Genomic DNA, 121,781 nt, shown 5'->3' with positions numbered 1-121,781 from the left:
AATAAGAAACCAAGATACTATGATGAAGACAAATCTAATATATAAAAATCTCGTGTCACTATGTTTGTGTTCGTACTCCTCCGAAACGACTCGACCGATTTTTATGAAATTTTTTATGTGTATTTGGTAGGTATGAGAATAGGTCGTAAAGTATATTTCATAGGTAGGGTGTTCGTATCTAGAATTTTTTTCTCTGAGACGATATGCTTGCTGACAGCATTGGGCTGTATAGCAACACAAATTTGTTTACTATTCGCTATAGTATTGACTACATGTTTCACGGGGCGAGCAGACACGTTGTGGGATAAGCACTAAGATTCAATGACTGACGATATATTGCATCGAATTCGTACACGGTGCAACGATCTAACGATTACATTCAGCGATGCTATGTACAATAAAGCATTGATTGCTATCGAGGATCTTTGCGTTGTCATTGCCAATTTGCCACTCAATCATTTCGGTATGAATTCGCCAAATCGAAGTGCATCTCATTTAATGGACACCGAAATGAATCGTGAACTGCAGTGCGCTACTTCAGAAATGGCAGCGATTGTTACTCGCAATGTCTCACTACTGACATCTCACACATTCATAAGCAGCGCTTACTCCAGAACTGCCTAGGTGATAATATTGTATATTTCAACCTGAGAATGGAGGCAATTCAAACTTATGTGATGAATATCAAATGTGCCCGTTAGTTTGATTTTGAATTCCAGTGCGCTTTTACAAATGAGAAAGATATGATTGCATTAATAAACAAGACTGCATTATTGCATTTGTCATGTGGTTGAGATCTTACATGATCTCAATTAAAAATTTGCTGCTAATTTTAGGTTATGCAGAAAATTTGAGCATTTAAAAAACAATTTTCGTACATTAATTGAAAGCTAAAGCAATATTTAAAATTCAGTAACATATGTTTGTGCCTTGTGTAGTCTATACAAAATAGCGGCATTAAAAATGAAGACATGTTCTTCCCTTCTGTCACCATTTAATTAGGATAGAATAGTCAAATATTGCTGAAGGATCAACTAAGCATATTTGATTACAGATGTTTTGCATTTTCTGTCTTATAAGTAAATGATAAAAATATTTCTCAGTATTTTATTCTTGAGTATGTTTTGTGTTATAACTTTTTTAAAAAAAAACATCTTCTAAGCATTAAATGATTTGAAGTGAAATATAGTTGATTGGATGTGTTTTGATTTGTTTTGGGGGGAAATTTTGTTTCGTACTTCGTGTGAAATAAATTCTTTAAGTAATATTTTCTTATTATTCGTGCAAAAGTAGTTACTACCATTTAAATGATGATATGCTCTAAAAAGCAATAAAACTTTTAGTAAATCTGTAGATATCTTGAGGTATGATTTTTATTATTTTCTTTTATCTTTCAACATAGATAAGACTTTCTTTTTACATCGATGTTTTCTAATACAAATCTTTCTTCATATAAATACCGATTATGAAAAATAAAAGCTGAATGTGATCGAAAAATTTAATCTTGAAACATGTTTTAATTTATAATCATATGTTGATCTCTAAATATAATATATATTTTATTTATCAATTGTTATTTTATTACATATTGATAATAGTAGTTAGGGTGCAAAAATATTTTAATAATTGTAATTTTACTTTTTTTGTTCACATGAGATTGCATTAATGGGATATTTATTGAATGGAATTGGGACTATTATAGATCTTATTAAAATGTTTGGGATTTGAAAAATTCGTTCCAAAGTATAAATTCTTCTGTAGATATTTTCATTCTGTGAGTGACTTTGTTAATAAAACAAGTTTGGTTGTAATTGTCCTACAATATTTATTGTATTGTAGGTAAAATAATAAAAAGTGTATCCAAGTGATAATTAAGTGGAATTTCATTTCATCAGTAATTTTAGAATATTTCGTCACAGTTATGATTCTATAAAAGTCGATTTAAAAAAACCTAATAGTTTCTATTTGTATATTATCATACTGTTTTTATCAAGAGATTGTAAATCTTGTTTTAATGATGAATTGAAATTTTCAACAGACTCAAAAATTTTTGAATAAAATTGTTTCAGTCTGCTGTTAAGTGAAAAGTAATAGTAAAAAAGAGGCTTTCTGTCTTGACCGTCCCTTGTCTAATAATTTAATCGTTTTAACATGCAGTTTTTATTATGACAGTTGAAAGAGAGAGTGATATTTCTCCATAAGTTGAACAGATGTTAAAATAGCCATGTTTGTGCAAGATTTGGTAATATTAGGCCATGAAGCACATTATTTTTTTTATCATAATGTATTGTTTGCATTTCAATATAGGCTATGCTTCATGCCAAAATTTGGATTTGATGATAACTCTTATTTAGCCAAAACAATAATACCAATGACCTTTTTAGCATTTTTTTTTTTTTTTAATTTTACATACATATCATTTTATAGTAATTTTTAATTTCTGTTAGCAGCAATCTATTTATTTGAATTTTTTCTTTTAAATTTAGCAAAATTTATGAGCAAATATGACTCCACAAATGAATGACGATGAAGATGTTTTGAAAATTTTATTAGCTACAGATTGTCATTTAGGTTATATGGAAAGTGATGCTGTTCGAGGTACTTTTTTTATTATTATATTATATATTATTTACTTTATACAACATGGGTTAATAGTTGATAATTTAATTTCCAATTCATGTTACATTTAATACAGATTATCTTATAAAACATATTTTATTACTGATTCCAAATGTCATCTGATATATGCATTGAAAAGTTGGTAATAGTGTAAAATATTCATGAAAATAATAGTCAAAATATTGACTTCATCATTATCTTTAATTTACTTTCTCAAAAATATTCATATTTTGTAATCATAATTATATATGTCTTTGGCACTAACAAACAATTTATAATAAACTGAGTGAAGCCTTATATGTATGAGCATAAAAAAGTAATCCATTTTACAAGCACCACTATTTAGTATAAGACAATTACAACTCTTTTGGTCATTTTGGTTTTGATAGAAATTATATTTTCTATTTCTGTATGTTGCCTTACTTTATTTAATAAAAATGCTTAATACTCTTAATAATTCATATAAAAATGTTTTTGTGAAATTACAAAATTTCAATTCTTTTAATAATTATGTGGATGCTTTTTAAAATTAACTTTTTGATATATAATTTTTTGATATCTTATAAACTTATATTAGTTTAATATTTTATGGAAATGAAAATGAACTCTGCAACTAAATACATAAATATTTTAAATTTTTTTTTTAATATTTATATCAATGTATTTAAAAATTTCTTGGCCAATGCTAATAATTAAATTTTTGTGATATTCGAGTTTTGATTTTTGTGAACCCGGCACAAGCTAAGAATCCGTTCAGGAGCATACGCCGGAAAACAAACCTCATTCCTTCCTTCCTAATAATTAAATTTTATTTTTATAAGATGTCATGATTTTAAATAACAAGTTAATGAATACATAATTATGATAAAAGATTACTAATAATGTAAAATTTAAATGAAGTGAATAATTAATATTCAAGAAAACAGAAAAGAAGAATAATTTATAATAAAAGGAAATAGAATGATATAAAGTATTAGAATATCCATATTTAGTAAAATAAATAAATTTTAATTTACGAAACATTATAGCAGAGGAGAAAATGTAATGCCCCTATAATGTTAAAAACTAATTGAAGATGTAAGGCTTAAATAATAATGCTCTGAACCTTTAAATGTAATCTCCATTAAAAAAAATGTCTTAAAAATAATGTTAATTTCAATAAATATAACATTTTTCTGTTCTTAATTATTAAAGAATCAAATGTTTCTATCATCTAATTTAATGTTGCCATAATTTTAAAACAAATATTTTTAAATGAAATAACGTGACCTTAAATTATTTTGCATATTATCATTAAAAGTTCATTAATGTTTTAATTATTTTTGTTTTTATCTCATTCTTCCTTATTATTAGCAAATAATTATAACCTTTAGTTTTTGCATGAAACAATTTTTAAGAAATTTTAAACAATTATCAGTAATGCTTTGTTGTGCATTATTTATTTTGCTTCTAATTTTATATTTAGAATTACTATGTGTTTTTACTTTAATATAAAAGCACAAAAGTAATATGGTAATTTTGATATCTGTAGGTAGAATTTTTAATATTTATTTTTCTGTTTTTAACAGTCAATATTAGTTTCTTAACATTTTTTTTAATTTGAGGGTTGATTATTACTTTTTCAGTAATTTGTTTAAATAAAGTCCTCTCTCTATTTTTTTTTTTTTTTTTTTTTTTTTTTTTTGCAGTTGGTTTGTTTTGTTTCTTTCTCTTTTTTTCATAATTTTAGGAAATGTATGCGTTAATTTAATTTTACTTTACCAAGTTTAGATGAGAAGCTTTAAATTTCTGAAGTTAATCCTTGTTATGAAAAATGTTAAGTTTGATTTGATATCTTATTATTGTTATTAAAAATTCTTAATAGTTGAGCATAGTATATTGAATTTAATATAGAAATCATAATGAATGGCTCAATTTTTAAAATAATATTAACTATTATTTAATTTAATTTTTCTCCTTTTCTTGTTAAAGGTGCGGACTCATTAGTTACATTTGAGGAGATTCTAAAGATTGCTGTTGATAAAGATGTTGATTTCATACTACTTGGAGGAGATCTTTTCCATGAAAACAAACCTTCTCGTAAAATTTTACACAGCTGTATTTCGTTGTTAAGAAAATATTGCATGGGTGATCGACCTATACAGTTTGAATTTCTCAGTGATCAATCAGAAAACTTCAAACATTGTGCATATCCAATTGTCAATTTTGAAGACCCAAATTTTAATATATCTATGCCAGTTTTCTCCATTCATGGTAACCATGATGACCCTGCTGGCTCAGGTTTATATTGTTCTTTGGATTTACTAAGTGCGACAGGCCTAGTCAATTATTTTGGGAAGTGTACAGAACTGGAAAATATTAATATATCACCATTAATGTTACAGAAAGGTAAAACTAAACTGTGTCTATATGGACTTGGATCTATTAGGGATGAGCGATTGCATAGAATGTATCTTGATGGAAAAGTTACTATGTTGCGGCCCAAGGAGAAGAGTGATGAATGGTTTAATTTGATGGTGGTTCACCAAAACAGAACTAAACATGGTGCCAAAAATTACCTCCCTGAACAATTCCTTGATAATTTTTTAGATCTTGTTGTTTGGGGTCATGAGCATGAATGCCGTATAGATGGAGAATGGAATGATAAACAGGCTTTCTTTGTGACACAGCCTGGTAGCTCTGTTGCAACATCATTGTGCCATGGTGAAGCTGTGCCTAAACATGTTGGGTTGTTGCAGGTAACTTTTTTTTTGTCTGTCCTAAGTACCATATGCATATATAAAAAGTACACATACACTTTCTTTCTTTTTTTCTAATTGTCAAGACTGTCTTATTTCTTTTGTGTATGTGTGGGAGAGAGTGAGTGATCTTTTAATTTAAGTTAAATCTTAATTGTTTTCCTTTTTTTATCATAAATTTTCTATGAAACTTTAAAATTTTCTCTGATTTTTTTAAATCCAAAACTTAACTTTTTTTTTTTTAAATCTAATTATTTCTAATATGTGTTTTCAAATTTACTGACTCTTTTGTTTCCCATCCCAAGAGAAAAGAGATAAAATTCTCTGAAACCTGTGTATTCCTTTCAAAAGTACCTAAGATTCCCTTTCCTAAATATGTGCTCTATATGTTAAAGAAATCCCTGTCAGAATCTCTTAATAAAATCACTAAAGAGGAAAATTTCTGTAATTTTTGCTCTTATCTTCTGGTGTGAATTAATGTATTCCAACTTCATTCTCATGTACAAATTATGTCTTCTGTGACAAATTAAATTAAAGTTAAAAATTCAAAGTATCATCTTAATTCAATGCACATAATAAAATACAAGTAATAAATTAAATTTAAAAAAATACAAATAATCTTAATTAAATACAAGGAACAAATAATCTCAGTTTTAAAATTATGTATGCACATCTTTTGAATCTGCAACAGTGACAAGAAAATCTGATATGAAAATAAGTGTACTTGCATCTATAGGCCAAGATGATTCATTAACCCATGGAATTCAAAATATTTAATGGATGAGGGGTTGGGGGGATGCATGTGATGATTCTAATATTGTGAAATCATATAGGCTTTGAAAGAAACATTTGGTACTTCACTTTTTATGAAAAAAATTGTATTATGTTTTTACTTTTCTTAAATCTATGAATAGAGGTTATTCAATGCATTGGAAATAAATAGAATAATAATAAAAAATTTAATTACTGCATTTGGTTGAAAATCTAATAATCAAATTAAGTGCTTATAATATAGCTTTGTGTAGAAGGGATGATGATTAAATGAAAAGAAATTTTTTATAAATGGTGCATTATTGTTCTTAATAATGTATGGAAAAAGGCTTTCTTAATGTGTTTTTCAAGAGTAATTGTTCAACTTTTGAGTGGCATATGAGAAAAAAAAATATGCATTTATTTAAATATTACAAAACATACATTATTAAAATAACTTATATTTTCACAATTTTTCTAAATTTTGTTGACAAAGAATACAGCAAAAATGAGAACTACTTCTATGATCTTTTAAAAGTTTGGCGATGAACTTTTATGTTGCCTTAACTTTTTTGTGTTCATTTATGGTATAGTAACAGATATTCTCCTTGTATTTTGAGAATTCCATTGAAGTTGTTTTCTTTCTGATTACTCCTACAAAAAAAATTTTTTTTAAGTAAATTATACAACTGTAATATTCTTACATTTTTTTAGAGAAAAAAAGTATGTCTTTATTTTATTTCTGAAAATAAATATGAAGCTAAATTAAAACTTGTACCGTTTTATTCATTCAGTTTATTTATTTCTTATTTAGATTAGAGAAAAAAAATTCCAAATTACGAAAATTCCTCTTGAGACTGTACGACAGTTTTATATCAAAGACGTTGATTTGGAAGAGACTAGTTTGAATTTAAATGAACCTGATAGCTGTGACAAAGTGATTAATTATTGTCATGAACTTGTGGATCAGTTTCTGCAAAAGGCAGAAGAAGAGCACACAGGTCTGAATTATTTTCATTATATGGAGGGAGGGTTATTTATTTATTATCTTAAATTCTATGGTCTGCAGTATTTTGTTATATTTTAATTGTATTACACTTTCTAATGATAAAAGAAAGTGTGTATCTGTCTGTTGGTGCTTATTTTATATAGTTATAATGAAGTTAGACATTGATTTATTTTTAAATATATGGGTTTCATCCAATAATTGCTTTTAAGAATACCATTTGTTTTAAAAATTTTAATTGATTAAAATTTTGAATGTGTATCAGCATATAACTTCCTAAAGATTATACAATTCTAGAAAGTTATACTGCATTTAAATTAACTTAATCTTATCTTTTTAATGATATTAATTTTATTATCATATTATTTTTTCTTAATTTTAATAATTTGAAAAAAGAATTGTAGGTAGTTTGTTAAGATACTCCTGTTGTGTTTTATTAATCCTGTCCTTTCTTATAAAAAGTTAATTTAAATCATGATATAAATTTTATAATATAAAATTTGGAAAATATGCTTACATTATTTTTAAAAATTGATTGAAAATAGGAATTTAATTTATATGTTAAAAAAATTGGTAAGATTTTTTTACAACACCCACATAAAATTTTTTGAATTTTAAAGGATTGTAAAAATGATTTTTGTACTGTAAATATTTTCAAATGCTATCACAGAAAAATGAAAACATTTCACTTAATTCTTTATTAATTAAAAGTTTAAAAAAAATTGCTCTGAATGTAATCGCTGCATTCTCACCCTCCAAAGTATATAGATGCCAAGTTTAATAGCTCTAGGCCAAATGGTTTACCCTATTGAGTGCCAACACCCACATAAACACATTATTATAAATAAAGATTTATTACGAAGAGTCTTTATTATAAATAAAGACTTTATGCTCTATTATTAAAGTAAAAATATACTTTTGCTTTGTAAATTCTGAATAATTATGATATCAGTAAATAAGCAGTACCCCATATTATTTTTCAATTTTGATTAGTTTTTTTTATTCTATGTGGTATTTATAATAGGGACAAACTCTTAAAGTTTAACAATTATCCAAGTAATTATTATTAAATATATTTATTTTATCTTATATATATTAATTTATGCCTTAAAGTGCATTAAAATGTAATCTAGGTAGCATAAATTAATGAAACAATTGTTTCATTGCAGGTCATCCCAAGCAACCGAAACAACCACTTATTCGCCTTAGAGTTTTTTGTCCTAATGACTTTGAAACTTTCAGTGTCCAACGTTTTGGGCACTCCTATGTTTCAAAAGTTGCAAATATTAAGGATATTATCCTCTTCAGCCGCAAAAAGTCTGAAAAAGCAAAGCCTACTGAAATCGATGCTGAAGCACTGAAAAACATTTTAAAACAAGAGGGATTTGATAAACAAAGAGTTGAAGACTTGGTGAAGAAATATTTTGAAGCTACCGATGACACCAAACGGTTGCTTGTTCTTTCAGAAATTGGTGTCAGCAGTGCTGTTCAAGAATATGTTGATAAAGATGTGAAAGAAGCAATAAGTACTTTGGTTGATCATCAGGTGAAAAGGACTCAAAATCATTTGAAGCAAACAGCAATTGATTCTTCAGCTATTGATGATGAACTCAAGAAGTTCAGAGATGAAAGAAAAAAGAATTCTCAAGCAGAAGTTTCAGATTTTCAATCTATCATGCAAAGTAAATCACAGACAATGCGGAGACGAAATTCCAGCAATAGCGACAATGATGTATTTGAAGAAGCAGTTGAAACTTCTGCCCCTAAATCTAGAGGTAGGGGTAGAGGTAGAGGAAGCCGTGGTGGCAGAGGCAGTAGAGGTAGCTCAAAGGCTAATGAAAGTACATCAAGTATTGCTAGCACTAGTAGAACACAGACTCGAGCAGTACCCAAAAAGAATTTAAATAATACTTCCACAACATCAAAACGGAAGACAAGACAAACAGATTTAAGTGATTTTTTTAATAATACAGCAGCAACAAATGATGTTATTGATCTTTCAGATGATGAGGAGGAGGAAATTCCATCATCGAAGCGGCGTAAAATGGCAAATCAAACTAGAAGCAGAAGAGGTGTAATCTTTGATGTTTCAGATTAATAGGAAAGGATAAAATGCAACCTTTCTTCCAGTATGATTGCCTTATGTAAAACTCATAAAATAATCATATTTTATTTAGCTGTTTATTCAACTTATTGTCTTTATAAAGAATTTTTATCAATAAATTGGAGGGAATTGGAATCGAATCAAGTTGAACTTAATATAGTTAACACTGTAACTATAATAGTAATTAACAAATTATAGTTGCACAAAAGCACATAAACTATCCACAAGTTCCTTGGAATTTAATATTTTTCATCAGCATTTCATTAGTTTAATTAAATTTTCTGTCATTTCAATATATTTTACTCTATTTTACAATTGTAACTTGCATTTCTTATATTTTCAAATTAACTCAATTTAAAGCTTGGCATGAAAAATAAATTAAATAACATGATATTTCATTATTGTCCAAGAAAATATAAACTTAGAATTGGATTTTAAAAGATTTACAAGCTTTTTCCTCTTTAAGCAGGGTTAAAAATGATTTTTGGCAGGTAGATGCTTGCATTCTTCATCAAAATAGACTTCAAATAAGAATTTCTCTTTATCATAATTCTGTGTCTGTATATCTATTTTATGAATTAATGAAATGATTTTTACAATTTATTTATTTATAAAAATTGGAAAAGTACATTAGCACTCAGTTGAATATTATCAATTTCTTATATATTTCATTATCTATCTCTAGTACAAATATCACACACATTTGTTACTAATGTTCAATAAAGAGCATAATAATATCTTTTTCCTCGGGTATATTAATTTATTACCCATATTTAATAATTACTCAGGTATATGAATTTATACCCCATTTTATTTTATTAATGAATTACCGGGTAATTCATTACTAAAATATTAACAAATGTGAGAAAATGATTTCTTCAAAAATAGTTTCATTGATTCAGCAGAGAGTTTGAACACTATAAATTTGAAGCTTTTGCACCCATAGATAAATCTTCTGTTGAAGGAGGAAATGTTTTTTATTTACTGAACTGTAAGTGTCATTTCAAGGTGTATCTAAAGACTTGCTTTACACTGTCAATGCATATTAGAGAAAATTTACAGTCAGTTTAACTTTTATGAAATTTTCAATATTTTCTGATTTTAGTAGTGCTTGCTTATTTCTTAATAGCTTGTGTCATAAGATAAAGAAAGGGAGAAATTATCATTGTGTTTATATATATGTTTACAACTCATTTATTTTCATAGGTCTTTTTATCTGAGATGGGGACACAAAATTGTGTAGCAGAAAATTAATTTTCTTTTCCTCATATTTTATTCGAAAAGTAAGAATAGAATTCAGCTAATAATGTAATTTTTGTTTGTATGAAAATATATCATTTTCGAGCTAGTCGATTTCCTCATTTTTAAATTGATTTATATTGATTAATAACTTGTTTATTGGAACTGCAGTATTGCAGCACCTGTAAGTCCAATCAGTTTCCTCCCACACTCTTCGACTAAAAAGGTTTTTTCCCTTTTTAAAATTTTTTTTCTCTATTAAGTCATATAAATTTCTTAACCTTTAATATCTTGAAAATTTTATTTTAATCAACATTAAAGTTTTCATAAAATGTGCACTCTTTCTAATGCTACTCAGAAGGACATAAACAGATAGTAAACATAGATGGCAGCTAAAGACAAATTAAATTTTAAATATTTATTAAAGTATTTTCCTATTTTGGGGGTATTCTGCTACAAAACATACTTAATAACACAGAGTTATAATTTAAAAGTTGTCAGTAAATTAATTTAAGTTATTAATGACTAAAATTTGTTATTTGTTTATTTATTTGTTTGTTATCAAAATCTAAATAAAAATTAAGCTTAGATGCATCTCTATTTTTCTATTGAGCTTGTAGGTTTTAACAACATATGCTATTCACAGGAAAAAATAGAAATTAGTATTATTTTAATGATTTCATTTTATCTAATTATTTATCTCTCCTCTTAAACTTTTTCTTTGGCTGTATTTCTCAACCATTTATTTGTTGAAAGAAAACCTTTCCTGTCATTTACAATATTTAAATTTGTTTATTTCTCTTGCTGCAAAATTATATAGATAAAAATAATTGTCTGTAATAGAGAAATAATTTTTTTTCGGAGCACGGTTTTAGATCATTGTTGCTGTATTAATTTTAACAATTCAACATAGAGATGAAATATTCCTCAAATGCAAAATATTCATTATCTGACTTTCAAAAGAAAAAAGAGAGAGAGAGAGAGAGAAATGCTCTATTCTTTGAATCTTATGTATTTTATTCATTTCCTAATTGATAATCTGCTAATGTTTGTATGTTTTACTTTTTTTTCTTTTTGCTATTTTTACTATGTAAATTTTTTCTAAAAACATAACTTTTTCCTTTTTTTTTTGTTATAGCTGCACTGTATATTGTGTATTGATTTAAAATCTTATTTGTTGTTGATAAGGTTTAAATGAAATTAATAATCATTTATGCATTAAGTACAATTATGTATTTATTGTCTGGAAAATTTTGTTTTTCCCTTTAAATATATGTATATATGCATAGATTACCTCTATCACAACTAAAAAAGAGCAGTACTTTTGTCAATTAACCTGAAATTATATTGATCTAATGTAAAAATATCATGAACTTGTTTATAATATTTTCTGCTTGAGTACAATTGGTATCGTTTTTATTATCTTTTGTGACTTTATGTTAAAACATCCTTTTTTGAGTTGTGACAGTATTCATCTAAGAGTGCTAAAGTATTTGAATATATATTTCAGAAATTTACACAACATAATAAAAAATTGAGTTGTGTGATTTTTACTTTGAACTTTATTTTTGATTTTTCAATAAATTCAAAGTTTTCAGTCATTAAATTATTTTTTATTTTTATAAATTAAGCAGAAATTGAGACTAATATACAAATAAAGTGTAAACAGTTCAAATTTACATTTTCTTTTTAGATTAAAATAGAGCTATTTCATTTGTGATATTTTTACTGAATGTTTTGTTATAAATTTATTTTGTTTTTGGTGTACAAAAATTATAATTAAAAAGTCTCTGGGTATGTAAATTGTCTTAATGTAAATAATTTTTGCTGTTTTTATGTAAAATACATTGTTAAAAGTGCAACTTTAATGCTTTACTGCTACTTTATCAGAAGACTAAGTAACTAAGATTTTTTTTATGACTGTAATTTTAATAAATGTTATTATATTCCAAGTCTATATTTTGTAAATAACTTATTAATTTAGCATTTTTACAGCTATTTTAGTAATATTAATTAGCATTGAGACCTCAATTCGTGAGTTATTTTTTCTACTTATAATATATTTCACTTTAATTCATAGTTACTGTTGAAACATTTGTCAAAAAATAAAAGTGAAATTAATCAAAAGGTAAAATCTCAAACTTATTAAATCTAAGATTACTCTCTTTGATTGAGTATGATTTTCAGTATTATAAACCCGAGCTTCATAATTGCTAATAATTCTTTGTTACTTCTTACAGTTAGAAGTATTTTTAAGTGCGATTGGATGCATTTGTTAAAAAAAAAATGTTTACAACTGTTTTATTGTTTAGTGTGATGTTTTGCTTTAAAATGATTATTATCTGTACACAATAAAGAACATCTTCATTATAATTTTTATTTCTGAAAATTGCTGTATTCTTTTGCTTTCAATGTTATCAATTTAAATTGTATTAATCAATAGTACAAAAAGATTTTAGTTAACAAAATGAATTATTTTAAATATGAATGCATTTATAAAAAAAAAATTGGAAGTTATAAGCTTTTCATATAAGTAATATAAAATTTTCTTGTATCTTGTGCATGCATTGGTTACAAATAATGTAAGAGAAAAAGTTTTAAATTCCGTTACAAGTTAGTGATTGTAGTTCCAAAATGGCATCCCAAATTTAATATATTTTCTTTGCATTTTGTAGTGATCGCGTTTGCATTCAAACGAAAGTATAGATCAACTCCTTGATAGCTTAGGTTCAAAAGTTCATAGAAGTTTACACTGTAAATGTTAAATTTGTGCACTATTTTTTATCCATCTAGCTCTCTTTGTCTTGTAATTATTGTATAAACTTATATTCAAGCAACCGGATAGACAATCTTCCTCAGAACACATTTTGCTCAAAATATAGAAATCTACAAGTTTGGTTGTAGATTTCTATATTTTGAGCAAAATGTTTGGTTAAAGACTTTATACCGAATTTAAGTCGTCTAGCTCAAAGAATTCTTGAGTTATTTTTGTCACAGACAGACATTATCTAAAAATGTTTTTTTCGAACAAGGAGTTCTAATACCTGCAGATTAATCAAAACCTCAACTTCGAATTTTTAATTATTACATTTTCTCTATAGTTTGTATATGAGAAAGCAAAAATAAAATTACAGTATCACGAAATTTAGAAGATAGATGAACCAAATATTTATGTTTTTAATTGTACTAGTATGTCATGGAACTCCAGTAGAAAAGTTCATGTACATAATAAACAAAGTATATGTAAGAAACAATTAAAATAACACTGTTTTAATGTCTGATAATTAGGTACAATCATGAATATGAAGTTATATTTACATGTTTTAAAGAAAATTAAATCTGGCCAATGTTCCCAACAAATCAGCTGGTCTCCAATGGAAAATAATTTTAAATAAAAAAAGAAAGGTCTATTCCTGCCACTAAAACTGAATGAGGTATGGAAATTTGAATATTACTATTTTATATAAAAGCACGCGATTTTAGTCCACTCCATTAGCTGTCTCAAAGAAAATATGACGATCATCCCAAAGCTGATTGGGCTAAGATTATGAAAATTATTTTTCTAAAATTGTAATATTCAGAACTGCATAATTTGATGTCTGAAAAGAAATGTTTTTTAAAATTTATTAAAAAGTTGTTGTGTCAAGAATATTTCGAAGAATATAATTCCTTATGACCAAAGGACTGGTCATAACGAAGGTCGTCAAAGGTGGCTATTCTACATCTATGCTAATAATAAAGGTGAATGTATGTTCACACTCTATAAGCCAGACCGTTTGGCCTAGAGTTACCAAATTTGATTGTTTCTTTGGAGGTAGGAAATGTGCACTTCGAAGAATTTTTTTAAAAATTTTAATTAACTAAAAATCAAGCGAAATTTTAGAATTTTTCGCCCTAACTTCAGAAAATATTATCGCAAAGAAATACATTTCAAAATCTAAAAAATTTACCTATTTCATAATGCAAATTTAATAGGCATGCGAATTCTGGCTAAATTTTGGCATTTATTTTATTTTATTTATTTGTGCATGATTTCCAATAATAGATTACCTTGTTACCCTGAAATTCAAACAGTTTTCATGGTTTCATCAACTATCTGATCGCCTGACTTTTTTACAGTGTTGAAAGCTAAAGAATGAGATTTCTGTTTAATATCCATTAAGTTTCCGAGTCGTATAAAAACCAGTGGGAATGGTCACTCAAACTTTCTCGAATACTCTTTAATAAACTTGTAATGCCAGAGAACGCCTTCATGGCATTGACGTTAAATAGTTACAAAATAGTTTTTATCGTGAATTAGCATTTTTTCTGAATTTATCATGTTATTCATGACGAGTTATTTATCAATTAATCCCTGGAATGCGTTAATAGTATCCAAAAATCGAATTTGTGTTCTAGATACATTTTTCTCAATAGATTAAAGACGCAAAACTGTACTTGTAGTCATAAAATCCCATACCAAATTTCATATACTTAAATCCGCGTTTTGAATTACATGTTTCTGAAAGTACAGACCAACAGACGGTCAACCCATTGTTGGTGGAAATTTGACTTGATGTCTAGATTATAGGTGTTAAATCTGTGTAAGACTATTATCCATCTAGATCTCTTCGTTTTATAATTATCATGTTAATTCATAGCCGGATAGACGCACGTCCTCTGAGCAGATTTTACACAAAATTTAATAGAAATCTGGAAATTTGGTTTAAATACTATATTTCAATCATCTAGCTCAAAGCGTTTTTGAGTTATCTTTGTCACAGACTGACATTATCTAAAATTTTACTTTTCATACTCAAGAAGGTTCAAAACATGGAAATTCCTCAAAATCTCGATATCGAATTTTTTGACGATTTCTATGCTTTCTCTGAACTAAGTATATGAGAAAATAAAAAAATTGTTACAATATCGTCAAATTTAGAAAATAGATGAACCTGACATTTACGCTTTTAATAGAGCCAGGATATTCATAGGACAGATCTCTCTTTAGAAATGTACATGCAAACAATAAAAACAGTATATATGAGAAAACATTAAAATAACACGACTTTGATATCTGATAATTTAGCGGAAAAATGAGTATGAATTTACATCTATGCGACTTAAAGAAAATTAAATATAGCCAATATTCCCATCGAACTAGCTGGCCCCAAAGATGAATAGTTTGAAATTAAAAACAATCCATTCTATTGCGAATAAAACTGAGTGAATTATGAAAATTGATAATTATAAGTATCTTATAAGAACGCGCGATTTTAGACCACTTCATCGATACAGAGAGTTGAAATCGTGATATATCTCAGCTCTATGTATCGACATCCTGAAAAAAAAATGCGCCGATCAGCGTCCAGTTTCTCCCAGCTGACTTGCCTAAGGTTATGAAAATGTTGATTGTTCTAAAACTGTAATATTCAACACTTCATAATTTGTTCATATTTGATCTCAGAAGAGAGAAACTTATTTATTTATTTAAAATTTGGTATGTCAGGAATATTTCTCAGAATATTCCAAAGATTCCAGATTTCTCCAAAGATCCAAGATTTTTCAGAATATTCCAGGAATATTTCTCAGAATATTCCTTAGGACCAAAGGATTTAGATTACTTAATGTTTTGAAATATATTTATTGACCAGAACAAAATAAAATGTTATTATTTATAACATTTAAATCCTTTTAAAAGTAAAACTAAAAACTTCTGTAGTTCGCATTGGTCTTTTCTGTAATTATATTTAAAAAAAACATGTTTGTTTTTAGCAAAAAAATGTTTTTATATTAATTGAAGTTTAAACACTTCTATTTTAATTTAAATTTCAAACTTTACAGAAGCTGACAGAAAATTAGAGAAAGGCATCTAGTGTAATGAACCGAACAACTTAAGGGTTCTATAATAATATGAGTTAAAAGACTATCAAAATTTGAAGCTAAAAATATCTTGCTGAAGATGCTTTTAAGAAACTAAGTTCCATAAAATATTTAATTAAGTTTTAGTGAGTGTTAATCTCCTCTAACAAACTGGTCACTAAAGGTGGCTAGACTGTAGGAATGACGAATATTTTACGAGCGGTTATTACGTAACCAATATCAAAAAGTCAAAAATACCATTGATCAATACTTTTCAAAAAGGAGTACCTCTTATTACTACATAAACGTGGATTATGTACTGCTAATAAAAATGAATACATATGTGTGTGTTGGCGCACTACAAGCCATACCGTTGGACCACATTTGGCATACATATATTTTAGAGAATGGAAATGTACACTTCAGCGTGATTTTTTTTGAAATGTTAGTTAATTTAAAATTAAGATAAAATTTTGGGCTTTTCCACCATAATTTTCAAAAATATTAATGCATAAAAATAAATTTTAACCCGCTTCAAAATTTTTGTTTAAAAAATGTATTTTTAATGAAACTAATTTAATAGTCCTGACATGCTTTTAATGAATGTTTGGCAATCTTTTTAATTATATATATATTTGATCTAATTTTCAACAATAGATTACATTGTTAATGTTCAAACCGTTCATTGTTCATACTCAGACCGTTTTCATTGTTTCGACAATTATCTGATTGGTTGCGTGATTTTCTCCCATTGTTGAAAGTTAAAGAAGAATTATGTTTAATATTAGTGTAGTTTACGAGATGTATAAAAAACTGAAATTACATTTTCGGAGAATCTAAAGAGTAGGTGAACCGGATATTCAAAATTATAATAGTGCCATGATGTCATGGGACTGGTCTCCATTAGAAAATTTTCTATTCACAGTAAAAGGAGCAAATGCAAATAAATCATGTCTCATAATTTCATGGTATCATTGATATGAAGTTATGTATAAACGATTCAGCTGAAATTAATGATAATTAATATCCTCCAAGAACCAGCTGATCGCAAAAGGCTAGTAGTGAATAATAAATAATTTAATTATAAATTTGCTTATTATTATTATTTTTTTATTTTTTTTGGAATGGGACGCATTGTCCTACTTTGTTGGGAAAATAGTTGTTTCGCTTAACGAGTATTTCGCAATACGAATAAGATTAGGAAATGAATCATGCTCGTTAAACGAGGTTCCCTGCAAACTAATCTAATCTTGAATTTGATGAATGAGATCGTTAACTGTAATCCGTAAGTATGATTTGTTTGGGTTTCTGTTAGCGTAGCATGCGAATGGGAGTTTCAGATGACATAAGGCGATTTCCTTTTTAGATATATCTTTGGCAGTGCTATTAAATAATTTAGTAATTGATTTTATGATTGCAATATTTAACCTTTTAGAAATTTATTTTTTGCACTGTAAAATGATTTTTGGGAGTTAGTATTTGATTTAAATGATAAAATAGTTACACAATTTTTATTCAGTTTGATAAGAAAAAAAAAAAAAAAAATGAATATTTCTTGTGATGTTTTTATTCCTACATATATTTCTTAGTTATAGAAATGTCTAATATTCAATTTGATTATTCGACGCTGTCGACTTCGATAAGTCGAAGCGACTTGGGATCAATTATTGGCCATCATATCTTAGAAAATGCGTATGATATACAAGAAGAATCAAACTCAGAAAAGTCAAATGACGATGAAGAAATTTATGTTCATCAGTCTCCTCCAGACAAGTAAGTGCAAATATTATTCCATATAAATGAATCATGTATTAACAATTGAGAAGCCAGTATCAGATATTTAGAATTGATTTTTAAATAAAAATGCATTAACTACGAAATTACTGTAAGGTACTGCAATATTACCTTGACAAAATCTTATTTATTTTTTAGCTTTTTAATAAGTTATTAGTTCTGATAAATATTATTTTAAAAGTAAATTTAAATTGATTAACTGCTTGTTTATTTTAATACATCAGTTGTAATTTTCCTTATAAATTAAGTTATATAATAAAAATAAATGGTTGCCTTTCATCATTTTTAATAGAATTAAATAAAGTTGTAATAAGCTTTTCTGATGAAAATTTTTAGCTTATTTTTAACATGAATATATAGCTTTGTAAAACAAGGGTTTCTGAATGCATCACAAGGTATTTAAACCATCATTCAGTTCTCTAGAAGGATTGGAGTAATAACTATAAGGAGGTTCAGTAACCTTATTAAGTGTCTGGGTTAATTCGAAAAATTAAGTCATCACAAAAATTAAAACATGAATGCTTTATAGCTCTATTACAAATAAATAATGCACTCATCCCTGATACAGAAATAGTTTCTCTCATTGAAGTGGAAGTAATTTAAATCCATACCATTACTGTTGCCACTAGGGAAAGTAAGACTAACTAATGAACTGGTCGTTTTTTATCCTCATATCTAAGATATCTCAGTGCGATGGGTTTGAAATAGTAGATACCATCTCATTAATATTGAACTTTGTATTTTGACATGGATAATATTCTGCTTCCCTCTTATCTCCTAACAATGTTGTATAAATTGACAAAAAAAAAAAAAAAAAAAATCAGAATACATTTTTCTTTGATTATTAATATATATATTTATTTACATTCTAAAGAATGTAATAAAATGTTTAAAAGAGGTATTTTTCACAATTTTCAAATAATATTTCTCATATTTTTAAAATTTGTATAACTTTATTTTATTTATGTTGCAAATCTAATATAGAATTAAAGTCACTAGCCCTTTTAACTAATAGAAAAATATTATATTTAAATGAATGCACCCATATGTTGTTCATTCATCTATTCTTTTTACTGTTGAGTTTTGATAGTATAAATTTAAAAGTTTCTTGAATTAATAAATAAGCATTAATAAAAATATTAAATTAAAAAAAAAACTGTTCACATGGCCTTATAATTATGGTAGAATTCTTATGAGTTATAGATCTGTTAAAGGAAAATATAACAGGGGAAAAGATGTAAATAAAAACAAGAAAAGCATTTGCATAATTTTTTATATACATTTTTTAAAATCTGAACTGCATATATTGAGCAATTTCTCTTTGTATGATCGCATCTAATAATAAAATCTGATGCATCTATGTACCGTTTGAACTGTACCTGGCTTTAAAGATATGGAAGCTTGTTTGAAAGTATTTTCTGGGCTGGAGATGTAAAGAACTTTCTAAAAATGGAAATACAATAAATTATAATTAAGCAAAATGTAATCATTTTTCAATGATAACTTTTGAAAATATTTTCTCACACATATGAAAACGATGTTAACAACATTTTCAAATTTAGAATATATTTTCAGTAACACTTATTTGTTTATTATGCATTTATTTCATAATTTTAAAATAAGTTACACATTTTTTAAATATAATTTGCAAGAATACTTTTCATTACACTAGTGAAATGTATGACATTTTCATTGTTTCATTAAAATCCCTATTTTTGGAATATATAAATTAATAATATAAATTCATTTCAATTAAAAATAATTATGTAGTAAATTTTAATTTACTATTTAAATTTGATAATTATTATTCATAATCAAATATTTGATTTAAGAGGGATTCATGAGAATTTTTACTTACGCAATATTTTTTAATTCAAACTCGTGATGGATTAGAGTGTGCAGTTTTAGAATTGCAGGTATGTATGGTGGAAAGGCATTTTTTTAAAAAAAAAATGGTCAATTTTATGGGATTTTAATGCTCTGGGTGTTTTCTAAGCCTTTTAGTGACATGATCAAATTTGTATAACATTGTTATAAATGAAAATGAGCTTGATTATTATAATAATTTTTGACAGGGAAATGTGGGAATGTTTTTGATTTAAATTTGTAATTGAAATTTCTTTTTATTTATCACCTGATATTTATTTTAACTCAGACCAACATGTTTATAAATTTTCTTTGTTTATATATATATATTAACAACATTCTAAAATGTTCTCTTGTTTCCCGATCCAAGTCCCACTTTTTTTATTTAATTAATTCAACATGTGCTCTGTAAAACTGTTGAATTCATCAGTTTCTCATGCTCTGAGTGAAAAGATATAAATCCTTAATGGTTAAATAATCATTATTGCTTATAATATACTTTTAAAAATATTTAAATTTCCCTTCCATAAGCTTGCACGTCTTAAAGAAATCCCTATCAAAATATCATTGTAAACGCACTGAAGGGAAAAATGTTGGTCTCTTTTGCTTTTCTCCTCTGGTGTCGTTATATAGACTGACACATCGCTAATTGATTTGTACATATTATGCTTCCCTTGATGGAATAAATCGAAGTTTAGAAAATTTAAATGTTATTTCGTCTGTTTGATCATGCAATTGCTAATATATATATATATAATTCTGTTACTTTTATTTTTTTAGGTGTAAGATAGTATATTTGACTTTTGGACTCTTGGGCATAGGTACTCTTTTGCCATGGAATTTTTTCATCACAGCAAATGATGTATGTTAAGTTTTTTTGTTATGATTTTTATAATCATTGTTTTGTGAAGAAAATTTATAGCTAGATAGATGCATAGCTTGTGTCCTAATTTTATAATAAGTTGTTTTTCTAATTTATTTTATAATTAATTAAAGAAACTTAAGATATTAATGAATATTGTTCAAACAAATATTTTGCTGTACTTTATTAAAGTTAATAGTCATTTAAGTGAGTGCAGTTGTATAAAGAATTTGTGTTGAATTCAGAATGAAATACAATACGGTCCCAAATATCTGGTTCGTGATTATTCGACTTCCATACTAACTGGCCTAGTTTTCTTTTATTGTAATTAAATGAGGAAGGCAAAGGCATTGGAAGTGGGTGTCTGCTATGATCCCTCTGTGTATCGTGTGCAAAATTCTTATGACAGAAAAGAGTAGCATTCTGCTACTTGTTCGTTGTTTCATCAGTGTGTGATGAACCTCATTTGATGTCTGCTGTTCCTGAAAAAAAGTTGTAGTGACTATGGAGAAGAAATTACTCACTATACAGCAACTAGACACAGCAAACCAGCAATTGCTTCTATGATTCACTGGACTGCATTCACATTTTACTTGGCTTGAGAAAAATTAAGGGCTTAATACTCAATAAGAAGTGAGAAAATACAGATTATAACTGAGTTTTGATGTAAAAACTTTGTCTCCTAATATTGCTGTGGAAAGAAATGAGTTCATAGAACTACGATCATCTGGCTTTTTTATTATTCGGCCTGCCCTTATGCCATATTAGGCCAAATACTCGGGAGTGTCCTGTGATAAAAATTATGGCATATATTAGCAAATCTGTGAAATATTAAAAAAATTTGTAAAATTCATTTAATAAGCATATATGGATATTTTAATTAATATGTGGTTATGTGATTTGTGTTTCATAATTATTTTAAGATTTCCAATTTTCTTGTATTAGAGCTTGATTTCAGAGGAATTTTACTGCAATATGTATAAATATTTCTTCCACTGAAGAGCATTTAATGCATTGAATACTTTATTATGCTTTTTGTTTTACATTTTGCTTCTATGTTTTTTCTAAATAGACTTATAATATATATGCATTTCCATTTCAGTTTTCTCTTTTGCTTTTAAAAAATATCACTTAAACATCCAGACAGCCACTTATTTGTAGTTTTAGTTATGAATAAAAATCCAGTGACTGATATTTATTTCTAAATTATCTTAAAATTTATGTGAGTAAAATATATTTAAGATTTCATTATAAATTAAGATTCATTATTCAATTATAAATTTCAATATATGATATATTTACTTTTAAAGTGTATTTATCATAATAATAATTATTTTTTTGCAATTTTTAAAGATTGCCCACTTGGAGGTTTAAAAAAACTGAAAAATTCAGAAAATGAATAACTCATATGTCATTATCAAATCGAACTAGTTAAGTTAAATGGTTCCAATTAAATTATTTTCTACTTTATAAAGGATGCATATTTTGTTTTAAAATAGATTGAGCCTTCAAAGTTAAAAATACAAATTTACATATATCATCATAGTTTATCTACATTATATATATTTTTAATTCCTTTAACTTTGCATCAGATATCAAGATAATTGAAAAAATTTTGTTAGATATTAATAATTTCCAATTTATGATTTATATAAAGGTGCTTGAAACTTGACATACAATCTATTTTTTAGTAATAAGATATTTGGTTATTAATTTTCCAGAATAAAATCAAATGCATTTACAAATAATATTTTAAAAATATTGCAGCTAGATGTTCATTGTAAATTTTAGTTAATTTGGAATTTATATCATTAAATGTTATTTTTTCTTTTTAGTATTGGATGTATAAATTCCGCAGTACCTTGAATAGGAGTTGCATTGATTATCATAACAAAACTGATCTCCAGGCCACATTTACAAGCTATTTGGCTCTTTCTAATAATGTGCCTTATGTTTTATTTCTCATCCTTTGTACACTGTACAATAACAGGTAAGAATTTTGGAATGACTCAAGAACTTGAATATCCTTTTATTGAGCTTAAGTTATAGCTTAACTAAGTCACTAACTTAAATTATTCATTTCCAAATTCAGCCAGAAATTTTGTATGTTGATCAGTTTTATATAACGAATATTCTTTTATAGGCTGCACTTTTTTTTTTATTCTTCTTAAAACATAATTATATTTCAATATATTTACACTGTTATTTTCCTATATAAACATATATTGTAAATTTTTTTTTCTTTCTTGACATACTTTAATAAGTAATGCAATCATTTTTTAAAAGTAATTGCATATTCGTTAATGATATAATTTTTCATAATTTACTTTTAAAAAACTTGAAATTTTCAGTTTGGTTGTGGTGAGGAAGTCTATTAGTATAGATTTTTAGTTGTAAATCATTTTCTCTTTTAATTAATTAGATTAAGTTATGAATTTTTATGTTGTCAGTTGCATTAAAAAAACTTATTGTGATCATGTATGCTATGAAATGTAATATTGCAACTTACAGACATAATACATACCATGGAAATGTGGATGTCAGTGTTTTCAGAATCAAGTTTTATAATTCTTGAGATTGACTAATTTTTTTTAATTTAATAATTCTGCATTATTTTTAATATCTCAAGCATTTTTGTATATAAATTCATTTATTTTATTAACTAAATTTTTTTATTCATGTTAAAAAATAACTTATTTTAATTTGTAATTAAAATTATGGAAATATACTAAAATGTTGAAATTTATTTCCACTTTTTATATGTAATTATAATTTTTTAAGGCAGAGTCATGCCTGAAGATAGTGAAAACACTTTGAATTTTTAACTTCGTTTTATTCCACCCCAGGAGGCATGATTTATGTACAAGCAGCAGCGATGAGCACACTAACACAGAACAACACAAAATGAAATGAGTAAAAGTTAAGGAAAAATTCATCCCTGTAATTATATACTGTGAGATTTTGATAGAGATTTCTCTACATGTGTCGACCCAGGCGAGGGAATCATAGGAATCTTTTGAAAAGAATTTGCTTGGCTGACAGTTTTTATCCCTCATTCGGAGCGCGTTAACTGCCGATTTAAGCATTTTTTAAAAAGCTTCTGTTGAATTAATTTAATAGAAAAAGTAGAATGGGATCAGGAAATAAGAGAATATTATAGAATGAAGTTAATATGAGCTAAATTGAACTAAAAATTAGGAAATTAATTAAGTTTAAACTAGATTTTAAAACATCATTATATATATATATATATATATATATATATATATATATATATATATATATATATATATATGTATGTGTGTGTGTGTGCAAGTATTTAATTTTCTGAAAGCAGAAGCCAGACATTGAAGAAGACTTTGCATTTTTAAGTTCGATTTACTTTCTCATTGGAGGCAGGCATGATTTATTTACAAGAAGGCGTGGACAAGGACGTCCACCACAGCATGTTACAAGAGCAGAAGTGGGGAAAAGCGAGAAATAAATTTCCTCCATCCCCTTATATAACATGAGATATTGGTAGGGAAAATATTTTTTCATAGTGCTAATATATTCTTAAGATTCTGATAGGGATTTCTGATGCATGTCAATCACAAGTAAGAGAAGCACAGGGATCTTTTAAAAAGAATGTGCTTACTGGACATTTTTCTATCCTGTCACGCAGAGTGTGTGAAAGTGCAAATGTAAGCATTTTTACAAAGTTTCTCTTGAATTAATTAAGTACAGAAAGTGGAATTTGATGAGGAAATAAGAGAATGAAATTATTATGGGCTAAATTAAGATAAAACCTCGGAAATTAATTAAATTGAAATTAGAGTTTAAAATATCATTTATAGAGTTTAAAATATCATATAACAAGTGATTTAACAAAAGGTCATTATTAATCCTCTTAATGTCTAAAACAGTTTTTTTTCCACTTTTCATCTAAAAGTGAATAATTCATATTTATTTATTTTTAAAATTCCTCAGATAAAATATTCCTAATATTTCAGAGATTTGATTAAATGAAAAAAAGATTAATTATTTCACTTTGAAAGCTAATTTTTTTAAAGATATTAGGGTAAATGTATTTACATGTTAAAGGGTTAATTGAAATTGTCAGGAATATCTTTTACAAAGAGAGTAACCATGAAGATACCTGCATATTTGAACAAAAGTATCAAATATTTCATGTACTTATATGAATAATTATATTTCTAAAGTAACAAATGCTTTTCTAAATCATTTTTCAGATTATCTAAGCGGTTTCGTGTTATTGGTCCTTTGATTACACTTTTCCTATTGTTTGGTATTGTTACAGCATGCGTTGAAATTGATACTGATAGCTGTAAGTCAGTTTTTTTTTCTATTAATTTTGAATTCTATTTTTGTTTCTGTTTATCAGGTGTTTGAAAAATTCTGCAAATAAATAATGTGGTAATAACAGTGATGTTTTGAGTTCCAAAACCTAATTAAAATGTTGGTTGACATTGGTAAATGGCATCAAGATCATGAGTAATATGATTATATTTAATCTTAAAACTGGATTACATACAATAGTTTTCTGTTTAGGTGGTATCTCCTAATCCTTATGCTTAGGGCACATATATATACGTTTTTTTGCTCTCCTTTTTCCTTGCAATGCCTCAGGATAATAATAGTTCATATTTTATGATATTAGTATATTATCTGCCTTTGGTGATGAGCTAGTTTACTATGATGATTGGTCATGTAAAATTTCAGATGAATCTTTTGTAAGTAACTTTTATCTTAATGACTTTTGCTGCAAAGTATTTTTAACTTTCAAATCTTAATAGTCATGTTACATACTATTTGAGAGCCTATATAATTATGCTCATTGCACTATATGTCTAATTTTTTTTGTCATTTCATTCTAAATTTGAAGTTTAATTTTAAATGGTAAATGAATAAACTTCAACTAATTCAATAACATGCTTGCAGAATTAAAGCACACTTATAAAAAAATATAAACAAGGAAATAGAGGAATTTAACATTATTTTATATGTATTGCAGAATATATTTTATGAGTTACATAATATATTGAATGATTATTCAATAAAAATTCCTTAATTCACTAATAAAAGCAATGATGTGAACATATTTAAAAATAAGCTAACTTTTAAGAATTTTTTTTTCATTGCTTACTTCTGAATTTAAATGTTAATTGCAATTTTCTCAGGAACCTATTTAATTTAAACAGAACTTTTAAACAGAAACAATGTGGAAGAAAAAGCCGAGTCTTCATATCTTAATCATCAACAATGAAAGAAGGAGAAAACAGGATGAAATATTTGTAGTATCACTGAACATTATTTCAATTTAATTTAAAACATTGAAAATGTTTTGTAAAATCTATTTGAAATGTCTTTAAAAATTAATAAGATCCAAGCAAATTTAGTTTGCTGCATTTAAATTGATATCATTAAAAATATAATTTTTTAAATTTTAAGATGACGTAAAATTTGTTTTTGTGCTATAAGATATTTGGAAGTTATTGCGCTTATTTTTAATTAATTAAAATTTTCAAGAAATCACTAATGTGCATATTCCCATTTCCTGTAGTATATCTGTGTCATATTTGGTAGTTCTATGTCCAACAGTGTGTCCTATAGAATGCCAATGCATGCACACATTCTCCTTTATAATCTATATATTTTCTATAATATATTTGTTGTTTTATGATTTTCAATTTGGAATAAGTAATATTGAGCTCTTTTTATGGTTTAATCATAAAGCATCTTAGATTGACTTATTTAAAAATTATTCTATTAAAAAACTATCAAAATTATTCTATTAAAAAAAACTATCTTATTAAAAAACTATTATGTTTCTTCCTGTGTTATCAAAATCAAAAATTGAAAAATTTTGAATACAGTTTGTCTCAGACTGATTTCAACCTGGAATATCTGCATTTAATGCATTCAGTTTAAAGTAATTGAGACATTTAAATAATTTGTTTATTTTTTCTTTAATAATTATTATAAATATACTTAGCAAAAAAAAAAAAAAAAAAAAAGACTATAGTGCAGAATATATAACAACTTTAATTTATTTACTTGTTCTATAAATTTACATCTATTTTTGAGAAGTAATATGAAACTTCAGTGATACATTTCCTGATTGCTGTGATTTTAATAATATATGGTGAACTATGTTTTCTGTAAAATATATTTTGAAAATGCAAAAAATTTATTTGTTCATGTTGAATTTCTAAAAAGGAATATACTTATTGTTTTTTTTAAACTGATTGATTTATTGATGATGGATGTATGCTTGGAAAATATATGATTTAAGTTTAATTTTTTTATTGTTTTCTTTTATTTGTTTGTTGAATTAATGCTTTGTTGATGTAATTAGTAGCTTTCATATTATTAATTTACTTTACCATTCTAAATTTACAGTATTTTTCTGTGATTTAAAATATTAATACTATTTATTACTTTCATACTGCATACTTCAGATTTTCATTTTCATGCCAAAAATAGCATATGTTGCCGTATTTTAAACCTCTCCTTCTTTTTGCTGTATTAACTGCAAATATTTATACTAAATGATATATGATTACATATGAAAGCTTTATTCAGATTTTATTTATTTAATATATGTGGAGCTTGTAATAAAACTTACTTTTTAAAGGTTTTTTTTTTATATAATAAAATGTTTTTCTTATTTTAGGGCAGATGGGCTTCTTTTCATTGACTATTTTAATTATCATAGTCGTTGGAAGTGAGTATTGAAATCCATTACTTATCCATTTAAGAAAATATGTTGTTTTATTTAAAGTATGTATCTAAATCTAATTTTGATATTCTTAGATTGATGTATAAAAAAATTTATTTGATTTTCTTTGATGACAATTTCATTATTATTGGAGCATTCTTGAAATGCTGTTTAGTAATTTTGTTATATCATGCAAATTTTTTAATATATTGCCATTATTCAAACTCTACCTGGCATATGATTAGAAGTACCCTGTTTATTAAAATACTAAATTAGAAAAAGACTTTTGAACTTTTTAATTATTTTCTTAATCAGTGAGTTTGTAACTAACTAGTATAACACTTCATAATTCTGACTTATTTGTGACAAATACAGTGTAGATGGGACAAAACTTTTGAATTCCGTTTTTAAAAATTTTTAATTCATAAATCAATGATTCTCATATTTTAATGATTTACAGTGTAAAATTTAATTTAGATTTAAAATTTAAAATTTTTTGCATCCTTAATTAAATTTCTAAATTTTTATACTTGTATTAATAAATAATATTGTAATCAGGATTCCATAATGATGCTAAAAAATTTTCATTTAGTTGTGAGTGCTATTCTTCAATCTGGTGTTTCTGGAATTGCAGCTCTTCTTCCAGCTGAGTATATGCACATTATGGTTTTAGGACAGGTACACAATTTTAATATTTAATTAAATATTGGCACATTTCAAATTATATTTTAATCCTTTTATGAATCTTTTTTGAGAAATTTTTATACATACTTTTTAAATTTTTTTTTGCAAATAATAAACTAAAATATAATAAATAATAATGAAATGAGAATAATGAAAGATTATTTTCTTTAAGCTTAAAATTTAGCTAATAGTTCTAATTCTTTTCCTATCATAATTGTTAGTTAATAAATATGTCATCAAATATTTAAGTCCCCCCCCCCTCAATGATGAATGTTTTCTGTTAGGCTTTTGCAGGTATACTGGCATCTGTAGCCCAAACTTTATCTCTGCTTGGTGACTGTGATTCCATTAAAAGTGCTTTAATCTACTTTTTCTCTTCTGATGCTGTGATAATTCTTACCTTGATCTCGTATGCTGGCATACAAAAATCAGTAAGTGTTTTATATATAGTTCACGAATTAAATGTTCTTATTCTAATCAAGGGTTACTATTCTAGTAAAACATTATTTATTTAAATGCAAGTTTTCACTATACATTATATGTATTTTATTTTTATTGGAAATATCTCAAAGTCATTCAAACCTTAAAATATTGAAATAGTCAGAAGTTCACAAAAATATTAGTACAAATACCTAGTAGAAACTCATCAATTAAGAAATAGTTCGAGTTTAATATTTTATGGCTCAAAAGTGGGAATCATTCAAGTTCTGTCAAATTATATGACATGAAAATACACCCATAAAATGCAAAAGCACATGTAAAACTAAAATTTTTTTATGTTATAATAAGAAAAAATTAAGGTTGAATTAAAAGATACAAGAAAATGTTGTGAAATAGGAAATAAATAAATAATAAAAAAAAATGTCTAAAAAATTTTGTCTGATGTGGGTAAAAAATTTCTAAAATGTAAAATGGACCACAGACCCTTAAAAACGTGGAAGATAGTTTGGTGCAGTTGTTCTTCGATCTATGCTTTTCTATTTCGATCATGATCTTGAGCTGTAAATTTAGCATCTGCTGTTTCAAAATTCCTCTTTTGTTTATTTCTTGGAATAATGATTAATTTTTGCACTCAAATAATTGTTGCAGAACTTTATTAACAAATATTTGCATCCACTTTGCTTCTTAATGGCAAATTATGACATAAATAATTGTGCAACTGTTTTATAATAAATAAACAAAATAAAGTGTTTGAAGAATATGCAGCAAATTGACAATTTGATCAGAAAAGCTATGATAAATTTTGAATTTTTTATAATATCAGCGCAATTCAGTTTCAGTATTTGGGGAAAAAATTTCAAAACTTGGGAAGAGCTGGGAAAAAAAAAAAAAAGTAAAAAACTGGATATCATAACAGGCTGTAATTCTCCCCCCCCCCCCTAAATTGTTAATAGATTTAATTTATTCTAAACATGTTATTATTTTTTAACTTTTAGTATTAATAAGCAGTCTGAAATACTGGTGATAACTTGACTTCATGTCATGTTCAAAACAAGTAGCACATGGAAAATTGCTGATATTATTGAATTAGAGTTATTAATGAGAGAAAGAAGATTGGTGATAATATGCTTTTATAGATTTGAGATTGGTTTCAAATATTTTGTTTTGTTGTCAATTGTATTTTATGAAGGTAGCCTAGATTCTTAGATCATAAATTAAAAAAAAAAAAAATTACTTCAGAATTTTTAAGATTGCTTGTTAATATGTAATTGTATTGATATATATAATTTTTAGGTACTTTTTTATATTAATAATTCCTTATGCATATAAAAAAAAGCAATACAATATAATTTCTAAAAGCATGTTCGATGATATTTACATTCAATATTGACCCTTATGTTATTTCAAACTGGGAAATAAATGTATTTAAGCTAATTCCAGGGTGCGTAGCGTCATGAAAAGTGCTTAATTTTGAGAAAAGGTCCTTAAAAAGTGCTTAATTTTCTGTTGAAGACCAAGAAAACATTTCGGTTTGGTTTGTTTCCTCACTAGTAGAATATGATAATTTGAAATCATGGTCGTAAAGACTTGTTTGCCAGATGTATTTAAAAAAAAAGGGAAAATTCGAAGAAGTATTCCAGGGTTCCATAGCATATCAAGATAACACTTAATGACTCCCTTCCCCTTTTCTTTTCCACTTTTTTTTTTTTTTTTTGCTCCCTTTTTCTTCAACAGTGTACATTGCCATTCATTAAAATACTGGAATAGTTATCTGGAAGGGGCAGTACGAAATGCGTACTACACTATACTTATTGTGAATCGAAAAACAGTCCAATTTCAAATTTTAATGTTTTAGATGTTGAAGAATTTATTTGTTATGCCTGGTAAGTATATGTTTAAACTTTTATGTGTTTTTAAAGGAAAATATGCGATATGATCCGATAAACGGAAAATATGAAAATAGCAGGATGAATTTGATGCGCCACAACGATATATCGAACATGGGAAAAGCTACTTTTAAAACACTAACATATTTGATTATCATTCTCATTAATATGTCGTTTTTGAGCAATCGCTTGAACGGCCTATTACAGGTATTCAATTGTACTATATTGAATTTTAATGAATTGCGGTATGTAATTGCGTTAGTCAATCGCGTAAAATCTAGTATGTTGAAATTTTGACCTGAAGCCTTAAATTTTTAATGATCGCGATATTTTTAGTGGTATTTTTTGAATGTCCTTATGCATTTAAACATTTTTATTTGTTGGACTAATCTTGCCAAATTTAATTTGATTCAGAAAAAAAGAAATTGCTGGCTCTGGTACTTAAATATTTTTAAAGAAATAATAATAATAATAATTAAAAAAACATTTTTGCAATTTTTTAAAAAAATTAAAAAAAACAACACGTTTTTGCAATTTTTTTTCAGGATTTAAGTTCTATTATTTTATTATGACTTTTTTTTTCTTTGTCTTATCCCTCTTTATATATAAAGTCCTGTCCTGAACAATGCTTAGCATCAAGTCATTGAAGTTAGGAGCATGAAGTTTGGGAAGTTATTGTTTGAGCAATACAGGAAGAATAGATTTCACAAACTTTTGATTCGAAATTTAATTTAAAAAATAGAATTTTAATGCGTTTTCATCAAAGCATATTATCGCATAACAGTTATTTTAAGACCGTTTTAAAGGTTAAAAGAAGAATAGACATTGAATAATAAAAATTTTGTTTGGTTGAATGTAATTTTTTAAAAATAATTAGTTTTGGACACAGTTTATAACAAATATTTTTATTGTAATGAAATTCAGAATGATATTTCTTCTTCGAATCGTTGAATCGTTGTCGCCATTAAAAATGTAGGGAAAAAAAAATTCTTTGCTTTTATTTAAATTAAAAAAAAATTAAAGCATGTTCATTGAATAAAATTATTTATTTGATAAGTTTTGTTAAATTTTGAAGCAATGTGATATAGTGCCTCGCACTGGCTTCAAGAAACACATTTTAAAGAAATGATTCAATTGGCATTTTTACTTTTTCGTATACAAAATTTAGAGAAAACATTGCAATCGTCAAAAAATTCGAACTTGTGGATTTTAATGAATCTCCACGTTTCATAACTCCTTGAATTCGAAAACACATTTTTGGAAAATATCTGTCTGTTACGAAGATAACACAGTGACACTTTGAGCTAGATGGATAAAATTTGGTATACGATCTTCACACCAAACTTGTAAATTTCGATCAAATTTTCATCCGCTTTGGAGAAATCTTTTTGTCTGTCCGAGTATTCAAATATAAGTTAGCATGATAATTACAAAATGAAGAGAGCTACATAGTTAAAATTTGGTACACAGGTTTAATGTTTATTGTATAAATATTTGCCAATTTTTGAACCAAATCCAACAACGGATTCACCGCATGTCGTCTGTACTTTCAGAAATATGTAAACATGAGAACTAAAAAATATAGAGATTTAAATCTATCATATTTGGTGTATAATTTTGTGACTATTAGTGTAGTTTTGAGTAAAATTTTTGTTTCAATCAATTGGGAAGAATGCGTCTAAAACCCAAATTCGCTTTTCGGATACTTTCAACCGCATGCCAGAGATTAATCCTAAAACACTTATCGACGATTACACGATAGGATCAGTAAAAATATTTAATTTACGCCTAATGTTAATATTCCGTAACTATTATATACCAATGGCTTGCAAGGCATTTCAATGGCAATATGCAAGAAAGTTTTTGGGGAGATGCTCTGGCTGATTTATTTCCGTTTGGCTTCTAACTATAGAGCTGATTTTTTTTTTGACTATATGATGAGTCATTTATGAAAACTAGGGCTTATTAAAGCATTTTGATTTCTTCATAAAATATATATAACGTTTCTTCTGTAAATTTTTTTAAGTAAAAATTTTTGATTATAGGTTAAAAAGCAAATTTTCATTAAAATTTAGGAACGTTAAATGTTTAAAAAGCACTTTTACTACTCTTGACAAATAAGAGGCGATTAGACAATTTCTTTCTAATCTAATCATTTGTGAATGCTGCTATTTTTTTTTTCTATTAAAATGATTTAAAAAACTTATTTAGAACATGGCATTGCTCTATCATCAATTTCATGGCTGTTGTGGCAATCGTGTGATGTTAGCCATAGGAATTTTTTAGTTCTTATCTTTATAAGATTTCAAATAAAATTACTTAATAAAATGAGTCATTGCAGGGAGAAATTTACTCTTTCCATCCCAGCCATGTTGGATCTTAATTGTTGTTTATATAAAAATCCAATATAAAATTTGTGGTCATGCTGATCTTCTACATTACTATCGATATTTTCAGAAATGTTTTATGTATCTGATATTTTATTTTACTTTTAAGAAATGTTGAAAAAGCTCACAGGTCTTTATTGTTAATGTTATAAAGACTTAATTTTTTGGTATTAATAGGTGTTTTTTCATTTTTATGATTATTTCTATGTTTTTGTCAAATCCAAAATGCCATAATTTTACAATAGAAGATGTTGTGCAAATACAAAAATAAATATTAAAATTTAAAAAATAAGCATTTGGAAATAATTTTTAAGAATTTTTTTCAATAAAAACTATGTATTATAATAAAACAGAAAAAAAAATACTATGCATAGAAAATATGCAGTTTAAATATGCATAATTATATAGAGGTACTTAATTTTTGGGGTCAAGGTGCTTAAAAAGTGTTTAAAAGTACTTAATTTTTGCAGCGGTTTCTCATTATGCACCTTGAATTCATGTCTGAAAGATTTTTGTTGAAACTATTCATCAAAACTGTTATATAAAATCATATTATGTAATGCATTATAATTAATTTAGCATGTGGATTTTGTTAATTAATTTAGGTTTTATATGTTTGTAATTTTATACTTTGAATCAAAGATATTCATATAATCTGTCATATTTAATTTTTTAAAAATTTCTTTTACAGAAATTTTTTAAATACCATACTTACAGTTTGAAAGGTAAAGTATCTATAGTTTATATAAAAAAATTAATAACTTTTTTTCAATTCTTTTATATTTTACTGAAAATATCATTTTTTATAGAAGCTACAGCTCTCAAAGATGTGTCAGGCATTACTACTAGAGAAACAATTTCTATTTTGCATCTCCTAAAGCAGGTTTGATATTTTAATGTCTATTAAGTAGTTATATGTACTGGCAGAAAATAGAATCATATCACTAAAAAACATTGCTTGTGGGATCTACAAATATACTAGCTTTTCTTTTAGCCCATTTAAAGCATTAATTAAGCATATGCAATCATGATCATGGTGAACCTAAAATGGATGTCATACTTTTCATGCCTTTAGTTAGCCATATGAAGCAATAAGGCTATGTATGAAGAATTGATTAAAGATATGCTAAAAATTTCTAAGGAAACAAAGTGTGATGTGAAGTTGAATGCGATAGAATTTTCATCTCACCAAATCACAAAAAGGATGAATTGTTATTTTTTGACATTGTATGGATTGTTACTAGGGAGAGTTTTTGAAAATAATGCAAGAATGTCATTTGTGTTGACAGATGATAAATGGTAAGGAAGATCTACAAATTTAAATAATAACATTCAGTCATATTGCATTTCAGGACAAAATTCTAGCTATCTCAGGTTTTCAAATCACATTGCTGGCAGATAGGAATAATCTTTTGAACTTTTATTTCCTCTTTCAGTTGTAGTCCTCTCTAGACTACGGCTGATATGTTAATGACTTATTTGTAGGTATAGTCAAAGCTGCATTTATTGATAATTTGAATGAATGAAATGGATATTGAAATGGAATGTGGTTCTGCTCATATATAAGTTTCCTTGCTATCTTGATGCTAGTAATGGTGTCTTGATAAGAATTACACCCCATGAAAGTATTTTGATTATTACATTTCAATGTTGGTGTAACAGACCTTTATTGGTTTGAGGAGAAGTTTCAAATGATAGTAGGATCTTCTTTGTTTTTATCCTGGTAACCTTGAATGGTGAATGATGCATTAGAATGCTGTTATTACCTATTATGTTGCAATCTGTAAACAATTTAATGGAAGCTTGTGTCCAGCATGAGCATGCTTCGTTCTTTATCACTAGCATAGTTTCACTTTACTGCATTGCAATGCCTTTTGATGGTAATATTGAAAAAGTGCACAGCTGAAGTAGACTCATAGAATGAAATCCAACATTTATACTATAGTCAGAATCCAGGTAGGAGTTTCATAATTTCATACCTGCATTCAATATTATGGCTTTCAAGAAACAGCACTAACACATTTGTCAAATTTTACATTTATTCTTTTAATATTAAAATCTTTTTTATTCTTCATTGCAAAAAAATAGTCCAGTTTTAGCTTTTTGTTGAATTTATTTTATATATTGACTCTTTCCTTTGCCCTCCCACCTTTTTTTTTTATATAGATATGGCCATATGCAGTGACAATTCTTCTTGATTTTTGGGTGACCATTGGCATATTTCCAGGTTTGGCAGTTTTGATTGTACCAGAGTCTCAAGGGAACATATGGAATGGTAAAATTAATTTTAGTTAAATTATATGTGATCTCCAGTTGCCAAGAAATAGTATTATTATTGAAAATGAATCCCAAGAAAAGTGTCTTAGAGCATAAAATGAATTTATTAAAGATTTATTTTTGAAAGATTTACTTTTCATATTGATTATTTATCTTATTTTATTAAAAGTTTTTCTGAAAAGATCATTGTTTGATTTTCATATATTTCAAGCCAAATAAGTAATCATGGATAATGGATAAATTGAAAATGGATTTAATTCTTTTTATTTTATTATTTCTTTTTTTTTTTCAATAGAAATAGTGAAATACTAAAATAATTCTTTATTCTCTTTTGTGAAAATTTGTTGAAACAAATATTCAGTTTCCTAACTAAATGATTTAGTGGTAAAATTCATTATGTAAATTAGTAGATGTTATTAAACATTCTGATTCAGAACTACATAATTTGAGCTCCAAGATTTATTTAATTACATTTTCTATATTGCATTTTGTTGGTCATTGTTGCATAAACATTCTATTTTATTGCAAGTAAATATTAATTATGGATTGTCTTTTGTGGAATATTATTTTAATCATCTGCTACACCTAGTCATTAAACTTCCTAAAATTTTAATACTGATTGAAGAGATTTTATATTTTATATTTCTTCAAAATTGAAATTTAGTCAAAATAGAATAATTTGTTAATTCAAAAAATATTATTTTTTAATATAATGCTTATAATCCATTAATTTGATTTAAATTTATATTAGTTATATTAATGCAATAATAGACATTGTTAAGTTTTCAAAATTTCTTTCTTGAATATCCTGATTAATTATCATAACATGTTTTAGTTATTTAAGAAGTAACTAAATGTTCTAAATTTAACTTAGACATGTAAAGTATTTTAACAATGTTTGCACCAGGCATGACATAATTTATAGATAGTATGGCAGATAGTACTTTATGATTTTTAAAGATGTCCAACTTGTCTTTATTAATGAAATTAACTTTTAAAAACAAGCTATAGAAAACTTTAAATACTGTAATTTTTTCACAAAAACAAACCACTAATTTGATTATGTGGTCTATGTGGAAATTTTTTTCCATACTGTATTATATATCAGCAGTACAGTTTGAATATACTTTATTTTAGTTGTTAAAAATAATCCTCATTTGAGAAGGCTATCAAGGTCACTGACTGTGTTCCCATAATTATCTTTTCACTTTTTGTATTTTAAATCCCTTCCCCCCTTACAAAATTGATATAGATTATTAGACATTGACACAATTGGACTTTAGAATTTTACTGTAAATTATTTGATTTTGTTTCTATATATATATATATAAAAAAAAAAAAAAATGAAAATTTAATCGATTTTGTGTTCTGTTTCTTTAGTTAGGAATTTATAAATGAAAAATTATGTTAATATATTCCTTTGTAATTTAAAAATGTTCTTCGTTTTTATCCTATCTATCATTTTATTATGCATTAACATAACCTACTTTTACTATCTCCAATGAAACATTATTTGTTTACAAGCTGCAATGGTAAATTTCTAAGCCAATTATTTCTTTAGAAACTATTGGAATTTTCTTGTATATATTATTTAAATTTAATGATACAATAAAATTTAGTCATGACTTTATTTAATTATTACATTATTATCTACATTATTTTTATAATTCCATTGTGGTATAACAAACTTTGTACACCATAGTAAATCAATGTTAAAAGCAAAGTTTTTGTAATGAAGCATAATAAATCAAACTTATTTTTATGATTTTACATTTCAGGGAAGCTGTTTATTCCTGTGACTTGTTTCTTGCTGTTTAATATTAGTGACTTTTGTGGACGTATTGTAGGCGGATGGTTACCTATAGTAAGTAATTTTTTGTTATGTGTTATATGTTAGCACTAAGGAGATAGAGAAGGGAAAATAGAATAAATTTTTGTGGAATATTGATAAATCAGGTACAATAATTGTAATAAGAATTCTTCTCAGAAGTAGTATTTTTGGATAGAGCTGTTGTTGCTAAATGTTACAGCGTTTTTTTTTTTTTTTTTTTTTTTTTTTTTTTCCCATGTTGCAATTTATTTAACTTTAGGATTGCATTCTAAATATTTCATGCATTTTAGGTTTCAATAATTTCAATTTAGGACTACAAGCCTATATAGCTGTTTTCATCAATATATAATATTCAATGGTGAATTTAAATCCGTAAAATAATAAATAATTCTTTAACTGTGATTATTTTGTTTAATGATATTTGAAAGATTAGTTTTTAAAAATTTTCTTGATGGTTTTAAAACTAGTTAGCTTAGAAGACAATTCATTTTTTATTTTTTTATGAATTGTATTGATGAATTTTACTATTCCTTTATTTAGAAAATTATTGAAAGTTATTTGAATTTTAGACATACTCATATTTGTGCTGAAGTTAACAGATAAGAACTTAAATAATATTTAACTTTCTGACATTACTATTTCTAAAAGAGGAGTGGCAGTACACATTCGAAAACCTAATTATTTGAATAATGGCCAATGGTTTTAACTTTCACATGTATTTTTTGTTTTTGATTTACTAGAATGACATTTTTTGGGGAAAAATAATCAAAGGATAGAATAACTAAACTTTTAAATGATTTTTTTAAAAGGAATTGTGTAAGCAATTCCTTTTAGTTTACCAGACACTACAGAATTAATCCTGTGGGAAAAGTGAAAAATTGGAGGGGCAAGATAGGGTAGTTATAGTTAATCTGTAAATATTGATCTCATAAACTTTTTCTATTTTCAGTCTCTGAGAATATTCACATAAAGTTTTTTCTTCTATTCATTCTATTTTTCATTCTTTTTGAAATATTAAATAAGGAAGCTGTAGAAATTAGATGCACCATATTCATTAATTTACAGTTGCTCATGACTGTATTTTTTTCTTTTGGAAAATTCCATTATGGAATGCATATTGTTTATATTGCCGCATTGAAAAAAGAGCCAGTAGAATCTCCATGGCCGAATGGTCATAGCACTGGTCTCATAATCAAGAGACCGTAAGTTTGAATCACACTAGACAATGCGATTCATAGTATGTGTAAATATTTAATTCCTTGATTTTATGTTTTCCTTTATTTCATGTTCTAGAAGATTCTGGACATTTCTTTAGTTTACCAGACAAGTGTTCTGGACTTTTCTTGCTGTCTCCAGAAAAGTATTCTGGAACTTTCCCTGCTAGTATAAAAGCAGAGGATCTGTTAGTCACTGTATTCTCAGTTCTGAGTTCAGTTAATAAATTGGTTTAGCTTTACTTCTTGTGTGTGTCATTGAGTTCTATACTAAAGTATCTACGTGACAATATGATAAGTGGAGTTTATGGTAGCAAGGTCTTGGCTTTAGAACCGGGGGGGGGTCAAATTTCGAAACCCGCCTTCACAGAAGAACCGCCGTGTAAACGGGTCGGTGCACGTTAAATCCGTGGGGGTCAAATGTCCTCTCGCTGGCGTGGTACGGAAGTTTGGATGGTTGGTTGGTTGCTCGTTTTTTTTTTTGGCGCAAGAGCCATGATTGGCTATGCTGCGCCAAGCAGATGGTAAGAAACATAAAGACAATTTATATAAACACACATGTTAAGATATAAAAACAAAAGGTGTAAAAAAATGGAAAAAAAAAATAAAAGTGCAAGAATGTATAATGTTAATGAATTTATAAATGAAATACTGAGAAGCAAAAACAAACGCTATAATGAATCGATGTGAACCGTCGAGCCTGAACAGAAGTTAAACAAAATGCTAAATTGAACTATAAAAAACGAATGGTTTTTAAAAATTTAAAAACGTTTGGGTGGAATTTCTTACCCACCAGGTCCTGAAAGTTAATGACGATGATTTAAAAAAGTGCAAACGACAGGAATTAAAAGATGCGCACTCGATTAAAATATGTTTAATGATAAAATCTACACGACATGTGGAGCACTTTGGTGTTGTCTGGCCAAAAAGAAGATGTTTGTGTGTAAAACGAGTATGTCCTATACGGAGGCGAGTCAATTTGACATCAACCTCTCGTATAAGGTGAACAGGCCACAAACCAATTGTTAATAATTGGATGTAATTTGTTATGGATCTGCAGATCCCATGACCAGTTACTGCCAGTTAGTAAAGAGCGAACAAGTGAAGGACCATTTGGCATCAGAATAGGCAAGTGAATGTATTAGAAAGATTGATGCAGATTTAGCAGCAAAATCTGCCCTTTCATTGTCATAAATACCTACATGTCCTGGAACCCAACAAAAAAATGACTTTAAAAGCTCTATTTTGTAAGATTCTCAATGTGAATAAAATCTGGACAGCAACTGGGTGCATCTGAATCTGATAATTAGAAAGTGTTTGTAAAGCACTCATGTTGTCAGTATAAATGATGAAATTAAGCTGAGTAGAAGAGGTGATTTCTTGTAGAGCACAGAAAATTGCTACTAACTCGGCCATAAACACAGAGCTACTGTTGTGCAAACGATAGCTCAGTGTATCAGATGGAATTATAATGGCACAACCAACGTGTCCATCTGATTTCGAGCCATCTGTAAAAACTGGTGTAAAAGAAGAGTACTGACAGCAGTGCTGATGAAAAAGTTGGTGGAGAATAACAGGATTAGTTGAAAATCGATCGAATCCCAAAAAAAGGGTTCAGAAAAGAAAATTGTGGGGTATCCCAAAGGGGAAAGGAATCAAAATCAAATGACTTAATGGCAACATTATAAAGGTCCGAGCCATGTAGGAAACTTTTGACTCTCTCTCCCCAAAAGGAAGAATATGGGAAGGTCGCGACTCGTAAATCCTTCGAAGAGAAACAGTAAGAACTGTGGGACAAATAGGATGATTTGGGATAGATTTTGCGCGAAAATAAAGTAATGTAGACAATTTCTTACGCCACAAATGAAGTGGCAACGGAAGTTTGGAGATGGGGATGCCAGCTCAAGTGTTATCCTCGCTATCTGACAGCGATTCATAATTATGAGGCATGCTCCAAAATAGCCCTATTATTGATGCTTTAAAACAGGATTTTAATATTACTAAACTGAGCTTGTAGTATGATGTATGTGTTTAAATGAAAAATTAAGAATATCCTAACTGCAAGTTCCTAGTATAAGGTTAAATCCAATTAAGATATCTGACAAATAAATTCATCAACGATATTTCCATAATTAGGATATTTCTATTTAATTTAATAATTTTACATTAAAATAAATCTGTCAGTGGAAGTACTTTATAGGAAAACTTTGTGTTCTTAAATAACACTTTACCAACTGTTATTTAACTGAATTTGCCATTTAATGCATATTTGTTCATGATTTAAAAAAAATATTTTTTTCTTCATAGTCGAGTTCGAAACGAATGCATTTGCTGACTTGCTGTGCTTTGCGTCTTGTCTTTTTACCTTTGATAATGCTATGTAACCTACAACCACGGTATCACTTACCTGTCATGCTGTCCAGTGATTTATATTACATAATATTGATGACAATGCTTGGCTTTACCAATGGATATTGTGTTGCAGTAGCAATGGTAGTTGGAATAAAGTAAGTTTATCTCATTATTAAAATTCTATTATATATTTGTTTCTTATGCTATTAAAAATCAATGAAAATAAATCGCTGGATAGAATTTTAATATGTTAATATATTTCTATTCCTTTTTATCCCATTTTCAGATAATGATATTATTATTTTTCCAACTTCTTTTTTGGAATTTCGAATTTTATTTTTTTTGTGAAACATAATAAGTATTTTCCCAGTATAACACGCACGCACCGCACACACACACACACACACACACACACACACACACACACACACACACACACACACACACTAGAATGTATAAAATAGAATGCATTTTTATAATTACCATAATGCAATTAATATCGGTTTTTTGAAATTTACCAATATACATGTTATAAAAAAAAATCCAAAATTAAAGATCTTTTTCTAAAAAAAAGTCTTATTTCTACTATTATGATCATGAAGGACCTTATATTAAAGAAATACTATTGTCACAGAAATTACATTATGAAAAAGATACCTGCTAACTTCCTAGAATTTATCATATAAAAATGAAATTCATTGGAGACATAAATATAATTTTGTTGTTTTCAAACAGATGCTGTTTAGACTGTTGGAATGTAAGTGAATCTAAAAACACATGCATTTGAAAGACAGCAACATTTGATAATTAGCACATGACATCTATTTAACCGTATCTTGCTCCATTCAACAAAGTTGGGAAATAATATAATTTAGTTATAAGAGGTAATTTGCAAGTGGAATAAAAGATTCCAATGTGTTTTCAAGCATTAAAACTTGCTTTGGATTTTGAGTAAAAACAAATAGCATTTGTGGAAAGTATTGCTTTTTTAAAATTTTCTACAAATAAGATTGCAGCAGTAACATACTTTTTGGTGTGGACATTTGAAATAAACATATCCAATGATATGCAGCACGTAGAAAATGTTTCTGATGTTTAAAAATAAATATTTTGATATAAATGGCAAGGTATACAAAATATTAAGGTATACGAAATTACAATATATATTAGTTTCTATTATTAGTATATATTAGTTTATATATTATTATATATAAGTTTCATTACTTATTGAATTTACCTAATAAAGAAAACTGAAATTATTTACTCACTCGTACATTTGATAATATGTATATGCAATGGGTATAGTTTAAAATAAATTCATAACAATTGATCTCAAATAAACTTACACATAAATTACTAATTACAAAAAAAAAAAAAAAAAAAAAACCAAATTGTTGTTGAACATGATAAAATTGCCCACAAGTATACAAAATATTAAGAAACAGTTAAAAAAATTTTAGAAACACTTGTTGAATTAAAACAATCCAGCATTTCAGATTACCATTCGTTTCCTGAGACTTCTTTTTGGAGAATGTGTATCTTCAAAATAACCAGACTTCTTTTATCACATAATTTATTTGTTGTTTGAAAAATTGGAGATTATGGTACATGATGAAAAATGTCTTAAACAAATCTTTAATATTTAGGTAGCAGAAATTACCACTTTAATAAGAAAATTTGCCATTAATCCTTATGCTTTATACTATATATCAACTGGATTTAGCAGAATATGTATTTATGGCCTTTCTGATAAAAAGGAGTTTAAAATAGCCCACAAATTAAATAACAGAATGAACTGATATATTATTTCAAACACACAAATGATATTTGGTCATTTTTTGAAAATTAAATATTATTAGCTTTTTCAAATTCAATTCAGATGTTGTGTTTTAACATGTTTATTGGCGAAAGATATGAAGTTTGTTTCACCATGAACAGGTTAAATTAGTTTGTACGTAGTAACAAAATTTTTTATTAGTAAAAACTTCATAATAATTTTGTGTTACAGACTTCTTTTATTCTTATTGTACTTTTTTTATTTCTCTCAAGGTCAGTGAATCCATTACTTCAAGAGCTGACAGGAGTTATTCTTTCTACTTTTCTGGGTGCTGGTTTAATGATAGGAGCTCTTACATCCTATATTTGTATACAGATGATTTAAAAATAAGTTTCGATAAAATGCTTAATCAGTAGGAATATGTACTGTTCCTTTTCTGCCACTGTTAATTCCAGCCAGTTTTTTATTGCAATTTTTTATGCACAACACAAGGCCACAAAAATGAGGCAGTTATGGAGTATTTGCAGCAAGATTTTGAATACTGATACACAATCACTGTTTTGTAATATAAGGTTATCAATTTTTGTATTATATTTTACAACTCTTTATCTTATATATTATACACTGCATAACAGCCACCGGATTTTTTGTAATCTTTAAAGAATATTGTGATAATGCTTTTCTATATAATGCATTTAGCATTATAACTTGTGAAAAAAAATTATTAGATGCTATGAGAATTATCCTTGTGTTGATCGTTATGGTGAATGCTATATGAATTTTTCCAAAGATTTATTTATCAGCATTTATTATGTATTCAAATAACTTTTCATGTATTTCTTTAGCAAGTTTTGCCTGTTGTACAAATATTTGTGTTCTGGTCTTACAGTTTCTCATTGTATTTTAATCTGTTTAATGATAAATCAGATTTTGGATTTTATGTATCTTTTAGCAGTACAAATATTTATTTCAATAAAAGATGCTTTAAATAAAATTTTTTTAAATCAAATGATGGAACACTTAATATCCTATATGAATACAATGGTAGATCTCGCATTAAGATTTATCTTATGCAAAATAGTAACAATTCCAGGTATCTTTTGATATATTTGAAAGTGGTCTGGAAGTAAGCAGGAAATGATGAATTCAAATGGTGTTACTTCTTGTGTGATTCAACATATATTTAGTAGAAGTAAAACAAGTTTCATTAGTAATTTTCATTTAACAAATAAACACAGTATTCTTTGAATTTCTTCCATTGCTCAAATACGTTATGCAATAGGAAATAAATAACCACCTGGAAATTTTTAATCATAAATCTTGATTTTTGAGACAATATATAATTCTCATAAAGGAAATGTATATAAATTTCAAGTTGTCTCGTTAGATACTATATTTACATTTATATAATTTACTTTTATTTTTGTCCATAATAACTTTAAAATAGAAAATTAGTTGAATGAGTGGATCAGTTTTTTTTAAAACTAAAAAACAAGTAATATATATAAAATATTTTTTTATAGTCAATTCCTACTTAGGTCAACAATTTTTTTATATATATTTTAGTTACTTTTTATAATTTATGATTGGGCGTAGCAGCAGTAATCTCAGAGCTTGGCGACCAAATAGAAATTACTGCACAAATTTAATTATTAATATTTGAAAAAAAAAAAAAAACTGTATTAGCATCAAGTGTCATCCACTAGAAGTTGAAAAAAATGTGTTTGAACTTGAGTGGATGAATAAAAAATATTTTATTAACGATTGAAAATTTCAACAAGATTATATAATATATATAGGGCTACCTTGAATATATAGAAGGATGGAAAACAGCCTCTAATTTTAAACAGGAAAAATAAAGAAACTCTTACGGTTGGAGGATTAATTTATTTAAAGGACAAGGGGAGTAAATTAAATAGATCACCAAAACATTTCATGCTTTTAAAAAAATTCTTTAATACACAAATAAATAGACATTTTACAAGTGGTTTGTAAAATAATACATGAAATATACTAAAATTATTCTTTGAAACAATAACCTTCATCATTAAACCAATAATTACAATGTTTAAGTAAAAGTATATCAGAATGACAAAAAAAAAAAAAAAAAACTGTAGAAAAATAAAGGGAAATATAGATATAATATTACAGAAGGCATCACATCAGATCATTATTTATAAGTCAGATGCAGTAGAAATATGTGATGTGCAAGAAAATAAAAATTAATTCTATGATGCATTCTGCATATACTCAAGAGATGACAGTGGTTTTAATTTAAGGTTAAGGCCTATCTGAATTATCATATTGATTACTTTCAATCTTGTAATATACTTTGAGCATAATTCATTGAATTAAAATCTATTTTACAGGTCAAATTTCATAGCTATGCCATACAATTTAATTTTATATATTACACTAATTTACAAATATATATTCACATGTCCCAAATAAAAATAATTGATATTCTACCCTATTCATAAAAAATATGATTTCCATCAATAATTTGTTACAATTTGGATGAAACCTTAAACATCATCTAAAATCAAGACTGACATAAAATGCACTAAATATGGTATGGCAAGAAATTTCATTTATTCACATTTTTTTAATGTATCATAAATATTAGGACTGAAATATTATAAAAATTATTAATATTAAATAATTGTGTTTTTTTTTCCTGTCACATTCTGAACAACAATAAAGAAAAAAGAGTGCAATATTGATAAAATTCTAAACGCTCTTAGTAAAGAAATGTAATTGATATTTATATATTTCCGTTTCTTATTAATTTGTGATAAATACCTAGCTTTTTCTTAATTCGAGAGGATAAAAAAATTACGAAAAGGCATAGATAATTCACAAAAAAATTTGCCCTATTATATAAAAAAAATTCACTCGCGTTTTTTCCCCCAACAAATTTTTTAAATAAAAATAATTTGGAAAAAGTTTAGCAGTCATCTTTGCAATACGATACAAAAAATATCATGATTATCTACAATTAATATCTAAAACAGATACAATGAAAATGAATTTAAGTAAGTAAAATGCATATAAAATGCTAAATTATTCTAAATGTCTAACAATGAAATTAATTAATACTATCAAATTAAAAAAAAATTCTTATACAGTTATATAAGGGAGAGTTAATTTTCCCTCAAGAGATTTTAATACGATTGAAAATTCATTTATATAATTTTCATCTGGTGTGAAATTGAAAAAAAAAAAAAAAGTTGCAAATAAATACTAAAAAACACATATTAAAAGGGACAGATTTCTTGAGAAGACATACCACAATGGGGCCTACAATTACAGACCTAAATCATATTAAGTTTTACATGACATACTATACAGATCTAGCAGAATCTCTCCCCCCCCCAAAAAAACTCATTAAACACAGTTATCATTTTCCAGATGGCGCACCCTAACCCTTTGTTTATAATGATATTCCTTTAAATATACTTTAATTTTCTTGGGCAACTTCAGTTCATTGATTCCATCATACTTTATGTGATCTGAAATAACTGCACGACATAGATGTTGCAAATCAAACGGGAAATTACGATGTACAGGTATAGTCAACATGGGTTCAAAAAACATGCAGCATATTGGATTTTTATAGTGCTCCACTAACCCACAAACAGTTGAAGAAGTAAAAACATTAGGGTCATGTGAGTCAAAGCTGAACTTGTGGTTCAGTTGTTCAATACGAGCATGGAGAGTGCGTCCATAGCGGCGAAAACTAACACTGAATAAAAATTCCTCCTGAGCACTGTCTCGAAGTAAAAATGTACCCTCAGGTTTCTTGTCCAACTGTTTTTCAGCTTTATACCGGTCCATTTTCCCCCAGTAGAAACTACAATTAGTGATTTCTAATAGATCGGGAACAAGATGGTGTACGTAATCAACTTGGGTATGGGCATTTGAAGAAAAGAGGTTCAGACTGCAAGACCGTCTGTCAATGGCATTGTGGCGGTTTTCAACATTGTAGCCAACATTTCCATATTGTATGATCAGTGGGCTCTGTACAATAGATAGTCTCATATGTTCCTGGAGAGCTAAGGTCAGTTCACTAATACTAATTTCGTTGATGGATAAAGGCTGTTGAGAAGATGATTGACAAGTAATAAAAAGATTACTACTGGAAGCCTCTCCCACCTAAAAAGAGAAACAAATATATAAACTTCCAACTTACATAAATTAAAAATCATTACCCATCTTCCTTCAAGGATCAACAGCAACTACTAATACACATAAAGAATTTATTAATATTAAATCCACATATAAAATATCATGAGTTACTTAGTATTTATAGGCTTAAATTTAATAATGTATATCAATAAAACAGCTACTAAGACTTTTGTACATGGTGTAAACACCTGTCGAATATCACTATAAAACATTTATAAAATGAAAAAAAAAAAAAAAAAAAGATTATTGTTTCAGTTAAAATTAAATCAAAGAATCTTAACTATATCCTGTCATCTGGTTAAAACTTTTAAATGCCTCTCCATTTTAAAAATCGATGTTCGTACACAAAATTTAAGGGTGCTTCCCCAATCAATATTACATTTTAATCAAAAGTTTTCTCAAAATTTAAAGGCAATTGATTCTAGTTTAATGTGGAATTTTGTTAAAATAATTTGGAAAATGAAAGTGTTAAAATAATGTATTTCCAAAAGCATTATCATGAGTTGACTAAATGATTTAAAATGTAGTTTACTTATTTGTCAAATTTTCATGAAGATACATGCAATTTAATTTAATTAAATTCAAAACACAATTTGAAAGTAGGCTTTGCATGATGGCAAAAAATGTGGTTATAGTTGGCTTCAGTCAACCAATAAATAAAATGCTCCCACCCTCACAAAAACTTCATCTGAAATTAAAAAGCAGTTTAACAGGAATAATGATCACACACAAAAAAAATGCAATCACTACAAAATTATAATCATTTTTAAACAACACTGTCTTAACTGCAAAATAACAATTATTATAGTTCGTTGAACAGTTTAGTTAAATTTATTTTTAACTACCAGTAAATATTTAATATTTTTGGAGGAAAAGGATGGTTTATGATTATGCAGTCGAAATCAATCTCCAAAATCTCTAACTTTTTTTCTTTTTTCTCAAGATCCCCTCCCACCCCCAGTAACTTACCAAATCAATACAATTCAAGTTCAAAGAACAGAAATATTAAAAAACATAAAGAATCTGAAAACCTTCTTAGGTTTCATTTTTAAGATTTATTGCAAGAAATGAAACTCAAATATATAGTATCATATCACATACTGAATGCTTGTCATTTGAAGATAAATTTGCAGATGACAATACTTAACATAACTTCAGGGGAGGGGGACCCTGTATGATGACTTGTCTAAACATACACTTCTCGCACATCATGAAATATTCAAGAGATGTGCTTCAACTTCTTTGTACTTTTACAAGGAAAATAAATATAAAAATGTGATTCCTCTTGCAACCCAAAAATTTGATGGTTGCATGACTAGAATGCTAGTATTTTCAGGAATTGATGGACAAATTCTCATCTTCCTTGTTAAATGTATGGGGGCTTTTTCCAGCATTTATAAATGAATTGTTAAGTAATGTTAAAAGGTAGTTAGTTATGACAAAATATGAACTGGAATATAACAAACAACCCGAAGAATTTCCCCAGAAACTTATTTTATATTTGAAAAATTATTTCATGCTCAAACATTAGACTTGCAACAAAATAAAACATTCTACATTTATTCTTGGAGATACATTTCAGGTATGCTATTTCTTTTTGTCTTTTATTTATATTTGTACATTAAACAATTAACTTTTTATATTTTTAAAATAGAAAATTTAAATATTATAACAGACTATACAGTTTTTTTTAAGGGAAAAGATAAAATTCAGTATAGTTTCCTCTTTATATCACAATATTTCAGTTATTTGCAATTATTACATAAATTTCAGATAAAAGAATTTCTTAAAATTAATTTTTGTTTTCTCTTCTTTAATAAAATTTATTTTTCATCATAAAATGATATTCATATGGGACCCTCTGTTACTTTTAAAAACTACATAAAAAAATTGAAAACTTAAAAAAATTATATAAAAATTATTTTAATAAGTTATAAATTATCGGAAGCATTTTAAAGCTGCATTATAACTATCTCAAATTAAAACAATCAGTAATCTATGCATAAATTTTCAACAAATTAATAATAAAATTATAATTTTTTTATCCTTTTTTGCAAATCCATATAATCTTGCTTTACAATATGAAATCAGAAAGAATTAATCTTTTAGAAATCAAACATATAATTATATTTAATTTAAAAAAAGATGCAAGTGTTTAAAAAATATATGAAATTTCATATCTATGATGAATGTATATACTGCCACTGTATTTTGCAGAAATATTAAAGGGAGAGGGCACAATTGACTGTTTAGTTAAAAAAGATTTTGATCATCAATTTTTTTTAAAAAAAAATTCCAATTTCAATTTTCTTTTCTTTTTTTTTTTTTTTTTTATTACAGGATTTCATTTGAAATTTGTCAGATGTTAGTTTCTTGGGTAATAAATTTTAAAAGTGATTAAAGACTGGTACAAAAGATTTAATTCATATTTTCCTATCTAAAAAAAATACTCAAAATGAAACTCACTATTATAGTTAACAGGAAGTCAATTATCTTGAAAAAATGTAAAATAACTGCTGCTCATATTTTAGAACAGCAAACTCATGATATGAAGAATAATTTCTTTAAATTATATTTCCACATAATTTGTGCAATAAACTGATGGTTATAATTGAAGTATTCAAAAGTGCAACTGGTATGATTTTAATTTCAACATTAAGAAAAGATGACCTGCCCTTCCAACATAATTGAAAAATCAAACAATAAATTCATACTTTCTATCATAAAATGATATTCTTTACTTTTAAGCAAAAGAAGAATAATTTTAAATGATAATTTCTTCAAATATAATTAAAATACAGAGAATTTTTTTTCTTGTTAACTAAAAATCAAAACCTTTGCATTTGCCAACTTAAAGTAAAACCTTTTTGACATTTGCTTAAAAATTTCAAAGCTTTATAATAATATAAGTTCATAACAAGCCAGTATCTGCATATTATATTTATAATATCTGTTATTTAAATATTAATATCTTACAGCAAATACTGAATTGTGCAATACTTTATAAAATCATTACCTACAGTTGCTGTAAAATGTAATATTTCATTGCTTTTGTTTAAGGATTGAAAGAAAATTGAAAACAATTTAAATAAGGAATTTATCTTTCTCTAACAGTTGGCCAAGTGGAATTTTTTTTATACTATCCATTAAGTTAAAATAGCATAACCTAAGAAAAATGATTCTGCAGCAAAAGTAACAAAATTAATATTAATATCTCTAATTTACTTTTATGTCAAGGGGGAAAAAACTAATTGAGTTGTCAATAATGCAATTAATTTATCAATGAAATCTGGTTTCACTATGGAGATTGAATTAATAAAATTACACTTCAAAACCTAATGAAATATTCAACATTACCTGCTGTGGGATGTAATCGCGTGAATATTCTCTGGGTACTGGAACCCTTTTATTTAACACACTTGGTTCTCGAGAACTATCACTTGATGTGGCGCCAGCACAGGCTGCTACAGCTAAAATATTTCCTTTTGCACCTTCAGAGGATAGCTCTTGAGATGTATTTTTATCAGTCCCTGCATTTTTCTCAGCTGCTGAGGAAGCTTTTGTTTTCCTGTAACCAGTACAAATACATGTCACATTCTCAATAGATGCTTCTGAAACTACGGAGCTGCAACTCTGCCAAGCATCTCGGCTAAGGCTGAAAGTGCGCTTTTTGGCCTTTTCCTTATTAAAACCTTTCTGCCACTTCCCAAATGAAAAGGTCTTGAGTTGTCGTTTTACACTTCGTTTGGATTTACATGAACCATCAGAATTTTTGTGTTTTTTATCATGGGAGTGATCCGTTCCAGAGGCTTCATTTCCTTCACCACTTTCTTCACTGCCTGATGTATCATCCATGATGTTTTATTTCTTAACTAAATAAAAGTTAATTATAATATTTTAATTTAACTAGAAAACATAAGAGGTTCAATAAAAAGAATATAAAAGCTGATATATATAACATCAAAATGGAAAAAGCCTTTCATAAAATATTTTATATTCTAAACCTTTAATTTGGTTAATTTACAAAGCAATGTAGTCATTGCAAGTAAAATTATACAGAATCTTCAAAAGATATCCATTATCAAAAAAATAAAAATAAAATATTTTGGAACTTTTGATACCAATTTCAAAAATAAAATTTTCAGACTGATGAAGTGGTTAAGAAGTTATAAGATTTTTTTTCCTTATAAGAGTTCCTTATAAGCATAGTTTAAATCCCACAATAAGGAAGCAAACAGTAATAATTTGAAACTTACTTTCAGTTCAAATGATTGAAAAACTTTATTTTAAACAATATAAAAAACATTAACTAAGTTTTCATGTACTTTGAGTTATCATATCAATAATTTCATAAAATTATTTTTAATCATTATTTTTAATCTTTATATTTTTTGACCAGGTCGAAGGTGTATTTAATTCCTTTCAGATAGATTTGAATCATAAACATAATGCATGCAATGCATACATAATGCAATGTTACAATTATTTGTAGCATATGGATAAAACACTATTATAATTATAGACATATGAGGATTTCTTTTTACTTCTATATAATTTACTTAAATTTTAAATTAAGTGGGTAAATATCTGTTCTAATTGAAAATGCTGATGTATAACACATAATTAAATTGAATCAGGCATTTAAATACATAATCTTTCTTTACATACAATTTAAATACATCAATCTTTTTTTTACATAATCAACTAAATTATTAACTGGTAGATAAGAGAACCGAAATATTAAACCAATGCCAAATGATGCAAAATTGTCATTTCGAAAAGGAGATATAACTGAGGTTTTTTTATAATGAAAAAATATACATGCCTCATATTTCCATATATTTTATATATCACAATAAATTTATAGATAAATTGTTGGTCTGATGAATTTTGCTTTTATACAAACTTCATTATATATAACATGGCTATCAAAAAAAAATCTTCCCCACCCCATATTATTTCATCTTCAGTCCTCATTATAATTCAAAGCATCAATTATTTAATAATTAATATCATCATTAAAGAAAATTATCAACAAACCCCCAAATATGTCCAATTTACACATAATTTAGATCACTTCAGACTTTTATTTTGAAGCATCAAATAGGAATTTCTCACTAAAATCAAGAATATCTACAACATTATAATTAGCAAGAGTTTTTTTTCTTCTTCATATTTTAAAAATATGTTTTGAAACTATCTGTATACTTCTATCATAATTGATTGATAAATGATTTTAACAAGAATGCAAATGAAACAACCTTAGCTAGAAGTACGACAGTAAAGTTGAAATCAGATTCTGATTTCAGGAATTAATTGTTTTTATTGAGATATTTCTCATATACATGCATTTCCTTCTTGGGCTAAAGGCAACTTTTGAGTTGTATATTTCACACTTATTATAGTAAAATTTTTTTGTCAAGGTTAGAATAAATTTAAAATTTTAATAAAATACAGAAAGCAAAAAACTCATTTTTAGAAATAGTAAATTTACTTGTCAATTATCCGAGTTAAAACAAGAAATGATTACTTTTAGAAATTATTTTAACAAGCTCACTCTTATGTAGTTAAAAATAAATCCAAATATTTAGTAAAATGTCCAATATTCTAAGAAAAAGGCTTATAACTTATTAAGATATACAACAATTAAGCATATTATTTACTTTCAAAATAATTAATAATAATCAAATTGGTGATTTTCTGTAAATAAAAAGTTTCTTTATCAATGAAATGAAACTTTTACAATAAATTCTACCCTTTAATACTGCAAATTTATTTTATTTCATTTTTACCTTTTAAATACATTTTTTTGATTCTTGCCATATATTATACAACAAGATATGCTATTCATTTTACCAAATCTTTAATATTCAGATGCAAAAAATATTGAATTTTCAACTAAAGTTACTCAACATGAACCTATAAACTAAACTAGTCATGCATGTCATACCTTTGCATATGAAATAGACAAAACTATCAAAGTAAATGATATATATTTTTTTGTAGAAAGAAAAAAAAAAACATTTATCTAATGGGTAACATAGGCATGAATAGAGTAGACAGTTTATTGGCCCAGGCGAATTATTAAAGATGCATACAATTGTATAACAAAGTATGTCAACAGGAAACTAAACGCATTTCAAAGTAATAACTTTTTAAATAAAAATAACTCAATACACAAATGCTACCAATTGCGGACCACGGAAATGACTTTATTTGTAATAAGATCATCATGACTTTAAAATAATTAGATAAAATAATTCATTCATTTTTGTCATGATACGAAACACTATTAATATAATTCGAGAAATGAGGCCACTGAAAGTAAAAAGGGAAAGTAAATTTTAGGAATCTATTTAGAAAATACCAATTAAAAGCTAACAGAACTCAGAAAAACAGAACAATGTTTGCAAATGCCACTAATTATATTTACGAATAATTGAAATCAAAACTAAGAATAATTTTTACTTTCAACGTGTCCAGGATGAAGATTAAAACACAAACAAACAAATAATTTGAAGTGTTACTTTATACGTTATTGAATCAAATACTTTATCTGAATTACTTATACGGTGAGAATATAATCAAGCAACAAGCAAGGAAAAAATTATAAGTTATTATACACACATACCTATGTACACAATACAAATTCTGAATACGCCATTTTATGTTCATGAAAGCATAATTCATTTCCTTCCTTTCTCGAATCAGGTGTTCTGGTTGATGTACTTTCGTTTTCGCAAAAAAATTAATACTAAAAATACTCCCTATAATATTTGCAATTATAATAATAAAATATTAAAGGTTAATATAAGTTACATTATAGGCAAAAACTGAAAGAAAAAGGAAACATATAAAAGTTTAAAAGAGATATAAAAGAATTTTACTGAAAATGTAAAACTTTTAACTAAAAATAAATACATTTGTAAATGGATCAATTAGCCATTGAAAAAACACTTTTCACCGTTTTTCATTGTCAACAAATTCCCTAACTTTTTTTTAGAAAAGAAAATTTTTAGGGTTTGAGAAGGAGATAAACAACTCATTTCATGATCAGATGAAAATTTACTAAATTCTCGCGTGTTCAGTAACACGGCTGTTTTTTGGTTCAAATCGAAATTTTGTCAATTTGTACACAATGAATTTACGAAAAAAATCTTGTTTTTCTTTTGATGGTAAATATTTTGCAGTGTCAAGTGAACAGGGATCTTTAAAAATTTGGGAAACATCTACAAATGCATTGAAACAAGAATATATTTTGAAATCGTCGGCAAATATTTCTTGCACTATACTTATTTGGGGTCCAAATAAGCATGAAGTCGTAAGTAATTTTTGTGATTTTTTTTAATTGGTACAAATTTATAATTTTGTTATTTGAGTTTATAAAATACAAAACTTGATATCTTCACGAGAAAATAAAATCGCATCAACAAACATCAATATATCTTGTGTGTTAAAAATATATTAATTTGTTTATATTTGTATCAAAGTAAAAGTATGTTTGTATGTAGAGCGGTGTACAAAACAGCTTGAGTTGGTTCTGTTTAAAAGTCAGGATAAGATTGTCAAAATTAATTTCTGATACCTTATTCTTATATGACAATACTGCATGCCTCTTAGTTTCATTTTTTTATCTCTATTTCGGTAAATATATGCTATGACAATTGTTTTATCGGAAATCGGACTGTTTGGGAATAGTAAAAGTTCTTAATTATTATATATATAATAATTATTTTTTTTGTATATACTCATATAAAAATATCTGCAAATAGTGCAATGGAATTGATAATACTGATCATGTTGCAACATAAGTTTATATATTTTTGTAAAAATTTCTAAATATTGGCAATATGGTTTGATATAATTATATGAAGAAATGCATATACAATTGAATTTTAGTATTAAAATTCAGTAAGTTAGAGTGTTAAATGAATAAGGGCAAGTCATGAGAAAAAATCGAACATAATTTTTAACAACCAAGTATTGAATGACAAACCAGACTGTTTTCGGATTTGATACCATTGCCAAACTTCTATTTATTTCAAAAGGAAAATTGAATACTATATTTAAGTTGATTAAAATATAAATGATTACATTTTCTCATCTGTATCAGATTTACAATTCCATAGTTTAATCTGGACTATATAATTACAATTACCATAGAATTGAACTGATTTGTATCTAGCTTTTTGTTTAAAAACACATTTTTAGTACTGAAGCATTTTCTAATGACATTTTGATTTAAAAATAGGATATGTTAAATATACTATATATATTCTCAATTTGATAAATTTTGTGTTTTCTATAATGTATGATTTTGTCAAAAATCTTAGTTCTTTTCTCCCATCATTGTCTAGATTTGCTAATATCACCAATGACAAAAAAATTTGATAAACAAGTTATTTAAAATGGAAGTTAAATGTCAGTTCATACTAACTAATATATCGTGTTGCTCAGAATTAAAATAATTTCATGTAAATTGGTTATTTAATTGATTGTCCTAAAACCTTTACTTGAGTTTTTCCTAGCAAAATTTGAAATATGTGTATGAAATATTATAGTTATTGCGTATCAAATCGACATTTAACTATTATGTTTTGTACATGAAGATTAGGAGAAGGGCAAAATATATTTAATATTGAAATGTCAATATATGTAAAAACATGCAATTTTTTTTATAACGCATCATATACAAAATCTTATTTTCTAAAACTTTAATTAAAATAATATATTTTTGTTAAAAGATTTTAAAATCTTAGAGATTTTTGAAAACATTATAGACTGTATAACTCCACATTTCAAGAAAATCCTTATAAAATGACCATTCAAAAACAAATACACTAAATAACTTTAGTATTTTCATTTAAAATGATTGGCTACATTTATACTTAAAGTTTTAAAGTACTCTCTTTAAAAGACTAAAGTTTTCTTCTTTAACTATTTAATTAAATATTATGGAACCTTCACTATCACATTTTTGTGAGTAAAAATTTGAAGAAAATCTATTCAGCTGTTTAGATTATATAATATACAAGATAATTATGAATTTTATTTGTATGGACTTTATGTAATATAAGAAATTTATAACATGTCTGTCTCAAACTTTATGAAAATTTGTTATTTTGCAGATTATTGATGATAAAGCTGAAAAGAATATTAATCATTCAGATTGTCAGTGCTTGATAATAGGTACTGAAAAAGGAGAAATTCTTTTGTTTGATTTTACAACTGGAAAGTTTTATAATCATTTTGTAAGTACAGTAGACTTTGAAGTTAACATTTCTGTAAATTTATTAATTCTTGACTCTCTTTCTCTCTCTCTCTCTCTCTCTCTCTCTCTCTATCTATCTATATATAATTATATGAAGGAATTTTATTTTCTATTCATTAGGTTACATCTCATACAGAAGCTGTAAATGATCTTTATTGGCATTCAGATTCAAGTAGTTTATTCAGTTGTTCAGCAGACAAATTAGTCAGCATATGGGATGTATCTGGAAAGTTGAAAAAGTAATTTTTTTTGTCATCATAATGTTTCTAAATTTGCATTTTTTTGCAAATAAAATTTCCTTTATTTTTTTAATGATTTATAATTTTATTTTTTAAAATCTTAATTTGTCATAATAACATTTTTAAATGCCTGCTTCTTTTTTATGTCAAAATTAGTGTTTATTTATCCTAAGTTTTTTTTTTTTTTTTTATGGATAAAAATAAACTTTAAAGCAATTATTTCTGTATACTTTACTTATGTTTTTCTAGTATTTTTTTTAGATCAATAAAAATAATTGTGAAGCATAACTAGGAATAAAAAAGTTAATTCAAATATATTTTATTGTTATTGTTAATATCTCTTTATTTTAGATCTTGGGAAGCCGATGATGAACCTCTTTATTCATTATGCGTTATTGATAGTGATAATTTACTTGTTGCAAGCACCTCAATTTCATGGTGGAATATAAAGGAACATACCTTAATTAAAGTATGGCTCAGTTTAATTATAAGTTATTTGTAACACTTTAAGTCTTGAGCAATTTTAGCTGTGGGTTTTTAAAAAAAGGCTTGGAAAATATTTATATGTGTTATTAATTTTTCTCTTTAAGATTTTTTCTTAGAAATTTAAAATTGTTTTTATTAATATTGCTGAAAATATTTATGTGCTAAGAATTATTATTTAATAAGATATTAACTGAAAAAAATAAGCATGTTTTAGATGAAGTGAAGGGAAGTATGCAAAAAGAAAACCACCTATCTTAAATAAATAATAATAATAAAAAAAATCCTTGAATAAAAAATTTTAAGATGCCAAAATATGCACATTTTATATTTCTAAATATTAAAAATCATAGATGAGACATCATAAAATGCAATAAGTTGTACTTAATAATTAAATAATACTTAAAATTAACTTATTTTACAACTTAATTATAGTGTAAAAATTAACTTTTACTTGATCTTTGTTTTCTATATTGTTTTATAAATTTGCATCTGTTTTGTGTGGTTATATGCATATATTTGAAATTCAAAGATACAAGGATAATAATTGAACAAAATGAATACATATTATAGGAAATTTTATAATGCAAAGTTGATTATGAGAGATTTATCTGATTTTACATAAGATGTAGGATTCTGCTTAATTGCTGCTTTCTAGTTAAATATGATAATCTCCCCTCCCCTGCCCCCAAAAGTAATTATTTGTAATTAAAAATAACTTCATAATCGGTGACAACTTTACTTGATAGTAGGGGAAAATTTATTCCATTTATGTTAGTGCAAAGTGTTTGTAATGTATTTAAAAGTAATTCATATATTTAATCAAAATTTAATTTAAACATTTTTTGTTAATATTCAGTGGCATGAAATTATATTTGAAATAATAGTTGTTTCATTTCATGAAGATTTTCTGTAACCTTTAGATGTAGAGAAGCTGTTGATGAAATAGCCTGTAGACTTTTATGTGCTTTCAACTTATGTTATCATTTACTGTGTTTATTACTTAAGCTAAATAACAAATGCTACCATCTTTTTTGTTAATAATTAATTTAAAATTGGCATTAAATTTTTTAAATGCCAAAAATGCAATTAAAATGATACTTGATTTTAAAAATTACTTTATTTTGTCATTATAGTAAGTAGCTAGCATTTCACATATTATTATTATTCACATATTATTTAAAATATTTTATCATATATGGAAAATAAGAAAAAATCCATTTGAAATTTTTGAATTCTGTAGCTTTATTTTTATTGAAAAATGAATTTATTTATTGGATTTTATATTTCAGAAATTTAGTGGGCACAATACAGAAATTCTTTCATTATTGCCTGTCATTGCCACTGATGTATCATATAAATCTTACTTTCTGTCTGTTTCTGGTGATTCAAAAATTAGTGCTTGGTAAGATTTATTTATAAAAGTTTATGTGCAATTTACTGTCCAATTTTGCTATTGTTTATTTTGCTTCAATTCATTGTGACATTTTTTGTTCCATGATGGTTATTATTATTTTTACTTAGTATCACGTTAGAAAGTTATATAATTTTAAATATTAATTGTATTACAATAGATGCCACTTGTAGTGATCGTTTTTGTTCCAAATCAAAATATTTTTTAAATAATCCAATTCTATGAGTATACAAAAATAACAGAAAAAAACAGATACATCATTCATTTTAAATAGAAAAAAATTCGATGCAGTGTATAAAATTGAAAAATATTCATATGTATTTAATTTTTTAAAACTTTTTCGAAAAGATTTTGAGACTGCTAAGTTATTAAACGTTTGTTGATTAAATCCTTCATTTGAAAAGTATTTAGCAGGAGATTCGACACAGTATTAGAATGATCTTAAGGTCAAAGGGCTTAAAGTTTTGTCCGCTGACGATAGTTTGGCTTTTTGCTCGCCTTCATCATTATTATCTTCATGCTGTATATTATCATTACTTTGATTCATCCATGCATGACAAATAGTTCCTTCTGTAGTCTTTTTATTTGTTTCCCAATTTACATTAACGTTGATGCAGACCTCATATTCTTTGGAAATGTTTGCTGACATTTCAATGATTGTTTCTAATAAAACTTCCATTCCAAATTGCCTGGACATCAAAATTGATTTCTATAAGTGAATTGTTGGTATTGTAAGTAACACTTATTGCTATAAGTGGTACAGGTATTAGAGGATTTTCAATGCATTCTGATATGGAAGAGTGATTCCTCAACTTTCTGATCAGTACAGCTGAATGATCTTTATTTCCATGATCACTACAAGTAGGTAACTATTGTATTATTTCTTAGAATCTTATTTATAACTTACCAATTACATGTGCTATCATTTTATGTTAAGAAAATAGAGCTTTGTATCATACAGTAATTTGAGAAAATGTTTGCCAATTTGATATTAGACCCTTGGATTCACCTGCATTTATTTGTTTTATCTTTGTATGTAAACACAAAAAGCATAACACATACACTTCTAAATTTTTGAATTCACATCATAAAAGATTTAGACCTCAATCCCCTAATTAATTACTTCTCTAAAGGATAAAAAATGTATTTTTAGTGCCAATTTTTGATGTAAAGACTGGAATCCTGCTCTAGAATTTGGGGTGAGAGAAATATATAGTTTCTAGGATTATAGTGACATTTTAAAACATGCCAGGAAAAAGTAACCAAAGAATTTTTGGTCTCAGTTACATGATCGTTTTTTTTTTTTTTTTTTTTTTTTTTGTAATATTCTTATTGACTGGGATTTTTAGAAAAAAAAGAATGTTATCCTTGCAGATTCCTTTATGATGCTCTATGTATAAAATTCATGCTTTTCTCAGTGTCAACAGATTATGTTCTTAATGAAAATGAAAGGATCCAAAGGATGTCTATTTAGAATTTTTATTAATTTATACAATTGTCTGTCTTTATAATTATGCAAAGATGTTGCATTACAAATTAATAAATGTGAACAATTTCTTTAAAAAAATTTTTTTTATTTATATAGCTTGAGATTTTTATCATTTTTTAAAAACTTTCATGACCTTTATTAGCTTCATTTGAAATTTCTAATTGGTTGTAAAAATCAATAAAAAGATATTCATGAACAATGAACCTTATTCTGAGCTAATTTGGTCTAAAGCATCAGAAGCAAATCAGCTAAATTCAGCTATAATAATTTAAGCTAGGATGCATAATGTCCTCATTGTAACAATCGAAGTAAGTAGAGTTTGTCCAGCAAACGTGGAATGACTGCTAAACAATCCTCCCGAAAGTTGATGAATGTTGGAGGCAAAGTCTCCAAATTTATTATATTTGGTTGTATGGATGAAAGAATAAGCAAGCTAGGATGCTAAAATGAAATAAAATAATTTTATTATCTTAATAATTTTTCAAATAAATAAAGTTTTGATTTCATTCTCACTTTAAAGATTATTTGCTTTCAGTTTTCAGAAATATTCTTAGGTGTATTCATTATTTTGAAATATTAATTACTACCATTTCCTATATTAGGACGAGAAAGATGCAATTATATTAATCTTTCATTTTTTTCATCTCGATTTAGAATCTAAAATGTGTATATTATTTAGACATCATATTTTCTGCAGATTTCAACTTTTTTGCGATTGAAATTGTATGATTCTTGAGATAGTTAATTTTCTATTATGCTATAATTCTGCAATATTTTTAATATTTGCAGCACTTTTTCTATAAATTTATTTCATTGTTCAGTTAATTATGTTTATTTTAATTTTGCATATGTATGTTTGGCATGATGCATTATTTATAAAGCTTAACTTTTTTTTTTAGACATATCTATGGATATATCTGATTACTTGTACATGCTCAAGCTTTTGCGAAGGAATTGCAGTGTGCTATGGCAGAGCATGCATTTATACCATTATATTGGATGTTTTTAATGTAATAGATCCTTTATAGACAATTAACTATTAGATGGCAGTTTGCCTTATGATTAATATGATTTGACTATTGAATTTTTGCAAACTGTTGTCACAGTTATTTAATTTTAATTATTTAGATATCCTTTTATTGTTTGTGTGCTTTACCATGAATTTAAATAGTTACTCTTTTTTTATTATTTCATGAGCTATTTTTTTTCTTAGGCATTTGAACATTAAGAACAGCAAAACTGCAGTGGCATCCTTCAATATACAAGGTGACATAGAAAGTATAGATGTTACAAAAACTTTCTCCAAAAATAATGTAAGTTAACTTATGCAAATTTATATGTTCAATTTCAAAATTATCTCTACTGTCTAGTAGTAAATTCACAGTATATAGACTTGATATATTTTCATAATTTTTTTTCTTCTTCCGTTTAGCCAATTTTTTTATCAGCAGTAGTCAAAGATGGGCCATTGTACCTTTTTAAGCATGTTTTAAATGGGTAAGACTGATCTCTACTCATTTTTTTAAAAGTTTTTATGAATTTTATATTTTATTAATCGAATTTTAAGGTTTGGTACAAACGGAATTGCTAATCAGATTTGCTTAACAATCCTAAAATTTCTGAATGCATAAAAGGAAATAAAAAATACCAAAAGCTAAAATCAAATTCCTGGAGTGTAGCTTTTAACTCGATAAAATTATCCATTTCATTAGATTCAGATTAGATATTAGATTATCGATTTCATTCTGTTCTAAAAGAAGTTAGTCTTTAAAAATTGCAGAAATACTAAAAATTGTGTAATATTTCTAATATATATAAAAAGCTGATTGTTTTTTAATTTGTAAAATTTTGAGATTGTTTATAATTTGCAGGATTTTGCTATTTTGACTTGTAGTTGTTGATGATCGATGCTTTTCTTTTGCTGCATGCTAGATTTTTTTTCAAATTGTTCTTAAATATAATAATTTAAGTAAGAGTTTTAGTTGACAGTCCTTGAACAAATGACTTGTACCTCCTAAAAGTGATATTTGCCATCTGGATAAAAAAATGAAATGACATCCCTTTTTTAAAACGAAAATTTTAGTAAGTGAAGTTAAAATTTCATTCCTAAACTTTATTATAGGCATCAGATTTTTTTTTAAAATTTAAGATACAGAATGTTCAAAAGGGTGAAACCACATTTTTCTTTTCTTTTTTTTCTTCTTTTTAATGATAGCAAAAGTGTTTTCTCCCTGAAGTTGACTGATTCATTCTATTTGTTTAACTCTAAAAAAGGATATATATATAAACAGTGTTTTAAAATTATATGGACAAGTGAGTTCAAAAAATGATCCAATAATCGCATAATAATAATAAGCACATAGAATCAGATCATAAGTGTATTGCTTTACAGAATTTTTATTAAAACAAAATAGGCTGTGCTAACAAATATGAACTTATTGAATATTTTGTAATTTCAAATTTTGAATCAATTCATTTGAATTTTCTGTAAGATCATATCAAGAATGTTCCAAAAAGTGTTTGGAGAATGTGTGTCTGTAACAAACTGCAATTCTGCTCTACTTATTGCTTTAATTCCTGTATAATTGTTAACAGGCAACCACGGGGACACGCCTGTGAAAGTACTTGACAAATGTTTTCAGTTGTATTCAGATCTTGACTGATAATTAGCCAGTCTATAGCAGTCGCTTGATTCTGTGTAAACCAAGCTCTTGTTGAATAGGAAGTGTGGACCAATGCATTGTCCTGTTTGCATTTCCAATTTTTTCCCGTCCTAGAAAGCTTCTAATTGAAAATAGTTCATTTTGATAATCCTGAGAGCATTGCCAGTCTTAAGGAAAAGTAATATGCATTGAAACAGAAAATGCCATACTATAAGAGAACATCCTTCCTTATTTACTGAAGAAGTAAGGTTCTTGTCATAAATCAGCTGATAGAATGCCCAGTCACCAATGATATGTAAATTGATTTTTTTTAAAGAAAACATTTAACTATTCATTAGTCTAATGCATTGTTATTTTTTACCCAAATTATGCATGCCTCTCTGTGGTGTAATTTCAGTATATATGTCCAGCACATTCTGCAACATTTATAAAATTTGCTTATCTTTATGTAATAGTGAATAGTAAATCTCAAAATAGGAAATGCAAAAATCCATGCAATTTCATGAACAAAAGTGAAACTGCTTACAAAATCTACCTTGTTTCCAAGATGTCTTTTTTGATTAATCTGAATGTTTTTTTGCAATTGCATTGCTGCCTTTCAATAGAATTTCACAAATTCCAGATTTACTACACTTATTTATTTAATAATGTCAGACGCTTTAATTTTTTGAGTCGTTAAATATCAAATTTGAGTTATATCAGTTTCAGGAATTGAAAATTCAAAGCCATTTTCTAATAACTTCATAAACGGAAGAACAAGCAGTGACTTTATATTTCAAAATGGCTACTTCACATGTGCAAAATATGCATTATATTTATATGTTATTATAAAAGCAAATCTTTTTATTGGCCATCTTATTTTAAATTTTATTTTTTAAAAATTTGATATAAGCATAATATTTTTGTATTTTAATAAATATATTTTATGATTCTGTAGGCTAATTATTTTTTCATGGTAATTGTTATTTTTTGAACTCTTACATCAAAAAGTAATTTGAGTTAATTTTGAGATGCTTTGTGCAAGATGAAATTTAAAACCTGTAGTTAGGTTGTTGTCATATTTTAACTTAATTTTTTTATAATTCTGATTTTATTTAGAAAGCCTAAGAAAGATTTAGAACCCCAAATGACTCTTCACATAGAATCAAAGGCATCTGTTGATACTTCTAAACCATCTTCTATTCCTATTATTGCCTCACAGTTTTCCAGTGATTCAAAGTCTTGCTTGATTGCTTATGGAAATATTGAAAATCCTACATTTGAAAAAGTGGTATGTTTTTATTTTTATAATTTCTGTATGAATTTTTGTTTCAAGCATGGTTTTTTTTTTTTTTTTTTTTTTTTTTTTTTATGTTTTAAATATAGCTGAGTAAAACACTAGGTATCTGTTTTGATTCTTATTTTAATTTAGTTTAAAGAAATGGTTGATTCCAAATTTTGAATCATTTTTCAATATTATGCTTTGCTACTTTTTTTTTAAATGATGATGCTGCTTTTTGTTTTATATTAGTATCTTAATGTCATGAAATATATATTTTTTTAATGTTTATTAAGTCTTTAAGTAGTAGAGATTTATCTATTATATGAGGTTGAGATTTGGTACATTTTTTTTTGTGCAGTTTGTAGTAGATACTTTATTTGAAATTGCCTAAATTGCATATTTATTTAGGTTTTGCTATTTTTAACAAAATGTAAATTTTTATGTGAAACATTCCTGCATGTATGAAGTATACTCTTTATTTTGCAGTCAGGGCATCTGTTTCTGTAGTCCTAAAATCTGTTTTTTCAAAATGAAGTTTTAAAAATATTATTTCCATGTTATGGCAAAATAAAATCTTTGAAACATGAGCAATAGATAAATGTTGAAATACTTTTTTAGGAAATTGTTGATTGTCCAAAGACTTTAACTTTGTCAAGAGATAAACGCTTATCTAGTGAAGATGACTCGGTTTTAATATCTGAGGTAAGTGAAATTTGCTTATTTTTTTTATTAGTCATTATATGTGGTTTAATAATTGATGATGGTAGGAACACATAAAGCAGTTTCCCTTGAAAATAAATTGGACCTTACATAATTAGTTTAGTTAATTGGAAGTGCTAATTAGATTTTTGACTCTCACCACAAAATTTTACATTCTACTGATAACAATTGTCTACTGAGCCACTAAACTTCAAAAATTTAATATTTTGGATGAGAAGCAGATAATTTGGTTTTCATAAACAATCAATTAATACTCTAAGTGGTAATTAACTTTTCCTAATTTCTGTGTTAAATTCAATTACTCGTAATTTTACATACATATACTCAAAATTTCAGAAATTAGATTAAATATTAGGGAAAGAAATTTTTTGACGGGGGGGATAGGAATTTATATATATATATTACAAATCTGTAATGTTGCTTCCCAGCACAGTTGGTTCAATCACTGGAAAGACCAATTTACGATCAGCTCTGTTGGATGCTAATCGGGTGCTGAGTCAATGATCTCAGAGCTTGGCGGCGGTTTTGACGACAAAATATATATTACTGGAAACTTCCAGAATTTTAGTGTTGTTGTTGATTGTTCAGGAACCTTCTCTGCCCGCCTCTGGGAACTATAAAAGGCTGATAGGTCCAAGCTGCAGGCAGTCATGAAACGAGTTGTGTACAGAATCGTGGAAAGAGTCTATGGGGAAGAGTTGGATTAGTCCAGCAAAGAGTAAGTGTTGTGTATGACTCAAATGATTGTTGAATTGAGCTTGTATCGAGTCCTGGTGTTTATTATAGAAGTAGCATCGATTTGTGTGTGGAGTAGCCAGTCATGTAGTGAGTTGGCAATTGGATACAGCTAAAGTGAGGAAACTAGAGAATTGCAGATGTTAGGAGTGACCATAGAGTGAATCTACGGAAATTCCTCCTCCTGCTGAATTCTATCTGGTCGCTTTGTGTGCTGTGGTTGTTATTACTACTTGTGGGCATGCTGCTTTGTATTACGTGTTTTTATCTCGACTGTATATTTGTCGTCTTTGTATTAGTGTCTTCGTGTGTAATAAAGGTCATTGTTTGTTATTAAAAGACTGTTTCTTCATCCACCAACAAATCGGAAAAGAACCCTAGAAGTTCCGTAACAATATATATATATATATTATTTTTGAAAGAGAAGCTTGTGCATTCTTGCTTTTTGAGGTATCTGAACTCAAATCTTCTTTGAAATGAAAGGGTTAATTTATTTGACCTTAAAGTTTTGAAATAAAAATTAATGGCTCCTGAAAATTGAAAGAATGTTAGAAGAAAAGCAAGTAATTTGGTATTGATAATGTTGGAAAACCATGAAGCAAGTGTTACTTCCTCCTAATCAGTATTCAGAAATAATAGTAAAAAGTATTTTGACTTCTAAGAATGACAGTAAAATCATTTAATTGGAAGAAAGTACAAACTGTCTGCATTGCCTAGGCAATATGCTTAAAATAATATTACAAAGGATTTTTCATATTTGTACCTTTTTTTATCTGTCACTGGAGGGTCTTTCACGTTTATTCAATGGGAAGATAATCAGCTATATTGCTCACAGATGTCATACAACAACCTAGGGAAAAAATGGAGAATGAACATAATGTCATAACCTATGTCACTTAGAAATTATAATCTAGTTTTTATCTGTATTTTCTTGGTAACATAATAAATTATTTAAAAAAAATCAAATTAAGCTAGTTATAACTTATAAAGGAATAACTAAATATATTACAAATGCTTTTAATCTTAAACAAAATTACTGTTTTCGTATGATATCCACATTTAAATATATTCTTGGTTTTAGAAACCATTAAAACTTCGTTTGAATATCAAATGTGAATTATATCGAAATACAGTATACCATTGACATTTAAATATATTATGAATATAATATACTTAAATAGCATCCTGAATTAAAAATTATCTTATGTTTAAAATTATTTGTAATGGCATAAAAGTACAGAAACTATAAAAAATACCAATTACCTTTTGATTGAAAGAAAGCTTCTAATAATTTGTTTAACAGAGGAATAACTTGCAGTCTAAGAATTTAATGAAATATGGATGGCTTATATTAAATAAACAGTATTGTTAATTTTTATATAAATAGTTTTTAAAATTATGGAAAAAATTGCATTATTTCAAGATTTGAATACAAAACTGAAAAAATTATAGTTTTTAATAATGATGTAAAAATTATATTTGTGCTATCATATTTTTGGTAGATGCCTCTCAAAATTTCAGATTATACTTGATTTGTAATGAATTAGAATTTAAAAAAATTAAGATATTAAAACTCTGAAGTTTACATTTCCAGGCTTCTTAGGTAAAAATATATATTTATTTTTTATCATAATAAAATTTAAAGAAATCAATTCAAATATTTTTTATCAAAATTTTTTAATACATTTTTTAAACCTGTATAACATAGGAAACAAATTTTAATGAATTTTCTATTCCTTAATATAAAATGATTATTTCTTATAGATTTAAAGCTGCTGAAAAAAATATGTTGGTAATTTTTTTCTTTCGCCTTACAATTTAAAGGAATTTCATTTATAAGTTTTGGATTATATAGGCAGTTCTATAGCCATTATAACTATATAACTTTTTTAAAAAAACATATTTTGATCAGTTGATGCATTGTTTTGCTTATAACAGCTATGGAACACATAACAAAAGAATAGAATTTACTTTGATAAATTTTATGTGCATGACCTAGAACAGAATTACATGGTTCAAAATTGCAAGATTGGAATTGCCTTCAAATGAACGCTAACAATCTATTTTCTAAAATTGATATAAGAAATATTTTTTCTCCAATAAAAAGTGATTTGCGTCATTGATATAAGATAAAATATTTGTCTGCTTTAAATTATCATTGTAATTTAGAAGAATGGTGATTGTTCTTTAGTGGCTCAAAAACCTGCTTGAAAGCTGTGCTACTCTAAAATGGAAATGCATTACTTGGTATTCTTATAGTATACTTTAGCATAATGAAAGAATCTTTATGAAAATATAAAGATACTTCTTCAAATTGTCTATTTACATCATAATTGGAACATATATGCATATTTTAAAATATTTACCATAAGCAACTAGATTATTCAAGGTACCACTATTTTATTGGATAAATCTTTAAAACTGATAGTGTCAATTAGCACTTTCATATTTATGATGGTCTAGTAGAATAGGATTTGATCAATAAGTTTATGTAAAGGAATAACAAGAAAATTAGAAAATCTTTCACTCAGAAAGCGGTATTCAGTCTTTTAGTTATAAAGTCTTATGTAAGATTTTTTAAAAAATAATGATAAAATTATTCTTGTGCAAAAAATGGGAACTTGGTGTTTTGCTAAATTATTAGTGTTAAAAATACAGGATAAGGACGATGAAAATATTTTAATTTTCTGAATAGTTTTGAACATAAAAAGTTTCTTTATGTTGTAGGAAGGGATTATTCAATAGGCTCTTTCTTTAATTTATTGCTTAAGAAGTCTCAATATTTAGTAGTCTCAAATAATTTTTGCTTACGGTTTTTACATATTTAATAAGTTATGTATGAAACAAAAAAATAAAATAAAATTATAGAATATATTGACTTTAATTTATTCCTACCTTTCTAAAATTTATAATTAAGAGTATTTTTTAAAAAAAATCTTATATTACTTTCTTTTGCTATCTTGATTTTTTTTGTCTTTTGTTTTCAGGTGAAAATTTACAATAGATTGGGTGAATATATTTCTGTAAATGGAACAATTCCATCTTTAAATTCCTCTCTTAGCAGTTCAAGTCCAAAAAGAAAAAAGCAAAAAGATCCTGACATAAATATAGCTTGCAAAGAGAAAGAAGAGACTCTGGAATTATCTGATAAAATTCATTCACATAACATAGATATAAGTTCTCTCAGTGCAAAAAAAAGACAACGAAAAATTTCTAATCAAGTAATTTTTTATTTTTGTTTACTCTGTTTCTTCTTTTCCCTTTATATTCATTTTAATACGATTTTTCATTTAGCTTTAAATTTTTGCTTGTATATTATTTTGTTAAGTTGGTTGATTTTTCTTTTCTGTATTTGTGAAATTTTTAATTTTTCTTTAGATAGATTAATAATGAAAAATACACAAAATAAATTTTAGTTTATCTTTAAAAGTAAAAATACAAAGGCATTAGTTGATTCTGGTGAATATCAGGATGAAATATTAAAATAATCTGTTTTGTATATATATATATATTATTTTTTTCAGTCAATTGTGTCAGAATCTTCCAATGAACATACAAGTTTTTCACATTCAACTACCATAGATGAAGACCTATTGAGGTGTCTTCAAACAGAAGATAAAAGCTTATTAGATGTAAGTAATAGTTTAAGCAGACAACTAATTGGAAAAACTATTAGAACAAATATTTGTAATGTTTATAGACAAACCTTTTTGCCTGCCACTTTTTAAATAATAATTTGCTATCGTTAATATTGCTTAGTTTTAAACAAACTCTCTGATCCAAATTTATTTCGATTAAAAGTTAAGATCCATATAGAATTTATCATTTAATATATAATATTTACAGAATATCCTCAAAAACTATTAAAAATTTTTTATAAATGTTGATTGAAAGTTTACAAGTGCATTATTATTTTTTGATATTGCCATTTTATAATACTCTTTAGCAATATGTATATTATCTTTCAAAATTACAGTGAAAATCTCACTCAAACATTGGTCAGAGGAATGAAAAAATGATGTAAGTCTATAAATTTGCCTTTTAACATCTCAATTTTCTTTTTATTAGCCCTTCTACAGAAGCCAAAGTATTTTCATACAATTGATTATTTTATCTGATGAAACTTTGCAGCTCTAATTAAGGCAATAGTTATGCTAACAATGGCTTCACTTTTTTGGGACACCCAGTCCACACATACATATTATTTGCTTTGTTGCATTTTTCTGTAACAATAACAAAAAACTGTTGCAATAATCAAAACAACTTTCAATAATAATTTTTTTTCCTTGTCATCTTGAACTAAAAGTAAAACGAAATTCCATTATGTTAATGCTGTGAATAACATTTAATAGAAAATTAGAATTCGAAAATGCTATTAAAAAACAATTGAATTTTTGTTTTGGTATTCCTTTTCTAAAATAATTCAAATGCTTCTGTAATATTAATTAATTAATTTACTTTAACTTTCTTTTTAAATAGCTATCAGTGATTTCATAAGAAATATTTGATCAATTTTTCAGTTTCTTTTTTTTTCTTTTTGGATTTGTTGTTATTGTATCATTTTTTAATTCTTGTGTTTCTAATACAAGAATGACTAAATCTATTTATGACTAAATCTAATCTCGAGTAATCTATTTTTAGTGTGTTGTTAATTAATTTATCTTTTCTTTTGTTTCGTTACTCCAGCATTTGATATGTATTTTATAAAAATTCCTGTTTGTCTGAATTATGAATATTTTTTAGTCCAATTTTACTAAAACTGAAACATCTTTTTTTTTTTTTTACATCTTATTTTATTGCTTAATGACTATGGTTTTCTATTCTTATTTTGAATTGCAATTTTATCTGATTATCTTCAAATGTAAATTCCTTTACAATATCTACTTTTAGTATTTTGAATTACATTATTTTTTTTTTTATCAATATAGGTAGTGTTAAAATGTGATGAAAATGAAGTGATTAAAAGTTCAGTTCAGAGGATACCAGTGAATAAATTAAGATTTATTCTTCAAGAATTGCATAAAAGACTTTCAAGCCAACAAAGAAGGTAACTATAACTTTTTTGTTTCAATAGAAAAATGCAGTTTCATTTGCATTCTTGAAATTTAATATCTTGCTTTCATATTTTTCAAAACAGCTATATTATGCTGTTAAACTAATTTTTTAACTTTGATATCTGAAATAATAACAAAATTATAAATTTATATAGAATTTGATTTTGATGTAGATTGCATATTGTTTTTATCAGGTTTCTAGGGGAAAAAACTATGTTACTTATAATAAGGATCATAACAATGAATTAAAATTTAAAATGCAAAAGTATTAGTAATAATATTCATTGCCTTATGCAGATTCATTTCATTGAACTTATGCTACTTTCTTGGAATGAATGATCAAATGATGGGAAGGGAACTAAATCTAATTTATAGCAGTTGCATGTTTTTTCTTGGTCATAATGAACCTAAAACTTGCATAATGCATTTTTTTTTAAAATACGAAAATACTAAAATGAATCAAACTGTGAATATATACTATTTTGAAAGATATAACATTCTCAAAACCAAAATTTTGTCATATGAGGCATTCAATATGTGGCCTTTTCCCTGGAATATATGCATAGTTATGTTCTGATATTGAGTTGCTGATATTTTTACTTAACATGTTAACAGTGAGTGTCCATTTTTATGGGAAGTTACATTTCACTAGCTTGTCTTAAATGGTTATATTTCATCAGTGAAATCAGTATATGTTCCAAAATTTGTAGACAATTTTCAATTATCATGTCTCATCAGTTAGCCAAATTTTGATTTTCAGGTGTCATCATTATTAAATGTTCTGTTTGATTTATTTTTGATGTTATGTAGAGAATTCAAAAGTAAAAGTTTTAAAGTTTTTGTAGTTTTATAAGGTTTTTAAAAATTTATTTTATAAGATTTTTGTTGTTTAAAAAATTTTAATTTTATGATAAAATTTTAAGTGACTTTTTAACCAGTTATTTGGTAACTTTTCTTAATTAAAATTTTTTTTAATTTTAATTCATAGTTAAAAAATTAGCTTTATCATGTTATTTTCATAGTTATCTTAATGCTTTATAATTTATTAGAAATTTACTGAAATTGATACTTTAAATTAAGTTTGGTGTGAATGGGTCAATGTATAGATATTGCTATGTTTTCACTCTAAATTTCGTCTTGTATATTAGTTTAAATTTATCAATAGATTGTATTCACATTAATGTGTACTTTTTTGTATTCCCACGGGAAAAAAGTAAGTGAGAGATATGTATTGTAGACTATTCCATCATGCTGAAACTGCAAATGTATTTTTTCACTTATATAATGTAATATAGTTTTAGATTATATTTAATATACAAATATAGCAAATTTTTATACTTTATACTAATTTTTGATGAATGTAGAAGACTGTAAAATACATGTAAATTTCTGTGTCTTGTAATCATGTGTTTCATGTGTTCTATCCAAATAGAAAGAATGCTGAGCTTCATTCATGTAAATACAGAATTAACTTTTTGTTCTGAATTGGCCACCTTACAATGTATTACATAAATATACTCCATCTTTAAATTCTGACTTTCATGGGTCATTCATTTCCGTATGGAATCGAAATGCTGAATTGACAATCTATATATTAAAAAAAATGTTCTCTTGACCTTTCATTCCTGCTTTTTCTGCCTTCCTTTTCAGTGCACTACTTGGCTATCACCATGACTTGGATAAAGAATTTTATTAATATATATAAAAACTACTTCCTTTTAAAGATAAAGGATAAAAGTCTGTTAAAGTAATCTGTTTTTCAAATCATGCTTTTATATATATAGCTGTAGAAATGTTTATGTTCATTTCAAATTAAATGAATTTTATTAGTCTAAAGCTAAAATTTCATGTGATATATTACTTAACACAATTTAAGAACAATGGGACAGTTCCGTTCATTAAAACAATTTTTCATTAATATCAATTTTATATTTTTTGAAAGTTTAGTTTGATATGACTTTTTAGTCACTATATAATTTTAATGCATATGAACATGTTTTCTTATTGCTGCAAATTAGAATTTATATATTTCAGAACTCTCATATTATTTCTAAGAAATAGAAAAGGTTTACTTTAGTTTGAATGCCTTATTTTATGCAATAGAATTTTACATGAATCATTAGGTTAAGGAAACTGAAAAATTAAATAATTCCTCTAACTGTAGAATACTGTGAACTGCTACCTACTTACTTTCAATTCTTATTTCATTCAAAGGATGATAGAAAAAAATTTAAATTATCAATTAAGTGATAAAAGCAGAGGTAAATTAGTATCCACTTATTGCCAATTATTTAATAATTGGTCGACTACAAATTGTTAAATAAGTGGGGTAAAATTCTAATTGCTTGGTACCAATTCTATTGTTTGGTAATTTGTACCAGCCATAAAAAAAAAAGTTAAGCCATGATATAAAAAATAATTTTGTTAATTCTGAAGCCATAGCTTCATACTTTTGCTCTTAAAGAAATAGTTTACTGTTTGTTTATCTGTCAATACTTTTTTAAAAATAAGAGGCCTTATATAAATCAGCTTATTCAAATATATTGATAGTAATCAGATGCATTTTTTTAAGTGTAAACCATAAATTGGCATCCTAAAGTGCATCTAAAAAAGAATATATTCAGAAATGCAAAAAGGAATTTGGGAGATTAATTCATATTAGGAAATTATGCCGCTGAATAGATTTACATTTCTAGTTATTTTTGTTTTAAGTTAGATGCTTAAAAATATTATTATAATTTTTAGTAGATATATGCACTAAAATGTATTTTAATGTTGATAATTATTTCTTTATTTGCAGAATGTACATTAATTTCTTTATTAATATTAAATATACTTTAGTAATATTAAATTTCTGATAAAAATTTTCCTAATTAATTAACATTAATTTCTTTATTAATATTAAATATACTTTATACTTTAGTAATATTAAATTTCTGTAAAATGTTTAAAATTTAATGTATTTTTATTTGACAAATAATTTTTTCATATTTGTTGGATTCTGGCCTTTATGTATGTAATATTGCTAGTATTAAAATGTTTACATTTTTTATAGGTTTTATTCAAACAAGTGGTTGGAAAAAATTCTGAGTGTTCACTTAAGGTATATTATGCAAGTAAGAAATTTATTTATTTATTTTACTTATTATGAACTTTCAGCATTTAATAATAGTCAAATAAATTCATATTTCTTAATTTTCAGTAATATTTATACCTTTTTGATCATTCCTATTTTAGAGTGAAGATCTTAAAGAAATAATAACACTTATTGAAGACTATTTTATTCAACAAAGAACTAACGAAAAAATATTAAAATTGTTGCAGCTGCAAAGATTAGTTAATCTTTTAATACAGGTATTACCATTCTTAGTATTATTTTGTGTATTAGATTAAGATTTATAAATTTTTCAAAACATTTGTGACTTCATTTATTAAAATTGCTATTAAATATGAATATTGTATTCTTATATATAAATAATATTACTTATCTACATAAAATTTATAACATGTTTTCTATAATTACATCTTGGTAAGACATTTACCAATGATTTCATTTCGTCTGTCACTTTCTTGACTAACATTAGTAGTTATCAAAGTTAATCATTTAAACATAAATATCTTTGAAAAATTATGCTGTTTCTTTGTTACAAAAATTGATGAAAGAAAAAGTAATAATGAAGAAATTTATATGTATTCACAATTTCCAACTTCATGCAGCTTTTTTTATTGAAAAATTGTAATTTTGAAATGACTATATATATTTTATTATGTGTTTCTTTTTAATATTGAATACTACTCCTTTGTAAATTTTTAACATTACATTATGTGCTTAGTAACACTGCTATTTTTGTACAAAGAATTAAAACAAATATTTTCATTTCTAAATGAGATGAAAAATGATAATGCATGATGTAACTTATATACCAACATATAAAAATTATTATGTTAAAAGATAAGGCAATAATCAAATCTGAACGATAATGAAAACTTTGTAGATGTGTCTATTAAATGAGTCATCACAGAAATATTTGGAGTCACATTTTAACACACACACACATACATACATGTATTATATTATTGTAAAGTATTTTCAACATTATGTTTTTTTAATAATCCATTTTTATTTCAAAATTTATTTTTGTTTTGCCTTTCAGATTAAAGAAGAAGGATATTGTGACAGTAACAAATCAGATGATGAAATGGAAACATGAAATTGTGCCAGAAAAAAAAAATTGTATTATATATTTGTAAATGAAATTTACAATCTGTACAAGTGTCTTCTTATTTTTACATAATTCGGTGCTAGACATGTCAAAATTGGGCAGTCAATTGAACTGTGCTGAAAAGGCAGGCATTTTGTATTTTTACATTGAAATGTTGATGATTTTATTCACAATTGTTATTGTAAATACTAAAGATCCTGTTGACATTTAAACTCGCCTTTCTTTGAATTGTTTTGAATCATTTTATATATTTTTATTTTATTATATCACATATTTTACAGCTTTTTAAATTTCATTTTGGGCCCCTTCTTAAATTAATTGTGGGATATTTATTCAAGGCTCATTAAATTATGGACTAGTTGTTTGCAAATGGAGTAATGTTTAATCATCTTGTATCAAAAGATTTTTGCAAGTGACAGGATTTCAGCTTCAGTATGATTTTGAAATTCTTTTTCTTGCATATTACCAAGAAAAGTTTTTGTTCCTCTCATAACTACCATCATATATGCATCTATTTATGATTTTAATTATTAAATAAATATGTCATCAAAATTTTTAAATGTAGTAACTTGTATCATTTTTTTTCCTCCAATATAAGTTGAAAATAATTAACTGATCAAATGTGAATATCTGTCTATTAATTACCACTGAAAAAATGTATATTTATGTATCTGCATCACAATTTATTTTTAAATATGAGTTTAATATGTTTGGATATTAGTTAATACGTATTTATATAACATTAAAATCGACAGTTAATAATCATTTAAAAAGAAATTTACATTTGAATGTATCAATTTTGCAAGTATTTGATGACAAAGTGTGGGGAGTAAGACCAGAGCACCTTGGGTTTTAGATCCCATTCTGTGAATGATGTATTTGTTCTGGCTAAGTCAATCAAGGATCAAATGTTCACCCATTAATATAATGCTAGAGTTTGAAGAAGAGTTGGTATTGATATCTAAACTTGAACAACATTCAAAACTGAGATTTTTCCCAAAATAGTCTCCTTGTATTGTTTCAAAACCGAGATGCTGATCTATCTAAATTATACTATTTGTGGCTAAATAAGCATTTATTGCTGAATATTTATTTTTAAATTACTGTTCGTAAGTAACAGGAATTTCAATTTTAAGAGACTACTATGTAAAGATCACTTGTATACATTATGCCTTCTTGCTCTTTATTTGAACAGGGCATTAAAAACTCTTGCCTGCAATTGATATTTAGTCTATAAAATTTTAGGAGTTTCATTGATCTTCCATCTATTGGATTTTAGCATTTGCCATAATAACCTAAAATATCATTACAGTAAACAAATTCATCTTGAGCAATTAGGGAGTAGTTTCTTTTAAACTTTTGCTAACTCATTAATAAAGATACTCTTTCTATCCCTCTTAGCATAAAAATTGTGAATCTTGGACAAATCATATCTCAGTCTTTTAGTTTCAAAGTTGTACACATAAACATTTTGTGTTTTGTAATATAATGAAGAAAACTATTTGTCCATTTTGTTTGTCTCCTATCTTAATGATCGAGATCAAAAGACAGAACTAAATTTTTGTATTAAGATGACATTCCAAGTTTCATTTATCTGAGTTGCACTTTAGAGTTATCACTTTTACCTGCAACTAGACAGACAAATGGTCAGATTTTTGATTAATTTAATTCAAAACTTGATACTAGTTTACACTTTAGATATTAAAATTGTGGACCAAATTTTTTTCAAAGTTTTATTGTTTACTTACACTTATGTAATCATACAGACAGACTTTCCTCTGAATTGATTTTCTTCAAATTTAGTAAAAATCTACAAACTTGATGTTAAGACCACAGACCAAATTTCACCCATCAAGTTCAAAGTATTTTCGACTTGTCGTATTCACAAACAGATAAAATTCAAAATTGTGTTTTTTAGACAGGGAAGACATAGAAATTTGCCAAAATCTCAAGATAAATGTTTTGACAATGTTTCCTTTTTGTATACAGAAAAGCAAAAATATTGAGTTCTTTTTTCTTAATTCTGAAACCATCTAATGATATACAAGGAAGCAGTTATTTGTTTGTTTCAATGTTGAATTAAAACACTTTCTAAATCATTAGGAAAATCTTAACCCTTGAATGAAATATTTAATTCTGACTAAGGGAAAAGTATAGATTTATCATTAGCAAAGTCATATATGTATAAACATCATCATCTCGTTGAAATATTTTATCCTATTCATCAATAAGAATTTCCATATTATCAGTCTTGAAGGTACAAGTACATGTGATTCATGAAGTTTAATACATATGGCAGACGAAATACTAGGATTACATGTTTGTTATTAAGCTGGGAATCTTCTTTCATAATAAAATGTTAAAAATTAGGAATCATATATGGTTTTAGGAATATGATTATATTCAAACTGCTGATGTATGAATCTGAAAATATGCTTTTTTTAAAACCTTTGAATCATTGATTTAATTCTTTTATGAAATTAAAAGAACATTTGAGTTGGTGTCCAAGCTTGATTCTACAGTTTCATACCAAAAGAAACAAAATATATTTTTGCCCCAAAATCTGAATTTGTTTTGCATTTTCCATAAATATTTGTCATAAAAATAGCCAAAACAACCTAGTGAATTAATACATACTTTTTAAGATTTTTTGTTCTCTAACACAACAGAAACTAAAAATAAAAAGTCCCTACTTTCTATCACTTACAGGTCAGAGCACATGAGTAAAAACTGAACTTTTTAAAAAGAAATATGGAACACAATTCTAGATCAAGGAAAGGAGAAGTTGGACAGACATGTCACGCATTTGGTTTTGTTATTGCCTTTGATTTATGATTTGGAAGAGTATTTTTAATTCATTATAGTTTATATTCTGGTTAGTTAGTCTTCTAATACACCTTTTAATGTTTTAAAACGTAAATAATACTAAATATATAAATATAGCTTTCTGACTTTCAAATAATTTGAATTTGTAAAAATTAGATGGAAATTTGTGATGAAATTGCATCATAAAAGTTCACTATTTTTCTTGTAATAAAGATCTTTCCCTTTAAAAAAGAAAAAGAAACAATTTTTCACCAGTAATTTAAGACTGTTGAGGTTTCTTTGAGTAATGAGTAGTAACAGCTTGCTATGAAGTACATCTAGAACAATGAAAATATATTTTGTCAGAGATGCATTGAATATTTGCATATTAAGAAAAAACTCCCATTGCTCTATATATTTGTTCCTATCATGTTTTTTAGTATTTTTAATCATAATAATATTAATAAAAAAACTTTAATATCAAATATTTTTCTGTCTTATTATCTATTTAAAATGTTGAAATACTTTTGTTCCTGAATACAACCAGTAAACTTTTCCCCTTGCTCTATAATAAAGGTATCTCTCACCACATGCTAAAAATTGTGGTTTTTCGCTACAGCAGAGAATACCTCGCGTGACATTGGCATACAGTGTTTGCAAAATATTAACCTTTGGTCTGAATTTAGCTTTTTTTTTTTATTGAATGTATCGTGTGATTCTTGGTGTGATTTTTTTAGCGAAATATTTGGCATGTGGTAATAACATCCGAAAATTGAATTTTAGTTTTAGAAACTTTTTTTTTTCAAAGTTACAGTAAAATTTCTGAAGTTAAAATTTGACACAGAAGTCAAAGTTTATAGTCACATAACAAATTATATATATTTAAACATTGCATTTTTGAGCTATCATGCTTACATATTTTGAAAGTACAGACCATCAGATGTTTAATCCCTTTTTGGATTTGGTCCAAAATTTGATAGGTGTTTGCAATATAGATGTTGAATCTATGCACTGAATTTTATTTGTCTAGCTCTCTTTATTTTGTAGTTGTTGTGTTAGCTTATGTTTGGATAGTCAAACAGACTGACTTCTTTTGAATAGATTTTGCTCAAAAGTTGATAAAAAAAATTACAAATTTAATGTCAAGACCAAATATCAAATTTCATCCATCTAGCTCAAAGCATCTTTTTTTATCTGTGTCACAAACATTTTCCAAATATGTGTTATTTGAACTCAGGGAGGTCTAAAATGTGGAGATTCGTTAAAATCTGGCCTTCAAATTTTTTGAAGATTTCATTTTCTCTATAGTTTGTATAAAAGAAAGTAAAAAGTATGGGAGTAAGCACTGTGTATTGGCACTAATGTGATGAATGAAAAATAATTATCAAAATATGATTATTTATCATTCTAAGATTAATAAAATGTTATATTTCAGCCTCTTTAGGCTATAACAGGTATAATTGAAACATTAGCCACAGTAAACAGTGAAGTCACAAAAATTACTATAGTATTTGGAAAGCATTTTTCTTGTGAAAAGGTTAGTATTTTATCAAAGTCTTGACAAATATGTTGCTAAATTACAAAACAGGATAAAGTATATAAAGCTGATATTTCGTTGATATATATATATATATATAAAATTAAAATTTAAAGAATCTCAAAAATACAGTACTCTCACGAGTTTCCTCTAATGTGGACGAAGGGCAGGCCGGATAACAAAAAAGCCTGATACGCCGGAGTTCTATGAACTCATTTCTTTGCCTACCGATACCAGAAGATACCAATAAAGAGGTTTTTATATCAAAACTCACTGTTATATCATGTATTTTCTCACTTATTGAGTACTAAGCCTTCCATTTATTTCAAGCCATGTAGAATGTGAGCTTGGCTGCGGCACGATGAATCATGGAAGTCGTTGCCATACTATGTCGACTTAAAATACAAGGCTCTGCACTGATAATTTATATATTGCACTGCATGTTTCAAGAATTTATTACAGAAAAAATAAGTTAAAGGATATAAACTGTTCACATTTTAACATAAATTCTGTAATGTCGAATTTAAATGCAGGAAACATAAACAAAACATTCATGTAAATCGTAGGCCTACTTGAGAAAATTGACTGAAACTGGTTTTATTTTTCACTGATAAATGGTGCACAGATATGAAAAGGTAATCTTAAGATAAGAGTAAAAACTTAAAAGTATTAGGTTTTGAAAAACTAGTCCGGATACTCGGGAGTGTACTGTATATGCCAGCAGAATAATCTGAAATTCTTAATAACCTTTTCAAGGAAAACAGTGTGATAATACTTGGTTTACGAGTCTCATTTGCCTAGCAGATAAAATGCTGTTGCAATATTATTGTTATAATAAGCTTACTGGATATTGTTCACAGCATTAAGATTTTAATCCTAAATGTCAGAACAGTCCATTTTTCAATTGTAATTATTTTGTGACAAGTAGTTGAATTGATTAGCGCTTTCTAACATGGAATGACTGAAATTATTTCGTTTCTTTTCTTATTAGAATCTTACATTGTTTAAACTTCGCTTAAAAGATTCATTAAAAAAAACCCTTTAGATATAAACTCAAGAAATTACACAAAACAGTTGCAAAACCACACTATTGTGCTCGGAGACATTCTGTGGAATATACGAATGTTTCTCTAACAATAACCTTTTTTCTTATTTTGATACTAAACATTTTGTGATTTGTTCAAAACTATCCGATTTTTCTGCTCCACTCAATATGTTGCAATTTGAAAGGCATAGAAATGAGACAAAGAGCTTCCTGGAATGTGTTATAATGAATGAATTTAATTGAGTAAACATTTTCAGTAATTTTAGTAGAATTTTGTCTTGCTTATAATATGCAAGAATTAAATTCCAATCTTGGCCATTATTTTTCAAAGCTTGCTAGCTATAAAATCTATTGAGAACATGCAGTTTGCGGTACATTTGTTTGCAGACATGTCATATTAACTTGCATGTGTAAAATTTTGCTTTGCTAAAAGAGCATGTAGGGCAGGAATATTCTGTCGTGTTCACAAGTGATGAAAATTAATACACATTTAGCAGAATTTTGGGTATGTTGGGCCTTTTGTCATAGTACCAAATTAAACATCTTGTGTTTTCTGTTTGATAGCATTGTGTGTCAGTAAAATGCATAATTTTTCATAGCCGAGATTTTGTTTATTATGATCAGGATTTTACCTTTCGTTTTTTTTTTTTTTAATTTTCATATAAACAACTATCCTTGATATACTTGGCAATTATCATTCAATAAAAAGGTTTATTTCGATTTAAATTAGCAGTACTAATTTATTCACTTCTATTTCAAAGAACAGTGTTTTCATAGCCAATAACAAAATCAAAAGAATAGAAGTTTATTATCGAATAAAGTGCTTTATATACCGTGGAAAAGCATTTTAATACTCGGGAGTTGGGCCATCAACGATAGGAGTATCCACAAACTGAACAACACAGCTGTTTTCTTTATCACAAGGCGAGTTTTCTAGTTCTAATAAGGTAATGTGGTTCACTGTGGATGAATTTCGGAAAAGAGTACTTGGGGCATATAAAGTAATTTGAGGTCCCACAATTGGCCAGTATTTTCCAAGATTGAACTGATTGAGGAATGCTACTCCCTGTAACGATAAAAATGAAATTACTGCTGAGATTACATGTTTTAAAGAAATTGAAGCTTTCAAATCGTTACCTTAGGTTTTCATCATATGGAACTTCACCAAATGTAAACACTTGGACGAAATATGAAATGGGCTGGGCATAAAGAATAAATTGATGCATTGCTTTTATAACAATAGGGAAACGCGATCTTTTGTTCAAAGACTAAACTTTACAAATTATTAAATTTAAACCTACTCAATGAATCTATTATTATTTTAATGAATTTTAGACGGGTTCTCTTAGTGATCCTGCAATCGGTCTTTATTACGACAAATTCCATATATTGTTTAAACCTTATACAATTGGCTGTTTAATACAGAATTTTTTGCACCTTTAAACTAGGATCAGAAGATAAGGGTGCTTAAAGCCGACCTTTGTTGGGGATCAGGTCTTGGAATTCGTGATCCTAATAACTCGGAAGGAAAAAACTGTTCTATCTAATATATAAAATTCTCGTGTCACAGTTTTCGTTGCCATACTCCTCCGAAACGGCTTGACCGATTTTGATGAAATTTTTTGTGCTTATCCGGTATCTATGAGAATCGGCCAACATCTATTTTTCATCCCCCTAAATGTTAGGGGTAGTCCATTATTAATTAAAAACTAACTTTCCCGCCAAAAAAATCTTCCATTTTTCCCAACGCCAACTTTTCCGCCAAAAAAATCTTCCATTTTCCCCATCGCCAAATAAGTAAGGCATCAGTTGTTTTTTTCTCCCAACAGTAATTAGGCTAGGGTTAACATTTTTCGACGGATTATTTCAAACGATTCTGTTTATTTTCTTAATGTTTTATGCATTTAAAATTAAACATTGTTAATTAATCCATGTTTCACATTCATTCTGAAGTACTTTTGAATTAAAATAACACAGAATAAAGGAAATTAAAAATGTCTAATCTGCATAGCGTTACCCCAACTGGCGTAGAAAAATTTACGCATTTGCGTTGACGTAACTGGCGAAGAAAATCCACGCATGCGCATTGTTCTGATTGTTGGCATGACAACCAACGGACGATTTAAATTATTTTTAGGTTAGTTGCATGCTTTTGTAAGTAAAATGTATTTATGTTAGTTATATATTTTTTGTATATGCTTACAGTTTTAAGTACATCGTTTTTTAAGTAGATTTTTTTAAACCTGTTTTCGACCGATTATTTTAAACGATTCATTTTATTTTCTTAGTGTTTGATGCATTTAAAATTAAACATTGTTAATGAATCGATCTGTTCATGAGGAATCTGAGAAATTTTTGTTGACAAATTCTTGAGATATTACATAAATTAAGAAAGATATTCTTTAGTGACCATAAAGTTTAAACGCTCAGTGACTCTATTATCAGTAATCATATTATTAAAAAAAATGCTTTGTTTCAGTAAAAAATATTATATTAATTGCAGATTAATCATTTACACTGTAATTTAAAGCATAATTTCTACGAGGGGTAACAGAAAATTAGAGAGATATATATCACGCTATAACTGAAGGCCTTTATAATATTATGAGTGAATTATATGACTATCAAAATTTGAAGTTTTAAAATATTTTGCTGAAGAATCTATTAAAGTTGGAATTGCGTAAAATGTTTAATGGCACGACCGGAGTTTTATCCCCTGCTTGGCGAAATTTTTAAAAATCGCAAACAACGGCCTTGCGAAATGTTCAAAAGCAAAGAAGCAGATGTTCAATTATAGTGCATAATAAAGATTGCCAGCTTTGGTGCGTTATCGCAACTTGGCGAAGAAGGGGGTTAAACTCCGGTTAAACCTATTTAATTATTAAAATTTAAACGAACATTAAGATTGGCGAACCGGCTGGTCGCCAAAGGCGGCTAGTTTTGTATATTATGTAACTAATACTGTGTAATAGTTATACAATTTTGAAATATGAGAAGAGCTCAAGGATTAGTTAAATATAAGATAATATTAAACCTGCTATTCGATACAGAAAGTAGTTTCAGAAATTATAGGTAGTTTGATTCAACTTCTAAATTACTTTATGATAAAGTTTATTCCCCTTACTTCGTTTATTTTCTAGAGATTTAGGAAGATGAGATAAAGATCTTAATAAAGCAATATTGTGCATATTTACCCATTATGCGTCTGGGAAGAATTGAATTGATGTAGTTTTATCAAGAAAACCCCTCCCCCACTCCCCGATACTGTCAAGTATCTCATTCTTACGAAATAAATTATGATGTGTTGTTTTTGTTATTGAAATGTCTCACACATAGGAGTTTGTCATTACACTGAAATTTTAGAAATGTGCCAAAAATTCTGCTGTATTATCATGTAGCCGTAAAATATCCTTGAGATCAAAAAGAAAATTAAATATCATAATTAAATTATTTAATTGTAATTTTCTTTATTTAATAAAATAAAGAAATTAATAATTAAAAACCCTTCAACTTTTGCGCATGCGTTAGTATGGGTTTACTTTGACAAAGTAGGAGTGAGAGGAAAGATGAAAGGAGATGTTTAGGAGGAGATTCTAAAACACGTTAGAACAGTTTACTCCTAATGATGGATCGACTTTTGAAACTGAGAAATCCAATTCGAAAAGCAATAATCGACTTAAACCAGCAAATTAATTCTTCAGATAATGAATTCGACTTAATATCCAGAAAAGGTTGTTATAACTTAATATAAACTTAATATTAAAACTGGCTGTTGAGGCATTGTGTCGGAGAGATTCTTATTTATTAACAGCTAATGCAACAATAAATTTCATGTTGCAGTCACTGAAAGAACAGCTCACATCACTATCTGAAGAATTATATATTACATTGAAAAATCGCACAGAAGAAAGGCATACCGAGATAGAAAATGCCTTATGGTATTTACATAATTATAATGATTTTAAAAATGAAAAAGAAGAAAAGAGACTAACCACTTCAAATCTGATCAAGTTTATAGTAAATTTAAAAAAATTTTTTTTTATTCACAAACCCATTCACATTCAGAAGAATTCGGTACAGTTATCGGAGATTATGATGGCACTAATGTGAAAAGAATTGTCTCTTGAACAAAAATTAAAATTAGCGATAAAAAAATTCAACGAACCAAAATACAATACAGAAATCAGTTATATCCAAAACCATCCAACGAGTAATCGATTTATTTGAAGAGGAGGTATTTAGAGGAAATATTTGAAAAAAGTATATCGCAAATTGCTAACAGTACCACCAACTATCGTAGATGCCGAAAGAGCGTTTTCGACAGCTGATAATTTTTGCACAAAATTACGTTCCAGGCTTAATGACAGTCCCGGATGGGTACTTTGGTAAGAGTCCCGGATGGCGTCCCCGTCTGAATATCTCTAGAAAACAGCAAACGGCTCTCTCTTGTTTTTCAAGTGGACACACCAAATCCCTCACCTTCCTACACGGACGGAGGATCTTTGTTGAATGTCCTTGGTGCAGGGCAGATCAAGCCTCCATCAATCATATTCTTAAATGTTTAAATTTTACGATTTTTGAGATTTTAAGGGATCCGCTATTGTTTTGGGGCTTTTTAGACCGAAGACAATTCTTTGTTAATTTTGGACTTTGGTTTGGGATTGTTTTGGGGCTTTGGTTTCATGGAGGTGGTATAGAGCAGCTATACCACCTTGGATCAGAAACAACAACATTTTTTTTTTTTTTTTTTTTTTTTTTGTGATTGAAATAAAGATGTTCCTTTACTTTCTTGTGATTCTTTATATACTGTTATAATTTATAAGTTACAAATTATTTTTGAGATATTTACATTCTCTAATAAAACTGGTAAATAAAACAAAGAAACACCCATGTTTTCTTTCTTTTCCTAAAATTTCTAATACCGGTATTAAGATCTAGAAAATACCGAATACTGGTATTGAACTTTTGGTCCGGTATTGCAATCCCTATTCTCAATAATCAATATTCATGTAAAAATGTACCGTTTTGGAGTTGCTTTAAAAAATATGTCAACACTTATAACTCAATAACCGACACTAAAAGTGTAATCTGTTGATGTTTTATTTAATGGTTCTAAAGTGGTAAATACAAGAAGAAATATTTTAACTCAAGATTAGAAAACAAGAATGAATTTGAATTTTGATATTGGCCACAATTTGATATTTGTTATATAATTTTAACGAGTCATTATTTATCTGCAGCCATACCACGCTTAGCGAGAATAAGAAGCAAAATAAAATAATTAAATAATTAAAACTCTTAACGAGTGAAGTTTCGGAAAACGAGTTCTCAAGGAAACATCGTGACGTTACATGTTGGATTGCCTTGTATTTCGGTATCAGTATTGAGCGGATGTTTGAAGATAATTCAATTTCTGGATGGAAAAAGCTTTAGCCAAACAGCATTGTCGAACGTGACTCCCAGATGTTTGAGCAAATGCCTGTGAAACTTAATCGACGAGATTGATGAGTTGGTGGAAGAAAATAGAACTACCGACGAGTTTATGTAGCTGCATTTTACGTCAGAATAAGGTTTTCGATGAGATTTGGTCAAGAGTAGAGGAAATAATAGTTTCGGTAAGGACAACAGTTGTTGAAAGTTGCTAAAAGAATGAAGTGCGTTACAAATTCATTTTGATAATGCTGAGTCTAATTTTTGTCTAATTTTGAAATGTACTTAAATGTCTTTACATAACAATGAACACACACATGAATAATGAATAATAAATTACATTATTATAAATTAGAGTATTTTTTGGGAATGGAATTTATTGTTCTTTTTACATGGAGTCCCATTGAAAAAAATTTGTTTTAAAGAGTGTTTCGCATTGTGACTGATTTGGAAATGAATTAAGCAAATTTCTTTAGTATTTAGATAATTTTTTTTTAAATTCATTATTTCTTCAAATAATTACTTACTTTATGCCATCCATCCACTTTAAGGAATGTGTCCAAGATTGGAGTCGAATTGGGTATTTCAAACTTTCCAGTATAGAAAGAAGGTGTTGAGATAGAATCTGTTTTTTCTGTGGAAGATTCAATCTGCTGAATTGATTTGGGGTCTAATGGAATAGGTATCATTGTCCAGTTTTGAAGTATTTTGGAACCTAATGTTACATTTTGAAGAATTCCCTGCCAAAGGAACATGCATAATATAAATTTCCAAATACATTCTGATGAATAATATTTACATATCAAATTAAAAATGCATTTAGTGAATGAAAAATAAACAACTTCATGGCATACGTATTTATGTGAAAAATTATCGAGAAAAAAAATTGCTGACTGCATTTAAAATAATTCATAAAGAACCAGCATAACAGCCACAACTACTGTAACAATTTCTCCAATTTTTGTTTCTTAAGGAAGCCCATAATTCTTAGATGCGTTATCAATGGTCGTCTGTTTCCTGCCCCATCCCCGCTCAGTTTTAAAGAGAAATATCAAAAACACAATTAAACTGCACATTCTCTATGTATCTATTCTATCTCTATGGCAAAGTTGCACAGTTATTGCTCCTATTTCGCCAATATATATTTCATTTGAAAGTCTGTGACATCTATAAATAAATACATCATTAATAGTAGCCTATCTTTCTTAGCCTTCCATTTCTGAGAGATACTGCAAAATAAAACCTTGACACAACCCCTAGAATCAAAAACTTGATCGACTTTGAAAATATTCTCAACCAGATAGCAGAAACTATAGCTAGTCTATAGTTATTGTGCAAGTATAATTTAAAATAATACTTCCGTTTGGTTTGATACTTTAAAGTCAATCAATTTTGATGAAATGAAAATATTTTAACGTTGCAAGATTAAGATGGACGAACAACTAGTCGCAGAAGGCGGTTAGTATTTTTTTTCTTCATAAAAATATTTTTAATGGGCTATTTTGCGCTGAATCTGTCATCTTTGGGTTATGGTTTTAAGGCGGGGGTGGGAATGGGGAATTTTCTGAATTAAAATGTTAACAATCGTGCTTGACACTCATGATGCAAATTCGAAATATTGAAATATTGTCTCACTTATCTAGGATGTCTACTTTATGTGCCATCAAGCTCAATGCTACAAGTAAAGCACTACTCATATTCTCTGAACATGCAGTATGCAGTAAACCAGAAGAACGGCATTTATACTATTTAGATATGGATACTGTGCGCACTTGCGGGCAAAACTGATTTGGTATCTTGGAATTACTGGTATCCTTATTACAGAAGCACCTTCTAAGATGGGCCAGAAAGCATCGGATTTAGATTCCACAATAATGACATTCTGCGATGTTACAAATTAATTTGCAAGTTATTTTAAAGGACCATTGAGCTGGAAAGCGCTTAGAATGTACTATTATGCTAGTCACATCTGCAAAATAGATTGATACAAAAATAGTGGCTTGATGTTTACAGCAAGGTTTTCTTCAGTTGTCCTTCCGATTTCAGTATCGTCCTTATTGACACCATGTCTCACTGCAGTATTAATAAAATTGTTCATTTTATTGGGAGATACCCTTGCTATCATTAAGTTGCCATTAATGTAAATAAATGTGAAAGAATTACACTGATTCTTAAACAATATCTTGATTAAAAAAAGTGTTCTGCATAGAAAATATATTAAGATTAATTAAACTGGTTATGAATGGAGTATTATTAGGAGACATTTATATTATTTAAATAATTGACGACAAAACTGTTAGCGGTAATAACAAGACTACCGCTTAAATGAGATGGTATAAGACATCCCAATCTATTACATTTGTTTTTATTTGCATGAGTCGAGATTTTCAGCTTTATTTTTTCCTACTTCAGTCATCACATTATATGGAATACATGTTTTGACCTCTGATAAGGGCAAATAAAATATCACTTTCATTTGATACGTAGTACTTACTGATGGCGCATTAGTTTTACAGAGGAATTAATTTAACCGAAGTGGAATTGGATCACGAAATCAGAGAATGTTTTTAGAATGAAGTTACTATGGGCTAAATTAAGATAAAATCTTGGATATTAATTAAATTGAAATTAGAATTAAAATATCATTACATATATATATATATATATATATTTCATTTTCTACATTATTTTCCATGACAATGTTGCTTTTGTTATAGATCCTAATTAAATCGTTCATTATGAATATGCTTATTTTGATTTATTTCTACTTGGCTTGTTTAATGAAAAAAAATATATTAAAAATATGACACTATTAAGATATCTAAAACAGAATTTATCGAAATCAAATTTATGAATTGCTTTTACATTTAAAAAAAATGTCAAACATGTTAAAAAAACAATTACCTTCGGGTCATTGATTTGATTAGCACATACACGCCCTTGGTTTTCTACTAAAATTTCTAGTAGTTGACCTTTCAAAACTTGAACTGGAATGCTCTCCACTTTCTGTTCACGGTCCAGAATACCTTGCAATACCTTAGAGATAATATTGATTTGAAGGTCACTGTTAAAAATCAATACCCGATTTCATAAAAGCTGTAGTTTTTTAAAATGTATTTTATTAAGTTTTTAAAGTCAAAATTATGAAGTTTCCAGCATAAATTATATTGCCAAAAGAAAAATGTTTATTAAAAAAGAAAGATTATTCATATAGATTAATGACTAGATGACTATAAACCAGAACTAGACTTAAAAAATTCTAAAAATATAATTTCTTAATAACCTACTTTGTTCACATAGACATAAGCCCTGTCAGCGATGCTTTTAATAGTAAGAACAGCCGGATCTGTAGGTCGGAACTGGACAGTAGTTTTGTACAAAACGAAACCAAACGGCTGGAAGGAATAATTTAAGCATGCAATTCAACAATAAAATGTAAAGTTTCAGTGCAGATTGTTAAATATCAAGAATTAGTATATGCTAATGATAAGAAAACCTACAAATTTTATTAAATTTATGAAACATTCATTTTATGAAATTTAGTCTAGATGCACACTTATGCAAGGACAAAACTATACAGCGTTCTATAGAAACATTAAAGATGTGTGCAAGTTTGAGATTCGAACTCGCAACGTTAGGGTTCATAGCCGAGTAACAAAGCCACTAGACAAAAGAGTACACTCTTCTCCGGAACTTGTTATCTGGCTTATAATGTTACCACCACAGATGCCTACTTGCACATAAAGTTCTGAACTACGTTACATAAATGGGCATAAATAACTAGAATATGTGATGTAGCCATCTTGTAAAGGTCTCGAAAGGCAGAATTATATTGAAAACTTGTAGTTGGTGTATTCTTGTAGCAATGACATTCACTTTCTAAAGCTATGCAGTTGTTAATTCTTGCTAATTTCTCAAAGTTTGGCAAGTTACAACTTTCTTTTCAAGAGTTTCTCAGATATTTTCAAATGGAATAAGATCTAGAGATTTTGCTGATACATACGTTCGGCAAATATTTTCATTTTCAGGATACCTTCTATTTGGTAACTCTTATATGGAAGGTCATTATCCACTAAACTCAATCGAAGGCTACCTGTGCCCTGATGAATGCGCTTCCAATTTGTTCAAATTCTTTCACTTTTTGTAGCCAAGTAATAAATTGCCTAATTAGGTCTTCTTATTTAGGTTGCTGTAGGAAAGATATAGGGATGTAGGCTTCCTACAAATGAAGGTACAAGAAACGATATCTAAGCTGATGAGAATATTATTAGTGAAGAAAGACATCATTACACTAGTGAAATAAGGTCCAATGCTGAAGTCTTCTCCACTATACTAAAGCAATCCTATATTTTAGACATAAGTCCCCTAATTAAGTAAAAAGTATTGGAATCAGATTTTAAAGATTTAATTCAATTTTTAAAGGAAACGATTGCCGGAGTCCTTGCATAGGGGTAGCGCATCTTCCCCGTGATCTGGGCGTCCAGGGTTCGAATTCCGGTTCGGGCATGGTTGTTCTTCATCTGTGTTCTATCTGTGAGGTGTGTGAATATTCCCCCATGTAAAAAGGGGTTGTGCAAGCGAATGTGTGAGATTCATCTTCATATGAGCTAGAAGTCAGACCTCTGCCCTCGGGTGCTTAGGGGTCTTTACCCTCAGAAGCTACTGCACCCCCTTTCCGTGGTAGCGCGGACAAGGCATCCTCATCATCATCAAAGGATACAATTGAATTTTAGTTCAATTTTAGGGAGCCGACATATTTCTACAAAGGCCCCATCTTTTCGATATCTGGCAATTAAATTATTTTCTAGACAAGATTACTCGACAGTCATTATTGTGATTATTTTGGGCGTTCTTGGGGTTTAACCGCTGCTCATTTTTCCCATCAAAGAACTTCCTTAAAATTAAAAACTGCATTCATGCAGTTATGAATGCGTGCTGAGTCCATACTGCAGAGTGAAATTGAAATTCAAAGGCATTCATGAAATGTTTTTTGCTCTTGAGAGTTTTCTGACAACAGATCCAATAGACCCAAAGGTTGATTGAATTGATATTTCAAAATATGAGCTTTCCCTCAGCGAGGATACCTTCGATTTTCTACTACCTGTGTCAGTGATTAATGACCAAAGATCGCACTCTAATAGGCTCTTTAGTAACTATTATTCACTAATGGCATATAGGTACACAAGCACTTTTATTAGAGAGTATGTTAAAAAGTTTCGAAGAGACTACTCCCGCTATTATTAAAGTATACTGAGTTTTTGTATGTACCGACATATAAAAGGTTCAGCCTTCTACCATAGAAGTAATGTTTTATATTATAAAAAGGAGATAAAAATATGACATTTATGTTACAATAAAATAATTAGAAATAAAACAATTCATACTCACATGATTAAGCTTTTCAAATGACAAAGGATATGTTGAGATCACGGAGGTGTTGAGTTTTGCAATGTAATCCCATATAGACATTACCTATAGAAATAATTACATAATGAATGTATAGCAAATAAAATATTCCCGACAATATTAAAGCAGAAAAGAAATATTTTCATAATGATTTGAATACATTATTTTTATAATGATTTTTCATAATGATATTTTCATAATGATTCAATCAATACAATTTAATTATGCAACCAGATTAATTAAACTTTTTATTAAAACTAAGAAATATAGCAATTACCAACAGAAACATTGTTAAATCTATAAAAGCATTTGAAATTATATTTTAAAACGTAATGACTGACAATCGAACTTCTTCTTCATGAGCACAATAGCCCTTGCAGACCTTAAACTGCCTCAACCATGCGCACTTTCAATCACCCGCAATTTCCTTCTAGTACTTTATCCTCAGAACACTCAGGTGTCTTTCCAAATCCTCCAGCCATCTAGTTGGAAGTCTTTCTTTGGCCAAGGATCCCATAGGATTTTTAAATGTGAATATTTTGTAGGCGCTGTTTTCAGGGCTTCTCCAGATAGGGTCGAGCCGTTTTAACCTAATGTTCCGAATAACCAGTGTTACCTTGGTCGCCCATAGAGTTTGTATGATTCAAAATTAAATCCAGTTCGCCAACATCCTCTCTCTAGTACTGGGCCAAAGACGGTTCTGAGGATCTTTCTCTCGGACATGTTCAGAAAACGCCGAGTGTCCAAGTTAAGAGTCCAAGTTTCACTTGCATGGAGCAGAACAGGCATAAATAAGAGTCTTATAAATTCTTAGTTCAGTTTTTCGACTGATTAAGTTGGATCTTTGTTGTTTTTTCAGGCCAAAGAAACCTTTATTAGTCATGTTTTATTCTGTTGTCAATTTCTGTTTTGATTTATTATTGTTATTAATCATTGTGCCAAGGTATTTGAAATGATCGACTTTTTCGAAGGTATGACCGTTAATACATAGAGGAACACTGTGATTTATAGTTGAGGCCGGGAATTCCATAAATTTGATTTTATCTTCGTTGATATTGTAGTGAATAGCTTATAAGCCAGTTAACAGCTACGCAACCCGAGCAATTGCTTTTGTATTGTGGTCATGTAACTGGACTGCGAACCACAAGGTCCTAGGTTCTATTCTCGCTCTTAACAATTCGCCACATTGGTGACCTCGGACGATAGCCTTCAGCTGTTATGGCGCCATCTACCCGCAACCAAAGTCGTCAGATTCCCTTGACGCAGCAACACAAAAAGGCCGCAGCAACCCACAGTCGTCAGACTTACTTGACGCAGCAACAGCATCTGCAACCACTCACCCACGCACGCTCGCCATAACGCTCGGTGCTACTCAAATAGGTACAGGCGCATTAGAATCAACAATTAATACATCACCACTCAACAGCCATGTCGTTCGTCTCACCTCCGACTCACTGGAGGGAAGAGGGTCTGTAGTGAATAGCTTATAAGCCAGTTAACAGCTACGCAACCCGAACAATTGCTTCTGTATTGTGGTCATGTTATTGGACTGGCAACCACAAGGTCTCAGGTTCTATCCTCGCTCTATTCAATCCGCTACAATAGTAAGGTACATATTTGTGGCAGAAGTTTCCAAAGCTTGAAAGGCCTCTCTCATTGCTCTTGAAATATACACTACATATGATTATTTCAAAGATTCCCCCACCCCACCCAAAAAAAAAATCATAAGCTCCCGTGGCCTTCAACAAGCGTATTACGACCCTGAGGATATAAATGGAATGGATGTCGATTTTATATTTTGCTTATATATCAAATTTTTCACTCGGATATCTGTCCAAATTTCTTATTTAAATCTTCTTTTAGTGGTTTAAACTATTGATCTGTCACAATTTTTCAAACGAAAATAACAAAATGTCATTAAAATGTTTTAATAATTTTTATGATATATTATTATAATGCCTTTAAAATGATTTAGCACCTTGCATTTGATGTTCATTATATAGTTTTATCTATTAATACTAATAGCAGAAAAGTGTTTGTATGTCTGTCCGTTGCTGCATTTCAGGCCAAACTTTGAATTTCATTTATTAAACTTCACACAAATATTGTATGAAGAATGGGAAAGCGCACCAAAACAATTTTATGATTCTTGTATTAGATTTTAAATGATAAAAAATTAAGTAATTCTAATGGTTTTTAGTAATAATTTCTGAAAATTATTACTAAGATAGTTTCCAAATAAATCGTTTTAAAATTCAAAAAAATTTATGCCAAGTTAAAATTTAAACATTCATAATTTTGTCTTTTCCTCTGATTTTCAGCAAAAAGTCACTTTTGGTTCAGGATTGCAGTTTAAAAAAATAGCAAAATTATCCAATTAGTCTCTTTCTTTTTTTTCTCTGTCCATACCTCTTCCATCACTCAAATGTTTTTTTCCTTATAATTTTTATACATGGCAACACAGAGAATGGAATTTATTACCGGTTCTATCTATTCAACTTAATTATGACAATTCTTAGCAATTTATTTGGCATTTCAAAACATTAATAGATTTTTTTTATTGCTGATTAATAAGAATATTTGGTGAACACAAATGTGATTTACCAAGTTAATTTATAGTCCGATTGCATATGTAATCTAATTATTAAATATTAATCTCATGACCTACTTATATTATGTAGCTATTTTTACTTTTGCTTTTATTAATCAAATTTTTTTTTTCAAACGTTAAAAGACTCGCTTGTTTATGCCAATGTTTGTGACTGGAACTTTAATAGTAGTTTGAATCTGAGAATTAATCTAAATAACTAAATAAAGATAAATACTAAAATAAGAGAAAATTCTTCATTTTCGTTTTGAAGGTTTTTTTTTTTTTTTTTTTTAATTCTTGGGATCAAGAGCTAAAAAAAAAACATGCATGTCTCACCCTAGTTACGTCACTGTTTACAGTTGCCCTCAAAGATTCATATCTTTTTATTTAAACATAAAAAAACTGTTGTTATAACTTTCATTCTCGTCTTCCTTATCTAGTAAAATCTCAGTTGTAATAGCCAAGTCAATAACTTAGGCTAATAAAATCGCTGTTATTCTCATTTTTCTCTGTACCTTCAAATTACTTAATCGAATAATGAATTTGAAAATTCTGCTTCTTTCATATAACTACCCTCTCCTCTTCATTTTCAAGTAAGTTCTCTGTGTTATTGATGGCATTCAAGTCACCCATTGATAATATATTTCGCATTTCTTGTAGTAATATTTAAAAATTGATTTAATCAATTCTTTAAGCATTGGCAGACCGTAACATGAATGTAATGTGTGCAGTCGAAATATATAATTAAAAATTTAAGGTGAGTTGCAGAAGAATATAAATAAAAGAATTTTTTTAAAAAAAATAAAATGTATGCTTACTTTTTTTAAAGTTATTTTCGGCGATTTCATTTTTGGTGAAGGCTGAGGGACTGGACCAGGTGGTAGAGGAAGAAACTGAAAAATAAAATTTTTTATGAAAAGTTCATTTTAGAATTTTTATAAATTATGAAAACGATGAATATTTACACATCGACTTTTAATATAACAAAAGTTTTGAAGAATACAACTTATCAATATAAAATGCGGAATTAATAATTTTTTGATTTTTGAAATTAAATACAAAAGTAGTAGAAGAAATGCTATTATTTAAAGAATAATTTTTCAATTTAAACAACTATTTGTAGAAAAAAAAAAATGCAAATTTTTGCTGTTTTTGGCTTATTTGTGCAGACAATTTTGGTTGATAAATGAGCTAGAGTATTGCTTGATGAAAAATTACTTATCAATTTTATTTGCTTTTAAGTCTGAAAATTTAATTTATTAAAGACATAACACTACAATATCAGATACTTTTCGTAAATTTAAGCGTTAATGAAATGAAATCTACTATAACATTTTGTACAGTATCTAATTTTCCAAACAACTTCCATGTAATATAAATGAGAAATCTTAGAAAATCCGGAAAGAAAATAAGCATTTAAGTTTCATTAAAAACCGTTCTTACAAAACGCGAGGTATTTGTGAAAAAAGATTCTCGGAACTTCACTGTTCCAATCTCAACAGCACGATTCTACCATCAGTCCTCTAGAGCATTGTTACTTAAAGAAATTTTTCTTCCGTAATTGAAATATCAGACTGATCGACATAAATTGCTTTTTGATTAATGTTGTAACACCTCTTTTTTCCTTGAGCAGAGAGCGTCCCCTTGTGGTGTTTTGCAGAAGACAACCAGTTCAACTGCAGACCTGCACCCTGAGGTCGACTTTCCCCTCATGCGCAACCCTTGTGCTAACGCCGAATGCTTTCGGCTGGAAACCGTGGAATCCCTCCACCATACTGTTCTTTAACCTAATTTTCTATGTGTGTCTGTAGTAATGTTTGTGAATTTTGTAGTGTAACTGTGCTTGTGAAGATTAAATAGTGTATTTAAAACCGGCATTTCCTTAGAAAACCACAACACACCACTATATTTTCTTATGATCACATCGAATAGCGCATAGCCATTCTATTATGGCGAATTGACATGTGCTATCTATTGGGCATCCTGCATATATTTTTTAGAGGGAGGGGGAATGAATATACCACTTAAAATTAAATTACTAGAATAAAACCTTTAATTTACCTTTCCTATCGCATCTCGAATTGCGTAATATTTTGGAGTAGGGTCCCCAGCTTCTGTTAAAGGTGCATCAAAGTCATAACTTGTTGTACAGGCTTGAAATGTGTTTAAAATGTTCGAACCTGGGAACAAGTTACAATAATTTGAAATTCAATTTTTCTTTATCCTGGTAAAGAAAAACTGAAAAGATATCGGACGATTTGTGTATCTAAATTTAACTGCTAACTCGAGCTAAATAAATAAATAAAAATAAATAAATAAATCTGCATTTATTTGGACTTTATGGGGAAAACGTATGATTTAAATGAACGTTTGTTTTAAAAGCTAGGATGTAGAGTAAAATAATAACTCTGACAAGTAAATTAAATTTTTTCCCCTGAAAGTTCATGCTTGTTGCCATCCTTCTTATTTGGAAAAAAATCTTCTAAAAGTGGTTGCCCAGATCCATTTATGAGAAACAAGGGACTCTCTATTTACTCTTTTTTTAAAAAAAATTAATTAATAATTACTCACAATAGAAAAGACTTTTAAAGTTTAAATAAGTTTTACTTTCGAAATTCTGACTGTCCCTAAACTTAAATAGTAAATATTTGTAACATTTGAGCACCCAATTTAAATTGGATTTTGATTTTTAACAGAATCGAAGTAGATTTAAAATTTTGCTTATTTACAATTAGTAATTTTGTTTAGGCAGAAAGTTTCGATATTTAACTTAAACTATTGGCACCAGAATATTGTCCTATATTATATTACAATGTGGTTCGAAATTCTAAATGCATTTATTTCAGTATCAGGAAAATATTTTAATTTTATTGTTAAGTATCTTATGCTATTCCGGACACGACTTTGAAACATAGTTACATATCGTATACTGACTCGGTTTGTAAAAGTATACATTGTAAGTTCTATAAGAATAGAAGGCCTAATCTAGATCTCTAAAGACAATGAATATTTAACAACGCTAACAACGGAAATAATTTAGTTTAGTTTAGTTTAGTTATATTAACGTCCCGTTGTAAAGCAACACTAGGGCTATTTTGGGACGGACCTCGTCATTTTGAACCGCGGTCAGATGACGGGGACGACACCTGAGCTGGCACCCACCTCTCCACACAACACCAGCGGCAGGACGTTTGGCATGACGGATTTAACGCGCAACAGACCCCCTTTTACGATGGTTCTTCGGTGGAATCGGGTCTCGAACCTGAAACCCTACGGCTCACAAGCCGAGACCTTACCACCAGGCCACCGCGGCCTAACAAAGGAAATAAAAAGAAGCTTTAGATAGTTATTTGTATTAAAACTTCGAACAGGTAGTATTTGATCACACCATTTTTGTTTACGTATGCAAAATCTATTTATTTAACAAATTGGCTGTAATAGGATTTATTTGTTCCAAAAAGAATGTAATTCAATTGTTACCAGCAGTGAATCCAAAAGAAGTGCCACCAAGAAACATGTAGCTGAAAGAAAATATGTGTTAATTAGTACATTTGTTTTTCAAACATTGTCAGATTTTATAATAAATGTTCAAAAATCACAAAATCACATTAATTTTAGAAAGAAATTTAGTCTAAAATAGTTGAAATCGTTTTGGTTTGTTATTTAATAAAGAAATAAATTATTCACTGTTCGTTTCATATAGCCACGTCTACAACTTTTGGATGACATGCAATGGGCAATTATTAACATTTACCTACATCTTCTAAACGTAATTAGAAATTTATCTACATTTACCCTCAGAACTTGATTAAGTTAAGGGCCCATAGGTAATAAAAGGAATGACCTCCTCCCTTTTCAAAAATCAAATACCTCTTTTACAAGTTTTAATTTTAATTATATGTAATTTTAAATAGCATATTTCGCCAATCTGAAATAACAGAATCTTTAATTTAGGATCACTTTCAAGAAAGCTAGTTTTAGTATCATGCCTATAAAAGAAGCACTCCTAAAAAGTACTATATTTGGAGCATGAAATTCAAAAGTAAAATTTAACAATATTTTTAAACAAGACTATAAAATAAAGCAACATTTTTAAAACATAATTTAACTATAGAATCGATCAGCTTTTAAAATTATAAAACAATATATCTTGTTAAAGTTATAAAGAGACGTTATATAAAATTCGTGAAAGGAAATTAATTATGAATACTGTTGAAATATAGTTCTAAAATGTAGAGGATATTTATTTCTATTTGAACGAATTTGACTATATGAACCGTGTAAATTAAATTTCTCTGAATATACGTAAAGATACAATACTAAAATAGCATGCAACGTCCGCATATTCGAAAAGTTAGACTAGATAAAAGTTATTTCACTTTTATTTAATTTGTTACGATAAATTTTCTATTTTTACTTTGGCGTTAATGATTTCAATACTCTACAGGGGACCCATTAGAAATGTGGGACAATAACTAATTTCCAAACATTGATGTATAAAAATTTTGATATTGAAAATTTTCTACCAATTTAATTATTGACTCAAACTATATATAATATATTTGCGATAAAAAAAAACTGTTAAAGGTAATTTAAATAATTATATATGTTGGCTAAGTTAATAAATGCATGCTAAAAATTTCCTAAATTTCATTGATAATTAATGATTTTAATACTGTAAAAATAGCGGTGTCTGTTATAAATTAGAAGAAAAAAAACATTGAATACAAGATTTTCTAATATTTACAATAATAAATTAAAAATGAAAGATGGGAAATTTAAAAACAAAAGAAATTAATACTTTTTTCAATCGCTGCATTAAGAGGCTTTTAGATAAAATTTTGAAGGTCAAAACGCAAACCACTGAAAACTATACTAAAATAACATTTTGCTGGAATGACTATCACGGAAAGAAAATTCTTAAGCATTTATTAAAAATGGAAAAAAATATGAATTTTTCTCTAATTGTGGTCCAGTTGATAACTTCTAAACTTTGAGATAAAAATATAGTTATCAAAATGATCTAATTAAAATAAAGAATTATATTTTGTTTGAATAAAAAAATGCTCTGATGAAAAAAAAAAAATCCTCAGGGCTTGCTAGATTCCTTATCATCGAAGTTGTCGTTTTCAGATTCCTCTTAATCCTTAGACAAAACCCAGTTGGAATAGTCTCTCCAAAATATTCTCGCATAACTCCAGTTAACCCCCCAATTCCCTTGCTTAAAATTTTGAACCTTGGGCAAGGCCGCGAATACCTTGTAATTGTATAGTAAATTACAAGGTACTTGCAATACCTTGGTCGCATTGGTAAACGATAGTTATAAAATACAGATTTTTGGCATAAATCTAGCATTTTTACTATCTTCAGAATATGCGTTTTTGTAGACAGATTCAAATCAAAATTTGACACGGAACTACAGTTGTAGTTACAAGACAACATACCAAATTTCATTGATTTAAGCCATTATGTTTATGAATTATCGAATTTTCATGCATGAGAAAGTACGGAAAGACAGATGGTTAATCGCTTGAAATTTTTGCTTCAAAATATGGTAGGAATTAATATTTTAGATGCTAAATTTTATTTACATAGCTTTTTGCGTTTTGGAGCTATTGAGTTTATTTGTACTCAAACAATCAGACAGACAGACTTTCTGTGAATATATTTTATAACTATTCAAATTTAATAGAAATCTACAAATTTGGGAATAAGTCCATATACGAAATTTCATCCATCTAGCTCAAAGCATTTTTAAGTATAGTATTCACAGATAGACAGACTTAACGGATCCTTAACGAAAAAAAATTCATCAAAATTTAGAGTTTGAAATTTTTGATGATTACAATTATGATGATGATGATTTTGATGATTACATGGTATACGATAAAGCAAAAATGAAATATTGTATATGGAAGCAACCATAAGTAATGTTTTTATGATATCGCACAATTCTGTATTTATTGTGTGCCAAAGGTTTGTCAGTGTGCAAGAACTGAAAGTACATAAAATACTATGTACATACAACTGAAAGTACATTTAAACATATTTGAAGAAATTAACTATTGTTTGCAATTATCCTTCTTTCAATTAAATACAGAAAATAATTTTTATGGCAGAAAGCGAGAATTTATCGTTTGATTTTTTCCACTTATATCGAAACAAATAATAGTCTGCTTTTCTTAATTAATATTGAAAATAATATATTTTATGCAGCGCATTTAAATATTTTAATTATAATTATTAATTGGAATAAAAGCAAATTTATCACCAGTTTTTTTAAAAATATTATTTGGCATAAATACTATTGGCGAATTTTAGGTTTCACCACATGTCATTGGTGAACATAGTCAAAAAAGTAACATGATATCTTTGTTGAGCTTTTTTTTTTTTTTTTGACTTGTAATCGCTGTTATGCCGTTAATATAAACATCCATAAGTGAGTTAAAGCTATAACAGTTATCTTTTTTAATTGTAATATTTTTAATACAGTGTACTGTCAGTAACACGGTAGGCATCAAACCAAATGACCATCAAATTAACAAAGGCTTCGGAACAACGAGATTCACTAAAAATATTACATTTAATCCTTTAAAGAGCCATTTTTTGTTATATTATGTTTAGAAAATATTTTTAGGCTTGAAATTAGAATAAGAAAAGGGATTCATTTAGTTTATTAGATAAATTTAATTTGATTAATTAATTAATTTGGTTAATTAATAATTAAGTAAGAAATCAAGACTCATAATTTTGTCTGAGATAAAGAACTGAAGCATCTAAGTTTCTGCCTTTCTAAAAAAATTGTCAGAACTTATGCCAACCTACAGAATTTCATACAAAGATTGATAAATTTGATGGGAAGCATACTTCCCACGGCCCTAGAAAGGGTTAAAGGAACTAAAAAACGCACATCTTTTGGAAATTTTTATGCTGATTATTTTTACATAATGTTGCAATTAAATATTTCTCATCTATTTTTATTTAATTAGTTTTATTCAACCTTTAAATTTTTTGTACAGGCGCTATTAAACAATTTCAAAGTATGGGAATGAAATAAAGGTTGAAGTTTTATTTCATTTTCTTAAAAACTGGGAACATAACTTGTTGATGTTAGAAATAGTCAAAATTAGGAGTTGAAAATCCCTTTTTAGGCCCTAACTTTGAAACAATCGCAGTATAGAAAAACTTCAAATACAAAAGTTGTTCGTCTTAATGAGGCGCTAATTTGAAAATTTGATTTATATTTTTATCTTCAGTATTAAAGGAGTTATCGTGAAATAAAATTTTCACCCCACCCCCCATCGTTTTCACCTCCTTTGAGATAGACATTTCATTTACGAACATTTCCAAGGTTTTTACATTTCTTACAACATATTCAAGCCGATTAAAATGCAAACAAAATTATTTTTGGTATCTTGTTAACAAGAAGTTTTTGAAGAACTACAAAAATTTTTGGGAAGTCTTGTCATAAGAACCATGGCAATAGATAGCCTTCTTATAAGGAATCCATCTAAAATGAAAAAAATTAAATTTTTTTACACAGTCTTCCGGTCCTATTAGTCCTATTTAGTAAAATAATCTTGCCACAATAGTATTTTCAGCAAAATTCTACTCTTCTTCCTTCAAATTGACCGAATTAGGAAGATTTGAGATTGATTTTTGTATGTCAATCATCGGCCTACACGAGAATGCATTAAAACAGTCTAAAATCATCTAAAACGATGATATTCAAGACTCCATAATCCACCAGTTTTCATCGGTGAAGTGTGGAATCTATTTTGTTAAAAATGTTATCGTTATTCTTTTTTCAGTTTAAGACGAGAAAAGGTAGAATTGCGTCTGAAAAGATAATATTCTTACAAATTTACTGAAGCATTAGCCAGTAGCATTTCATTCAGAGTTTTCACCACATTTTCAGTTGTTTTGGTTGAATGAGGATGTCCCCAGTGGTCTATAAATCCAGGATAATATTCAGAATTCACTAGTGGGCCATCAGCTTGAGTGTAGCGTAGTCGATCGAAGTTGAGCGTAACGTTGGCTCCTGTAACACATTAAAAATATTTTTAAGACTCCAAAACTACTATAACCACAATGCGAAATGCATTATAAAATTATCGAACTTATTTTAATGCAGATAAGATTCGAAATAAATATTTGAAAAATCATGTATTTGCTTTCCTTCGGATGAACCTTTATGATTTTAGAAAGAAACCATTAGTTGTACTTCAGTCAAAATCTAATGTTTATAAAACATGCATTTTTATTTGTATTACGGCTACATAAAATCGATTTTTTTTTTGTTATAAATGCACAATTTTACTGCACACAATATCAATTACTGGTATATATGGCTAATTCTCTTCAAACACATGCATTTTTTTTAGCTGTATTGGAATCATATTTTTAATTAGGTATTATCTTATATTGTATAGCTTTCCCCGATCTGTCAAGTTGCATTGTATTTGATTAAACAGGGTGATTTAAAATTTGGCGTATAAATTGTTAGTAGAAGTAGGAGACACAAAAGCAAGCCAAAATAACAAAAGAATATTTGAATGTAAACCCATTTGGATAAATTAGAGAACTGATGTGGGCCGGGGTAACATGGTTGGTAAAGCATTGGATTCGCGTCCCTTAGGTTGCGAGTTCGAACCCCGCAGACCGAAGATTCTCCGCGTGCTTGGTGGCTGACGCGCGTATAAATCTGTCGTGAATCACAAAGTCCTACATGTCGAGAGTAGGGGGTATTGTTCTCTGATTCAGGTCTAAATTACGATCTGTGGATGAGTGAATGAAATGCGTGAATGAAGTCCGCCCCGTAAAAAGGGTATGACGTGTGTGTAGCTAAAGTCGTTCTCTTGGCCCTAGATGGCGCTGCTATAGAAACAAGAGGCGCACCCCTTCAGGCCTAAATCAGCTGTCTTCGAACAGCGGGCTTATCCGCAGCGTGGCAAGTGCCATAAGAAACAACAACAGAGAAATGATAATCCAGTATCGAGTGAAAGTTCTTAATCTGGTATTACTTAACATCATGAAAGTATGTACATGCAATTAATTTACAACAGCTGCAGTGTTTAAATTAAGTAAAATTTTCTAATTGGTAAGCGGTAAGCGGTTACATTTGTAGTGGTCTTGAAGATTCTTTAGGTAAAAATGGCTTGCCCCCCCCCATTTCAGGTTTTTTAAAATATTAAATGTTTGCTATGGGAAGTGCTGGACTATATAGCTGATCAGCAATATCTTATAATTAAAAAAAAAGGCCTTATACTATACAACCTTACCTAACCATAAACTTATACTAGACATAAAAATTTTCGCATTGAATATTGAATCCCCCAATAAAATATCGATAATTTACTTTGAAACTATCTATGAAACTATTGAAAATGGCAATCTTATATGCATTTAATATTGAGCTAGTAAATCATACCTAGTTTGAGTGAATAGAATAAATGAAAAACATCAGCGGATATCAGCTTCATTTATATTTATTTTACGCAAATCTTACTGTTCTTCATCTACATGATTTTACAATACGATACGCAAACAAAGTTTCTAATCAATCTTGTTGATACTAGCATAATAAAAGCTGATGGATATAATATTGTATAATACCATTTTCCTATTATTTTAATCTTCTATTTAGAAAGGGAGATTTTTAATGGATGCCAGATAAGTGAGCCTTTTGTTGATTATTTGGTAGTTTGGCAAAAAAAGTTGCGATTTTGGAGAAAAAAAAAGGGGGGGGGGCATTTGAAAATGCAAGATTTCTACTCTATCTCTATTGTGCATCGAAGTCTGATGGATTCCATACAATCTAACGCTGTTAGAAATTTTTATATATCCGTGATGTTCAGACGAATGAATGAGTTGTGCATGGAGAGGAGCTGGTCAACAAAGTACCCGATCTCTATTACTGTTATTTTATTAGTGATTTGTTGCCTACTTATGATAATTTCTACAGCAAAAGCAAGTGCTGTTCTTTTTACACTCTTTGTGCATTTGTTATCTGTGTTTTGTCTTTTATTGAATATTTGTGAACAAAATGTTTTCCATTATCCAACTTGTTGAATTACGTTCATGAGCAGCTGTTGAATGATTTTTGTGGCAAAATTAATGCTATGATTTTTTAATGTTAACTGTTTTTATTTCAATGGAAACGATGCTTTAGAATGAGTGGACATTTTGATGCCGATGCTTCTTACTGATCAGCGTTAATATATTTGTAAGAAACTAGTTATTGCTAAAAATTAAGTAGAATTTCCGAAAAAAATAATATTGAATATAAAATTTTTTCTAGATTGAAAATTTTAATTCGAGTCAAAAGTGCAAAATGACAAGTTTTAGAGAAAAATGCTTGAGATCCATTTGTAGATTAGAAATAGGAATAATCTAATATCGAAAGAGGTTTTTTTTGGAGTTTAATAACATAGAAAAGCAAGACAACAGCAAATTTTGTTTGTTGAAAAGATTACCATTTTTTTTATCATAGTTATTAAAAGCTTCAATGAAAACTTTTAATGAGAATGCAATGAGTTTTCGCCACCTTATGCGAGAGAAATTATTTTTCTGAATGTTTTGAAATAATTTCTAATATACTGTAAACTACACCTGAACTTAAAAATACATAAACTTAAAAACTTTTCTTTAAAAAAAAAAAAAAAAAAAAAAAAAAAGGAAAAAATTTCTGTTTTTTAAAATTTTTATTATGATCAGAAATTGCTCTAAATGCAACGCTAATATACGCTACATATGCAATCTTAGTAGTTTTTAATATATTACTTTTATATTTATTCGTTGGTAAATTTGATTATTATTAAACCACCAGGTTGAAGCTGCCCCGTTTATGGTTAAACAACAACATTTGAGCGTAAAGCAGAATCTCGTGGGGAAAATAAGTAGATGGGAGGTTAATATATTGAGCAACCTGGAAAGACCACAATGAATGTTTGAAAAGCTAATGAAAGCATTTAAAATCGTTTTCAGTTGATGGTTCGTACCATTATTCTTAATCTACTTTTTGATTATAGTTCCAACAATTTTCTTATTTTGTGTAATATTTAAGTAATCAGGCGGTCAACAAGCTTTCATGGAATGAATAATGAAAATTATTGGTGACATAGATATACTATTTTGAGTATACTTGATGCAGACTTAAAAGAAAAATAGCTAGGTTCAATATATAATAAAAAAAAGTTGATTACCTGCTCCAAAGTCAGTCGTTGCGAGTACACCATATGTTTTACCACAGGCCAAACTGTTTGGAAAAGGCTGATCTGTTGTGAAGAGCACAACATTCTTTTTCAGCAGTTTGTTAAATAAGTCTCGAAGATGAGCTTTGTACTGATCGCATCCGCAAAAAGCATATTCGTTCTCGATCTTTTAAAATAAGATTTTTTTAAAAAAAATTGAATAAAACCTAAATAAGTAAACTGGCAAAAACAAAATAATTATTTAGTATCGAGCAATGAATTATATTTTAATTAATTTTCTTTGACTGAATAGAGTTACAAAGAATATTTAATGGTATGATCTTTTTTTTCAAAATAAGAAAAATGTAGGGAAAAAAATTAAAATTTTTACATTCGCTTTTCCATAAATATCTAAAGGAACTTAAGTTTATTTTTGCAAATAATAAAAACATTTTGTCAAGAAATTTAGAATCAAAATTTTAAAATAGCTCATCTTGCTATTGTAACGGACCAACCATTTCTGGTTAGAGTGGCCTTATTGTAATAACAAGATGCTGCTGGAAGAACAAGGCAGAAACTATGAAATTGACGAATTATCTTTAGAGAACATACTACTTATTATAGTATTACATGCACTCCTCCAGTTAGCATCTCTCCAGTTCACTTAGCATCTCTCTGCTATTACCATTCTAAAAAAATTGAACTGGGAAAGTTGAAAAAAGTACATAACAGCTATTTTACAATTAAATCGTTGTTTGGTAATCGTAAAAAAGACTTTCCTGTTTCATAGGACTGAATAAGAAAAGGAGGAAAGGTTAAAAGATCAGTTTTTATTTTTAATAAAAGAATATTAATTTTAGAAAAAAGTTGACAATAAAAAGCTCTAGCTATTAAAAAAAATCCTATAAAATGAGTGGTCAGGAGTAAATTAAAAACTAACAAAAATTTGAAAAAACATTTTTAATTTTTTTTAAATTCAAGCAAAATTTTTTAATTCGGATTTAAGTATGTAGTCCATGAAAAAAAAACTATAAAAAATTTTAATCGATACCTCATTATTTTTTTATCGAGAAAAGAAAGTGGTCGGAAAATGCCAATAGTTACTTTTTTATCTCTCCAAATTTTTAGAAAAAAACATTTCAAAAAACAATTTGCAGTTTATATTTTGTTGCAATTACAATGCCCAAATGCACTTTTCCGATGGTCCGAGATCACTTCTGAATGTCTTTAGGAATCAGTCTCCACGGTATAATATTTTTTTCAAAATTTAATTTTCTCCACTTACTGAAAATTGATTTTCATAAATATCATCTGAAATAATAGAAAGACACTTTGTTTGGGAAAAGTAGCATCTGAAATTGATGTTTAATATAATTTTTAATGTAGATAAACAGTTTTATCCAAAGAATCGCATATTAATTTCTCTCATTATCTTCATCGCCTTTTTGCGCTGTCGTTGTGAGATATAATTATATGTTATTATTTCTGCCCAAAGGAAATCAAAATTTTGAGATCGAATAGCTTGGTGATTCTAATATATGCATGCTACTTAAATAAGAAAATGAAAATAAAGAATTAAATGGACAATTATTTTAAGCTGTTTCCATTAGTATGATCACTGACGGTGGCACAAATGCTTTATAAAACAATGAATTAAGAAATCGATATGCAATTGAAGCAAATGTGCTGGGAAATAGAAAAAAAAAAAAATCTAAGTCTGAATCAGAAATTTCCTCAAAAATTGTAAACAATTTTTTTTAACTAAAGATTTTCCATTGAATAAATTACCTGAATGCTTATTATTGGTCCTCCATTGTTGTACAAAAGTGGCTCAATCTTCGGAAGCAAGACATTATACCATTGATCTATATGCTTTATGAAATCTTTAAAAAAGTTATAAAAAAACCTGAAATTAGAACCATTAAATATTGCAAAAAACTTGTGCTAGAAAAAGTATAAAAGTAAATACTATCTTTTTAAAACAATTCTTTCAAGATTTAAAAAGATAATTTTTTAAATACACAAGGTAATAAATATATAAAAAAAATATTCATAATCTTCTTACTAGGATCCCAAAATCTCAGTTTCATGTTAGGATCGATTCTCAAAAGCCAGTAAGGAAGACCACCCTGAAAAGTAGAAAATTTAAAACTCAGAAATCACGAATGTTTGGAATAGTTTTGAGAAAATAAGCTAACTATTTCAAATCCAATACAAATACTTATTAAAATCACAAATAGCTAAAAAAATTCAACAATATTTATAAGAATTATAGCTTACAAAAAATTCCAATAATTATCAAACCGCACGATGTTTTTAAAATTTTGCAAACACTTTGCACTTATGGATTAAATAAGCAATATTCAATTCAAGAGTTCAATGGATAATTTTCATGTTTTTTTTCACTTTACATTGTGGAATCATTATAAAAAGAAATAAAATAAATCCTTATTGTGATTATAATCATACAATTTTTAAGTTTTAGTGACAAAATCTATATTAATTTGTACTGTAACTTATAACATTTGACTATAAAATCAATTAAAGAATTATTCTAAATGCAATACATTTTTTTATCACAGTTTATAATTTTACGAATTCTAATTAATCTCGAATATATGAATAACGGAAAAATTACAACTTATTTAGAAGAATACGTAGGTTCTACTTTAAATCTATGCATAGTATTTAAATCTTTATCTTAGAACAGACAATTTACTAGTAATGAATGAAGTCACATATATTGTTCTTTGAAAGTTCTATGTGTTAAACATTATTATCATCAATTAAAATACCAAGTTTCTTGAATTCTGCGCAAATTATTTTATGACGCATTTCATTACTTTCGGTTAAAAACATTAACATGAAAGATTACCATAGAATTGTTAAGTTTTAAAATATGAGTTCATGCAAATTCTCAAGATTTGAAATTCAAAATCGTTTGGTAGGCAGTTCTTTTTGGCATTTCGAGCATGATAAAAACATGCCAAAAGTTTGGAGTAGATGGACTGTACACTTTCTTACCAAATCTCTCTCAGCATCTATGAACGGACCTGTACGTAAAATGACAAGCATATCCAAATCCTGAGCAGTCTTTATAAATTTCACCAGGTCGTAATTGCCTTCAAAATTGTACACACCAGGTTCGGGTTCATGGTGGTTCCATTCTACGTATCTGTAAATAAACCGAATAAAAATCGGAGGATATTATAATCTTTGGAATCATATTTATTATTTAACAGTAAAGGATAAATTATCACCTTTTCTAGCTATTAGTTCGAAAAAATAGTCAGTACGAATTGTTAATTCGAATATAATGAATATTAATTTAACCGATTTTAATTTACAATATTTTTGTTTTATAGAACAAAATTATTCATAAGTATTTTTCAAATTCAAAAGTATTTTTCAGTAAATACATTAATACATCCTGAAAAAAAAAAGAAATTCAATGAACATTTAAAATTCCAAACTTAACTTAAATAATTTTATCACGAAATATTGTCTAATGAAAATCTCTATTAATAACAAAGGGAAATGTGTGCGTGTTTGAGTATTGACGCTCTGTAAGAGAGGCCGTTTGATTTAGAGTTACCAAATTTGGTACGGATATACACTGGAAGGTAAAACTATGCCTTAGGAGCATTTAAAAAATTATTTAGAATTTTCATTTATGAAAAATCAAGCAAAATTTTGACTTAATTCATATTTCTCACAAAACTTACGAAAATATTATAACAAAAAATGAATTTTGAGCTATCTCAATCTTCCTTTTACCTTACCATAAAATTAGTTTTTCAATAGTATAAATTTGCTGCACCGTCTTTTCGTTTATTTCAAATTAATTAAAAAAATATTTTAAGTTTGTTTTAGAAAAATATATATCACAGTTGTAAAGAAACTATAATCGTTTGCATTGAGGCTATAAATATTTCACCCTTAAATTTTCTTCTATTACTGTTGCCGAAAATGCGAAGGAAATATGGTTTATTTTCCCTTAACGAATAGGTTTGAATTTATAATTTGCTTTTAATAAACTTTTTGATTTTTTTATATTTACAATTAAGATTTTACTTCACAAGTAATCAATGAGAAAACGCTTTTAAAGGGCGAATATTTTTAAATAGTATCAACAAGAAAGTTTTTATATTAAGGGAAATTTAATCATTTTTCAAATTAAAGTTCGAATTTTAGCGAAATTAGAAAAATATAGAGATGCATAGCACAGTATACAGAATGGTATACGGTTTCTAAACTAGGTTCCTGTTAGATATCTATCAGAATTTGTTTATAAATATTTTGCGGAAAAAGTCATTTAATGTAATACACAAAAATTTGATTTTGGGTCGTTTCAGTGTTAAACAGGCATGCTGATTTCAAAACTGTTGTTAGCTCTCTTCTACAAACGTCAAGCTTTTTCTCTGTACTTTATGTGAAAGTGATTACACTCTTTAGAATTAAGCTTGAATCATAGGAAACACTATTGTAACACAAATTCTATTGATTTCGATTGCTTGGCATAAACCTTTTACGATCGGCGCCGAACGAATTACGCTGTAAGAGGACAGCGACTGGTGCCTACTTGTTTAGAATATTTCATTTACTCCTGAGCTTTTGACTTTGATGTTTTGGTACAATGAAGCACATTACAACGAAGAGTCCGAGTTCTTGTTTGCATACAAAGTTAGCAGCGTTTATTTTTCATTTAGTATATACTAGTCACTTCAGTCGATCAGCTGATTATTTGTTCCTGTAATTTCATGCCCATGATTCTCCCAAATTGTTTGATATTAAAGCCGTGTTATTTTAATTGTCGTATTCTTCGTATTATGTATGCCAATTTGTCTCAGATTAAACTATATTATTCGAATTATTTAAGTTGTGATCATTGTGTATATGAACCTTTCTAATGGAGACAGTCCCTTAACACCACAGCTTTATTAAAAACATAAATATCCGGTTCATATATCTTCTAAATTTCGTTATATTGTAATTTCATTTTTTATACGTCTTGTAAATTACTCTGACATTAAACAAAATCCTTTCTCTTTAGCTTAGCAAACGATAAAATATTTGATGAGACAGTGAAAACAGCTTAAATTTGTGGACAAAAATGTCACCTACTGTCAGATATTAGGCAATTTTTCTTTAATTTTCAAAATTCAGCAAAAATTTGCACAACTATTAAATTAGTATTATTATAAGGATTTTTTTTTTAAATTTTCAAACGGAATAAAATTTATTTTTGTGCAATGATATTTTAGGAAATTATCTCAGAAAAAAGCCAAAACTCAGCTTAATTTTTAATTAATTAAAATTTTAGTTTAAAAAAATTGCTCCGTGTGCACATTCTCATCCTTTAAAGTATATATGCTCCAATTTCGGAAGCGCAGATCAAGTGGGCTAATCTACACAGCAGCAACACACACACACACACACATTACACACTCATTTTGATTATTAGTACAAATATGCATATCATTAAACTGAAAGTAATTATGAAATTTTTTCAGATAATGTGACTCGAATTATCTAGTACAAAAAAAAAAAAAAAAAAGAAAATAGAATCTGAATGATTAGAATATTGGGTATTATTAAAAAGTAGGAGCTACACTTTTTTGTAACTTACGTTTGTATAGCATTGAGTCCCGCCATCTTTAACTTGTATATTCTGTCATGCCAAAATTCATGAGGTACTCGAAAATAATGAACAGAACCGGAGATGTATCGAAAAGTGTTTCCATCTTTCAGGAAACGATTATTTTCGTAATCGACAACGAATGATCCGACTCCGAAAACCTGTTGAAAGAAAGAACATCTTTTTTGCTTTAAAGTGATTTAAAAATTATTTTAAGTTTGCTTTGATAATTTCTTTAAGAAAAAGCATATATAATTTTAATTGATTTTTAATACATTTATTGAAAAATGTAATAAATCTTTCATAAGTTTTCAGTAGCGATTTAAGAAGTTAGAGAATTATTAACAAAAAACAAACACTCACCAATGAATTAAAAAATTTTGATTAGCAATAAAGAATATTCGACTTCCAGAGAATTTAATGTTTGACTTTTGAGTTGATTGATTAATAAATATAAAAGAGAAACAGCAGACGATTACCGTTTGCTTGTAATCATATCAAAATGAATTTGTTATAAATTCTATTTAAATTTGATGATAATTATTTCGAATCTTCTTCTTTAATTTCTTTGCTATTCCTGCATTAAATTTTCAGAAAAGGTAATATAAGCAAACAACACCGAAATATTTCATAAAATTTTTTGTAAACCACGCTAGTGAGATTCGAATTCAATACATTCTTTGATAAGAATAATAAATCGATTTTTTTTTCATTTCTTTTATTTACTCACCTCTTTAAGTTTTATGAATTGTACAACTATGGAAGAATAGGAAGTCATTTTATTATTTTCCGTTTCGAACTGAAAATTTGTATATTCTTATATAAAAAGCAAACGGTTTCATTCTCTTTTTGACATTTTACTTTGGTATTATGGTAACACACATTTCAGTAATATATCAAAGTAAAGCAAGTTTTAAAATTTGGTTTAATTTTAAATTACTAAATTTCACTAACTTTGAAATTGAATTTCTTTAATTTTTCAAATCCATTATGAAAATCTCATTTTAATTTTGAGAACTGAAAAAAAAGATTCCAAGCTAGATTCATCTGTTTTAAACTTAAAATTACAATAAGGTTTAATTTTTTTAGTATACATATTTTTTGTATTATACTGTATTCCCTGAATTTTATTGGCTAATTTATGCCATATATGTATTCCAAATTAATAGACAATTTGATCTAGTATTTCCTTTTTTTTTCTACCATTTGCAAATAATGAATAAGGAATGGCAAAAAATATTTTTCTAATTCATATTTGTTTAATAATTTATTCTAATCGAGCTGTTTTGCATAACTGCTTTCTGAAATCAGATCAATTTATGATTTTTTTGGTATTTCAAATTTCCAACTTATCACAGAAACTTATCATCAACTTATTACAAAATAAAAAAAAATCAATGAACATTAGAAATAAGATATCGTAGATAAATTTTTATATAACGATTTGTGGAGAAAAGATTCGGAAATAATGGTATTTAATAAATAAGGATATAAGTGAAAAAAAAAAAAACGAAAGTAGAATACATAGTAAATAATGATATAAGCGGAAAACAAAAGCGACAATAAAATAAAATAAATGCATTTTGTCGTTTTTTTTTTTTTTTTTTTTTTTTTTAGAAATTTAGTTTTACTGAAGGTAGAAAAATATTTCTCTTGGAAAAAAGTTTAAAATATTTAAAAACATAGAATGAAACAACTTATTTTTATTTGTGAATAAAATACATATTAATAAACAAATAAAATTAGAAATTTAATCAAATTCATTCTAGTTAAAAAGAATAACAATACTTAAAATCTACAGAAATAATTTTTTTAATATTTAAATTCAGCAACATTTGTATTCTGAAGAAAAATTTGTTTATACTAACCGTTTTTAAGCAAAGTACAAGAAAAACTAAAAATATTTTGAAGTTCATATTGTTTACGTCTATAATCAATAAGCAACAGGAGAGAAGCACTCCCTTGTAACCTTTAAAAAATGTCTAGTTTTTATAGGATTGAGAAGAAGATATATTTTGATTTTTTTTAAATATTTCCAGATATACAGAAAATATCACATTTCTTTGTTTTAATTTAGATAAGATATTTTAACTCATGACAGATTATAAAAAAAGATATTCTATCCTATTCTTAAATTCATTCATTCACAATCAACGTGAAAAAATGATTAGATGTTGACATTAGAAGATAATTAGAAAGATTAAAAGTATATTTTTCGTATGAGCAGATAAATTACCTATGTCGAATTTTTAACTTTTTCCCACTCGTGAGTCTTTTCTCGGAAAAAAAAAAAAAATTCGAATTCTTCTTCCATCAAAAAAAAAAAAAAAAAAAAAGATTTGTTATTATTTCAAAGTTGGGTAAAATTATTAAAAAATTGAACATTAATTAACTAAAACTGAAAGAGAGCTTCTAAGTTTATTTGCAAAATTGAATGCAATATACTAAATCGAAGCAAATTTCTAAATTTTTTTTCTTACAAATGTTGTAGAAAATCTAAACTGGTTATATTTGAAGAGCTTTGCTATAGTAAATCAAAAATCTTAAAAATTGCAACCCTCCATCTTTTTATATTCTTTATATATTTTATCACAAAATGTATCAATTTTTTTTAATCCACGAAATCTTGTAATTGTATTCTAAAAGCAAAGAGGTAAATTATAATTTATTTTGAAATAGCTTCGTTAATAAGTTATTTTTCTTAAATTAAACAAATATATATCTGTAACATCTTAACAATGACAGACAATATGAAATGGGGTTTGTTGTTTAAATGATTTTAAAACATAAAATAGTATTTTTGTTTTTGTTTTTATTACATGATAAATTCATATTTTTATCTTTAGGATTTTAATTCCCATTATGAGACATGTGAAAAAAAAAGGATCAGAATTCTTCATGTTTATAGGTAGACAATAAAAATGTTTAAGCACAATAATTTTAATCGTGCATAAATTTGCATGAAAATAATTCAACGGTTAATGAACAAATACCAATCAATTTATGGTAAATTTATTTATTCAAAACATATATAGTGGTACTTCCTCATACACGAAGTATGCAAGCAAAACCACACAGTAATTGGAGACTGTAAACAATTCCATTTTGAAATTCTGATGAATCTACTAGTTTTAGACATTTCACAATATGAAAACAAACACTATTTTGGAATTATGTCTATCTGTATGGAACATAATAACCCGATAGCTGAAAAAGATACACAGATAAAATTTGGTAAATATTTAAAGTTTTGGGTGAAATTCACTTAAGGGAAGACTGTCTCTCAACTCGATTATATACATGAGAAGCGATAGTTAAAAATGCTACAATTTAGAAAAAGGAGACTTTGATCTGTGTTCTTGATATCAGAATACTATAGCCAACAAAGCGGAAGTCAGTTGCACTCTTGAGTTAGTTGCTAATAAGCTCACGTGCCCAAAGTAGAAATTTTTTTTGTTATTATACTTGAGATGTAGGCATTGATAACATATGTTAAAAATATCCCGCAATAGATATCCCAAGATGAAGCTGATTTTTTAAAAGATACAACAATGTTTTTTTACCTGAACATTTTATTATAGCATCTAATGATGCATCTAAAATTTTCCCAATACGTTCCGATTGTTAATATGTCCTCCATCCAAAGATTTATATTTCGAATCCACCCAGTCAACCACAGTTTTACTGCTGAAATTTTAGCCATTGCTGAAACTTTGGATGTTCTCGTCGTTCCTGTAAGAGATTTTCTGTTTCTAACAGATAGGTGCTCTGCATGTACATCCTTGAAAAATATCTCCATTCAGTCAACAAAAGCCTTCAAAGTACACAATTTGAACAAATATTCTTCCTATAGGTGCTTGGTTACTCGAAATAATCTGAAACGAATTAGCAGATCGTTTAGCTAGAGAAGTTGCAGGAAACCTACTCCTACATTTAATGGATCTCATCTGAAGATATTACTTCAAACTTAAAAAAAAAACACACGATATATTTCATCACATTTAATAATTACCGAAACATCAAATATTTCATTTCCTTCGAAGACTTACCACGCTTTGACGCACTCTCTCTCTAATCCAAAAATCGGAGGCAAGACTTACTTTTGTTTTGATTAATCAGTAAAATAATTATAAAGCTAGGACTCTTGAATCGTTTTAAATTCCATAAGGATCCACTTTATCATTGGTGTAACAGCATTTTAATGACATTAAACATATAATATTTTTATGCAAAACGCATGCTTATCATAGGGACAGGATATGCTTATTATAATACTATAATTAGAATAGCAAGGTTAAATTTTGTTTGGTTAAAATAACTGCAAATAAAATCAATCTCCTAATTCCTCTTCAAGCATTGATCTCGTTCTGTGTCGGCCTCTATGAGCCTTTTAAACCAAATTTTCGTTCCTGGTTTCTTCAACGCCTTTTTTGTTCTACCTCTTATTTTGGTTAAAATTTTGGGGATGTTAATATGGATTTATCTATATCAGTAATACTGTACGGTGGTTGTAAATGGATTGAAGTTTCATTTGTGTTGTGATTTTTTGCGTGTACATAGATGACCTTATTTTTAGTATCTACATCTGAAAACAGGGGGAAATAACCATTGTTGCCACGCATTCCAAGCTCAAACTTTCGAGTTCACAAGATAAAGCTGAATGGTAAAATTGAAAAATGTCTGTATTAAATTTATTCTCATTATAAATAGTTTTTAAAATGGCCCCCAACTCGAGGCTGGACACAAAATTTGAAAAAAAGTCACGAAAACTCAAATCCTTGCCAAATTAAAATATAAGTCAATTCTGACTTAAAGTGAAAATCTCTTCTTTGAAATTTTAACTGTATATATGATGAACATTTGAAACGCATCTCAATGTATTTTAAAATGGCATATTATGCTAAAGAAGTTTGCTGCCAAATTAGGCATTAACTCTGCAGTGTGATAGTTTCAAAATTAATAAGTGATCAGTAGGCAACTCTAAAACGTGCTAGTTGTAATGAGATGTTTACGAGGCAATTATTTACGACCGTAATTAACAATAGAAAGGAAAGGGCAAAAAATATTTAGAAAGAAAGAGATAGGCTTGCTGCTGAAGAAAGAGAAGGATTTGTTGGTGAAAAGGGAAAAGATAAAAAGCTGCTACAGAAAAACGTGGAAGGAATTAATGCTGAAAAAAAAAGAGCAAGAAGAATTGCAAAGGAAAGAGACATTATAAATGAAAGGGGTTCGGGATAGCCTGGTTGGTAGGCGTTGGATTCGAATCCCTTGGGTTGAGAGTTCGCCCCGAACGAAAACTCTCCGTGTACACAATGGCTGGTGCACGCATAAATCTGTCTAGCCATGAAGTCCTCCAAGGTGAGATAATATCACGGGGGATACTGGATCAGAGGTGATCGTCCTCTGATTCAGGTCTAAATTACAATTTGTGGATGAGTGAATGAAATGTATGAATGAAGTCCGCCCCGTGAAAAGGGCTGCGACACATGAGTAGCTAAAATAAGACGTACATCTGGCCCTAGATGGAGCTACTGAAACAAGAGTCTCTAAAATTCGTTGACCTCGTCAACAGGCTTGTTTATGACAAGTGCCATAAGCAGCAACATCATAAATGAATATAGTTTACTTAAAGTTAGCACTGGTTTTTTAAAATTAGAGATCAAGAACTACGTATGCATCACATTTTCAATCTAAATGACGAAAAGAAAAAATCTCAAAAGCATACTCTTTCCTCCCTCGCTTTCATTTTTTATCAAAGAAATTATTAGGTGTACAACTCTGCTTCCGCCGTTTTTCGATAGATGGGTTTCAGCGGTAAGTGCTGCTCGAAATAAGCAGATCAAAAAGGTCACACAATAAGTTGGGACATATGTTGACATGACAGCGCCATATTTGTGAATTTGTACTTGCATCAGGAATTTATTCTCCGTCGAAGATGCCAGCTTCCAAGCCAAATTCTCATCAAATGCGGGAAGTTTTGATTTTCTTCTGCATCTTCTGCAGCTGAAGCGCATCGAATGTTCTCAAGTATTTACGTTGAGTATGCTCTAAGGCAGGAGTGGGCGGACTTTTTCAGGGTACGGGCCACTTCTAATTTTTTCAAGGCGTTGCGGTTCACACGGGGGTGTAAGTCAACAATGTATATTATAACTAAATAATAAATATGTAATATGTACTTATCCACATAACAACAAACATCACAATAATTGTCACAAATATAATAATATCAAATAAAGCATTTAATATAAAAAAATTCAAAATACATTAAAAAAAAATCCTTTTTATCTAAAGTTAATTCTCGTAGTTACAGTTAATAGAAAACTTCTGCTACATATTGTCCACCAATATCTCGGTATATAATTACTAAGTGCTAATCTTGCACTGGATTCTAGGTGGTCGCCTGTGAGACGGGAAAAATAAGTTGTCTTACTTATATCAATCGTTGAAAATGCAGATTCACACAGGTAGTTAGAGTCAAAGAACGATGTTAAATGATATGAAGCTTTTTAAATTAGGATACGTCCATTAGATTCCAAAGGTTATTCTTAGGTTTTGAACAATGTGCTTTTAAAATCATGTCATTTTCAAGGAGAAAAACTTCGTTTTCCTTAAGAGATAAAGATTCTACAATATTCCATAAATATGTTTCTTTTAGTATGCACGTCTTAAGTCTAGTAAAGACGGTCATCCCAAAATGTCTTGGTGGTACATGGACGATCGCGATCGACTTAATGCCCACCCCTGCTCTAAGAGGAAGAAGTTTGAGCTCTTCAGACCAAATGTTAACGGTATCAATGTTATGCTCAACATTTGGTGGGACCAGCTCGATTCGATATGTTAAGAGCTTTTGAAATTGAAGAATTAAATTGGATTTTGAATTTTTAAATTATCAAAGGAGATCGGTCTCGTATGTAATTGATGCCTTTTAACAGACCATTGAAGGAGAAATGGCCAGGGACAATACCAAAAGAGACAAAGCAAAGCTAATCCTCCAGCATTACAATATTCGGCTATATATCTCAAGCCCAGTCAAGGTATACTTGGAAATGCTAAAATGGGAGGACTTACTCCACCCATCGTGCTCTTCAGACGTTGCTCCTTCCGACCACCATTTATTCCGATCGATCGTACACAACTGGATTGATCAGCATTTCCTATCTTATGAGGAAAGTCGAAAAAAAAAAAATAGATCGATTCGTAGATCGCCTCAAAAGATCGCTTTTTCGTGACGATAACTGTCAAAAAAGAAAAAAATCAAAAAAGTAGCGGCTAACGATGGACAGTATTTTGAATCGTCCACTTTTAAGTATAAAGCTCCCAATTTTGAAAAAAAAATGCATGAAGCAAAATTATTTAAATACAAAAAGGGCATATTGCCGAAGTAAACGCAAAAATTGAAAGGAGAACTTTCACTGTGGGTCTATTTCCAACAATGCATTTTGAAATAGAAATTACGTGGTTAAATATTCAACCTTTCGTTTGGACCAAATACATAGAAATTACTGCTGCAAAATGTTTATTATGAACTATTTGATACAAAGTGCAATTTTGACATGATATTGTTCATAAGCTGTTTGAATTAGGAGCGACATACATCATACAAAAAGGGTTTAAAATGTTTGCAGAAACTTAGAGCTACCAAATTTGACACATATTTATTTCTTGGATTGTAAATTTTTTGGAATGAAGTTTAAAATATAATTTTAAATTGTTTCATATTTAAATTAATTAAAACTTTAAAATGTTTTCGAAATCTATTTGGAGCCACTCATTGCACAAAATAATTGCTCACACTATTAAAAAATTCAAAAAAATTTCTCTTTAATATATTCACTTTATTTTTGTACAATCTTTAATTTCAAAAAATATTTTATTGTATTTTTGATTGTTTTATCAAATGAATTTTTTCACAAGCACGTTGCGCTCCGTAACGAATGCATACTTTTTGTGCTCATATCGAATGCATACTTTTTGTGCTCATATCGAATGCATACTTTTTGTGCTCATATCGAATGCATACTTTTTGTGCTCATATCGTTGCTATATTTAAGAATCTTAGACTGCTGCGTTGTTCGAGGGATACGTGGCCTGGAGGATAGAATGCCATGTTGATCTTCTCTCCATTTTGGTGACCTGAAGTTCGAGTCTGGAAGCCGAAGAATAATTTTTTTTATTCACTATTTTTATTTATTATTTTTCTCCATACTTATTCTATAGTTATTACAAATTCGACCAATTTTCATATTTCCTAAAATAAAATTTGCCGTCATCTATAAATTTAATTGAAATTTATGCATCGAAGTTTGCACATGCGCAGAGATCATCCGTATGTTTAGCATTGTGCATTTAGATACAAATTCCCATCACATTTGAAACTTGATTAATGGTATTAAGAATCTTAGAGTGCTGCGTTGGTCGAGGGATGCGTGACTTGTTGGACATGTTGATTTACACTCCTATTTGGTGAATTTCAGTTCGAGTCGTGAAACCGAAGATTTATTTTCTTGTTCACAATTTTTAATTATTATTTTTCTGCATATTTATTCTATCGATACTACGAATTCGATCATTTTTCATGCTTCCTAAAATAATATTTGACTTCAAAATATGTATAAATTTAATTGAAATTTTAAGTGTCGATGTCTTCCACATGCTCAGAAATCATCCGCATGCTTAACATTGTGCATTTAGATCCAGATTTCCATCACATTTTAAACTTGATTAATGGTATTATCTAAGACTGCTGCGATGTTCTAGGGATGCGTGGCGTTGTGGATAGACTTAAATGTAGATATACGATCCTTTTTGGTAGTCTTAAGTTCGAGTCTGGAATCCGACGAATAATATTTGTACTAATTTTTTTTATTTATTATTTTTCTGCATACTTTTTCTATAGTTACTATGAATTCGATCCATTTTCATATTTCCTAAAATAAAATTTGACTTCAAGATATGTATAAATTTAATTGAAATTTTAATTGTATATGTCTTGCACATGCGCAGAGATCATCCGTATGGTTAGCATTGTCCATTTAGATCCAAATTATCATATTTGAAACTTGATTAATGGTATTAAGAATTAGAGTGCAACGTTGTTTCAGGGATGCGTGGTCTGGTGGATAGAATGACATGATGATTTCCGTTTCTTTACGGTGGTCTTAAGTTTTAGTCTGGAAGCCAACGAATAATCTTTTTATTCATTATTTTTATTTATTTTCTCTTTAGTTATTCTATAGGATCTACGAATTCGATCAATTTTCATGCTTCCGAAAATAAAATTTAACTTCAAAATTTCTATAAATTTAATTGAAATTTTAAGTATCGATGTCTTGCATATGCGTAGAGATCATCCATATGCTTAGCATTGTGCATTTAGATCCAGAATACAATCACATTTGAACTTGATTAATGATATTTAAGGTTTTTTTCAAAAATTACTAACCACTTTTGGCGATCAACTATCCATATTAACAGCGTTTAATTAATAATTTCGGCCACTTTTGAGGAAAAACGTCTCATCAAAATGAAATTACTACTTTAAATTACGCTTGTAGAATGAATAAGAGTATCATGATTAGTTAACTCTGCTTACAAAGTAGTGAAATTAATTGCGTGCAATCAGGGTTTGCCAAAGTTTTATTTTGGGATATTTCGTGATGAACATGAATGACATTTCTAGGGACATGGACTTTCATTTGAAAAATTATTGATGGGGGATTCGATTCTGTCGTAGTTTTCTTCTCTATTGATAATATGCAATGGAGTAATGTTTTCGAAGTTTCCCTCGAGAGCCTCAAAGGATGACAGACGTGCAATCGATCATCATCATGATCTATATTGATCATGAGCTTTTATATAAAATAAAAATTGGTGAAATAAGAACAATGGTTCGGGAGGGGGGGGGCGGAGATTAGCTCTATTATTTTAAATATTTAGACCTAAAGAATGAAGAATCAATCCTAAACATCATCATGCTACGATATTTCAGACTCCAAAGTTTCAATTTCCTTTATTTATTTATTTTTTCATAACATTAAAAAAAATTCTGATAGTATATGTAAGGCTAGTTCTTACGGAAAACGTTTCTTTATAACGTTTCCATTTGTGAATCCAATATAATTGTACCTTTAGTTATTATATGCAATGTCGCCAGGTCAAAATATTCAGCTTTACAAGGGGCTTAAGATAATTATTTTCTTTGAAATATTATTGAATTTTTCTTATTAAGTATGCAATATTTTAAATTTCATTAAATTATATTTAAATTCAATTGCTTAAGATTATAACTGACTTTTGAAAAATTTTAATATCTATTAGACAAACCGTTTTTGCCTGTGCATAAAAAAAGTCTTCTCAGAACATCCTGTCTATAATCGATTTGATATATTGCATAAAACTATAAGATAAAGATAAAATTTTTTTAAGCATAGAAAAAAAATCAGATAAAAGTGGTAATAGATACCAAAATGCAATGATAAGGGGAAGTGTATTGATTTTAATCTGTAATTACATTAATATCATTGAACCCTGATAAATCAGTTTTTTTTAAACAAGAGATTAAGCTATCTATGATATTTGATAGAATTTTTATGATCAAATTATTTTCAAATCGAACATCACGTGACTAGATCTCGCTGTTCATTGTCGTTAAGTTAATTCAGATAAAGACAATGTTAAGTAAAATTAAGAAAAAAAAAACTACAATTTATCATGTGAAAATATCATGAAAAAAAGTTATTATTGTGTCTGAATACAATACGTGAAGCGGAATTCGTGAAAGTAATTTCTAGCATTTCTAACTGAATATGCTAATCATTTTTTATGTTATATTGTCATATTGTCCCCTAATATACGTTAAAATTAAATAAATAATAAATAAATATTAACATAAAGGATAAGCAGTAAAACAATAGTAGAACACAGTACCTGTATCGACAAATAGAAGTGAGCTGAATAAGACTGAGAGCATCTGTAAGCATCACCTGGATTCTCAGTCCTTTATTTACAGAATTATTTTATCATAAATTTTTTATTGCTTTTTTATGTCATTAGATAAGTTTTTGCTCAGAACAAAAAACTTTTTTAATGAATTAAAATTAATTCTTAATTATATTAATTGAGTTAGGACTTTTAATTCTTGCCTTTAGTTGATATCAATTGTTGTCTTATTGATGATTGTATTCTTTTATATACCTTCTTTTGCATGTTTTGTTTGTTCTTTTGTATTCGCTTTGCATTCTTTTTAATACCGTTAGAAAAAAATAATCATATTACTAAGTTATCAGCATGATTTAAACGCTTTTATATATATCGGGATATAAGGAGTCAAATGAATTTTTGATGCTAGATATTTAAAATTGTTTCACAAACAACTTATGAATCGAATTAGAAGAGTTTTACTTTAGTTTAGTTATATTAACGTCCCGGTTTAAAGCAACACTGAGGCTATTTCGAGAAGAATCTCGTAATTTTGAACCGCGGTCTGTTGACGAGGACGACACCTGAGCAGGTACTATCCCTTCCAGTTTCAACGCCACGCATGCGGGAGAAAGTTTGGCCCCGACGATTTCAACGTTCATCAGCCCTGCTTACATGATTGTTCTTTGGTGGAATCGGTCTCGAACCTGAAACCCTCCAGTTCCGAAGCCAAGACCTTATCACCAGGTCAGCACGGATCGGATTCGAAGAAATAAAAATGTTTGATTTCAATAGATAACAATTGCAAGACGTGAGAGCGAGCAGTTTCATCAATCATATTTGGAACAAAATATCATTAAACCTAATTAAAAAACAAAAGTAAAAAACGGGTGAGATCTCCATGAAAATTCCTCGTGTACTCTCTAATAAATATACTTGTGTTCTGTTAAAGCTCTTACAGAAAGGGGATCCAAGCATTGCTGCACCACGGGAGCAAGTGTTTTTGGAAGGGAACTACGTTGAAAAATAAAGCAATCACTAAACAGATTTGTTTTTATTTTCCTTGTTAGACCGGAAACTTTTCTGCTCACT

The 121,781-nt window shown here is 27.7% G+C and overlaps 5 protein-coding genes across 6 annotated transcripts; 3 read left to right on the top strand and 2 right to left on the bottom strand.

Annotated features, from left to right (window-relative positions):
- Nucleotides 1–1,207: 1,207 nt before the first annotated feature.
- Nucleotides 1,208–11,199, top strand: LOC129976542 (double-strand break repair protein MRE11-like). Its single transcript, XM_056090167.1, has 5 exons — nt 1,208–1,364; nt 2,487–2,598; nt 4,591–5,357; nt 6,922–7,108; nt 8,283–11,199. Exons 2-5 carry the CDS (start codon nt 2,505–2,507, stop codon nt 9,209–9,211), a joined length of 1,977 nt encoding a protein of 658 aa, XP_055946142.1. The 5' UTR covers nt 1,208–1,364; nt 2,487–2,504; the 3' UTR covers nt 9,212–11,199.
- A 6,390-nt stretch (nt 11,200–17,589) lies between these two features.
- Nucleotides 17,590–43,391, top strand: LOC129975947 (equilibrative nucleoside transporter 1-like). Its single transcript, XM_056089247.1, has 13 exons — nt 17,590–18,070; nt 20,738–20,819; nt 22,655–22,809; nt 25,052–25,146; nt 27,496–27,546; nt 28,133–28,218; nt 28,509–28,655; nt 33,630–33,663; nt 33,748–33,821; nt 35,105–35,213; nt 36,994–37,079; nt 40,568–40,767; nt 42,662–43,391. The coding sequence occupies exons 1-13, from the start codon at nt 17,895–17,897 to the stop codon at nt 42,771–42,773; spliced, it is 1,407 nt and encodes a 468-aa protein (XP_055945222.1). The 5' UTR covers nt 17,590–17,894; the 3' UTR covers nt 42,774–43,391.
- Nucleotides 43,392–44,360: 969 nt separating this feature from the next.
- Nucleotides 44,361–53,364, bottom strand: LOC129975035 (uncharacterized). Its single transcript, XM_056087901.1, has 3 exons — nt 53,209–53,364; nt 49,935–50,449; nt 44,361–46,544 (listed from the first exon to the last, which is right to left on the bottom strand). Exons 2-3 carry the CDS (start codon nt 50,430–50,432, stop codon nt 45,777–45,779), a joined length of 1,266 nt encoding a protein of 421 aa, XP_055943876.1. The 5' UTR covers nt 50,433–50,449; nt 53,209–53,364; the 3' UTR covers nt 44,361–45,776.
- A 263-nt stretch (nt 53,365–53,627) lies between these two features.
- Nucleotides 53,628–74,341, top strand: LOC129975034 (WD repeat-containing protein 43-like). Its single transcript, XM_056087900.1, has 15 exons — nt 53,628–53,898; nt 55,706–55,828; nt 55,969–56,087; nt 56,439–56,556; nt 57,863–57,975; nt 60,687–60,786; nt 60,906–60,970; nt 63,235–63,406; nt 64,016–64,099; nt 67,840–68,073; nt 68,377–68,484; nt 69,781–69,899; nt 72,962–73,022; nt 73,144–73,260; nt 74,061–74,341. Exons 1-15 carry the CDS (start codon nt 53,716–53,718, stop codon nt 74,115–74,117), a joined length of 1,773 nt encoding a protein of 590 aa, XP_055943875.1. The 5' UTR covers nt 53,628–53,715; the 3' UTR covers nt 74,118–74,341.
- Nucleotides 74,342–80,354: 6,013 nt separating this feature from the next.
- On the bottom strand, nt 80,355–111,726 carry LOC129974892 (beta-galactosidase-like). Of its 2 annotated transcripts, XM_056087669.1 has the most exons (15): nt 111,641–111,726; nt 109,764–109,933; nt 107,159–107,309; nt 106,200–106,263; nt 105,923–106,017; nt 104,147–104,321; nt 100,803–100,983; nt 96,423–96,463; nt 95,004–95,122; nt 93,761–93,835; nt 90,335–90,418; nt 88,234–88,341; nt 87,851–87,982; nt 85,474–85,686; nt 80,355–80,582 (listed from the first exon to the last, which is right to left on the bottom strand). In XM_056087669.1, exons 1-15 carry the CDS (start codon nt 111,686–111,688, stop codon nt 80,364–80,366), a joined length of 1,875 nt encoding a protein of 624 aa, XP_055943644.1. In that variant the 5' UTR covers nt 111,689–111,726; the 3' UTR covers nt 80,355–80,363. The 2 variants fall into 2 exon arrangements, with proteins under 2 accessions (XP_055943644.1, XP_055943645.1); XM_056087670.1 differs by lacking the exon at nt 88,234–88,341.
- Nucleotides 111,727–121,781: the final 10,055 nt, after the last annotated feature.

The sequence above is a fragment of the Argiope bruennichi genome, chromosome 7 (genome assembly GCF_947563725.1).
Source record: "Argiope bruennichi chromosome 7, qqArgBrue1.1, whole genome shotgun sequence".
NCBI lineage: Eukaryota > Metazoa > Arthropoda > Arachnida > Araneae > Araneidae > Argiope > Argiope bruennichi.
The sequence above is the reverse complement of the archived record's forward strand: the minus strand, read 5'-3'. Positions and strand labels throughout refer to the sequence as shown.

Coding starts and splice junctions, on each gene's coding strand:
- LOC129975034 (XM_056087900.1), top strand. CDS start 53,716: ATGAATTTACGAAAAAAATCTTGTTTTTCTTTTGATGGTAAATATTTT. Junction 57,976..60,686: donor GATTCAAAAATTAGTGCTTG/GTAAGATTTATT, acceptor TTTTTTTCTTAG/GCATTTGAACATTAAGAACA. Junction 69,900..72,961: donor CTTTCAAGCCAACAAAGAAG/GTAACTATAACT, acceptor CATTTTTTATAG/GTTTTATTCAAACAAGTGGT.
- LOC129975947 (XM_056089247.1), top strand. CDS start 17,895: ATGTCTAATATTCAATTTGATTATTCGACGCTGTCGACTTCGATAAGT. Junction 25,147..27,495: donor TGAAATTGATACTGATAGCT/GTAAGTCAGTTT, acceptor TTCTTATTTTAG/GGCAGATGGGCTTCTTTTCA. Junction 33,664..33,747: donor CCATACTTACAGTTTGAAAG/GTAAAGTATCTA, acceptor CATTTTTTATAG/AAGCTACAGCTCTCAAAGAT.
- LOC129975035 (XM_056087901.1), bottom strand. CDS start 50,432: ATGGATGATACATCAGGCAGTGAAGAAAGTGGTGAAGGAAATGAAGCC. Junction 46,545..49,934: donor GCGATTACATCCCACAGCAG/GTAATGTTGAAT, acceptor TTCTCTTTTTAG/GTGGGAGAGGCTTCCAGTAG.
- LOC129974892 (XM_056087669.1), bottom strand. CDS start 111,688: ATGAACTTCAAAATATTTTTAGTTTTTCTTGTACTTTGCTTAAAAACG. Junction 95,123..96,422: donor TTCTTTTGGATTCACTGCTG/GTAACAATTGAA, acceptor ACTTGTTCCCAG/GTTCGAACATTTTAAACACA. Junction 85,687..87,850: donor ATCAAATCAATGACCCGAAG/GTAATTGTTTTT, acceptor TTCCTTTGGCAG/GGAATTCTTCAAAATGTAAC.
- LOC129976542 (XM_056090167.1), top strand. CDS start 2,505: ATGACTCCACAAATGAATGACGATGAAGATGTTTTGAAAATTTTATTA. Junction 5,358..6,921: donor AACATGTTGGGTTGTTGCAG/GTAACTTTTTTT, acceptor TTTCTTATTTAG/ATTAGAGAAAAAAAATTCCA. Junction 7,109..8,282: donor GGCAGAAGAAGAGCACACAG/GTCTGAATTATT, acceptor GTTTCATTGCAG/GTCATCCCAAGCAACCGAAA.